Source organism: Sus scrofa, chromosome 12 (assembly GCF_000003025.6).
Source record: "Sus scrofa isolate TJ Tabasco breed Duroc chromosome 12, Sscrofa11.1, whole genome shotgun sequence".
In the NCBI taxonomy this organism is placed as follows: domain Eukaryota; kingdom Metazoa; phylum Chordata; class Mammalia; order Artiodactyla; family Suidae; genus Sus; species Sus scrofa.
The window spans coordinates 6,595,142-6,715,485 of NC_010454.4; the positions used below are offsets into that span (position 1 = coordinate 6,595,142).

Genomic DNA, 120,344 nt, shown 5'->3' on the forward strand with positions numbered 1-120,344 from the left:
TGGATCTGCAAACTGCCCGGAAGTCAAAGTCCAGGGGAGGAACTAGAGAAGAAGAAAACAGTTGTCCTTTTCTTGTTCTCAAGCAGCTGCCCTCTGTCCTGCTCGCTTCCTCTTCAATGAACCATCTGGAAGAGCTTCATTCATGCCCGAGGCGCCTTAGTCCCAGGCTCTCAAAAAGCATAAGGTGACAGCCCCCGGCCCATCCCTCCGCAGCCAGCCCTGGCTCACAGCTGCTGGCCTCTTCTGGCTCCAGTGTCTGACTGTCAGACCCCTCCACAGCCCCCCAGGTGCATGGGGGTGCCATCCTGTGTGCCCCAAGTGCGTCGCAGCCACACTGCACACATCCAAAGGAGATAAGAAAATGTGGCGATGGTAGGGCTGTGGTCATAGGGGCAGGGGGGGAGGTGCTTGTCATCTTCAGGTGTGCACGTCCAGGTGAGGGATGGAACTGGGGCCAGAGTCCCCTTCTGAAGCCGAATAATTCAGGTACTTAGTGTAGGAACACGGGCTTTGAGATGGTCCCTGATTAACGTCCATGGTTGCAGGTTTGTAAAAACGAATCAAGACAAACAAGCCTGGCACATGCGAAGATTAACTCTTGAAAGTACATTTGTTTTATATCAAGGTGGACATCAACCCCTGACCTATGCATTTGACTGCTACCAAAGGAATGTAAAGCGTGGCGACTCTAAGTCTAGGGGAAAGAAGAGCAAAAGGACCGTAATAACACTTAAGGAGCATCCCCTAAGGCTGAAGTCCCTGTTGGACGAGGCCTGATCCGGGTAAACTGGGCAAGGCCAGTAGGGAGAAGAACTGAGAGCAGGAGCCCACGATGGTACCCCCATCCTGGAAAAATAGAAGCCTCGGAGTTCCCGTCGTGGCACAGTGGTTAACGAATCCGACTGGGAACCATGAGGTTGCGGGTTCGGTCCCTGCCCTTGCTCAGTGGGTTGACGATCCGGCGTTGCCATGAGCTGTGGTGTAGGTTGCAGACGCGGCTTGGATCCCGCGTTGCTGTGGCTCTGGTGTAGGCCGGTGGCTCCAGCTCCGATTAGACCCCTAGCCTGGGAACCTCCATATGCCGTGGGAGCGGCCCAAAGAAATAGCAAAAAGACAAAAAAAAAAAAAAAAAAAAAAAAAAGAAGCCTCCATAGCACAAGAGAGAGGGGGACTCTTCCTCCCCTCCCAGTGTCTGTGCTAGGAGCTATCTGCCTTCCGGTAATAAAGACCTTGGCTTGCTTGCTGCCTGTGTGCTCGAGAAGTTCATTCTTCGGCTCCATGAACAAGGACCCGGATGCTGGTAGCATCTTTCTGGTAACGCCTCCCCACGAGTGGCAAAGATGCATCAGGACAGGCATGCTAGAGTCTTCTGTCACTTGTGGATTCAGGTCCTCACTTGTTTTTGTTGTTGTTGTTTTGTTTTTGTTTGTTTGCTTTGCTTTTTGGGGCTTTTTTTGGGGGGGGGTGTCTTTTTAGGGCCACACTTAAGGCATATCACAGTGTCCGGGCTAAGGGTCAAATTGGATCTACAGCTGCCGGCCTACACCACAGCCATAGCAATGCAGAATCCAAGCTGTGTCTGGGATCTACCCAGCATCTCACCGCATCACCAGATCCTTAAACCACTGAGCGAAGCCAGGGATGGAACCCACAACCTCATGGGTACCTGTCAGGTTCATAAACCTCTGAGCCACAATGGGAACTTCCTTAGGTCCGCACTTGGGGTTGGCACACCACCAGCATTTAGTACAATTTTTCTATTTTCACAGGGTCTAGAATTCCGGAACCCTCTCCTGGCTGAAGCCCTGGACCCCATGGAATACAAAAAGAATCCATCACACCGCAGGCGGCTCGCCGACTTGAGATGATATATGTCCTCCGGGAACTGGGCCCTGGGGAAAGGCATTTTCCCTTGCATTTCTTCTTGCATGTTCTGCTGTGTTGGAGGCCCCAGGAAGAAAGCAGGGCAGAGACTGTGCAGAGAAAGGGGAACCTTGAGTGAGGCCCAGAGACCCAAGCACCACAGCTATAGGTTCCCAGGGCCTAGAGGGCTGTTTCCTGAAACAGGGACCACATTGCCTCTTGAACCACGGTCGCTGCTGACCTCAGTTGTTGCCTGATAAACATTTCTTTTTTGTCTGTTTGAGGGTCTTTCTCTCTGGATGAGACATCGAAGAGCAGGGGGCTACTGGTTCTCACAGGGCTGACTTTGTCTCCCACCTAGAACTCCCCTGAGGCCTGTGGACCCAGAGGACGGCGCTGAGCATGCCCAGGAACAGAGGCATCTTCAGGAAAACCAGGAGCAGGAAGTGGATGCTGCGGAGTAGGGACCTGTGGGGAACATGGTGACAGGAAATGAGCTGCCTCCCAGGCCCCCTCTGCCCGGCTCTTCCCAGGTCTTGGGTTCCAATAACCTACGGACCCCAGGCTGACAATGTCTGCACCCCGCAAGCTCTCCTTTCTCATTTCTTTTGGTTTGTTCGTTTGTCTTTTTAGGGCCACATCTGCAGCATTTGGAAGTTCCCAGGCTAGGGATCGAATCGGAGCCACAGCTGCCAGCCTACACCACAGCTCACGGCAACACAGGATCCTTAACCCACCGAACAAGGCCAGGGATCGAACCTGCAAACCTGCATCTTCATGGATACTAGTCAGATTATTTCCACTGATTGGAGCCACAGTAGGAACTCCAATCAGTTTCTTAATTAAGTCTACTTGGTACACTAACTGTGTCTCAACTGAAAGTCCTTGGAGAGCAGACAGCTGGCTATTTTGTTCATTCTCATATCCTCTCATAGTCCCTAAGATAGGGATGGGCAGGTGTGGTGCTGAGTGGTTATGTGCTGGATAAATGAATGAACGATCCTTCTCCCGTGGGTCAAAGGCCCGAACTGGTACTTATGCACGCCTTTGATACACAAGCAGGATGTCCCCGGCCATCACTTATGAAAAGCAGTTTCATAGAAACTTTCAAAGCAGAGAGCGGAGTTCCCGTCGTGGCGCAGTGGTTAACGAATCCGACTAGGAACCATGAGGTTGCGGGTTCGGTCCCTGCCCTTGCTCAGTGGGTTAACGATCCAGCGTTGCCGTAAGCTGTGGTGTAGGTTGCAGACGCGGCTTGGATCCCGCGTTGCTGTGGCTCTGGCATAGGCCGGTGGCTACAGCTCCGATTCAACCCCTAGCCTGGGAACCTCCATATGCCGTGGGAGCGGCCCAAGAAATAGCAACAACAACAACAACAACAACAAAAAAAAAAGCAGAGAGCAAATTGGGGTGGGGGAAGGAAAGGGGTTCCTGAGGGCAGGAAAATTGGGGATCTCCCAAGGGGTTCTGTGGGAAGGCCCAGGGATCAGAGATGGGGCAGATCTAGAGGCAAAGTGAGAGGGCCGAGGGGCGAGAAGGGAGGAAGTGAAAGAGGCCTGGAAGCTTCTAAAGAGCCCCAGCAATGGCTGGACAGGGCTCTACCCAGCCTGGCCAAGGCTCCGTTTCTCCTCTGTAAAATGGGGGCATGCAAACCTGCCCACTCCTGGGCAGGGGTCAAAAATTAACAGGAGTTGCCTTGTGGCCCAGTGGGTTAAGGACCTGGCATGGTCCCTGCAGTGGTGTGGGTTTGATCCCTGGCCTGGGAACTTCCACATGCCATATGTGAGGCCAAAGAAGTAAAGAGACTTAATAGGACAGGAAAGCCCTTTGTGAGCCACCAGGGGCTGTGAAGAGGGGAAATGCGAGAACCATTGCTCTCGTCGTAACAGAACCCGAGCCATGTTCCCTCGCTGTAGCTCACGCCACCCCTGCCTCCACATGGGTGACCTCACGTGCTGGCCATGTCGTCAGTTCTGGCTGCCTGGCCGTCGATCCCCCACACTCGGAGTCTCCCTGTCTGAGCTCCACGGGGGAGGCTCCATATCTGTGTCCCCGAGACATTAACACAGCGACCATGGGAAGGAGGCAAGTATGGATCAGCACACCTACGAAGTGCACTCGGCCCCAGGACGAGGGGCTCAGGGCGCCGGCGAGGATACTGTGGGTGGAGTCCCCAGAGTTGGAGCCCACTCCGTCGAGCCTGAGGGGCGGGAGACAAGCTCTGGCCGGGACCTGGGACTACAAAGGGTCCCCCTGTTGGAGGAGTGGGCCACGGGGAGCAGCAGCCTCGGAGCTGGCTTACCTGCCGTTGGGACCGTGGCTGGTCATATTCAGAGAGTCATCTCCTGAGGTGACAGGTGCTGTGAACGTGTTAATAGCAGAAGTGGTGGTCGGCACTGTCGTGGGTGCTTAGCATAACAGACAGATTACACACTACTCTGCCTGCTCACCTGCCCCCAGTCCTGCACGTGGCTCCAAACCTGGGGTGAAGGGCGGGGACCACGGTCCCCTGAGGCATCTAGAGCAGGGCATGGAAAGGGGCCTACAGCCTGGACGGCTCATATCTCCCTGGCCGCCAGGACACTCAGAGCCTCGGGGGTGGGGTGGGGGCTGGCACAGGGCCAGGGAGGATGTCAGAGGGGCCAGGGTCGCCTCAGGACAAGGGCAGCTGGTGCTCAGTTGAACTTGGAACATTCCAGCTGCTCATGAGGGGACCTCCGCCAGTGCCTCCTCCCTCTTATTTATCCACAGGGACAGGAGCAGAATGGGGGTGTCCAGGTGGCAGACACACCCAGGATCTGTCCCTTCAAAGGTCAGGACCAGCCCTGAACAAAATCATAAGCTTCAGGAAGAGCCTTTGCTTGGGGCAAGTTATTAAGCTTCTACAGTCGGGGAGGTCACGTCTCAGGAGCGGTGTCAGGATGGACGAGACGATGGATGGGCTGCGCTTTGCAGTCTAACCTGCCTCCCAGGCTCCAGGCGTGGTGGGCGCTCCCTCAACTGGGTGCCCGCCCCCCCTGCCACAGGTGCCCTGTGAGCTGCTGCCCCCTGTCCGAGGATCAGTGGGGGCAGAGCCCAACAGATAAACTCGTTCAAACCAAGGCACTGAGACCTTGGAGCTGACACGCCCAGGAGTGTTTGCCTTCTAGAAGGAAGCATTAGGAATGTCTCCTTAGGAAGGAAAAACTCATTAATCCCAGATGTGTCAAAGGCTCGTGATGGGATTTCAGGGAGCAGAGGCCTTTCCAGACCCCAGGAATTAGCCAGGGCACCACGACTCTGCCGGCCGGGTCTTTCCCCTGAGATGGGCTCTGGAACAGGAGCCGTGAGGTCCCCGCCCCAAACCACAGAAATTGCTGGGACACCGGGCACCAGGGGTCCCGGGGGGTCATTCCCGGGAAGTGGGGTCTCCGGGTCCCAAGGAAGAGGCTCCCTTTGGCCTGAGACTGGGACTGTCCCCTTCATCTCTTTGAACCAAAGACTCAGGCATTGACTGTGCAGAGGGAAACCTCACGCGCTGGGAAAGGCTCCATCCCGCCCTGGGGAGGCCCCGGGAGCCGCGAGAGCATCTAGGGAAGCCTGTCCCTCCCAATCCCAGGGGTCAGCGGGGCGTCTAGGGGACCTCAGGACTCATACACCCTCTGGGACAGTTCCCTCTGAGGGACAGCGAGGTCCCTGGAGAGGGACCTCGGGGACCAGGACAGAGCAGGGCCTGAGAGACACATCCACACACACACATGCTCTTACCTGGGTCAACAGTCACCCTAACTTGGGTCCCATGGTCATGTCCGACTCTCTCGATCCCACACCAGTAAACGCCTGCATCGTCCAGCCTGAGCTCCTCTGTGGTCACGGTGAATGTGCGGTTCTCCCGATCGTCCCTGATGGACACACGGTCCCTCTTCACCTCCGGCTCTGATGCAGTGGTTTGAACAAGGATCTTGCAGCTGTCCCAGTCGGCTCCTCGGCACCACCACTTCCCGTGGGACTCCCACCCAGGAGTGTATCGACACTGCACAGCCAGGGAGCCCCGCTCCTGGCCCCTCACTGCTTTCGGACCTGTGACAGGAGAGGAGCCTGGAAAACACACACCCACGTGCCTGTCACCTCCCACCCTGAGGGCGGGCCCACAGCCCCCTGCAGGGCAGAGAGCTCCAGGAACCCCGAGGGGCTCCCGAGGTGAGTAACAGCCAAGGTACAAATACACCTTACAAGAGAATATCACAGTAAAGCAAGTCACACAACTTGGGTTATTTCCTAATGCCTGTAGAGGCGACATCACACGCTACCATAGTCTATTAAGTGTGCAACAGCCATCTGTCTAAAAAATGTACATATGTTAATTATAAAGTCCTTTATTTCTTAAAGAAAAATGCGAACCATCCTCTGAGCCTTCCGCAAATTTTCATATTTTTGTGGGTGGGGGGGTCTTGCCTTGCTGCTCATGGCTGCTGACTCATTACGTTGGTGGTTGCTGAAGCTGGGTGTCTACAGCAGTACTTTAGAATAAGACAACATGGAGTTCCCATGCTGGCTCAGCGGAAGTGAATCTGACTGGCATCCATGAGGACGCAGGTTCGATCCTTGGCCTCGCTCAGTGGGTTAAGGATCCGGCGTTGCTGTGAGCTGTGGTGTAGGTCCCAGACGTGACACGGATCCTGTGTTGCTGTGGCTGTGGCCTAGGCTGGTGGCTACAGCTCCCATTCGAGCTCTAGCCTGGGAATGTCTATGTGCCAAGGGTGCTGCCTAAAAAGGCAATAAATAAATGACTAAAAATAAAGCAAGACAACAATGAAGGTTGCCACATGGATTAACTCTTCATGGACACTTTCTCTCTAGCATGCAGTGCTGTTTGATAGCATTTTCTATATTATACATAGGGATATACATTTTATATACGTGAATTATTTACATATTCTAAAGTATTCTGCTCATTTTGATTTTGACGGAGTTAAATACGTAATTTCATCTGGCAGGAAAGAAAAGGTATACATATACATATAATCAAGAGATTATTTGAATGAATGAACAGACAAGAATTTTTCTTTTCTTTTCTTTTCTTTTTTTTTTTGTGTGTGTGTGTTTTCTAGTGCCGGCCCCGTGGTATATGGAGGTTCCCAGGCTAGAGGTCTAATTGGAGCTGTCGCCAATGGCCTAAGCCACAGCTACAGCAACACGGGATCCGAGCCGTATCTGCAACCTACACCACAGCTCATGGAAACGCCGGATCCTTAACCCACTGAGCAAGGCCAAGGATCGAACTGGCAACCTCATGGGTCCTAGTCGGATTTGTTAACCACTGAGCCATGTCGGGAACTCCATTGTTTATTTTTTGTCTTTGTGTTAGATTTATAATGTTGTGACAATTTTTCTGTACCACAAGAAAAAAAAATTAGTTATACGTGGATACACATCCATTCTCTTTCAGTTTGTTTGGGGTTTTTTTTGCTTTTTATGGCTGCACCTGCAGCATATGGAGGTTCCAAGGTCGAATTAGAACTACAGCTGCTGACCAACGTCACAGCCACAGCAACATAGGATCTGAGCCGCGTCTGTGATCTACACCAGAGCTCACAACAACGCTGGATCCTTAACCCACTGAGTGAGGCCAGGGATCACACCTACAACCTCATAGTTCCTAGTCAGATTCGTTTCCACTGCACCATGATGGGAACTCCGCTTTCAGAGTCTTTTCCCACACAGATCATCACAGAATATCAGGGAGAGGTCTCTGTGTTCTGCAGCAGGTTTTTAATATCTTAAAAACAAGTAATGAGGAAGGACTTGCCTGCCAGATATTAAAATAGTACCAGCCCATAATAAGGAAACCAGATTGGAAATCTCACAAGACTGGATAAATAATAGAACAATCTCAGTGGCGTAAAAGCAGATTCACTGAAGGATTTTTTGTGCAATTAGCGTCGGTCATGCTAAGTGAAGTAAGTCAGAAAGAGGACAAATACCACACGATGTCACTTACATGTGGAATCTAAAATATGGCACAAGTAAACCTACCTATGAAAGAGACTCACAGACAGAGAGGACAGATTTGTGGTTGCCAAGGGGGAGGGAGAGGGATGGATGGGGAGTTTGGGGTTAGTAGATGCAAACTATTACATTTAGAATCGATAAGCAATGAGGTCCTACTGTACAGCACAGGGAACTCTATCCAGGCTCCTGGGATAGACTATGATAGAAAAGAACATTAAAAAAAAAAAGAATGAATGTATATATATTCCAGCTGTGGCGTAGGCTGGAAGCTGTAGCTCCAATTCCACCCCTAGCCTTGGAACCTCCATATGCTGTGGGAGCGGCCCAAGAAATGGCAAAAAGACAAAAAGAAAAAAGAAAAAAAGAATTTCAGGAGTTCCCATCATGGCGCAGTGGTTAACGAATCTGACTAGGAACCACGAGGTTTCGGGTTCGATCCCTGGCCTCACTCAGTGGGTTACGGATCTGGCATTGCCGTGAGCTGTGCTGTAGGTCTCATGCTGCTCGGATCTCGAGTTGCTGTGGCTGTGGTGTAGGCCAGCGGCTACAGCTCCAATTATACCCCTAGCCTGGGGACCTCCATATGCCAAGGGTGCAGCCCTAAAAAAGGCAAAAAAAAAAAAAAAAAAAAAAAAAAGGAAAGGACGGCTCATGTCTCCCTGGCTGCCAGGACACTCAGAGCCTCGGGGTGGGGTGGGGGCTGGCACAGGGCCAGGGAGGATGTCAGAGGGGCCCAGGGTCGCCTCAGGACAAGGGCAGCTGGTGCTCAGTTGAACTTGGAACATTCCAGCTGCTCATGAGGGGACCTCCGCCAGTGCCTCCCCCATCTTATTTATCCACAGGGACAGGAGCAGAATGGGGGTGTCCAGGTGGCAGACACACCCAGGATCTGTCCCTTCAAAGGTCAGGACCAGCCCTGAACAAAATCATAAGCTTCAGGAAGAGCCTTTGCTTGGGGCAAGTTATTAAGCTTCTACAGTCGGGGAGGTCACGTCTCAGGAGCGGTGTCAGGATGGACGAGACGATGGATGGGCTGCGCTTTGCAGTCTAACCTGCCTCCCAGGCTCTTACCTGGGTCAACAGTCACGCTGACTTGCTCCGCATGGTCAGTCCCGACTCTCGCAATCCCACACCAATAAATGCCTGCATCGTCCAGCCTGAGCTCCTCTGTGGTCACGGTGAATGTGCGGTTTTCCCGATCGTCCCTGATGGACACACGGTCCCTCTTCACCTCCGGCTCTGATGCAGTGGTTTGAACAAGGATCTTGCAGTTTCCCCAGTCGGCTCCTCGGCACCACCACTTCCCGTGGGACTCCCACCCAGGAGTGTATCGACACTGCACAGCCAGGGAGCCCCGCTCCTGGCCCCTCACTGCTTTCGGACCTGTGACAGGAGAGGAGCCTGGAAAACACACACCCACGTGCCTGTCACCTCCCACCCTGAGGGCGGGCCCACAGCCCCCTGCAGGGCAGAGAGCTCCAGGAACCCCGAGGGGCTCCCGAGGTGAGTAACAGCCAAGGTACAAATACACCTTACAAGAGAATATCACAGTAAAGCAAGTCACACAACTTGGGTTATTTCCTAATGCCTGTAGAGGCGACATCACACGCTACCATAGTCTATTAAGTGTGCAACAGCCATCTGTCTAAAAAATGTACATATGTTAATTATAAAGTCCTTTATTTCTTAAAGAAAAATGCGAACCATCCTCTGAGCCTTCCACAAATTTTCATATTTTTGTGGGTGGGGGGGTCTTGCCTTGCTGCTCATGGCTGCTGACTCATTACGTTGGTGGTTGCTGAAGCTGGGTGTCTACAGCAGTACTTTAGAATAAGACAACATGGAGTTCCCATGCTGGCTCAGCGGAAGTGAATCTGACTGGCATCCATGAGGACGCAGGTTCGATCCTTGGCCTCGCTCAGTGGGTTAAGGATCCGGCGTTGCTGTGAGCTGTGGTGTAGGTCCCAGACGTGACACGGATCCTGTGTTGCTGTGGCTGTGGCCTAGGCTGGTGGCTACAGCTCCCATTCGAGCTCTAGCCTGGGAATGTCTATGTGCCAAGGGTGCTGCCTAAAAAGGCAATAAATAAATGACTAAAAATAAAGCAAGACAACAATGAAGGTTGCCACATGGATTAACTCTTCATGGACACTTTCTCTCTAGCATGCAGTGCTGTTTGATAGCATTTTCTATATTATACATAGGGATATACATTTTATATATGTGAATTATTTACATATTCTAAAATATTCTGCTCATTTTGATTTTGACGGAGTTAAATACGTAATTTCATCTGGCAGGAAAGAAAAGGTATACATATACATATAATCAAGAGATTATTTGAATGAATGAACAGGCAAGAATTTTTCTTTTCTTTTCTTTTCTTTTTTTTTGTGTGTGTGTGTTTTCTAGTGCCGGCCCCGTGGTATATGGAGGTTCCCAGGCTAGAGGTCTAATTGGAGCTGTCGCCAATGGCCTAAGCCACAGCTACAGCAACACGGGATCCGAGCCGTATCTGCAACCTACACCACAGCTCATGGAAACGCCGGATCCTTAACCCACTGAGCAAGGCCAAGGATCGAACTGGCAACCTCATGGGTCCTAGTAGGATTCATTAACCACTGAGCCATGTCGGGAACTCCATTGTTTATTTTTTGTCTTTGTGTTAGATTTATAATGTTGTGACAATTTTTCTGTACCACAAGAAAAAAAATTAGTTATACGTGGATACACATCCATTCTCTTTCAGTTTGTTTTTTTTTTTTGTTTGTTTGTTTTTTTTTGCTTTTTATGGCTGCACCTGCAGCATATGGAGGTTCCCAGGTCGAATTAGAACTACAGCTGCTGACCAACGTCACAGCCACAGCAACACAGGATCTGAGCCGCGTCTGTGATCTACACCAGAGCTCACAACAACGCTGGATCCTTAACCCACTGAGTGAGGCCAGGGATCACACCTACAACCTCATAGTTCCTAGTCAGATTCGTCTCCACTGCACCACGATGGGAAGTCCGCTTTCAGAGTCTTTTCCCGCACAGATCATCACAGAATATCAGGGAGAGGTCTCTGTGTTCTACAGCAGGTTTTTAACACTTAAAAACAAGTAATGAGGAAGGACTTGCCTGCCAGATATTAAAATAGTACCAGCCCATAATAAGGAAACCAGATTGGAAATCTCACAAGACTGGATAAATAATAGAACAATCTCAGTGGCGTAAAAGCAGATTCACTGAAGGATTTTTTGTGCAATTAGAGTCGGTCATGCTAAGTGAAGTAAGTCAGAAAGAGGACAAATACCACACGATGTCACTTACATGTGGAATCTAAAATATGACACAAGTAAACCTACCTATGAAAGAGACTCACAGACAGAGAGGACAGATTTGTGGTAGCCAAGGGGGAGGGAGAGGGATGGATGGGGAGTTTGGGGTTAGTAGATGCAAACTATTACATTTAGAATCGATAAGCAATGAGGTCCTACTGTACAGCACAGGGAACTCTATCCAGGCTCCTGGGATAGACTATGATAGAAAAGAACATTAAAAAAAAGAAGAATGAATGTATATATATTCCAGCTGTGGCGTAGGCTGGAAGCTGTAGCTCCAATTCCACCCCTAGCCTTGGAACCTCCATATGCTGTGGGAGCGGCCCAAGAAATGGCAAAAAGACAAAAAGAAAAAAGAAAAAAAGAATTTCAGGAGTTCCCATCATGGCGCAGTGGTTAACGAATCTGACTAGGAACCACGAGGTTTCGGGTTCGATCCCTGGCCTCACTCAGTGGGTTACGGATCTGGCATTGCCGTGAGCTGTGCTGTAGGTCTCATGCTGCTCGGATCTCGAGTTGCTGTGGCTGTGGTGTAGGCCAGCGGCTACAGCTCCAATTATACCCCTAGCCTGGGGACCTCCATATGCCAAGGGTGCAGCCCTAAAAAAGGCAAAAAAAAAAAAAAAAAAAAAAAAAAAAAAGGAAAGGACGGCTCATGTCTCCCTGGCTGCCAGGACACTCAGAGCCTCGGGGTGGGGTGGGGGCTGGCACAGGGCCAGGGAGGATGTCAGAGGGGCCCAGGGTCGCCTCAGGACAAGGGCAGCTGGTGCTCAGTTGAACTTGGAACATTCCAGCTGCTCATGAGGGGACCTCCGCCAGTGCCTCCCCCATCTTATTTATCCACAGGGACAGGAGCAGAATGGGGGTGTCCAGGTGGCAGACACACCCAGGATCTGTCCCTTCAAAGGTCAGGACCAGCCCTGAACAAAATCATAAGCTTCAGGAAGAGCCTTTGCTTGGGGCAAGTTATTAAGCTTCTACAGTCGGGGAGGTCACGTCTCAGGAGCGGTGTCAGGATGGACGAGACGATGGATGGGCTGCGCTTTGCAGTCTAACCTGCCTCCCAGGCTCTTACCTGGGTCAACAGTCACGCTGACTTGCTCCGCATGGTCAGTCCCGACTCTCGCAATCCCACACCAATAAATGCCTGCATCGTCCAGCCTGAGCTCCTCTGTGGTCACGGTGAATGTGCGGTTTTCCCGATCGTCCCTGATGGACACACGGTCCCTCTTCACCTCCGGCTCTGATGCAGTGGTTTGAACAAGGATCTTGCAGTTTCCCCAGTCGGCTCCTCGGCACCACCACTTCCCGTGGGACTCCCACCCAGGAGTGTATCGACACTGCACAGCCAGGGAGCCCCGCTCCTGGCCCCTCACTGCTTTCGGACCTGTGACAGGAGAGGAGCCTGGAAAACACACACCCACGTGCCTGTCACCTCCCACCCTGAGGGCGGGCCCACAGCCCCCTGCAGGGCAGAGAGCTCCAGGAACCCCGAGGGGCTCCCGAGGTGAGTAACAGCCAAGGTACAAATACACCTTACAAGAGAATATCACAGTAAAGCAAGTCACACAACTTGGGTTATTTCCTAATGCCTGTAGAGGCGACATCACACGCTACCATAGTCTATTAAGTGTGCAACAGCCATCTGTCTAAAAAATGTACATATGTTAATTATAAAGTCCTTTATTTCTTAAAGAAAAATGTGAACCATCCTCTGAGCCTTCCGCAAATTTTCATATTTTTGTGGGTGGGGGGGTCTTGCCTTGCTGCTCATGGCTGCTGACTCATTACGTTGGTGGTTGCTGAAGCTGGGTGTCTACAGCAGTACTTTAGAATAAGACAACATGGAGTTCCCATGCTGGCTCAGCGGAAGTGAATCTGACTGGCATCCATGAGGACGCAGGTTCGATCCTTGGCCTCGCTCAGTGGGTTAAGGATCCGGCGTTGCTGTGAGCTGTGGTGTAGGTCCCAGACGTGACACGGATCCTGTGTTGCTGTGGCTGTGGCCTAGGCTGGTGGCTACAGCTCCCATTCGAGCTCTAGCCTGGGAATGTCTATGTGCCAAGGGTGCTGCCTAAAAAGGCAATAAATAAATGACTAAAAATAAAGCAAGACAACAATGAAGGTTGCCACATGGATTAACTCTTCATGGACACTTTCTCTCTAGCATGCAGTGCTGTTTGATAGCATTTTCTATATTATACATAGGGATATACATTTTATATATGTGAATTATTTACATATTCTAAAATATTCTGCTCATTTTGATTTTGACGGAGTTAAATACGTAATTTCATCTGGCAGGAAAGAAAAGGTATACATATACATATAATCAAGAGATTATTTGAATGAATGAACAGGCAAGAATTTTTCTTTTCTTTTCTTTTCTTTTTTTTTGTGTGTGTGTGTTTTCTAGTGCCGGCCCCGTGGTATATGGAGGTTCCCAGGCTAGAGGTCTAATTGGAGCTGTCGCCAATGGCCTAAGCCACAGCTACAGCAACACGGGATCCGAGCCGTATCTGCAACCTACACCACAGCTCATGGAAACGCCGGATCCTTAACCCACTGAGCAAGGCCAAGGATCGAACTGGCAACCTCATGGGTCCTAGTAGGATTCATTAACCACTGAGCCATGTTGGGAACTCCATTGTTTATTTTTTGTCTTTGTGTTAGATTTATAATGTTGTGACAATTTTTCTGTACCACAAGAAAAAAAATTAGTTATACGTGGATACACATCCATTCTCTTTCAGTTTGTTTTTTTTTTTTGTTTGTTTGTTTTTTTTTGCTTTTTATGGCTGCACCTGCAGCATATGGAGGTTCCCAGGTCGAATTAGAACTACAGCTGCTGACCAACGTCACAGCCACAGCAACACAGGATCTGAGCCGCGTCTGTGATCTACACCAGAGCTCACAACAACGCTGGATCCTTAACCCACTGAGTGAGGCCAGGGATCACACCTACAACCTCATAGTTCCTAGTCAGATTCGTCTCCACTGCACCACGATGGGAAGTCCGCTTTCAGAGTCTTTTCCCGCACAGATCATCACAGAATATCAGGGAGAGGTCTCTGTGTTCTACAGCAGGTTTTTAATACTTAAAAACAAGTAATGAGGAAGGACTTGCCTGCCAGATATTAAAATAGTACCAGCCCATAATAAGGAAACCAGATTGGAAATCTCACAAGACTGGATAAATAATAGAACAATCTCAGTGGCGTAAAAGCAGATTCACTGAAGGATTTTTTGTGCAATTAGAGTCGGTCATGCTAAGTGAAGTAAGTCAGAAAGAGGACAAATACCACACGATGTCACTTACATGTGGAATCTAAAATATGACACAAGTAAACCTACCTATGAAAGAGACTCACAGACAGAGAGGACAGATTTGTGGTAGCCAAGGGGGAGGGAGAGGGATGGATGGGGAGTTTGGGGTTAGTAGATGCAAACTATTACATTTAGAATCGATAAGCAATGAGGTCCTACTGTACAGCACAGGGAACTCTATCCAGGCTCCTGGGATAGACTATGATAGAAAAGAACATTAAAAAAAAGAAGAATGAATGTATATATATTCCAGCTGTGGCGTAGGCTGGAAGCTGTAGCTCCAATTCCACCCCTAGCCTTGGAACCTCCATATGCTGTGGGAGCGGCCCAAGAAATGGCAAAAAGACAAAAGAAAAAAGAAAAAAAGAATTTCAGGAGTTCCCATCATGGCGCAGTGGTTAACGAATCTGACTAGGAACCACGAGGTTTCGGGTTCGATCCCTGGCCTCACTCAGTGGGTTACGGATCTGGCATTGCCGTGAGCTGTGCTGTAGGTCTCATGCTGCTCGGATCTCGAGTTGCTGTGGCTGTGGTGTAGGCCAGCGGCTACAGCTCCAATTATACCCCTAGCCTGGGGACCTCCATATGCCAAGGGTGCAGCCCTAAAAAAGGAAAAAAAAAAAAAAAAAAAAAAAAAAAAAAAGGAAAGGACGGCTCATGTCTCCCTGGCTGCCAGGACACTCAGAGCCTCGGGGGTGGGGTGGGGGCTGGCACAGGGCCAGGGAGGATGTCAGAGGGGCCCAGGGTCGCCTCAGGACAAGGGCAGCTGGTGCTCAGTTGAACTTGGAACATTCCAGCTGCTCATGAGGGGACCTCCGCCAGTGCCTCCCCCATCTTATTTATCCACAGGGACAGGAGCAGAATGGGGGTGTCCAGGTGGCAGACACACCCAGGATCTGTCCCTTCAAAGGTCAGGACCAGCCCTGAACAAAATCATAAGCTTCAGGAAGAGCCTTTGCTTGGGGCAAGTTATTAAGCTTCTACAGTCGGGGAGGTCACGTCTCAGGAGCGGTGTCAGGATGGACGAGACGATGGATGGGCTGCGCTTTGCAGTCTAACCTGCCTCCCAGGCTCTTACCTGGGTCAACAGTCACGCTGACTTGCTCCGCATGGTCAGTCCCGACTCTCGCAATCCCACACCAATAAATGCCTGCATCGTCCAGCCTGAGCTCCTCTGTGGTCACGGTGAATGTGCGGTTTTCCCGATCGTCCCTGATGGACACACGGTCCCTCTTCACCTCCGGCTCTGATGCAGTGGTTTGAACAAGGATCTTGCAGTTTCCCCAGTCGGCTCCTCGGCACCACCACTTCCCGTGGGACTCCCACCCAGGAGTGTATCGACACTGCACAGCCAGGGAGCCCCGCTCCTGGCCCCTCACTGCTTTCGGACCTGTGACAGGAGAGGAGCCTGGAAAACACACACCCACGTGCCTGTCACCTCCCACCCTGAGGGCAGGGCCACAGCCCCCTGCAGGGCAGAGAGCTCCAGGAACCCCGAGGGGCTCCCGAGGTGAGTAACAGCCAAGGTACAAATACACCTTACAAGAGAATATCACAGTAAAGCAAGTCACACAACTTGGGTTATTTCCTAATGCCTGTAGAGGCGACATCACACGCTACCATAGTCTATTGTGTGCAACAGCCATCTGTCTAAAAAATGTACATATGTTAATTATAAAATCCTTTATTTCTTAAAGAAAAATGTGAACCATCCTCTGAGCCTTCCGCAAATTTTCATATTTTTGTGGGTGGGGGGGTCTTGCCTTGCTGCTCATGGCTACTGACTCATTACGTTGGTGGTTGCTGAAGCTGGGTGTCTACAGCAGTACTTTAGAATAAGACAACATGGAGTTCCCATGCTGGCTCAGCGGAAGTGAATCTGACTGGCATCCATGAGGACGCAGGTTCGATCCTTGGCCTCGCTCAGTGGGTTAAGGATCCGGCGTTGCTGTGAGCTGTGGTGTAGGTCCCAGACGTGACACGGATCCTGTGTTGCTGTGGCTGTGGCCTAGGCTGGTGGCTACAGCTCCCATTCGAGCTCTAGCCTGGGAATGTCTATGTGCCAAGGGTGCTGCCTAAAAAGGCAATAAATAAATGACTAAAAATAAAGCAAGACAACAATGAGGGTTGCCACATGGATTAACTCTTCATGGACACTTTCTCTCTAGCATGCAGTGCTGTTTGATAGCATTTTCTATATTATACATAGGGATATACATTTTATATACGTGAATTATTTACATATTCTAAAATATTCTGCTCATTTTGATTTTGACGGAGTTAAATACGTAATTTCATCTGGCAGGAAAGAAAAGGTATACATATACATATAATCAAGAGATTATTTGAATGAATGAACAGACAAGAATTTTTCATTTTTTTGTGTGTGTTTTCTAGCGCCGGCCCCGTGGTATATGGAGGTTCCCAGGCTAGAGGTCTAATTGGAGCTGTCGCCAATGGCCTAAGCCACAGCTACAGCAACACGGGATCCGAGCCGTATCTGCGACCTACACCACAGCTCATGGAAACGCCGGATCCTTAACCCACTGAGCAAGGCCAGGGATCGAATCTGCAACCTCATGGGTCCTAGTTGGGTTCATTTCCGCTGCACCACGATGGGAAGTCCGCTTTCAGTCTTTTCCCACACAGATTATCACAGAATATCAGGAAGAGGTCTCTGTTCTACAGCAGGTTTTTTAACATCTTAAAAACGTGTAATGGAGTTCCGTTCGTGGCGCAGTGGTTAGCGAATCTGACTGGGAACCATGAGGTTATGGGTTTGGTCCCTGGTTTTGCTCAGTGGGTTAAGGACCTGGTGTTGCCATGAGGTGTGGTGTAAGTTGCAGATGTGGCTGGGATCCCAGCGTGGCTGTGGCTCTGGCATAGGCCGGCGACTCCAGCTCCAATTAGACCCCTAGCCTGGCAACCTCCATGTGCCGCAGGAGCAGCCCTAGAAAAGGCAAAAACACCAAAAAAAAAAAAAAAAAAAAAAAACAATCGATAAGCAATGAGGTCCTACTGTAAAGCACAGGGAACTCTATCTAGGCTCCTGGGATAGACTATGATGGAAAAGGATATTTTTTTAAAAAGATTGAATTTATACATATTCTGGCTGTGGTATAGGCCTAAAGCTGTAGCTCCGATTCAACCTCTAGCCTGGGAATCCTCCATATGCCGCGGGTGTGGCCCTAAAAAGCAAAAAAAAAAAACTTTGACTGAATTATAGTTGACTTATTATAATGTTGTGCCAATTTCTGCTGTAAAAGCAAGGTCACTCTGTCACATATATATATATATGTGACACATGTGTGACACACACACACACACATATATACATATATATATGGTTCCTAGACAGATTCATTTCAGGAACTCCCCCAATAATTTTTTTTTAATTAAAAAGAGTTTCAGGATTTCCCGTGATGGCACAGTAGTTAACGAATCCTACTAGAAACCATGAGGTTGCAGGTTCGATCCCTGGCCTTGCTCAGTGGGTTAAGGATCCGGCGTTGCCGAGAGCTGTAGTGTGGGTCGCAGACGTGGCTCGGATCTCAAGTTGCTGTGGCTGTGGTGTAGGCCAATTAGACTCCTAGCCTGGGAACCTCCATATGCTGCAGATGGGGCCCTAGAAGAGACAAAATACAAAAAAAATAAAATAAAATAAAATAAAAAAATAAAAAGAATTTCACATATTTCATAGAAGACTAAAAACAGAAGCAAGGCTGGGGTATTTGGCAGAACATTGTAAATCTACTATAACAAAAAAAAATTTTTTTAAACGGGGAAGCAAGGTAGTTTTTTGTGGTGCAATGAGATAAGGAACTGATACTGTCACTGCAAGAGCCAAGGCCCAGAAACTCCCATACGCTGTGGACACAGCCAAAAACAAAAAAAAGAGAGAGAGAAGGAGGGGAAGGAAGGGGTTAGAGCACAACCCTAGGCTGGTTCTCCTTTCAGGTAAATTCGGCGAGATTAAGGATAACACCATAAAACCGCAATTTTTTAAACTGGAAGAAAACAGAAGTGACTCTTTATCAAATTTCTGAACGACAGAGAACTTTCAAAACTTGAAATTAGTGGACATGACCCAAGAGACAGTCAGTCGTATGCAAACATAGCACTTGGACGTACCAATAAAAAAGACTGCAAAGGCCAAAAACAGACCGAGAGAAATATTTAGGACAAATAATATAGAAAAGGATAAATAGCATTTCTCTTGATGAAGACCGGATAGAAGAAAAACCTTAAGACTCCCTTTGGAAAATTGATGGGAGATAAGAGGCAAGTCACAAGGAGGAAATTCAATGGACCATAAAATTCAAATGTTGAAATAATCTAGCCAATAGGAAATGCGGAAGAGGAGTTCCTGTCGTGGCTCAGGGGTACCGAACCTGACTAGTATCCATGAGGATGCAGGTTCGATCCCTGGCCTCGCTCAGTGGGTTAAGGATCCAGCATTGCCCTGAGCTCTGGTGTAGGTCTCAGACCCAGCTCCGATCTGGTGTTGCTGTGGCGGTGGCGTAGGCCAGCGGCTACAGCTCCAACTCAACCCCTAGCCTGGGACCCTCCATATGCCTTGGGTAGGTCCCTAAAAAAGAAGAAAAAAAAAAAAAAAGAAGAAAGAAATGCGGAAGAAATTGCCATTTTTTTATGTTTCAAACCAAACAAACTGATGACTCACATTGTCCTGATGGGATCGAGGTGGACCATGAGAAGGTTCTGGAAGGAATGTAACAGTTCAACCACACGGAAAGCAATTAGGCAGTTGTGTGTATCAAACACACTATGCCCTTTCTCCAGTGGTGATACTTCTAGGATTTGGTCTCCAGGAAAAAAATTAGAGAAGCTCACAGAAAGTACACACCAAGATTCATTACATATTTAGCAAAAATAACGGAAGCAAGGTAAACTTCCATCAGTTAGTGAATTTTTGAGTATATAATGAAATATAATGAAGACACTGATAATTACACTTAGAAATAAGCAGAGAAGAGAGACGTCATCAGGAACCAAATCCGCCAGCAACGTGATCTTGAACTTCAGAGCCTTGAGGTAGTCATTTTCTATCGTAAAAGCCACCCCAGTCTAGGATATTTTGCTGTGGAGTTCAAGTTGACTTATACACATATGTATTCCTTTACCCAATTAATTTCCAAATTAAGCCAATGATAACATGCAAGTTTCCCCTGTGAATTTCCTACATGCAAATCCCCATCAGCGTTTTGTCTCCTACATCGACGATGAGTAAATCATTGAGTGAATAAGTGGGGTCATTTCTTTCCCCTGATAACCTCCTTCCCTGAAGATACTCTCCCTGCATCCTGCCCCACACCCTGGGCTCCCTGTGCCCAGGGGCCCCCCTGGGAGAACGAGAAGGAGCAGAGCCCTTTGGTCTTCCCTCCCTAGGTCCTGTCTTCGCTGAGCATTACGGACCAGCTGCCCCTCGGGGACTTGACATCCAGCCCAGAACCAGACACCTCCTCATCTCTGGTCCTCCCGCCCCTGGGACACGGCTCACTGCAGCCCCATCTCATCACTCACTACCCTGCACCACGGCCGGCCTTTGTCCAGAACAGAAGCTCAGGTGCTCATGGGTGGGGATGAGCACGACTCAGAGAGCCTGTCCCACCCTGGCTTTGCCGCCTGTCTTCCTCCCTCTTTAGGGGAAGAGGTCTCGGCTCAAACTACAAGTCAAGACCAGCTGGGGAGGCTTTGAAACCAGCCAGATGCGCCAGGCCAGCTTGATCAGGGGATCTGAGCTGGAGCCTGAGCACCTGAGCCCCTGAAGAGTCAGGTCATCAGGAAGGGCTTCCTTCACGAGCTGTTTCTTGCATTCTTTCATCCTTTTGCACAGAGCACTGTCCTAAAGGGGAGGAGCCTTCGGGATTGGGTTTGTTTCTTGTTCGTTTCCCAACCCGTGAGGTAGCAAAAACTTGATTTTTGTCTAACGAGTAAGTGTCCGGATGAACGAGTTGGCCCCACCCTGTCCCCTCTCCCGGGACAGACCCTCTGTGTCCCCTGCCCAGCCTCCGTCCCTCCAGGTCCCGGAGTCCCACCCCACTCACCTTCCAGGAAGGGAAGGAGCAGAGCCCAGAGCAGCCACTCAGCCCTGCCTCTCATTCTCGGCGATAACCAGCGCTCAATCCCCCCAAGGACTTGCCGCCAACCCCTTGGCTCTCCTTCAAGGTTCAAGTGAAGCTGCTTGTGTTTATCTCCTTGCCCTTGTCTCTGATTCACTTCCTTTGGTGGCCCCACTTCTGCGTGTTGCAGATAAGGTGCAAAGGGGGTGAGAAAAGGGGGGCCGAGATGCAGCAGGTGCCGGGAGCTGTGTCAAGGCCTTTGTGCATCTGGGAAAGCCACGCGACCTGGGCCAGGTCGGGTTTGCCCCCGAGGAGCTGAGGGGTCTCTGCCAGGACAGGACAGGGCAGAGGTGGCGCTGGGTGTGAGGAGAGAGCAGGTCCGGAGCAGCGGTCAAAGGTAGTGATGGATACCAGCTGGGTCTGCCTCTGGGAAGAAGGAAGTGCTCAGGGCTCACGCCCAGCCTGGCTGGACACACAGCCCCTCCCACCCTCCCTGCAGGCAGCCCGTCCACCGTGCCCACCATGCACCTCGGACCCCCTTCCTGCCTGGGCCTTGGACCCCCTGAGCCTGACCTGCCGCCCTTCCCTCGAGGAAGGGATGGCTTCCTCTCGGGTCCTGAGTCTCGGGGAAGCAGAGGCTGGCAACGGGGAAATTGTAGGAGGAGAACCGAGTTTCCCTTCAGCCCATTTTGTCCCAGATGCTTCCTCTCCCGCCGCTTTGCATAAGTCCCCGGCTGTGGGGTGCTGGCCACCTCGCTGCAGCAACACTGCTTATTCTAAGGTCCTCCTACGTGACTTGTCCTCTCTTCCCTCCGGTGCTCCCCGCCCTCCTCTGTCCCCTGCTCTCCCTCTCATCTCTCTTCTGAGCTGAATCCCTTCAAGCCACATCCACATGGACACAGAGCTGAATCTTGGCTCCTCCTTGGCGGGGTTTCCACCAGCCCCCTGGCAATAGGATGAACTAAAGGCAAATAGGATGGGGCCCCGCCCTGTGTCCTTAAAGCCTTGGAGGATGGCTCTACCCTCTGCTGCTTCTCAGCGGCGTGATGTTTGGCATGTCCTCTCTTGGTCACAGTGGAGGAAGTGGTTGAGGTCTCGCCCTGGCCCTTCCCCCCGGGGTGATCTCTTTTACCCCACAGACCAAGAAATGATTTGAGAATTGTGCCCATTGCCGGAGGGATCCCCTTGGAGGGTGCTTCCAGAAACAAGCAAATGACCTCTGAGCAACCTTGCGTGCCTCCAGGTCTTGACCTCACTCTTGTTCTGGTCATCCGTAGAGGACCCCTGCAGCTGGGCGCCATTCAGAACCTGCTACCTGATCCCCTACTTCAGCTCCCCTGGCCCCAGACAAGCAGGTGCTTCCCTGCCCACTCCTGTCCCAGATCCTATCAGCCCACTGACCCTAGGGAGCTCAGTTATGGAACAGCATTGAGGCAGAGTCATAATGCAGGTACTTAGTGTAGGAACACGGGCTTCTCGAGATGGTCCTGATTAACGTCCATGGTTGCAGGTTTGTAAAAATGAATCAAGACAAACAGCCTGGCACATGCGAAGATTAACTCTTGAAAGTACATTTGTTTTATATCAAGGTGGACATCAACCCTGACCTATGCATTTGATTGCTACCAAAGGAATGCAAAGCGTGGCGACTCTAAGTCTAGGGGAAAGAAGAGCAAAAGGACCATAACACTTAAGGAGCATCCCCTAAGGCCGAAGTCCCTGTTGGACGAGGCCTGATCTGGGTAAACTGGGCAAGGCCAGTAGGGAGAAGAACTGATAGCAGGAGCCCACGATGGTACCCCCCGTCCTGAAAAAATAGAAGCCTCCATAGACAGAGAGAGGGGGACTCTTCCTCCCCCTCCCAGTGTCTGTGCTGGGAGCTATCTGCCTTCCGGTAATAAAGACCTTGGCTTGCTTGCTGCCTGTATGCTCGAGAAGTTCATTCTTCGGCTCCGTGAACAAGGACCTGGATGCTGGTAGCATCTTTCTGGTAACAGCATCACCTACAGTGGACCCTGTAAGGTCGGCTGAAAGCATGAGCCCGGAGTTCATGCATAAAAGACGTCATTAGCGGGGTGTACGGCCGGGATGACACAAAGGAGGTCAGCAGTCAGCCATTCGAGGAGAGAGGTTATATGTGGGTGCCGAGAAAGGGGGTTTCTGTGCAGAAGCTGATTGTCCATTTCTTGTGTAAACAGGGTGAAAAGGAACAGAGCAGTCAGTTTGGGGGAATTGTTAGTAGCATATGAACAGAAGTTTAGACATTCTTCTGGGTAGTGGGGTAGTCATTAAGGTTGGGTCACATGATTTTGTGGAAGACTTAGTCATGTCTTAGTCATGTCTCTCCAGGAGCCGGGCGAGAGCTTAGAGCTAAGTCTTGTTTTTTCTGGGACAAACCTAACAGACCCAGCGCAGGAAGGACGGCTACTCCCCGTGTCTCCTCACCAGCCTATTTCTTCCTTTCCTTGTAAAAGGAGTGCCCTCCTGGAACTGCCAAGGATACTACGCATCTGGTGCGTTTTTGGGTCAGATAATATCCATTTTAGCATGCTGGATACTTTGAGCCTCTGACCCCTTCTCACCCTCTGCCATGGCCAGTTCTGTTTATTTAATGTAGTGTGAGGCTTCATTGCTCCCAAGCTTCTAGGAGCCACCCCAGCAGTGCATGCGTGCCAGTCTCCCGGGCTTGGCAAGGGCACGATGTCCCTGTGTCTTGTGTGCGAGTGACCCGTCTGTGTGGACAGGCTCTTCCTAGGTCAGTGTTGCATCCCCCCCACCCCCATCCACACCTAGTTCCTGGAGAGCCACCCCCAGGGACTCTTCTGGGTCCTGCCCACAGGAGTTAGTTTCCTCCCTCATTAGCCCAGCATATCCCCAGGGGCCGTGCCAACCCTTGACCTCCGCATAGGTCTGGTGGTCTGGACGGGAAATGAGGGCAGATCCTTAGGGGGTGATTGTGTCCTGGAGGTTGGCTTCCTCCCAGATGTTCACAGCCCTCAGAGTGGGGACTCACCATCTTCTAAGAAGGGGCTGGACCCCTTCTGCCAATCCTGAGGGTTCAGGGAGATGGGGGGGTGCTGGGAGAGGGGATCTAGTGGTCCAGGGCGTTGGCAGAGGTCCCAGCCCAAGTCTCAGGGCCTCACTTTTCCCTCTCAGGAAGCACGGGTCCTGAAACACTTGTGGCCAAGAATTTAACCCTGGATGAGGTTTCACTTCTCTTCAAATCCTGTCCTGGCCTGCTTTACAGCACAATGCTTCCTCCCGATAAAGGAAATGAGGGTCCCTTTAAATTCTTTAGGTGTTGACCAAAGGCATGGACCAGAGTGGCGGAGCAACACTAGTCATAATGGCCAAAATTTGACACTAATCCAGCACCCATCATCAATAGAATGGAGGGATTTGGTTTATTCACACAATGGCATATTACAATCAGAAAAAAAAAAAAAAAAAAAGGAGTTCCCATTGTGGCGCAGTGGTTAACGAATCCAACTAGGAACCACGAGGTTGCGGGTTCAATCCCTGGCCTCGCTCAGTGGGTTAAGGATCCGGCATTGCCGTGAGCTCGGATCCCCCGTTGCTGTGGCTGTGGTGTAGACTGGTAGCAACAGCTCTGATTGAACCCCTAGCCTGGGAACTTTCATATGCCTTGGATGCAGCCCAGGATAAAAAAAAAAAGGAAACAAACTCGGAAAGAGGCCACTCCTATGGTCAAAACCCTCTGTGGTCCCATTTCACTCTGAGTTTCTCTCTGACCTCAGGTCCGACTAATTTCTCTCCATTGGGTCTTCGGCAGCCTCATTGACCTCTATGCTGCCCTCGATCTGCATCATCAAAGGCCAAGACAGAATGGCTTCACGGGGTGGATTGCACTCTGTGTGGTCTCACCAGCCACACTTAGAAGGGCTCCATGCTTGGTTTAATGCTCCTTTGCTGCCATCCTGAAATTCTCTCTCTTTTGGCCACACTTGTCACATATAGAAGTTCGAAGGCCAGGGATCAAAACGGTACCACAGCAGTGACAATGTTGGATCCTTAACCCACTGAGCCACCAGGGAACTCCTTGAAATTCTTTCTTTCTTTCTTTTTTTTTTTTTTGTCGTCTTAAGGTCACACCTGAGGCATATGGAGGTTCCCCGGCTAGCGGTCGAATCAGAGATGTAGCTGCTGGCCTACACCACAGCCACAGCAATGCGGGGTCCTAGCCACAGCTTCTACCTACACCACAGCTCATGGCAATGCAGAGTCCTTAACCCACTGAGCAAGGCCAGGGATCCAACCTGCAACCTCATGGATGCTAGTCGGGTTTGTTAACCACTGAGCCACGACGGGAACTCCCTGAAATTCTTAATAATTCCAGAGTAAGGGCATTTTCATCTTGCACTGGGCCCTGCAAACAGCCGGGAAGGAAAGGCCAAGTCATGCCTGACCGCACCGAGGGCTCGCACCAGCCACAGGAAACAGGCTCTTTACCAAGGCGAGAACTTGCTCAGAAAAATCTGGAAGGACATTAACCCAGACTGGCATGGCTGTCTGGGCTCTGAGGTGCTTTAGAGAAGGGCGGGTAGGCCACGCACTGTGGGTGACGCGTGTGAAGGCCAGTAGCTGGCATGACCTTCACGGGGAAGGGAAACGGGAACTGCACATTCAAATGCGCTGCGTGAGGGTAAAAACTTCAGCAAGTTTTCAGCATCGGTATCATATGACCACATAATGTCCCAAGGCCCCAGCTTCCCCCATTTTCTGACCAACCATGAAAACAGCACCAAGAGGCTGATGCAGGAAGCAGAAAAGTGCCAAGAAAAGCAGAAGAGAGAGAGAGAGAGGGTGCATGGATCCTGCATGAAGAGGCTCCAGCCTTTGGACGCACCGCCGCTGGAGAGCTCCCCCTGGGGTCTGGCCATGCGGCTGCTGGCGGCTCTGCTGCTTCTCTGGGTCCCAGGTGAGCAGGGCTGGGCCTGGATGTGGGGAGGTCCATGCTGGCTGGTCAGGTGTGAGGCAAGGGCGGTGATTGGGAAGAAGAACTAAAGGCGAAAGGAAAAAGTGCATGAGGTGTGCATATAAAAAGCCCAGCTCATCACATTTCCTTATTGAGAAGGGGTAGGGATGAAACATAACAAACAAACAAACAAACAAACAAAAAAAAAAGGAGTTCCTATCATGGCTCAGTGGTTAACAAATCTGACTAGGAACCATGAGGTTGCAGGTTCAATCCCTGGCCTTGCTCAGTGGATTGAGGATCCGGCGTTGCTGTGGCTCTGGCATAGGCCGGCAGCTACAGCTCCCATTAGACCCCTAGCCTGGGAACCTCCATATGTCGCGGGTGCGGCCTTAGAAAAGGCAAAAAGACCAAAAAAAGAAAAAAGAAAAGAAATATAAAGTGCTTCCCACACAGTGGGCACATACAGTGCCCAAATAAGTCTGGCCACTTGAGTCAAATTAGTCCCATCGTTATCAAAACCAGGAATACTGTCTGGATACACCAGAGAGGAGGGGCAGGGGAGCAGTGAGCTAATCCTGATCGGAGATCACTGGATGACTGGATCCGGTAATTATGAAGCACTGTCACTGGATTACACGGTTTTCCCCTGCTATCGAATCCAATCTTTATCTCAGTCCTTATTCAAACAAGAGACTGAGACTCAGAGAGCTGCAAATAATTTAAGTCTAGATCAGCTCAAAAGACACAGCCAAGATTCAAAACACCCCGCCCCCCCACAAAAATTTTATTTCCAAGGTCACTGCTGTATTTATAAAATACCACCTCAACGACTACTAAGCCCGCTTGTGAATATCAGCTCATGTATCTGGAGGCCCTGATGCAGGACCATTGTAGGGGCCCTGGCTGACCCTGGGGGTTCTGCATGGGGCCCTGGAAAGTGAGATTGCGAGGCACTGTGGTCGGTCCTGGTCTGAGAGTTTTTGTAAATGATGGTGGAAAGAGAAAGTCAACGTTTTTTTGTTTGTTTTTGTTGTTTTGGGTTTTTTGGTTTGGGTTTGGTTGGTTTATTTGTTTTTTGAGGGGGCCGACGTTAGGGAGCTAGCTCTAGCGTTGGAGTCGGGGACGGGGATGCCCATGCTGGTTCAGGGTTAGGGTCTGGCCGGGTGTCAGAGGAGAAGGAGGCTGCGGGGGTAACTCTGAGGGTCCCTCACAAGGTTTTTGATCCAGACCTGAGGAAGCAACTCCCGGGTCTAGGACCGTCGTAGGTCCCTGCCAACCAAAAGTGGAGGCTGAGTCCGCGGTCGCCCCGCCCCGCCCCGCCCTCAAAATCGGGATGAACAGCGCGTGCCCAGAACAGCAGCAACCGCACAGAGAGGGCTCTGCGCTGCTGCGCCCACGCCCGCGGAGCCCCAAGCCAGAGTCTGGAGGTTTTCCGGCTGAGGTTCCCGAACCTCAGCCCTGTTGACTTTGCCGCTGGATGGCGCTGTGCATGTTGGGGGTGGGGGCTGAGCTGTGCAACGTCGGAAGTGTAGCAGCATCCCCGGCCTCTACCCACTGGAGGCCGGTCGCATCCCCCTCCCCCCTGCAATTGTGACCATCAAAAATGTCTTCAAATATTGCCAGATGCCTCCCCGCCCCAACCCGCCTCGGATGGCCGGACAGAGAGGAATATCACTGCTGGTTGGGAACCACTGCTTTGGGGAATAGTGATAGGAGAGGCAGACAGCGTCCTGAAATAGAATATAGGTCAGCCGGCTGCTTGAACTTGCTGGACAATAAAGTGAAAGAAATGCAAGAATGCAAATGAAGAAGCAAAAAGATATGGTTTTTTAATTGTAGCTTTAGAATTAAATAGCAAAGGCCTCACAATCTGTGGATGACAACGTTTTGGCTGAATGGCTGGAGGGAGGGCAGGATGGATGGATGAGTGGACAAATGGACAGACAAATAGATGATAGGTAGGTAGGATCCTTAACCCACTGAGCCAGGCAAGGGATTGAATAAGAAACCTCAAGGTTCCTAGGCAGATTTGTTTCGGCGGCGCCACAGTGGGAAGTCCTGGTTTCTGTTCTTATTTTCTGTTTCCTAGTTCATCCGAACATCCATCCACTCACGCGTTTATCCTTCCATCCATCCATCGATCCAACCACCCATCCATTCATACGTACATCCATCCACTTATTCAGAGTGTACTCAGTGGCTTCATTCAGTTCTTGGGAACAGGTGTCTCTCCTCAGAACTGACACTTCTAGGGACCCGGAACCTGCCTGGAGCCCCCAAAGTCTTTCTCTCCAACACGACAGGTTTCCTGAGCACAGCCTAGCTGGGCATGACCTCTGGAGTCCCAGAATTCCACACCAGGTGTCTCCCTTGATTCCCCCTTGTGTCTGCAAAGAGCCCCTACCTCCCTGGCTCCTGAACCTTCCTGCCTCCAGCCTCAGGGTGACGTCCGGGCTTCCAGAGGGCCTGACCCCTGGGGCCCAGCTGGCCCAGGATCTTCAGGGTGAAAACAAGACTGCTTGTGTCTTCTAGGCTCTTTGTGTCTGAGCGGCCCCAGCACTGTGTCGGGCGCCGTGGGGGGATCCCTGAGTGTGCAGTGTCGGTACAAGGAGGAATACAAGGAGTTTGACAAATACTGGTGCAGACAACCCTGCTTGCTAATTTGGCACCAGGCTGTGGAGACCAGAGGAGCCAATGTGGAGGTGAGGAGCGGCCGAGTGTCCATCGTGGACCGTCCCGAGGACCTCACCTTCACCGTGACCTTGGAGAACCTCACTGCACAGGATGCAGGAAAATACAGGTGTGGGGTTGCCACGATCCTGCAGGAAGAAGGACTCCTTGGCTTCCTGCCTGATCCCTTTTTCCAGGTTCAGGTGATTGTTCCCCCAGGTAAGGCCCTCGTCTCCTCCGGTACCAACGGTGGAGGACTCTGAGCTCATCTCCTCCAGCATCCAAGGAGATCTGGACCCAGGAGAGGAGGCCGGGGCCTGGCATTTGTGTGTCAGAGATTCAGGATCAAGTGTGTGATGTGAGTGTGTGAGCGGGTGTGTGTGTGAGTGTGTCAGAGTGTGAGCGTGTGAGGAAGGGGTGGCTGAAAATGTGGGAGTGCGTGTGTGTCAGGTGTGTGAGTGTGGCAGAGCAAGGTGTGGGGGTGTTAGTGACTGAGAGGGTGTGTGACTCCCAGGTTCCTGCCACCGCCCCCGGGGGCTGACCATGTCTGTGGGGGAGGGGAGGGCCCTGTGCCATGGGACCCATCAGGATGGAGGCACGCTTGTCACCTTCCTCCCCTTACAGGGCTGGGGGTGGGGGGCTGGGGGTCCACTTTAAGGGGATCCCTTCTCACTCGCCCTTGGCTTTGAGCTCTCGGGATCAAGGCCTCTCAGCAACTCAGGGCCCAGGGCCTCCCCCAGGAGCCCTGAGATGGTCCAGGCTCAGAGATGGCCCAGGTGGTCAGCCTCACCCATCTGCCTGGGTGATCCCTGCTCCGGAAACCCTGGGCCCCAGTCTCAACTCCTCCCCTCGCCCTGGGGTTTTGCTCAGCCTCAGACAGCTGTGCTGGACCTGGGAAAAACCCATTTCCTGCCTTTTCTGGAGGCCCTGACCACTGGGCTGTGGGCCAAGGGGCCTTGCTAGAAAGCCCGAGAGGGAGTCCTCAACCCTCTGTCTGTGTCTCTGTGTATATCTCTGTCTGCCATCCTCTCTGGCCCCCCAGCCTCCCTCTGCTTCTGCTCCTTCTCCCTCTGGACTCCTGACCAGGCAGGAGGGAGCCCATAGACCCCTGGACCCGACAAGGCAGAAGCGGGCTGGGATGCTTCTAACATGATATTTTTCTTTTCAAATTCTCTTTCTTCATCTTTTGTAAGTCTTTCTCTTTCTTTCTTTCTTTCTTTCTTTCTTTCTTTCTTTCTTTCTTTCTTTCTTTCTTTCTTTCTTTCTTTCTTTCCTGTTTTCTTTTCTTTTTTCTTTCTTAAAATAAGCTTGTTCTTATTTCATGAGGGCTGCGTTTCTCCTTTTCAATCTAAGGATACTCTTTTTTTTTTTCCTTCTGCTTTGTCTCAGCTTCCTCTGAGTTTCTTTTTTCCCTTTGAGTTGATTTTTCTCGCTGGAGGTTTTCTTCAAAAGTCTTGTCTCTGTGTATTTAAGAACGTGTCCCTAAGGGAGTTCCTGTCCTGGTTCAGCAGAAATGAATCTGACTAGCATCCATGAGGATGCAGGTTCAATCCCTCGCCTTGGTCAGTGGGTTAAGGATTTGGTGTTGCTGTGAGCTGTGGTGTAGGTCACAGACGCAGCTCAGATCTGGCATTGCTGTGGCTGTGGCATAGGCCAGTGGCTACAGGTCCTATTCGACACCTAGCCTGGGAAACTCCATATGCTGCAGGTGCATCCCTAAAAAAAGCCAAAAAAAAAAAAAAAAAAAAAGAACATGGCCTCAAGAGACTGGCTCTGAGCCTCAAGCTGAGGAATAGGCTTCTGGGGGGGGGGGTGGCGCTGGGGGAGAAGCCTTGCCTTCCTGCGGCTGCCCAGAAACTCAGCCATTTTCCTCTGGATCCCCAAGTATCTGTATCTGTACATCCTTTCTCCTGATTGGCCACTGAGCTGGTGAGGATTCTCCAGTTTCCTTCCTGGGGGAATGTGGGTGAAGTTGCCAATGTCTGAGGAGCTGGGTAGGCTAAGGAGATGGGGGGCCCCACTTTCCAGAGGGCAGCTTCCACCCATCTTCCCTGGCTGGGGCAGGTGGCACTCTCCAGCCGTCAGCGGTGTCAGGCACCCTTGCTTCCAGACCTCTCTGACTCAACCTGTGCAGTCTTCTGCCAGGGTGGCCAGGCGGAGGCGTGGATGCACTAACTGGGACCTGAGATCTGACTCCGGTGCCATTTTCAGCGAGGCAAGGAACACCAAAATGCTGAATGGCAGGAGGCGATGGTTCTCTAGTCCTGGTTTGTAAAGTGTCCACCCGGCTGCAGAGCAGATGGGGATGGGGTTGGATGGAGACAGACCTTTGCGCTGGTCGTGCTGGGTCTGCCTATGGGGAGATGATGATCCCAGAGCATCTGTCGAGCCCCTTCCCCCAGATCCCTCTGTTTCGTGAAGTCAGAGCCACGCAGGTGACAGGTGGCTGGCTGGGGAGCGTCTCGGACTGTCCACCTCCATTCTTCACCCTTCACCATCCTTCCCCTCCACCCTCCACCACAGCCTCCAGCAGCAATAGCTCTACGGGGATGCCTGAGCCACTCAGCCGACAGCAAGGGTAAGGTGTCTCCTCCCATCTTCACGGCTTCTTCCCAAGGGGAAGGCTTCCCACACACAGGCTTCCCTAATTAGTCACCACTCCACAAATACCGAATTGACTTGCTGTGTGCCAGGAACGGATCCAAAGACTGGCGATGTGACTGACCATGAAGAAGCAGGCAAGCTTTGCTCTCAAGGGAATTTCTTTCAAATGGGTAGATTTGGACAATGGCAAGATGGATAAGAAGCTGGCTGATTGATACATACATATATAAGAATAGATGATAGTTGACAGCGATCTGTGATAGGATGAATAGATAGATATGGATGGCTGATATATATTATATACATACAGACATACCTAGGAATAGATACTAGTTGATTAGAATGTGATAAGATGGATAGATAGATAATAGAGGCAGATGGATAGGTAGTTGATAGATCGATAGTTGGATAGCTAGATGAATAGCTAGATAATGATAGAGGAAATGTCCATTAATAAGAACTACTATGGAGGAAAACTAAGCAGGTGCGTAAGGATCAGGTGAGAGGGTGTGTGGGAAGCTGGTGGGGCATCATGAAGCCTGTCCAGGTGCTCAGTGGAAGCAAATAACAAAGTGACCGTCTTAGTTTGAGCTTCCTCGGAATCAGACCCTAAGGGCTCAGGCACAGTTAGTTACCAAGAGGTGAGCCCAGGAAGTGTGGTGAGGGAGCGGGGAAGCAAGAAAAGCCGGCATAGTGGACAGGAGTTCCCTCCGTGGTACAATGGGTTAAGGATCCGGTGTTGTCACGGCTGCGGTGCAGGTTCGATCTCTGGCCCAGGAAGTGCCATATGCCAAGGGAGTGTCCAAAAAAAAAAAAAGGTATCACCATAGCAACTGAGCTCAGTCCCACGGGACGCCCCCAGAGAGACTGCACAGGGCATCCCTGTATAGAAACTGTCCCACTGCGTGATGAGGACGCAGGGTCGTGGTCCACACACGTCCATCCTCGCAGTGGGAGAAGATGGCGGGGTTTGCTATTTTCATAGAGGGAAGGTCTCTCAAACAAAGTGACGCTTGAGCTGAGACCTGAAAGAAGTGGGTGAGTTCACCAAGCAAGAATCTGGAGGAAGAGTGTCCAGGCTGAGGGTCACTCGTGGGGGTATGAACTCTGTGGCAGGTCTGGCCTGCTCTGCTCATCAAGCCGTGCCCATCCCAAGAGCCCGAGACAGCCCTGAGGCCAGGGATGTGGGAGCTGCAGTGGGAACCATTGGTGGGTTCAAGACGGTCCACAGCTGCCAGGAGATCACATGGGCAAAGTGGATGCAGGGTTTGGCCCAGGGGCCTGACGTAATCTTCAGGAGGACCCGGGAAGGGATCAGCCCAACACTTAGGCTGAGAGCCAGGCAGAGGCTGGGGAGGCAGCGAGAGTAAACTAAGTCTCAGTATGGAAAGAGACGCAGCACTTGTGAGGCAGGCGAGTGAAGGTAGGTCCTAGGACCTAGGGGGTGAGGGGAGCTTGGAGAGGTCACTCCCTGGGCTGAGATGGTTGAACCTATTGAGCAGAAGACCTGCTCCCATGATGATATTTAAGGATGAGGGAAGATTTAATGGCGTTCCTGTTGTGACTCAGTGATAATGAGCCTGGCTAGTATCCATGAGGATTCAGGTTCAATCCCTGGCTTCCCTCAGTGGGTTAAGGATCCAGCCATGCTGTGATGTAGGTCGCAGACACAGCTTGGATCTGGTGTTGCAGTGGCTGGGACATAGGCCAGCAGCTACATCTCCGATTCAATTCCTAGCCTGGGAACTTCCATATGCCCCGGGTGCAGCCCTAAAAAGACAAAAAAAAAAAAAAAATTTGAGGGAGGAGTGGTTCCAAGGGGACTTTTCATCCTCGAAGTTGGTCCCACCAAGTTCAGGGAAGGGTTGATGGCTGAGGGATCAACACACAGCTTCCGGTTCATGTCTCTCTTGTTCTCCATTCCTCCCGGCTCTGCGGGCTCCTGACCCTCAATGTTGATTCTTGAGCTGAAGGAGAGATGTCTGTGGCCCTCAGCCTGGGGCAGTCTGGCCTTGGTACCAACCACGTTTGACCCTGATGTTGAGTTTTGAGGCTCCAGGACCAGAGCACAAAGGAAGGTGGGGGAAGGGCCTGGGCTTCCCGTGGAAACGGAAACTCACCGCCCGTCACCCTGTCCCCCCAGGTCCCAGCTCAGCAGCATCCACTTCCTGCTCCTGGTCTTCCTGAAGGTGCCCCTGCTCCTGGGCATGCTCAGTGCTGTCCTCTGGGTCCACAGGCCTCAAGGAGCAATTTGTGGGGAGACACAGCCAGCCTGACCAAGACGACCTTCAGCTCCTCCCTTGCCCGGCACCGTCCTGCTCAGAGAACCAGCCACTCCGACTAGAGAAGAAGGAACATCTGATCCTGAACCTTATGTCTCTTTTCACCTTAATACCAGAGACTTGCGGGGGGGGGGGGAACAACTTAAAAAAATGTCACCTGTTTTGCTGTGGTGGAAATGAATCCGACCAGTAACCATGAGGATGCAGGTTTCATACCTGGCCTCGCTCAGTGGGTTAAGGATCTGGCGCTGCCGTGAGCGTGATGTAGGTCACAGACACAGCTCGGATCCCACATTGCTTGTGGCTGTGGTGTAGACCAGCAGCTGTAGCTCCAATTCCACCCCCTTGCGTGCAAACCTCCCCTTGCGTGCACTCCATGAGTGCAGCCCAAAAAGCAAACAAACAGCCAAATCCAAAACAAACCAACAAAAAAGCCCACGGGTGAAATAGAGCGTCTTGCTCTCTGAGAGGTGCGAGTCTGGTACAGAAGCAGGTTTCCTCATTACGACCCTCCTCCTGTTTCCAAGCCACAGGTCAACGGGAAGCCTTTCCAGGAGGGGGTGTCTGGCTGCATCTGGACCATGGAGCACCCCACGGGGGAGGAGGAGCCCCGTCCTGTCTGTGCCCTCTCAATTCCACACCTGGGTCCCCTAAAATTACCTGCAGGCTCAGCATCGCCCCAGCTCCAGAACCAATTCCACCATGGATGGGAAGCAAAGCCCCAGCCTGGGAGCACACAAAGCCCTTCACTTGGTCGAGCTGGATGGGCATCCGTGCATTCCCCAGAGTCTCACCACTTGGGCACCCCAATGCCCTTGAGTCTCTGCACCTGGCACTCTTAGGTCCCCACCGTGGGTGACATAGTCTTAGAGGATTCCCCTTATTTTTCTTTTTGTGGTGTCTGTTCTTGCCACGCACCCTACTGCTACCCAAAATAGGAGTCCAAACCTGAGCTCAAATCTATCTCACCCAAGACCAAATATCCTTTTTCCAAGGGGCTGGAGCCTTTCCTTGAGGTCTAGCCCTCTGTCTGGAGGCATTTGGGGGGATGGATGACACAACCTGATACTCAAGCACAGAAGAATTTCTCTTTCCTGGTCTCATAGGTAAGAGCAGAAGCTAACGACCAGAGCATATCTGTGGCAATTCTTCAAAGCACCAGAAGGAGGCGCTAGTGGCCACTTGCCGAACTTCACTACTTCACTGCTTCAAGGACATTCAAGTAATTCTACTTTTAACAAGATGGTTTACTTCTCAGCTGCTGGTCCTTTCTGGTGATTTGAATATCCCGATCCCGGCCTCCACAGGTATTCACATCACACCCATTGCCTCGTGACAGCCTTTCCTCTCCAAGCCAAGTCTGACAGCCCCATCCCACTCGCCGGTCTGCACTGTCTGAGAAGGGGTCACCTTGTCTCCTTGGGGCAAACCAGACGTGGACTCAGACACGCCAGGGTCAGGGGCCAGGGACCAAGGTGCAGGCGGGGTCTGGAGCCCAGTGGGCAGTTCAGACCGGAGGAGATCAAGGCCCTAAGGACCCATTCCCTGGGGAGGGGGTAGAACCAGGCAGGAAAAGTACCAGTTCTAGCCCCAGGCTTCCGCTTGACTGAGAAGCAACACCCAAACTGCTCTCCTGGATTCGCTGACTCTGGGGCAGGACTAGAGAGACTCAGCGCCCCGTGCTGGGCACATTCCGAGAGCCTGGAACTGTCAATGCTCCCTCCTATGGCCCAGGAACACCGGAAGCAGCTGTTGGAAGGATATTCCTAGCAAACCACCAGTAAATTAAGTTGTAATCCAATGATCATTAGATAGCCCAATTAATTATACTTTACGGCCATTTGTGTAACGAAAAATCGATTTGTGAATTTTTGTACTTAAAGTATACCACGTTAATTTTTAAAATAATGATAAAATATACCACAATTTTTTATAACCTCTTTTGACATCTCTCCATTTATTTATTTATTTATTGTCTTTTTAGGGACACACCCGAGGCATATGGAGGTTCCCAGGCTAGGGGTCTTGGATTCGGAGCTACAGCTGCCGGTCTAGGCCACAGCCACAGCAATGCAGAATTCGAGTCACGTCTGTGGCCTATACCACAGCTCACCACAACGCCAGATACTTAACCCACCGAGCAAGGCCAGGGATTGAACCCGCAACCTCATGGTTCCTAATCGGATTTGTTAACCACTGAGCCATGACAGGAATTCCCAGAAATAATGTTTACTCTGGGTGTCCCATGACCAGGCAGGTTAACACATCAAGTAACGATTACAGCAGGAACTCACACCCAAAGCCGAGTACATTTCCTAAATTATTGTTGTCATCGCACTGTCTGTCTTTTGGATCTTCCAACCTCTCAGCACAGCCAGGACCTGGCAGAAACTGTTTTTAGGTCAATAATTTTAGTGGCTCATGGGTTAATGAGCCTGACTAGTATCCATGAGGATGCAGGTTTGATTCCTGGCCTTGCTACAGCTCCAATTCAACCCCTAGTCTGGGAAGCTCCATATGCTGCAGATGCAGCCCTAAAAAGACCAAAAAAAAAAAATTTTTTTTGGGGGTCACATCCCCCGGCATGCGGAAATTCCCAGGCCAGGGATCGAACCCTCGCCACAGCAGTACCCTGAGCCACAGCAGTGATGACACTGGGTCCTTAACCCACTAGGTCACCAGGGAACTCCCGCAAGAAGTGTGTTCTGGAAAGGAAGATGCTCTGGGGAAGTGAGAGAGAAGGGACAGGTCACAGTGAGTGGAGCTGACGTGGGAAACTGTGGTTCCCATCAAGTTTCTCAGTCTAGGTCACCATGGCCACCAGCTGCCTGACAAACCCCTAATTCTATTTCTACTCCAAAGATTGTGCTTCTCCCTTTGGCTGGCTGTGGGCCCCTCTCTGCCCTTCAAATCACTGTCTGGTGGAAAGACATGTGGACAGTTGTGCCAGAGAAATCTGGGCTCAGATCCTGATAACCATCGCTTATAAGATGCTTCTGTCAGTGTGTTTATTCTCTGCTCTGTGAGAAGGGTAGCTGGGAGGAAGAGAGGAATATATGTACTCTTATTTTGGGGGGAGTGTCTTCTCCATGTGGAAGTTCCGGGGCCAGGGATCGAACCTGAGCCACAGCAGTGACAAGTCGGCTCCTTAACCTCCCCTAAGCCACCAGGGAACTCTGATGTACTCTTTGATTTATAAATGAAAAATCCCTCCCACCCAAAAAATCAAGCAAACTTTCAGAAGAATAATTGCATGTTTTGGGGAGTTCCCGTCGTGGTGCAGTAGAAATGAATCCAACTAGGAACCATGACGTTGCAGGTTTGATCCCTGGCCTTGCTCAGTGGGTTAAGGATCTGGCATTGCCGTGAGCTGTGGTGTGGGTCGCCAGTTTGGCTCAGATCCGGCGTTGCTGTGGCTGTGGTGTAGGCCGTTGGCTATAGCTCCGATTTGACCCCTCGCCTGGGAACTTCCATGTGCCTCGGGTGTGGCCCTAGAAAGCCAAAAATAAAAAATAAAAGAAGAAGAAGAAGAAGGAAGAGTCAAAAGTGACATAAGCAGAGGCCGGGTGGAGCTGCTGTGCTTCTAGTCTGGGGCATCCGGGAAATCAAAGCCTATGGGATGCATACCCAGAACCCAGATGGGACTTGTGGAGGCATCTGAGGTCATGGTGCCAACTTGTGTGACCAGAAGAAGAGCTGGGGGTCCCACAGGGGCAGAGCTCTCGTGGGTGCCTGGAGCTGCAGTCTGAGGGGACACAGACCCTCTGGGGTCACCACCAAGGCCAGAGAGGAAGGATGAGGGTGGCACCTACTCTGGGGATTGTGCATCCTGACCCTAAGGAAGTGACATATCACAGAGGGCGGGGCCAGGGAAAGGAACCCAGCTTGGCCCTGCTGTGCGGGGGCCCCTGGGAGAAAGAGAGCAGCTGCCATGGGCTCTGGGGAGGGGACGGCTCCTCCCCAACACGGTGACCTTGGTCGTGTCCATTCACTGGATTGAGAGAAGCCCAGGGCTCCAGGTCCCAGGACCTGGCCCCACCGAGCTGCTTCTCTCCCGAAGCTTCCCGGGCCCTGGCCACCTTCCTGCCTGCTCATCCGACCTGACTCGGGCTGGACAAGGACGCACAGAGCCCCAGAAAAGCAGAAGTGAGGACTTGGGGTGAATCCTCTGAGGAGGCTCGACCTTGTCCCCTTCCAGGGTCTGGCACTGCTGCAGGGGACATCCGTGCTGGAGAGATGACCCCGAGGGTGGGGGCCGTGTGGCTGCCTTCAGCTCTGCTGCTTCTCCGGGTCCCAGGTGAGGGGCTCAGCCCTTTCTGGGAGAGCGGATGGGGCAGGGGGTGGCAGTGGGGAGGAGGGAGGGAGGGAGGGAGGGGAGGTGGGAGAGGGAGAGGGGGCAGTGGTGGGGGCAGGGAGAGGAGGCTGAGAAGCTCCCAGAAGGAGCCAGCACCTGCCTCAGCAGGGCCCACGAGGATTCAGGGCACAAAGCAGGTGAGTCTTGTTCACTGTGCTGGACAGAGCAGCTGCAGGGGGCACCTATGATGGTCCCACCCCAACTGTCACAGTCAGAGATGCCATCTTGGGGCACCACACACACACACACACACACACACACACACACACAGAGTGTCCCCATCCTGGGCCCTTCCTGACTCCACGGACACCCTCTCCTCTGTGAGGGGGAGCTGTTCCCCCCCCACCATCCTCCCCTGGAGCTGAGGAAAGGCCTGCCTGTAGCCTTGGCCTCCTCAGACCCCAAGGACCCTTGAGGGACCCTCAGCCCCAGGGCTCCCCCGACCCAGACCCACCTGGTGAGGAGCTGGACTCGCTGTGTCTTCCAGGCTGTTTGTCCCTGAGTGGCCCCCCAACTGCGATGGGCACCAAGGGGGGATCCCTGAGCGTGCAGTGTCGGTACGAGGAGGAATACATCGACGATAAGAAATATTGGGACAAATCCCCATGCTTCCTCTCGTGGAAGCACATTGTGGAGACCACGGAGTCAGCGAGAGAAGTGAGGAGAGGCCGCGTGTCCATCAGGGACGATCCTGCCAACCTCACCTTCACAGTGACCTTGGAGAGGCTCACAGAGGAGGATGCAGGGACGTACTGTTGCGGGATCACTGCACAATTTTCAGTTGACCCCACCCATGAGGTGGAGGTGGTTGTGTTTCCAGGTGAGCCCCGCACCCCTCCCCTCACACCCAGCACCAGGTCCCCCCGACTCTCAGGAAAGAAGTGGCACAGAAAGACTGGGCCGAGCTGGTGGGGAGGGGTGGCCAGTGGCCGGGGCCATGGGGCGTGTCTGAGGGTGCGTCTGCACACACATCTCCTTCTCCCAGTGGGGCCTGTCCTGCACCCGCACCCTGGCACTGTGCAGGCTGCAGTGTCCTGCCTCTGGGATCTATGTCCCTTGCTGTCCTCACGAGGGGACCTCCACTCTGAAGGGGACCTGGTGTCTCTTTCTGGACCTGGGCCAGGTCTGACCTACCCAGCAGGTGTCTACCACAGGGTTTGCTGGGCTCCTCCCAAGGCCCCATGACACTCAGGCTGACATGAGCCCGGGGCCCTGGGGACAGGAGATGGGCCTCACCCTGCAGCCTGGCGGGGCCTCCTCCAGAGCCCAGCCCTGCACTGGGCCTCTGCACCGCAGCCCCAGCTGCCAGCTCCCAGGAGACGCCCTGCTCTGTGCTGGCCCTCAGGGCACCAATGACCCCAGACTTTTCTAAAAGGACCTCTTGTGTTTCTGGAGGCTTCACGAAACCTCAAGGAAAGCACAGAAAGAGCCCCCCACCCCAGAGTGGGGCTTCCCATGTCCCTCTGGGGGACATCGCCCTGCCCCCCACCCCCAAGGTGGGCCCTACCTTTTCCTCTTTCTCTCGACTCTGCACCTGAAACGCCCACCTGGCCAGGTGCCCTTGGAGAGGGGCCGGAGAGGGGGGTCCAGGGTGCGGTCAGGCCTGAGTGTGGCTGCTGGACAGAGCACATCTGTCCAGATGGCCTGAGTGACCTTGACCGCATGAGTCAGAGCCATACCAGTGATGGAGAGTGGGGACCCCAGGGAAAGGCACAGGGCCTGACATATGCTCCTCCCTCAGCCCTCGGCACCAGCAGGCCCCCAAGCATGCCAGGGCCTCCCACGACCCTGCCAGCAACCACCTGGAGCTTCGTGTCTGAGCGGGAGACCATGGCCAACAACCTTGGAAAGGGCCCTGCATCCCAGGACCCCGGACAACACCCTCGGTAAGGGCCCGCATCCCAGGACTTGGCACCTGGGGGATTTGTCTTCCGGGTGAGGGATCAGGGTAGAGGGCTTCGTGTCTCCCACCTCCAAGTCCTTCACTCAATTCCGCACCTAACTCTGAAGATCCTTCTTCAGCTGATAGCCACTGGACAGGTTCTCGCTCTGACAAAAGTTGTTAGAGCTCCATTTCAACCCGTAGCCTGGGAACCTCCATATGCCCCAGGTGCGATCCTAAAAAGACAAAAAAAAAAAAAAAAAAAAAAAAAAAGATGTGATCTAAAGGAAAATTCACACCATGAACAAATGAACACACAGTCAGGGTATAAATCTGGCATTCTGTGATAAACACTATGGAGAAATATTGTGATTGGAGCTGCTCTTTAATACCCAATAATCAGGGAGGGCTGGCTGTGGCATTTGGGGAGCCAGCCATTCAGGCACCTACAGAAACTGGGGTCCAGGCGGAGGGAAGAGTGACTGCAAACACCCCACCAAAGGAGCCTCCAGGATCCCAGCCTGGCAGGGCAGGAGGCAGCGCTCTGGGCTGTGGGGGCCCCTGCACCCCGTCCCCTGTCTCCCCCAGGCCCTGGTCAGAAGTGTCATCTTCTTAAAGAACCCAGGCCTCTGAGGAGGGAGAGAACTCTGGGTGTGTGGGGGGGTGTCATTCATTTATTCCATCAACTCAGGTGGACTTTGAAGGGCTGCCTTGACTTTTGGAGGCACCAGGCGGGGACCAGTTTGTCCCCATGAGTAGAGCAAAGAGTCTCTTTCCCCGTGGGAAATGCTGTCTCCAGGAGAGCAAATGTAAAACAAATGACCCCATTATTGATGACTGTACCCCACAAAGGGTAACCCCCAAACGTGGAGGCTCACGAAGAAATCCTCCTCTGGGGTCAGGGCCTGGATCCCTGGGTCTGCCTCGCATCAGTCCACTGGCCATGACCTTCCTTGTGTCCAGGGTCCTCATCCTCCAGGGCGATGAAGCAGGGAGAGGGGGGCAGAGGTCCTGAGGGTGCGGCTGCCCCGACCAGAGTTGATCTTGCTGTGGACTGTCCTGGCCTTGGGACCTGGGCACAGGGGTTGGGGGCAAAGTGGAGGGTACCAAGCTCCTCCTGAGGTCGCCGCTCACTGTCATCTTGTCCCCCACAGATCCAAGCATCCCAGCATCCGCCTGCTGCTCCTGGTCTTCCTGGAGGTGCCCTTGTTCCTGGGCATGCTCGGGGCGGTCCTCTGGGTCCACAGGCCTCTGAGGAGCTCTGAGAGCAGGTCCGTGGCCATGGATCCCGTGCCCGGGAACACAGCGCCCTCTGCTGGATGGAAGTGAACGCGGACCGAAAAATTCAGGGTCGCGGTCTGTGTTTCCCTCAGAATACTCTGAAAAGGTTTTGGAAATTTTTTCTTGCACAGTATCACAAAAAGAAAAGAATATGCCTAATAAATGCCTACTCTTTAAACCAGGAGTACCCTTCAACAGTTGAGTATGTACCTTGCGCCTTAAGGAGTAAACATCATTTAAATGCTTGAAGTCCTAAGCTCCTTCTCTAACTCTCAATTTTGCATTTATCATCGTCTTTTCTTCTTCATGGTTTTGCCATATGTGCTCATAGGTATTTTCAGGAGATGTGTATATATATATATATATATTCCTTTTTAGGACCACACCTGCGGCAAGTGGAGGTTCCCAGGCTAGGGGTCCAATCGGAGCTACAGCTGCCGGCCTACACCACAGCCACGGCAACGTGGGATCCGAGCCGCCTCTATGACCTACACCACAGCTCACAGCCACGCCAGATCCTAAACCTGTCGGGAGACATGTTTCTACAATATTTTCCTTGCCTCTTTGCTTCTATGCTGAAAACTCCGTCTTGTCCTGTTTTTCTTTACCCCATCTTCCTGCCTGAAAAACAGTCGCAGTGCTGGCAAATGACTTAAGCTTCAGAACAAAGACCTAAAGGCATAAGTCATTCATGTGGTCGGCTGAATGAGGACATAATGCGTTGGTCTAGGCACGCAGGACCTGTGCAGATAGGCACGCCCTTCGCACCGCATGATTTGTCCTCTAAAGAATAAGAGAAAGGGAATTCCCGTTGTGGCGCAGTAGTTAACGAATCCGACTAGGAACCATGAGTTTGCGGGTTCGGTCCCTGGCCTCGCTCAGTGGGTTAAGAAGGATCCGGGGTTGCCCTGAGCTGTGGTGTAAGTTGCAGATGCAGCTTGGACCTGGCATTGCTGTGGCTGTGGCGAAGGCCAGCGGCTTCAGCTCCTGTTGGACCCCTAGCCTGGGAATCTCCATGTGCCTCGGGTGTGGGCCTTAAAAGACAAAAAAAAAAAAAAAAAGAATTTATTATTTAACTTACAATGTTGTGTTAGTTTCAAATGTACAGCAAAGCGATTTACTTGTATATTCTTTTTCAGATTTTTTTTCCAGTGTAAGCTGTTGCAAGATATAAGACTCACAGTCTGTACTTTTATGCACTTGGCTATAAACATCTGAACAGATGCATCTCCAGGTGCACCAAATGCATTCACCTGACACCTGAAGGGGGGCGTTCCCTGCTGCTGAGACCCTTTGTTGTCCTGGAGAACCACCTCTGGAGTTGACACCCGGACTGGACCGTTGTACCCTTGGCTTTTTTTTTTTTTTGGTTTTCTTTTTACAGCCACACCTGTGGCCCATTGAGATCCCCCAGCTGGGGGTCGAATCAGAGCTGAGCTGTTGGTCTAAGCCACAGCCACAGCAACACCAGATCCGAGACCCATCTGCGACCTACATGGCAGCTTGTGGCCACGCAGGATCCTTCACCTACCAGGGGGTGGGGGGGGGAGCCAGGGATCGAACCTGCATCTCAGAGACAACGTCTGGTCCTTAACCCTCTGAGCCACAATGGGAACTCCTAAACTCCAAGGCCTCATAGACCAGATGCCTCTGACCCTTCTGCAGATAAATCTCCCACCCCCGCTCACCCGGCAAAGCCCTCTCACTTCCTCTTTCCTATGTTGTGAGGGCTTTCATGCCCTGTGACCAGCCCTGCCATGAAAGGACTCTGCTTTTGCTGAATAATTAAAAGCAGGAAATACTCTCTCCATAAAAGGAAGCGAATGATTAAGAAATTCAAAGGTAATCTGGACAAGCAGAGGGTGCAAGCCTGTGCCCGGGCAGAACTTCCAGAGTCCACTGGGAGCCGAGTGTGCTTTGCAGGCGTAGGTTGGAGGGACTATGTGGCTGCCCCCGGCTCTGCTCCTTCTCAGCCTCCCAGGTGAGTGTGCTGGGGCCTCGGGGACCTGGTGCTTTAGGGGCGGGGTGGCCGTAGAGAGGGTCTGTCCAGGGCCCAGGAGAGGTCTCATGCCCAAGGAAACGTGAAGTGATTTTGTTAATTCATTCAGCAGAGGCCCACCGGGTGCCTGAAATAGGATTGACCATTAAAAAGAGGAGCCGAGGGAGTTCCCCTTGTGGATCAGCAGGTTAAGAACCAGACTAGTTTCCTTAAGGATGCAGGTTTGACCCCTGGCCTCGTTCAGTGGGTCAAGGATCTGGTGTTGCCACGAGCTGCAGTGTAGTTCAAAGATGCAGCTCAGATCTGGCGTTGCAGTGGCAGAGGTGTAGGCTGGCAGCTGCAGCTCAGATTCAAGCCCTAGCCTGGAAATTTCCATTTGCCACAAGGGTGGCCCTAAAAAGCAAAAAAAAAAAAGGGGGGGGAGCGGAGGAGTTCCCTGGTGGCCTAGTGGTTAAGGAGGTAGCACAGGTTTGATCCCTGGCCCTGGAAATTCCACATGCCATGGCCAAACAAAACCCCAAAAGGAGCCCAGTGGCCTTGGTGGGTGAGACATGGACACAGGCAGGACTCCCTAAGGCCTGGATGGAGGTACGCTTGGTGTTCCAAGCAGGTCTGGCTCCAGAGCTATAGAAAGACTCAAGGAGGCCGTTCCTCAGATGAGCCTGGGAGAAAGGGATCAGCCCTTCCAGCAGAGAAGAGGGAAAAGCAGTCACAGGAGAGGGAACTGGCCCCGGATGGAAAGCTCGAGAAAGGATGGTAGACTCATCAGAGGGAGCTCCCAGTTTGCAAAAGCCTTGGGGTGATTGGTGGGCAGTGGGAGGGGATTATGAAGGGCCCGGGACCCTGTGCCTGGGGGCTGAGACTTTGCAGAGGAAATTGCTCAGGAACCCAGATGGGTGATGGCTTCTTTTCTGTGGAAATCAACTGCCCACACTTAGAGGACATTAGATGAGGGCGTGGAAGCTTGCACAGGGGGTCACAGAGCGTGGAAGCTTGTGTGGGTCACAGAGTCCTCTCGCCAGGCCTGCGGACTGACCATCTGACACAAGCAGACACAAGCAGACTAGGTATCAGAAGGGCTGCAGGAAAGAGCGTGGGGCCAAGGAGTTAGGAGAGCCGAGCCCTGTCCCTCCTTGTTCTAGGACCTGGGTTTCGGGAGTGAGTGGATTTCGCGGAGCCCCTCCCAGCCCTAAGGCAGAATAGAACTCTCTACAGGTGATGCAGGTAGATGAGGGCTGTGGGCCACCCCCGAGGTGTCGCCACCATGCTTGGTTGTACTGATGCCTGAAGAAGCCTTGTGAGGACAGTTGTGGACCAGCTGCAAGGGCGGTGGCTTTTCTGTGACGGCCCCATTCCTGAGGCGGGACTCCAAGGGGCCCAGATTCCCCAAGGACAGTAATTCAGAAGGTCTGTAGCTCCCCCCGGGCTGCAGCTTTGCATCTGAGTTCAGACACACCCCCCACCCACCCCGAGCCACCTGCTTAGTCTCACCGTCCAGCTCGCCTAGGTGGACTGTGCTGGGCTCACACACTCTTATGCACAGGCACACAGCACGCTGGCACCGTGGGGTGGACCGCACACCCCCCCCAAGCAGTCACACCCCCTCCCCATCTACAGGCTCACCCCTTGTACATACACATTCATATATACACGCAGACACAAGTGGGTATATTCACTCAGGGTGACACAAAATGGTACACACACTTGCACAGCGACACGCACACTCACACACACGCAGAGTCTCCCTCCCATGCACACCCACACTAACACACTTCTCCCCCATTTGAAGGCTGAGCCCCCCTGCGGCTGATCGCACCTGGGGGAGGGTGGGGTCTGCCGAGAAGGGACGGAGAACCCTGCTCCTCTGGCTCTGAATGGACGCGGGAGGCGAGTGACGTCAGTCCAGGCGGGGAAAAAAGCCACCCTAGCAAGTTTTCACCTCTAGACACCATCAGACACTCTGGGGTGACTTCTGTGAAAGGCGGGAGAGAAGGTGGATGGGGTGAAGGCAGAATGACCCCGCTTCTGGAACATTCTCTCGTCCGCCTGCTTGGTTACCTGACCCCCAACCACGCCGAGAGTGAAAGAGGAGACCCTCATCCCCTTTTGCCAACCTGGAAAGTGTTGCAAGAATGGCCAGGGTGGAGTTCCCTGGTGGCTTAGTGAGTTAAGGATCTGGCGTTGTCACTACTGGGGCGCAGGTCCGGTCCCCGAAGCAGGGAGCTTCTGCAAGCCATGGACGTGGCCAAAAAAAAAAAAAAAAAAAGAATGACCAGCCCATACCTGTAGCTCAGAAATTACTCTTCCCAGCTTGGGCTGGCAGGGACCCCAGCAGAGACCCCCAGCCTCATGAAGACACCTCCCAAGCCCCCCATGGGCACCTCTGCTCGCAGCTCCCCCTTGGCTGCCTTTGGCTCCTTTGGAGTGTCATTGGTCACTTTCCATCAGCCCAGACCTGGAGATCAACCCTTATCTCGATTTGGAGAGAAGACTATTCACCCAAGGATTTTGCATACATTTCCTGAAGGATGGGCCTGAAGGAGGAAGTCTATCTCAGAAGCAGGAACACAAAAAAATTGAAATGCAAACAGCTTTTAGACCCCATGATCCCCGTGCCCCAAGGTCTGCTCCCAGCTCCCTGCTGTCCAATCATTTCTACCTCTCTCTTCCTTCAGACCAACTCCTGAACATACACGTAGGCATGCGGTCCCATCCATCATCATCTCTGTTTAGAAAAACCTCCCATGGAGTTCCCATCGTGGCGCAGTGGTTAAAGAATCCAACTAGGAACCATGAGGTTGCAGGTTCGATCCCTGGCCTCGCTCAGTGGGTTAAGGATCCAGCGTTGCTGTGCGCTGTGATGTAGGTCGAAGACAGGGCTCGGATCCCGTGTGGCTGTGGCTCTGGTGTGGGCTGGTGGCTGCAGCTCTGATGGAACCCCTAGACTAGGAACCTCCATATGCCTCGGGAGGGGCCCAAGAAATGGCAAAGAAAAAAAAAAAGAAGAAGAAGAAGAAGAAAAGAAAAACCTCCCACATATTTTTTTTCCATCTTGGAGATTTTATTGTCCATCATCATGTTATACAAAACTCTAGAAATAATAGGTTTGTAGAGACTAGATGAATGGCAAATATGAGGCAACAGAAATAAGTTAAAATTGAATTATTTTCCATGATAGTGGGATGAATACCATTTCAAAGCACGTGGATCTGGTTTCAGAGTAGGTTTCTGTTCACTGGCCAAAGCCTGCCACAGAGCCACATATTTTTTAAAACAAGCTCAGTCACATTGTGAGCGCTCGTCAGTTTAAATCACCAAAGCTAGGATTGAGGAAACGTCTATTTCAAAGCACCAGTATCCGTATACTGCTGTTTATAATTGCTGGCAATATAATCTATATTGAAACTCTGCTTTCTTTTTCTTCCTTCTTTTTTTTTTTTTTTTTGGCTTTTTAGGGCCGCACCTGAGGCATATGGAGGTTCCCAGGCCAGGGGTCAAATCAGAGCTAGAACCGCCAGCCTACACCACAGCTCAACACCAGATCCTTAACCCCCTGAGCAAGGCCAGGGATTGAACCTGCAACCTCATGGATCCTAGTCATGTTCGTTGACCACTGAGGCACGAGGGGAACTCCCTTTGCTTTTTTCTTTTAACCATGTTGTGGATGGACTATAATTTATTAGCCCGGTCTCCCATGGGGAGCATTTGAATTTGTTTCCTGTACTTACTATTGCCTTAGCTCTGCAATTAGCCTCCCTGTTCGTCTCCCATTGGCATGGAAATTCTAGCTGAGACTAAACTTGAAGCTGTTATGTCCAAGATCCTAAAAACCAGCTTCTTTTCAAAACAATCGTAGGCATTAGTGGTACCTAATGGGACACTGTGTAAGACCCGGGGCTGGGAAGAGATAGAAAAAACAAACACAAGATCATTGGTCTTTGGAACAGAGGATGCTAGCCAGGGAGACAGAGACGGTTAAGGATGATAAAATAATACCAGTGCAGCATTCAGGTTTCTGTAGAGGGCCGTGGAGCAAAGGGAGGGAGCCGTTTGGGATGGGGAGGGGAATAAGCCTGCAAAGACTGAACCTTGAGGGGAGCAGATATTGAGGGCGTGGGGGGTGTTGGAGGAGGCGGCAGGAAGGACATGGCTGGTGACACAGCTGCTTGGGAGGGCGCGTGGGGGTGGGGGAAGGATGTTCACGGGGTGGAGTGGCAGGAAGTGGCACTGGACAGAGAACTGGGATCTTGGTTGTGAAAGACTTAAATGCCATGGAGTTCCCTGGTGGCCTAGCGGTTAAGGATCCAGCGATTCCTGGTTGAGGAACTTCCACATGCCACAGGTGCAGCCAAAAAGAAAAAAAGACGGGGGGCAAGATGAAGGCTGGAGGGAGAAGCCTGGGTGTTCGGGAGGTGCCTCGCACTGGCTCAGACTGGGGACAGCTCTTCCCACCTCTCTGTGTAGTGATGTCACCTTGGGCCCGAAGTCAGCCATGATTTCTAGAAATCAGAAAATGCTCCAAACTGGGGAATCCACCCTCCCACGAGGGCGGTTCAGAAGTGTCAAAAAATCAGATGCCCGGCTTGATGCAGTGAGATGGGGACCAGAGAGGCCAGAGTCCTGTCACCGAGGGAGCTGGAGGAGATGAGGGACAGAGAAGTTGTCACCGGGGGTTGGGGGTTGGCCAGGAAAGACATCCATCTGGCCTGGCTCAGGGCAGCAGGAGCTATACTGTGGGATTCTGTTTTCCAGGCTCTTTCTCCATCCAAGGCCCAGAGACCGTGAAAGGCCCCGAGTGGGGGTCGGTGACCGTGCAGTGTCAGTACGACCCGGGATGGGAGACCTACAGGAAGTGGTGGTGCCGCGGGACCAGGTGGAACACCTGCAGGATCCTCATTCAGACCCAAGGAACAGAAGAAGAGGTGCTGGGGGACCGTGTGGCCATCAGGGACGACCAGCGACACCGCTTGCTCTCAGTGACCATGTGGCAGCTCCGTCGAAACGACATGGACATTTACTGGTGCGGGATACAGAGGACCGGGGTGGACCTGGGCTTCCGAGTTCAAGTGATCATTGACCCAGGTAAGAACAGTCTCGTCTGCACTGCGAGGCCCTAGTGCTCAGGACTGGAGGAGCGAGGGAGCCTGTTCCCTCCTCCCCATGGGCAGAGGGGACAGACAGATGGACAGGAGGGGCGTGAGAGAAACCGAAGGGCAGCAGCAGCCCAGCCCGGCTGCCCGGCACATCCCTGAGGTCTCTCTGGGGCACCTGCGGGCACGTCCCTGGGCATGGCTCTAGGAAGTGGTCAGCCTTGGATGGTCATGCCCAGAAGCTGTCAGTTCATGGTGGGGCGCAGGCTGGGGAACATCCGGGGTCACCCAAGGGGTCCCAGCACTGAACCTCAGGAACCTGGCCCACCCTGAGTGGTTCTGGCCTCCCCTTGCTGGAAACCAGACTGCTCCCATAAACTGCCTTCACAATGTCTCCTAAACGTATTTTCTTCATCACCGGCCCTGGTCACTCGTTCACTGGGAGGGGTCCTCTTACTCACCAGCCCTCCAGCAGCCCTCTCTCTTTACCACTCCAATAACCAGATGCCCCATTTCCAGAATTCTCTGTTTCGTTGTTGTCGTTGGGTTTTTGTTGTTGCTGTTTAGGTCCATGCCCGGGGCACATGGAGGTTCCCAGGCTAGAGGTCGAATGGAAGCTACAGCTGCCAGCCTACACCACAGCCACAGCCATGCCAGATCCAAGCCCCATCTGCGACCTACACCGCAGCTCATGGCACCACAGGATCCTTAACCCACTGAGCAGAGCCAGGGATGGAACTCGCCCCCTCCTGGATACTAGTCGGGTTCATTACCGCTGAGCCACAACGGGAACTCCTGGAACTAGCTGTTCCTGAGCCCGGCAGTGCTTCCTCCGAGTTAATTTTTATTTCTCGTCACACCTGGAAAATGTGTGTGGCGAAACAGATGACGGCAGAAAGGTGGAAAAGCCCGAGGAACTGAATCCAAAATGACAAAGCCTCCGGATGCGGCGGGGAGGGGGTCTCCTGCATGGGCTGGTGGGCAGGGGTGACACTGCGAGGGGAGCACGAACCCCCGGTCTGTGAAGATAACCTGGGGCCGGCTTTGCCTGTGTTCAGAGGGGACGATTCAGACCGAGTCAGGAAGCTGGTTCTCCAGGAATATGGATAACAGCCGTACAAACGAGTCCTCCAAACCCTACATCAGGTGAGTAGCTCTGGTCCTTCCTCCAGCCCCTACCTGGGGCCTCTCCTATGGGGCAGCCAAGCCTGGGAACTGCATGCAGTCACGTGATGCCGGGGCCCATCAGTCAGAATCGACACTCAGAGCCCTCCCGCTGGCCTGGCCCCAGCCTGAAAAACCGCTCTGCAGACCTCTGCTCTGTAAGCATCCCTTACGGAGGAGACATCGGCAGACCGTCTGCCCATTTGACTGTCAATGTCAAAAGCACTGATGACCCCGTGGGTGCCAAGGGAGACGAGACCCAATCTCCGGGATGTAAGGCTTCAGGAAGGGTGATTTCGCAGCCGGGAGCTGGTGTTAGCAGGAGCAGTGAGACGGCAGAGGCAGGCACTTGGACAAAGGCGCAGTTCGAAAAGGTGAGGAGTTCCCATTGTGGCGCAGTGGAAACGAATCCGACTAGGAACCATGAGGTTGAAGGTTTGAGCCCTGGCCTCCCTCAGTGGATTAAGGATCCGGCATTGCCGTGACCTTTGGTGTAGGTCGCAGACGCGGCTTGGATCCCGCTTTGCTGTGGCTGTAGGGTAGGCAGCAGCTGTAGCTTCAAATCGACCCCAGCCTCCTCCATATGCCATGGGTGTGGCCCTAAAACGAAAAAACAAACAAACAAAAAACAAAAAACAAAAGAAAAAAGAAAAGAAAGAAAGAAAGAAAAGAAGGCAGGGAGTTCCCGTCATGGCTCAGCAGTAATGAACCAGATTAGCATCCATGAAGACGCAGATTCGATCCCTGGCCTTGCTCAGTGGGTTAAGGATCCAGCGTTGCTGTGAGCTGTAGTGTTTACAGAAGCAGCTCAGATCCCAAGTTGCTGTGGCTGTGGCTGTGGTGTAGGCCAGTAGCTTCAGCTCTGATTGGACCCCTAGCCTGGGAGCCTCCATATGCCACCCTAAAAAGTAAAAAAAAAAAGTAAAAAGTAAAGAAAAAAGAAAGAAAGAAAGAAAAAGAAAAGAAGGTAGGGAGTTCTGATCATGGCTCAGCAGTAATGAACCAGACTAGTATCCATGAAGACTCAGGTTCGATCCCTGGCCTTGCTCAGTGGGTTAAGGATCCAGCATTGCGGTGAGCTGTGGTGTAGGTCACAGATGCAGCTCAGATCCTGAGTTGCTGTGGCTGTGGCTGTGGTGTAGACCTGCAGTTGCAGCTCTGATTGGACCCCAAAACAGGGAACCTCCATATGCCACAGATGTGGCCTTAAAAAACAAAAAGAAAAAGAAAAGAAGGTTGGCCCAGTACAGAGCAAAACCAAAAAGCTAACGGAGTTCCCTGGCGGCTCAGTGGGTTAAGGACCCAGCATTGTCACTGCTATGGTTTGGGTTCCATCCCTGGCCTGGGAACTTCTGCATGCCTCAGGCTTGGCCATAAAACAAAAACTGAGTGGAGGCCATTCAAGAGAGTTTTCAGAGTGGGGTCACAGGCTTTGCTGAGCTGGCCACGATGTCAGGGCTCTGGGGGTGACGGAGCTGGAGGGGCTCAGGGCTCTGACCACTCTCCCCTCTCCCCCAGGACCCACTACGTGCTCCTGGTGTTTGTGAAGGTGCCCATCTTGCTGGTCTTGGTCGGCATCGTGCTCTGGTTGAAGGACCCTCAGAGGGACCCCGAGGAGCCAAGGGGACAGCCCATCTCTGCAAACTTATCCTCTGACCCTCTGACCAAAGTCACAGCCCTTTAGACTGGCAGGTGAGCAGAGCCTTCCAACCCTGGACCCCACCTCCAGAAGAGGCACGGCCTTGGAAGAAACACCTCTGAGTGGTCAGGATGCAGTGACTGAGGCTGGGGACCCTGGGGGCTGCCCGCCCTGCCCTGCACACCTCTCAGGGACATTGCTCTGGCCCCTCCTGCTGTGTCGTCCCTTGTTCCCGCTTTCCGGGGAGCAAGTGCCCCGCCTTCCACCTCACGGGGTCAGGGCTCATGTTGGGAGCTGCTGGGACGGAGCCCAAGTTCAGACGGTCCTGTCCCCACTGCCGGAAGAATTCAGGTGCAGCGCCGGGGACCACGGCACAGAGAGAAGCCACAGGGACTCGAGAGAAGGAGAGGGGCGGGGCCTGCCCTGTCCCCGGCTCCCTGCATCCCTGCGTCCAGCTCTGCACGCTCTCTGTCCGAGCGCCTGATACATGGGCTTTTCAATCTTTTTTCCTGAAGCTAATCAAGTTGGGGTTTGATGGCTTGAGCCCGTGAGAATTCTGACCCATACACGCACACATGTGCACACACATGCTCGTGTGCACATACACTCACACACACACAGACGCAAACCCTGAAGAGGGTGATTCTGTGGCATGTCCTGGTTCTGGGCATGAAAGTTTGGACTCACCCTCTTCCCAGAGAGGACACTGTCCTGCCTACACAGGGCTGAAGAGGGGGCCCAGTGCTGGTCTTCCTCCCCCCGTCCCCCTCCTGCTCCCTCCTCCTCCTCCTCCCCCTCCCCTCCCCCTCCTCATTCTTCATCCTCCCGCCCCCCCTTCTCCATCTCTTCTCCCCTCCTTCTCCTTCCTCCCCCCCCCATCTTTTTTTCCCCTTCTCCCCTTCCTCTCCTCCATCCTGAGTCCCCAAGCTCCCGGCCCCCGCCACCTCTCAAAGGCTGGAGGTTCCCAGAGGCTGTGACCTGGGAGTCCGGCCTTTCCCTCTCCCCTCAGCGTGGCTGTGGGGGTCTCCCGTGGGGCTGCTGGGCCTCAGAAACTACCTCAAGTCAGGGAGGACGGTTATAAAAACTCTCTGAGGAAAATGATATAGTCTCTTTTAAATAATGTTGTTTACATTTAGTTAAAAATATCTGCGGAGGAGTTCCTGTCGTGGCACAGTGGAAACAAATCTGACCCCGAGGAACCCCCACGAGGTTGCGGGTTCAATCCCTGGCCTCGCTCAGCGGGTTAAGGATCTGGCATTGCCGTGAGCTGCGGTGTCGTTTGCAGATGAGGCTTGGATCTGGCGTTGCTGTGGCTCTGGCTTAGGCCGGCGGCTGTAGCTCCAAACCAAGGACTCCTAGCCTGGGAACCTCCATATGCCACGCTGTGGCCCTAAAAAGACAACAAAAAAAGAGTCTAAGGGAAATCATGTTGCCTCTCTTAAATGATATTGTTTAAATCACCTTAATAATTAAAAATGTCTGAGGGAACGTTGCCTCTTTGAAGGGCCTCATTCACAGCGACGACGCCCTGGGGTTCAGTCACTTAGTGTCACGTGGGTCATGGTCTTCGTACCAAAGGGAGCTTCGCTGCACAGGAGGAGGGACAATTCAATTTGAGACATGCCCCCCTCCGCACGCGCACACATGCAAACACACACAGAAGCACTTCTTGTTTTTTCCTCCAGCTGTATTGAGGTACAGTTGACAAACTGAAATTTGTGTATGTACGTGCACCCCTGTGTTCATAGCAGCACCATTCACAACGGCCAAGATCTGGAAACAGCCTAAATGTCCATCGACAGATGAACAGATAAAGAAGATGGGTACCTAAGTACAAAGGAATACTACTCAGCCATAAAAAAGAATGACATAATGCCATTTGCAGCAACATGGATGCAACTAGAGATTCTCATACTAGGTGAAGTACGTCAGAAAGAGAAAGACAAATACCATATGATGTCACTTACATGTTGAATCTAAAATATGGCACAGATGAACCAGTCTGCAGAGCAGAAACAGACTCACGGACATGGAGAGCAGACCTGTGGCGGCCAAAGAGGAAGGGGGAGGGAGTCGGATGAACCGTGAGCTTGGGGGTCGTAGATGCAAACGATGACATTTAGAATGGATAAGCAATGAGGTCCTGCTGTGCAGCACAGGGAACTCTCTCCAATGTCTTGTGATAGAAAACAATGTCTTACGAGGATGGACGATAATATAAGACAATGAATGTGTGTGTATATATATATATATATGACTGGATTGCTTTGCTGAACAGCAGAAATTGGCGCAACACGGTAAACCAACAAAATTTTTTTTAAAAACCAGTAAAAAATAGACGGATTTAGGGTGTCAATGTGATTTTTTAAAAGCTGTGCCATGAAATGATTTAATGTATGTGATTGTGAATGAGTCCCCTGGTCAAGTTAACACATTCCTCACTCTACACAGTTTCTTCTTCATTTATTTCACATTTTTTTTGGTGTGCTGAGAACACTTAAGATCCGCCCTCTCGGCAGGTTTCCAGTATACAGCACAGTATGATTAACCAACGTCCCCATGCTATTCGATCCCCAGAAGGATTCATATTATAACTGGAAGTTTGTGCCCTTTGGCCAACCTCTCCGACCCCCTCTCAGCCCTCCCCAGCCCCTGGTAACCACCTTCCTGCTCCCTGGTTCTATGGCGAGTGTCTCCTTTTGAACACCTGGGAGGACATGTCCACCCCGCCCTTTGTCCTAACAGGCGGGCCCTGGTTCTCAGCCTCAAGAGGCCACTGGAAGATGCGTCATCAGCAGATAAAGAAGGGAAGCTTCTGGTTCCTAGCCAGATAGCTGGGTCCCTTCCCTGCCTAGGAGGCTATAATCCTCTCTTTGCCCTTCAGCCAATGAGAAACTCTCTCCCACCAGATACGTGGCTTAGGGCTCTGGTTAGTGACTGGCTGGAAAATGCCGCAGCGCCCAGAAAGGACAGAATTGGAGCCAGACTAAGACTTTGAATCACCCCCTTAGGGACCAAGGCTCCGGAGCCCTGCTTTGGGAATTCTTCCCCAGAGATCAGCCAGATTCTGGTGATCCAGGGGATATGTAGGAGGCAAAGCCAGAGCCCAGTGGCTCCACCAGCTCAGATGGGGAAGGGGCCCTTGGCGATTGCCCACGCGGTGCCAGTGTTTGCCCACAGTTCCTACCATTGATTTTGCCTAAGTCCCCAATGTCTTTGGAGATATTGTGGTTGAGTTGTTCCTTTTATAAGGTCATCAAAGAAAATCCACTGGAGTGGGCATCCCCTGTCTGTCCCGAACACCACCCCCACCACACACACACACACACACACACACACACACACACACACACACACACTCTTCTGGGAGTTGCCCCCCTTGGGTTCCAATGAAAGCTCTCAAGCAAAACATGCCTAATGAGCCCACTCTGGGGGCTGGGAGAAAGACAGACATGAAATAACACCAGCGCTGGAGCCGGGATAGCATTTTCCCAGCCCATGTGTTTCCATCAGGAGCCTGATGCAGAAGCTCTCATGCCTTTAAACAGCTGGAGACTCGGACGGCTCCTCACGTGCATCATCTATAACCAAGCCGTGCAGAGGCAGAGGAGGAGAGGGCGGGCGCAGGGTGCAGAGCTCCTTCTCCTGGAGTTCCTATGCCTGGACCTTTCTTTCTGAGCCACTGCACAACCCACAGAGGAAGTTCACCCAGAGCAGGGAGAAGCAGGTTCAGGGCGGGAGAAGCAGCAGTTCAAACCAGGATGTGGGGTCCTTTCTTCCTGATGCAGGATGTGTCCTGAGGGGTGTTTTCTTAATAAAGGAGCCTAGAGGCATAGGCTCCCAGCCCTTTCCCCACCCATCCTCCAAAGCTTCACTCTCCAGGGCATGCTGGTCCACCTGGTTTTGTTTCACCTGCCTCGGGCTTTCCAGAGCCTCATGGCTGGTTGTGGTTACATCCTTACCTGCGGACTCCTGCCCCCGAGAGGCCGGGAGTCAAGTCCCCTCCCAGAATGGGGGTCTAGATGCAGCCCTGGTGACTCTCCTGGGCACCCCGAAACTCGTGCTATGAGTGTTAGTGGGGAGGGGGCCTTGGATGTGGGCCCCCTCTGAGGACCACTCTCTGGTCGCCCCTGGAAAGGTACCAGCTGCTGCCGTGCACTGTCCCCAGCCAGCTCCTCATCTGCTGGCCACATTTCATCAAACCTTTCCTGGACTTAGGAACCTCAGACCTATAAGCAGCACCCACCCCACCCCCAGCCTCCCGCTGGCCCCCTTGTGTCTCTGTACCCCCTGGCTGGGGACAGCTCAGCATGGCCAGGACAGGTGTCCTGAGTTTGGTCGTCAGACTTAGTCCCCAACAACCTACCATCAAGATCCCACCCGGGCTCCAGACAGCAAACAAGCAGGAAAAACAGACTCCAGCAGGGAAGAAGGTTCCGAGTGAAGCCAGGGATCAAACCTGCATTCTCATGGATACTAGTTGGGTTCTTAACCCTCTGAGCCACAATGGGAACTCCCTTAAAAGCCATCTTGGTTGCTTCTGAGTTTGGAAATTAGGAATAAACTGCCGTAAACATTTGTGTGCCGGTTTTTGCATGGACATACATTTTCGATTCATTTGGATAAATACCGTTAAGGCTCTGATGTTGCCGCAAGCTATGGCGAAGGTCACAGAAGCAGATCTGACATTGCTGTGGCTGTGGTGTAGGTTGCAGATGTGGCCTGAGAACCACCTCCATATGCTGTGGGTGCAGCGTCTGCGCAGATTCAGACCTCGCCATCATCAGCCCTGATTGGCTGCCTTCCTCCTGGGAAGCTGAGCCTGGGACCCTCACACAGCCCTGGTGCCATCCTGATCCCACCAGAGCCGGTGGAGGGATGGCTCAGGAGCCACATGGGGTCATCAGAATCCTCCTGGATCTCTTTTCTCCCTCAGGCGGCACCCCCATCTCCCTTCTGGCTCATTGGGACTCTCCATTCATTATCTCATTCCTTTGTTCTGCAAACTGGTGTTGAGCGCCCTAGGGGACATGAGGGGGTGGGGTGGGGGTTAAAAAGATACCCTGGAAACACCCTGCTGGTCTGCTGGTCTGCTTGAGGGCATGCCTGGGTAGGAAAAGCTTTGTGCTAAGCAATGGAAACCAGACCCAGAAAATGAAGACTGTGATTCTGCTCAGATGAATCTCTGGAAGAGGCAACAATATAGCCATGACAGAGACGGAAAGAAGATTGGTGGTTGCCCTGGGGCTGGGGGAGGGGCGCTGGGGAGGCCCCCTTAATGGAGCTGGTGGGATCCTTTGGGGATGATGAAGATGCTCCGGAACAAAAGAGAGGTGATGGGTGTCCAACATCTTGAATGCACTGAACGCCACTGTAAAACGGTTTCTTTGGGAGTTCCCGTCGTGGCGCAGTGGTTAACGAATCCGACTAGGAACCATGAGGTTGCGGGTTCGATCCCTGCCCTTGCTCAGTGGGTTAACAATCTGGCGTTGCCACGAGCTGTGGTGTAGGTCAAAGACAGGGCTCGGATCCCGCGTTGCTGTGGCTCTGGTGTAGGCCGGCAGCTACAGCTCCGATTAGACCCCTAGCCTGGGAACCTCCATATGTTGTGGGAGCGGCCCAAGAAATGGCAAAAAGACAAAAAAAAAAAAAAAAAAAAAATATATATATATATATATATATATATATATAATGGTTTCTTTGATGGTCTGTGAACTTCACCCAAACCATTGGCTATTCGTTTTGGGTTTAGGGTTCGTTGGTTTGGCCTTTGGGGATACCCTTGAGGTGTAGCTGAAAAGGCAGCCTCTGGACACCGCTAAGGCTCCGAGACAGAGTTTTGAGGCAGAGAAAGAACAGCTTTATTGCTTTGCCAGGCAAAGGAGGACACAGCAGGCTAGTTCCTCAAACCTATGTCCTGCTCCTGAGAGGGGACAGCAAGGGGTTTTGCGGGTTGGGCTCAGAAGACAGGGTTGTTGAGTAAGCTGTCTACAGTATCTTCGTCCTGAGACCACTTCAGAGTCATCAAATCTGGCATAAGCGAGTCCGGTGCTGGGCTTTGGTTGTCTTCGCAGTTACCATCCCTTGATCTTCTCTCTGGAATGAAGGTGGCTTACAGGGAAGGGGTGTTAGGAAGTGTTTCAATTTCAAAAGAAAACTCTAGGTGCAATAGAATGCTGCGTTCTCTGCACGTGGGTGGAAAAAGAATTTTCCGGATTTAAACCAAGGTGTAGAAAAGACAAGTTTATTGAGGCAAGCGGCACTGTTAACACAGGGGGCCGACACCCTGATAATTAGGGAGCGTCGACTCTGGGCACAGAGTCGTGTCTGTTTTTATAGCCCAAAGACAAAGGAGCATGAGGAGTGGCCTTGCCATACACCTGTTGACCTGCTGATTGGTTGGGGAAGGATGGGGTCTTTGGACACACTTGCTGGTTGGTTGGGGGCATATGTGTTGCTCCAATAGGGGCGGGGTAAGGAGTGGGCAGGAAGGAGTAGGCCAGGTTGCTGGGGTGGGGAGGTCCTTTGGAGCAGGGAGCGTAACAATTGTAGTGAGACCGGTGGGATGACAAGGGTCTGGTCATTCTTTTTTTTTTTTTTTTTTTTTTTTTTGCCTTTTCTAGGGCCGCTCCCATGGCATATGGAAGTTCCCAGGCTAGGGGTCTAATTGGAGCTGTAGCCACCGGCCTACGCCAGAGCCACAGCAACGTGGGATCTGAGCTGTGTCTGCAACCTACACCACAGCTCACGGTAATGCCGACTCCTTAACCCACTGAGCAAGGGCAGGGATCGAACCCGCAACCTTGTGGTTCCTAGTCAGATTCATTAACCACTGAGCCACAACGGGAACTCCAAGGGTCTGGTCATTCTTATTTCAGCCGGAGGCTTTTCAAGGTTTATTTCCTTGGAGAAGCCTTGAAGTCCCATGTATAACTCTAACTAGAAAGGAAGCATTAGTAAAAGAAAGCAATTAAGGAGTCTGCCTTTTGAGGCTGAGGGGAGGCGGAAGGAAAGGCCTTTTACTTCAAAACACAAAGACGTAGGGCCTGGCACACGGCTCAGGGGCTGGATGATGCAAGTTCCTTCCTCTTCTTTGCATCATGGTCTCAGCGTTGCCTCCTCCTGTGGCCGAGCCTCCCCTGAGGTGTGTGTGCAAACAGTGGTCACACCCAGCGCTCAGGACTTCTGAGATGATGGGACCCCTCCCCGAGAAACGTCCCTGGAGCCCCGAGCACCAGATCCCCCCCAGCATCTCATGGGCTGGTTCAGCCCGGCCACCACCTTACATCAATAGTGGGGGGCACTGGGACCACCTTGCAGCCCATTCACGCGAGGAAGAGGACACCCAGGCCAGACGGTGGCTCCATCTGGGGGGAGTGGAAGTTGGGAACTGAGACGTGTGCTTCAGAAGCCTTCCTAGATGGCCCCTCTGTTCCCTGCCCTTCTCGTGTCATCCTGGACCCCTGTGCCTCGGCTTCCGTGAACATGACACACCCCCTGCTCTGTCACCCCGTCTCTGCTTGGGAACCGCAGCCCTCCCTCCCCTCCTCAGTTTCCCTTTGTCTCCGGGGTGAGAGCAGCTTCCTTTTCCAAACCGAAGGCTCCTTGAGGGTGCCAGCCTCTCACAGCTCAAGTCTTGCATAAGCATCCTGCCTCTCCAGGCTCCAGGGAAAAACCCAGGTGATTTTCCCTGGCCCTATTTTTTTTTTTTTTCTTTTTAGGGCCACACCCATGGCACATGGAAGTTCCCAGGCTAGGGGTTGCATCAGAGCTTCAGCTGCCAGCCTGCACCACAGCCACAACAACACAGGATCTGAGCCGCGCCTGCGACCTACACCCCAGCTCACGGCAACGCCGGAACCTTAACCCACTGAGCGAGGCCAGGGATCGAACCTCCATCCTCGGGGATGCTCGTTGGGTTCCTTAACCACTGAGCCACCACGGGAACGCTGGCCCTGAAGTGCTAGTGGCCTTTTAGCTCAGCGCTCCCCATTCCCTCTGAACTTCAAGTTGTAGCTGAAACTGGCCTCTGGACATGGGCACCAATTAAGTCTCTGAGAAAGAGCAGCTTTATTACTTTCAAGGCTAATGCCTCAAAAGCGTGTCCTCTCTTGAAAGGGGACAGAAAGGGGGGTTTATTGGGTTAGCTTGAAAAAAAACAGGGCTGTTGGTAAGAATTAAGGGGCCTGTGTTCTTCTCCCTCCATACATCATTTTAAAGTCATCGAGGCCAGAGTCAGGTGGTCCGGTGACAGCTTCCAGTGGCCTTTGGGGTTATTGCACCTTGACCTTTTCACGGCAGTGAATATTTCTCACAAAAGGAAGCAGGTGTTGGGAGGGTCTCAAAGGAAAAGAAAATAGCAGGTGCGATAGGACTCTAACCAGAAAGTAACCATCAGTAATAAGGCAGCGGCCAAGGCAGGACCTAACATCGTGGAGACTTTTAACTGGTTTTTAGCTGTAAAATATTTCTTCATCATTAACTTTGAGTCCGCCTTTGGAGATTGAGGGGAGGCCTGGGAGGCTAAAGGAAAAGCCTCTTACTTCAAAATAATACAGGGATTCAGGGATTCTCATTGTGGCACAGTGGAAATGAAGCTGACTGGTATCCATGAGGTTGCGGGTTCGATCCCTGGCCTCACCCAGTAGGTTAAGGATCTGGTGTTGCTGAGAGCTGTGGTGTAGGTCACAGACGAGGCTTGGATCCTGTGTGGCTGTGGCTGTGGCCAGCAGTAACAACTCTGATTTGACCCCTAGCCTGGGAACTTCCATATGCTGTGGGTTCAGTCCTAAAAAGGAAAAAACAAAACCAAAAACCAAACAAACAAAAAACAAGGACTCAGGGGCTTATACACGGTTTTAAAAGTGGCATCGGCTAAAATAAGAAAGGGCATTGCTGGCACCAGCCTGGGAGCAGGATGCAGAAATTCTATAAGGCACGGCCCAGAGTCCCACCTGGAGGGCCCCTGTACATGGTGGGAGAATCTTGTTTGCCCTCTGACAGAGACCTCACTGCCTGTCCCTCACAGATCATCTATGTAGAAAGAGGGCCATCTGACTCTCAGGTTCATGCGGGGACCGGGGGACTTCTGGATGTGTCTTCATTCGGTGGGGAGGGCCTGCCGTGGGCCACCCGCACAAGCCAGCACTGGGGAAGCAACAAAGCGAAACCAAACACAGACTGCATTCCAGGATTAGTGGAAAACGGACAGCCTCTCCCCACCTCGGTGCCACAGACCCTCCTGTAGGAACCATAAGTGTCCCCAGCACTCATCATGTGACATCACTGTCCCAAAGATGGGATGACCCACCAATTAAACCAGTCTTGACGGAGCAAATATGGGAAGGGAGGAAATCCGACACGAATCACACCCTGATCATCGAACCAGAAAGATGGGCAGACTCTTGCCCTCCAAGATTTCTGTTCAGGCACACAGTCTGCTTATTCTGTTACCAACACAAGGCTCACAGTCAAGCTTTTTTTTTTTTTTTTTTTTTTTTTTTTTTGTCTTTTTGCCATTTCTTGGGCCGCTTCCCGTGGCATATGGAGGTTCCCAGGCTAGGGGTCGAATCGGAGCTGTAGCCACCAGCCTACGCCAGAGCCACAGCTACTCGGGATCTGAGCCACATTTGCGACCTACACCACAGCTCACAGCAATGCCGGATCGTAAACCCACTGAGCAAGGTCAGGGATCGAACCCGCAACCTCATGGTTCCTAGTCAGATTCGTTAACCACTGCGCCACGATGGGAACTCCCTCACAGTCAAGTTTGCGTTGTGCTCTCAATGTCACGCTGGAAGTTTTCTGTGACGGCTACCTCTTTTCCTCCTTGATAGTAAGACACAGCTGGAGGGTGTGGGAGAAGAAAGTGGATGAAAGAGAAACCACCAGGGAGGAGGCCCCGTTGTGGCTCAGCAGGTTAAGGACCCGACTAGTATCCATGAGGATGTGGGTTCGATCCCCGGCCTCACTCAGTGGGTGAAGGATCGGGTATTGTCGGATGCTGCGTTGCTGTGGCTGTGGCATAGGCTGGCAGCTGCAGCTCTCATTCAACCCCTAGCCTGGGAACTTCCATTTGCCCTGGGTGCGGCCCTAAAAAGAAAAAGGAAAAAAAAAAAAAACAAAACAACTCCTGGGATTTGCACATCGCATTGTTTGATGAACATCACATTGTTTGATGAGATGGGGCTCATAAGGCACCCTGAGAAAGCCTTGGGGTTGACCGTATGAGGACAGTCACCCAGTCCTGAAGCATGGAGGCAGAGGCACACCGGAGCGCGATCAGGATGTGTGGACTGTGGTCCCTGCGCTACTGTGACCCCCGTCTCTGATTCCCTGCTCCCCTCCTACTGCCCTGGGTACAGTGAGGGCACAGCCACCATGGCCTTTAGCAGAGTTTTCACGCTGAGTTTTGAGAGCAGCTTGAGCCCGCTCTCTGCTCAGCGGGCACCCACAAATGTCTGTTACTGGTGGGGATGCGAAGAATGAGGAAGAGGAAAGCTGTGAAGCAGGAACCTCCGTTATCTCCTTCCTTCCCCATCCCCCGGGTGTGGACAGCACCTGGTACAGTTCATAAATAGATGCTAAAAAGGGGAACGAGGAAATGATGGAAAATGGGGGGCCGAGAGTTTGGGAGTGGGGGCCTGACCCTGTGCAGACAGGTTAATGTCAACGCAGGTCCAGGGCTGGGGGACGGGAGAGAGAGAGTTTAGACAGACACAAGGAAGGTTTTCCAGACTCCTGGGACCCATGTCATGACTTGATTTCACTTTCTTTTTCTTTTTTTTTTTTTTTTTTTGTCTTTTGTCTTTTTAGGGCCACACCCTCGGCACACGGAGGTTCCCAGGCTAGGGGTCCAATCGGATCAATGAGGGATCCAAGCCGTGTCTGCGACCTACACCACAGCTCACGGCAACGCTGGATCCTTAACCCACTGAGTGAGGCCAGGGATCGAACCCGAAACCTCATGGTTCCTAGTCGGATCTGTTAACCACTGCGCCACAACGGGAACTCCCTTGACTTCACTTTCATAAGCCAGATGAACCCTCTGAACCAGAGGTTCTCAATCAGGGACAAGACCAGGGGATGTCGGCCATGTCTGAGACAACTTTGGTTGTCACAACAGGTGTGCGTTTGGGGCCGGGGGTGGTACTGGCACCTAGCAGGTAGTGGCTAGGTATTCTGCTAAACATTCTACAATGGCTGGGACAGTTCTTCACAACAAAGGGTCATCTCATCCAAAATGTCAATGGTTCACCAACGTCAGACACCGAGTGACCACAGGAGCAAGCAATCCGACTCCCAGGTGTATACCCGAGAGAATCGAAGGTACGTGACACGGGAAAATTCGTACATGAATCTTCCCAGCAGCACTCTTCACAGTAACCCAAAGGGGGAAATTGACCCAAATGTCCAGCAATTGATGCTGACAGCAGGACATTGGGTGAGGGATGAAACGCCAAGAAAGACAGAGGCAAAGTGGGCCATCTGAGGCCAACCTGGCTGCAGGAGGAGACACCAGCACTCTTGCCCACGCTGATGAGCTGCTTCCTGCCTGTTTCGTGATTCAGGCAGCCTCCCGGGTAGCTGAGATCAGAAAGCCAGAGGGGGCACTGATGCCTGGACATGGATCCAGACTTGCAGGCGCCTGGAAAGGAATATCCTGATATAAACCCCTTGAGCTGAGTCATCGTGGAGTCTGAGCATCTCTTTTCATCTGGCTGGAGTCTGGGTCCTAGACTGGCAAGCATGAGGACCAGACCTGGGTAAATTCACCAAAGTGATATAACTTGAGAAGGTCTCTTAATAGTGCCTCTGCAGCCTCTCCTAAGTCCATCAACCTCAAATGCACTTGAGGGGATTGGCTCTACCAGACAAAACCAGGGCGCCTGAGCACCCACTTTATGAGCAGAATGGTCCCCCAGGGGACCAGAATGTCCACCCATCTACTGGGCTCCAAATCCTCAAAACTTCTCCTTTTTCGTATCTCAGCATCACCCCCACGTGTCCACCTTAAATCACTGTGCTGAGTCTAAAACTCACCAGCCAGGAGGAAAGGGAGGTCAGAAAGAATTAACCCCACTATGGGCAGCCGGTCAGAGGAGGGAAGGGAGCTTACATCACAGGTCAATGGCAATGTTTTGTTACACATGCACACACCTCGTTCGAACAGCTCACACCCCACTGTTACTACCTCCATCCCCCCGCCCCGTCCCGTCCCAACCGCTCTGGCTGGTGGGCAAGGCTAGTCTCCAGCTCACTTCACAGGTGCAGGAATGCAGCGCAAAGCCTAGGGAATAGGCAGTTCCCCTCGTGGCTCAAATCTGACAAGCATCCATGAGGATGCAGGTTCGATCCCTGGCCTCGTTCAGTGGGTTGAGGATCCGGCATTGCTGTGAGCTGTGGTGTAGATTGCAGACACGGCTTAGATCCCAAGTTGCTGTGGCTGTGGTGAAGGCCAGCAGCTACAGCTCCGATTTTATCCCTAGCCTGGGAACTTTCATATGCCTCAGGTGTGGCCCTGAAAAAAAAAAAAGAGAGAGAGAGAGAGTAGGGAATATTATTCAGCCTATAAAAAAGAGTGAAATAATGCCATTTGCAGCAACATGGAAATTATCATACTAAGTGAAGCAAGCCAGGCAATATCATAGGATATCACATGCATGTGGAATCTTTAAAAATGATACAAATGAACGTATTTCCAAAACAGAAGCAGACAACTCACAGACATGGAAAACAAACTTGTGGTTACCAAAGGGGAAAGCAGGGAGGAAGGATAAATGAGGAGTTGGGGATTCACAGACACGCACTGCTGTATATGCAACAGGTAACAGACAGGGACCTGCTCTGTAGCACAGGGAACTACAGTGTATATAATAATTCAGTATCTTGTATTACTCTACAGCGGAAAAGAATCTGAAAAAAAGAATATAGGATCCAGCTGTGACTCAGCGGGTTAAAGACCCAGCTTTGTCTCTGTGAGGATGCTGTTTGATCCCTGGCCTTGCTCCGTGGGTTAAGGATCTGGTGTTGCTGTGGCTGTGGGGTAGGCCAGCAGCTGCAGCTCTGATTTGACCCCTAGTCTGGGAACTTCCATATGCTGCAGGTGCAGCCCTTAAAAAAAAAAAAAAAATCAGGTCTCTTTAGAGCCTGGTCCAGAAACAGACTCGTCAGCAGGTGCATCCCTTCGGCTCCCCAGGCCTCAGTTTCCACATCTGTGGGATGGATGCTGCACACCCTGTCCCCTCTCTGCCAACCCTGACTTCCATGACTGAGTCAGGATGGGAGACCTATTTCCTGGCACCTGCTCCAGGCCTCTCTAATCACTGACCAGGCTGTGCTGCCTCCGCCAGGGAAGAATCTGAAATTGGAGGACTTGAACAGCTTAGGGTTTCCAAAGGAGACAGGTTGGGGGCGGAATGTGCTGGGGTTTTGGGATGGAAATGCTATAAAATTGGGTTGTGATGATCATTGTACAACTATAAACGTCATAAAATTCATTGAGTAATTTTTAAAAAATAACACATCAAAAAAAATTTTTTTTGGTCTTTTTGCCTTTTCCAGGGCCGCTCCCACGGCATATGGAGGTTCCCAGGCTAGGGGTCAAATCGGAGCTGTAGCTGCCGGCCTACACCAGAGCCACAGCAACGCGGAATACGAGCCGAGTCTGCAACCTACACCACAGCTCATGGCAACGCTGGATCCTTAAGCCACTGAGCAAGGCCACAGATTGAATCTGCAACCTCATGGTTCCTAGTTGGATTTGTTAACCACTGAACCATGACAGGAACTCCAAAAAAATTTTTTTTTAATTAAAAAAAAAAGAAATAGGAGGACTTGCTGCCTGAAACATCTGTAGGTAGAGAGGGGCTCCTTCGGACGTCAACCCCCTGAAGCTCTGTCCCCAGGAAGAAAGATGCTTCAGGGACGAGGGTGGGGGCAGGTGTTGGTCCCTAAGCCAGAGCCCCAGGCAGGCAGGCGGTCCTGCCATTTGCACACCTCCCTGGCCCCGTTGCCCTGGGAACCGGAGGTGGACTTTGGACTGTTCCCTGGGGCACGTGGCCTGAGCTCCCGGTGAGGGCGTCCGTGGGAGGCACAGAGTGGGAGGAGGCTGTGTCTGGGGCTTGCATCCTCCAGGCTGTTCCAGAGCACCCGGCATCTCTGCGTGGGATTCCGTGGGCTGAGTGGTGTTAATCGACCCGCCGGGGAGGCTGCAGGACAGCAGCCGCGTCTGGCGCAGCCTGGGACCCCAGCTGAATTGTAGCCCAGGCTAGAAGTGACGAGAGAACACGCATCCCGCAGGGACTTCGCTGGGAGGCACATCCACAGTGACTGTGCCGGTTACCCACTCTTACCAACGTGGCTTAGCACTGGTGGCACCTGACCTGGGGTCCAGGCTAAAGGGGGAGTTTCCCGGGTTCTGGGGTTAGAAGCCCCTCGCTCCCTCCTTCTCTGGGTTTTTGGGAGAGTTCTAGAAGGCGGCCTGGAGCCCTGTCCTCCCCTCCAGAGCTTGTCCCTCCACTCCCACCGCTGGCTGTGTCCTAGCAGAAACCCTACACCTTTTCAAGAGGAATGTCACAATGTCACAAAGTCCCACTCAGATCCAGAGGGGTCCCCTCCCAGCACAGCGGATCCCTTGCCTCTTCTAGCGCTTTGTGTCCAACCTCCCACCAACCCCAGGGGCTCCCAGCTCTGCCCAGGGGAGCAGAGTCTCTGAGGCTGCAGATCCAAACAAGAGCCCCACCCCCACAGGCGGAAGGCAGGGGCTTTGACAGATGGACCAGAGGGATGGTGGGGTCTCGGATTTCTCAGGGGCCCCAGAGAGCCCCAGGCAGAAGCAGCTGCCTCCCAGTAAGGTCCCCTCCAGACCCCTCCCCTGTGTGTGACGTCCCCCCTAGAGCAGCAGGAAGACCAATAGCCCAGACCTGGGACACATCCCAGCCGGGATGACCCTTCACAACTGGCTACCACTTGGTTAAGCAAAGAGTGGTGATCAAAAATCAAGGGCAGGAGCTCCCGCCATGGCTCAGCAGTAACAAACTTGACTGATATCCATGAGGACACAGGTTCAATCCCTGGCCTTGCTCAGTGGGTTAAGGATCTAGGGTTGCCAGGAGCTGTGGTGTAGGAGCATGATGCAGTTCAGATCTGGCATTGCTGCGGCTGTGGTGTAGGCCAGCAGCAGCAGCACTGATTCAACCCTCAGCCTGGGAACCTCCATATGCTGTGGGTGCAGACCAAAAAAAAAAAAAAAAAAAAATCAAGGACAAGATGGAGTTCCTGTTGTGGCTCAGCAGGTTAAGAAGCCGACTAGTATCCATGAGGATCCATGAGGATCCATGAGGATGCAGGTTCAATCCCTAGCCTCGTTCAGTTGATTAAAGATCTGGTGTTGCCGTGACTGTAGTGTAGACTGCAGACACAGCTCAGATCCTGCATTGCTGTGGCTGTGGTGTAGGCCGGCAGCTGCAGCTCTGATTAGACCCCTAGCATGGGAACCTCCATATGCTGTGGATGCGGCCCTAAAAAACACAAAAACAAAGACAAACCCAAACCGTTACAGCTTGAATAAGGCAAGAGTACTTGTCGCAGCTTGCATGAGGCAGCTGAGGTCCTCCTGGTCATTTCATCACTGCCAACAACCGACATGGGCTGTTGGGTTTTGATTACAAAGGGCGACTAGTTATGCTCCCTCTACAACTATTAGAATAAAGTTCACGGTCCCTGATAGGGAAGGAGGGAGGGAGGAAAGAAGGGAGAGAGAGGGAGGGAACCAAGAGAAGGAAGGGAGGAGAGGGAGGGGAGGGGAGGGAGAGACTTCACATTTATGGAGAAGATTGCTGGTCTAAGGCCTCTCCTAGGTGCACCCACACCATCTCAGCAATCCTGGGCGCCATCCCCTCCTATACTGTTCCCCAGACACCTGGGCACCCAGGCTTTTCCTTTGGCCTGAGCTTGGGGATTGAGCTGTGGGTTCTCTGTTTGCCCTGAGGGGTGGCCTGGATCGGCAGCACACAGGGAAAGAGGACAGTCTGCAGGGTCAGATTCAAAGCATCTGGGAAGAGCATTAAATCCAAGACCTGGCCGTGAAGAACTCGCAAACAGTACGAGTCCAGGTCAAGGGCACCTGGCAAGAGTCTCTGAGGCAATAAAACAGTGTGGCCAGTGGGACGCAGAGCTGGGAGAGCCTTGAAGAAGAGCTTGCTTCTTGGAGTTCCTGTCGTGGCACAGCGGAAACGAATCTGACTGGGAACCATGAGGTTGTGGGTTCGATCCCTTGCCTCGCTCAGTGGGTTAAGGATCTGGTGTTGCTGTGGCTGTGGCATAGGCTGGCCGCTGTAGCTCCAATTCGACCCCTAGCCTGGGAATCTCCATATGCCGTGGGTGCGGCCCTAAAAAGCAAAAAATAAAAATAAATAAAAAAAGAAGAAGAAGAAGAAGAGCTTGCTTCTGAGCCTGGCACAGAAGGGCCACTGGGCAGTGACTGGTTAGTGATGAGAAAACAGAGACTCAGTGGTCTCGGATGACAACCCTGGACCCCGGAGCTGGGTGAGGCAGAGGTGAGATTTAAGACCTGCTCAAATGCATTACATCAGCCACAGGGGGTCTGACTACCCTTCCCTTTGCCCCGCAGAAGTCAGGCTGGGAAAACCCAGGAATTGGGAAAAGGCAATTGGACACCAAATAAGCGAAGTTAAGGTAGAGGAGGAATTGAGTTTTCTTTCAGCCTAATGACAGGGTGGGTGGATGGGGGCAGGGGGATTGCAAAGCTGAGCAAGAGTTTTCCTAATCTTTCTTCTATTTCAGGACCTTCCCCTTCTCAGCTGCACTGATCTGGAAAATGCAGAATTCCTTTTGCAGTGACTGACCAGTTGGAGCAAGTAAGATAGGCTTGGGATCCAGGATGTGTGATTCCAGACATGGCCACGAGGTGGAGACAATCATCCAAAATACAGAATTCCTTTTGCAGTGACTGACCAGGTGTAGCAACTAAGAGGGGCTTGAGATCCCAGGGTGTGTGATTCCAGACATGGCCACGAGGCGGAGACACACAATCATCCAAAATACAGAGTTCCTTTTGCAGTGACTGACCAGGTGCAGCAACTAAGAGGGGCTTGGGATCCAGAGTGTGTGATTCCAGACATGGCCACGAGGCGGAGACACACGATCGTCCAAAATACAGAGTTCCTTTTGCAGTGACTGACCAGGTGCAGCAACTAAGAGGGGCTTGGGATCCAGAGTGTGTGATTCCAGACATGGCCACGAGGCGGAGACACACGATCGTCCAAAATACAGAGTTCCTTTTGCAGTGACTGACCAGGTGCAGCAACTAAGAGGGGCTTGGGATCCAGAGTGTGTGATTCCAGACATGGCCACGAGGCGGAGACACACGATCGTCCAAAATACAGAGTTTCTTTTGCAGTGACTGACCAGGTGTAGCAACTAAGAGGGGCTTGGGATCCAGGATGTGTAATTCCAGACATGGCCACGAGGTGGAGACACACGATCGTCCAATCCCTATGTCTTGCTCCAAGGCTGAGCCCTAGCAATCTGTGTAGTTGGCTTATTCTAACAGAGGTCATATATGAAATCTACTCTCAGATGGTTTAGAAAAAAATTACGCATAGGTAGAATAGCAGAACAAACGTGGCAAAGCTTTTTTAATAGCTGGTGTAGGGTTTTTGTTGTTGCTTTTTTGTTGTTTTATTTTTTCAGCCTTTACCTGAGACATGTGAAATTGCCCCCAGTCTGGAATCACACGCTCCACAGAAGCTACCTGCGCCACAGCGGCAGCAACGCTGGATCCTTAACCTGCTGCACAGCTGTGGAAACTCCTGAAAAGTGTTGTTTTTAAAGGTAAATCTCGGAAGCCCCATTCTGGCCCAGTGGTAACAAGACTGACTAATATCCGTGAGGTTTCAGGTTCGATCCCTGGCCTCACTCAGTGGGTTAAGATCTGGTGTTGCTGTGACTGTGGCATAAGCCGGCAGCTGCAGCTCCGATTAGACCCCCCAGCCTGGGAACCTGCTGCGGGTATGGCCCTAAAAAAATAACTAAACAAAGAAAGAAACAAATTAAAAAAAAAAAGTGAATTTGGATAAAAGATAAATGGGAGTGCTTTGTACTTTTTGATAATTTTTCCCTAAATTTGAAATAGTACCAAAATAAAGGTTTTGGGGCTTGGGGGTTGTTTTGTTTTGTTTTGTTTAAGCAATAAGGTCCAAGAGTCCTAGACACAAGACTCAGATTTTCCATCACCCATCTGAGTGGCATTTGTTGTTTCAGATAACCTCTCTGGCCTCTGGCTCATCTGGAAAACGAAGAAGGCAATTTGCTCTCACCACTGTAAAGTATTCTATTGTATGACTAAACCTCAGCTCACTCATTCCCGTAGAAAGAAAGGAAGGAAAAAAGAAAGAAAAAAGGAGGGAGGGAGAAAGGAAGAAAGAGAGAGAGAAAAAGAGAGAGGGAAAGAAAAAATAATATATTTCATTTACAATATGTCCAAAATAGGATTATTTCAATATGCAATGGTTGTGTTATAGTATTAATGCGCCTCTCTATGTCCTCTTGTTTGCAGCAAGTCTTCTTAGGCTCACACCACACCTTGACTGAAACCAGCACATTTCAAGAACTAATACCAGGAGTTCCCCATGGTGGCTCAGTGGTAAGGAACCTGACTAGGATCCATGAGGATTCGGGTTCATTCCTGGCCTCATGCAGTGGGATAAGGATCCAGCATTGCTGTGAGCTGTGGTCGCAGACACGGCTCAGATCCTGTGTGCCTGTGTCATAGACCTGCAGCTGCAGCTCTGATTGGACCTCTAGCCTGGGAACTTGCATATACCTCAGCGCAACCCTAAAAAAAAAAAAAAGACATTCCTCTTGTAGCTCAGCCGTAATAAGCCTGACTAGTATCCATGAGGATCTGGGTTCAATCACTGGTCTTGCTCAGTGGCTTAAGGATCCCACATTGCTGTGGCTGTGGTGTAGGCCAGCAGCTGAAGCTCCAATTCAACCCCCAGCCGGGGAACTTCCATATGCCACCAATGTGGCCCTAAAAGGACAAAAAAAAAAAAAAAAAAAAGAAGAAGTTTCAGGGGTTCTCGTCATGGCGCAGTAGAAATGAATCCAGTTAGGAACCATGAGGTTTCAGGTTCGATCCTTGGCCTTGCTCAGTGGGTTAAGGATCTGGCGTTGCTATGAGCTGTGTTGTAGGTCGCAAACGAGGCTCGGATCTGGCATTGCTGTGGCTCTGGCATAGGCCGGTGGGTACAACTCTGATTAGACCTCTAGCCTGGGAATCTTCATGTGCCACGGGTGTGGCCCTCAAAAAGACAAAAAAAAAAAAAAGATATACAAATGACCAATAAACACATGAAAAGGCGCTCAGATCACTAATCACTGGAGAAATGGAAAGCAAAATTGCAGAGATACCACCTCACATCCATTAGAATGGCTGCTATATATATATATATATATATATATGAAAACAGGAGTTCCCTGGTGGTACAGCATGTGAAAGATCCAGCGTTGTCACTGCAGTGGCCCCAGTCACTGGCTGCTGTGGCAAGGGTTAGATCTCTGGCCTGGGAACTTTCACGTGCCACGGATGAGGCCAAAAAATAAATTAATTTTTTTTTAAAAAGTGTTGAAAGGATGTGGAGAAATTGTAATCCCTTGGGCACTGTCATAAAAATGGTACAGCTTCTGTGGATGATAGCAGAGCAGTTCCTCAAAAATTAAAAATAGATCATCATATGATACAGGAAATTCACTTCTAGGTAGATACTTAGTAAAATTGAAAGTAGGGTGTCAAAGAGATATTTGTACACCATGTTCATAACAGCCTTTTTCACCAGAGCTAGAATATAGGTGAGACTCAAGGGTCCACTGGCAGATGAATGGATAAGCAGAATGTGATATATACAAAAATGGAATAGTATTCAGCCCTCAAAAAAGATTTTTCTTTTAATACAAGATTGCAGGCAATGTTTAAATATTTTTTCTTCTCTCATAAGATAACTTTAAACTTCGCTAATATCTCTTATATTAACAACAAGCCGGAGTTCCTGTCATGACTCAGTGGTTAACGAATCCGACTAGGAACCATGAGGTTGCGGGTTCGATCCCTGGCCTTGCTCAGTGGGTTAGGGATCCGGCGTTGCCGTGAGCTGTGGTGTAGGTTGCAGACTCGGCTTGGATCTGGCATTGCTGTGGCTGTGGCGGAGGCCGGCGGCTACAGCTCTGATTGGATCCCTAGCCTGGGAACCTCCATATGCTGTGGGAGCGGCCCAAGAAATGGCAAAAAAAAAGACACCCACCCCCCCGAAAAACCCAGCTTATCTAAGAGCCCAGAGAAAGCTGCCACTGGTTCTGGAGCCATGGGCAAGCCTCTCATCACTCTGGGTCTTAGTCTCCTTGTCTGTAAGATGAAGGGCACCCAGTCTTCTTGCTTTTGCATCCTCCTGGCTCTCTGCCGGTTCTCCCCACTCTCTGGCCACCCCAGACATTTCCACCGGGCTGCAATTTAAAAGCTGTTCCCAGGCAACATTCTACATGAGTCACTTCTTTTCCTGGACCTGCACAGAACTGAGTTCCTGCCCGCCACACACAAGAGCTGGAACGAAGCAGAGAGGAGAGGGAAGAAGCATTGCGAGCCAGTAGGATGCAAGTTTCCCCCAGGTCCCTCCAGAACCCCGTTCCCACTGGTCCTCAATGAAGCCAGCCTGGCTGATGGCACAAGAGGGACAGCCATCGGCACCCCAGCTGCCTTGTCCGTCACCATTGAGGGGAGCAGGTGAAGGGGGACGTGGGTGAGGGCTGAGGGTTGAGGAGCCAGCCCTGGGCGTCCTGGTTCTCCCGGAGACCTCCAGTCAGCAAGGCTGGAGACACCAGCTCATGTCTTTTTAATCACGCTGTACAGGGGCTGCTTCTCCCAGGACGTCTGGGTGGGGACTCCATCGGCCTTAGAATCCTGATTCTGAGAGTCAAAAACCACCGAGCTGTAGTGAAGATTTTCACCGGGCCATCCCTGCAGAGACAGAGGCAGGAGGCTGAGGGAGAGGTGGCAGGAAGCAGGAACCCCCAGCTTAGGGAGGGGAGGGGCTTGAGGAGGCTCCACTGGAGGTGGGGGGGGCTTCACCCTTTCTCTCTGTCCTGGCCTCTTTCTCTCCCAAGGGCTGGGCTCCAGGATCCTGCCCAGCCACGTGTTCCGCCCCATGCGGTCAAGACATGAAGCAGAGTCTCAGACCTCAGAGCGGGAATGGGGGAGGGGGAGGAGGAGGCGGGGGGGGGCGGTGTCCCTGGGATCCACTTGGACATCATCAGTCACCAAGTCAGCAAAGCAAGGGTTCACCCCAGGGTCATGCGTCTGATGCTTGAGTCTCCCCCTCATCCTCTCGAACAACGGATCCCTCAGCCTCCGCCTAAACTCTCCACTCAAGGGTGAGTTATGACCCTGGGCCGGGTGGATGCGGGTGGGGCGGCCCTTCCAATATCCCACTTTAGGAGTTCCCATCCTGGTGCAGCAGAAACGAATCCGACTAGAAACCATGAGGTTGCAGGTGGGATCCCTGGCCTTGATTAGCGAGTTAAGGAGCTGGCATTGCCCTGAGCTGTGGTGTAGGTCGCAGATGTGGCTCGAGCCTGCATTGCTGTGGCTGTGGCTGTGGCCTAGGCCGGCAGCTGTAGCTCTGATTGGACCCCTAGCCTGGAACCTCCATATGCCGCAAGTGCAGCCTAAAAAAGCTAAAAAAAAAAAAAAAAAAATCCTGCTTTACAGGGGCTGTGCCTCAAGGTTGACCTCCAGGGGGTTACTGATAGAAACCTGAAAAGCAGATGTCATACCAAAGAGACGATGGGACCAGGGAGTTCCCTTTGTGGCTCAGCGGTTAACAAACTCAACTAAGATCCACGATGATGTGGGTTCGATCCCTGGCCTTGCTCAGTGGGCTAAGGATCCAGCATTGCTGTGGCTGTGGTGTAGGTCAGTGGCTACAGCTCCGATTTGAACTCTAGCCTCGGAACTTCCATATGCTGCGGGTGCGGCCCTAAAAAAAGAGAGAGAGAGAGAGAAAGATGATGGGACCAGGAGAGCGAGAAATCACAGGCTTTAAGGGTGGGGTGTGTGGTACACAGTAGGTGCCTAATACATGCTGCACTCTAATGATTATCACTGGCCATTCCAAGCACCTTCATCTCCCTCTGCACCCGACCCCCCAGCTATAAGGACACCATTCTTCTGGCACAACCTACACTTGTCTCATTTTCTGTGTGTCCTTGTCCTAGCAAGGCAAAAGACCACTGATCCAGGGTGATCACAAGGTGATGCTTCTGGCCCAGCCCGGGGTCCCCGTCATGGGAGCTGGGCCCTTGCACTCACCACCATGCTGTATTCCACCTCCCCCTGTGTGGGTTGAACAGGCGCAGGTTCTCCCGAAGGGGGCCACCTTGACAGCTCCACATTTTCATAGCAGTTCTCGCCCTGCGCAGCAGCCTGGGGTGGGCGGGACGTTCGGAGGCTTGGGGGGTGTCCACAGAGCCCCTCTGTGGTCCAGCCTAGGGGGCTGTCTGTCCCCGCTTCTCTGCAAATATCTCCCCTGTCCCTCTGTTCTGGGTGCTCCATCCTCCCCCTCCCCCATTCAGGTCCTCTTTGGGGACCATTCGAGCGGTCAGGTCAGCAGCTGGACCGGGAGGACCCTCCCTCATGCCGCTTCCACTTGGGGAGGGAACAGACTGGCCAGGGCTCGTGATGACCCAGGAGCCAGATCTCCCAGGCACGGTTCTTCCTGTTCTGGGTGGACAACTTGCTGCCCCATGTCTGACCCACGCAGACCTCCACTGGCCGATGGGACAGTTCAGCCTCCCAGCATCTTCTGGGGTCCCCCAGCCACCCTGACACACCTCCCGTGGTGGCCTTTCTCACCTGATTGGGGTTCTGAGGCAGCTCTGGATTCTCATTGGCTAAAGAGATAAGAGAAGAGTTAGGAGGTCAGAGTTCCCGTTGTGGCTCAGCAGGTTAAGAACCCAACCGGTATCCATGAGGGGGTGGGTTCAATCCCTGTCCTCACTCAGTGGGTTAAGGATCTGGTGTTGTCATGAGCTGCAGTGTAGGCCACAGATGCAGCTCGGATCTGGCATTGCTGCGGCTGTGGCGTAGGCCAGCAGCTGCAGCTCTGATTCCACCCTTAGCCTGGGAACCTCTATATGCCGTGGGTGTGACCCTGGGGGAAAAAAAGGGAAGGAGGTCAGATCCCAGAACAAGGCAGGGATGGGGATCCCATCATCCGACCGGAGGAAGGCCCTTCCCTGGAGACTCAGCCCTAGGGACCTATCGCTTCAGGCCAGCAGCGTGGTAGGAACTCAAGGCTTTGGCGAGTGGGACCCTGGGAAGACGGCCCCAGACCCGGTCAGAAGACAGGAGCTGAGACTTGCCAAGCTTGGGAGGGATAGTCAGGCCACTTGAACAGAAAGCCTTTCTCCTGTTGACAAGGATCACTTAACCAGATGCAGTCCACCTATAGCAGTAAATTCTACAGTCAGGGACGTTCAGAAAAACACTTGGTAGCAGGGAAAATCGGGAATTCCCTAGTGGCTCAGCGGGTTAAGGCTGCAGTGCTGTCACTGCTGCGCTCGGATCACGGCTGTGGTGCAGGTTCAATCCCTGGCCTTCTGCATGCCGTGGACTCGGCCAAAAAAAAAAGAAAAAAATAAATAAACCAGAGAAAATTATACACTACGTTAAGTGCGGGGGGGGGGGGCGGAGAGAGATTTAAAAGTGAAATGAGGGAGTTCCCACTGTGGATCAATGGTAATGAACCCAACTAGTATCCATGAGGATGCGGGTTTGATCCCTGGTGTTGCTCAGTAGGTTAGGATCTGGTGTTGCCACGAGCTGCAGTGTGGGTTGCAGATGCAGCTCAGATGCCATGGCTGTGCCGTAGGCTGCCAGCTGCAGCTCTATTTTGACGGCTAGCCTGGGAAACTCCATATGTCATATGCCACAAGTGTGGCTCTAAAAGCAAAAAAAAAATAAAAAAATAAAAAAAAAGAAATGATGCTAAGAAGTAAATAGTTTAAAAAAATAAGATATATAAGAGAGTGGAAGGACATACCTCAAATGTCTGAGGTTAGTTTTCTCTGGGTGATGGGAGTTCTTGTTTTTTTCATTTTTTTGGTTTTTGTCTTTTTAGGACCCCACCCGCGGTATATGGAGGTTCCCAGGCTAGGGATCTAACTGGAGCTACAGCTACCAACCTACACCACAGCCACAGCAATGCAGCCAGAGCTGCATCTGTGACCTACACCACAGCTCACGGCAGTGCTGGATCCTTAACCCACTGAGCGAGGCCGGGGATCGAACCTGTGTCCTCATGGTTCCTAGTCGGGTTCGCTTTTGCTGAGCCACAATGGGAACTCCGAGTTTTTGCTTTTACTCGTTATGATGATTTTGTGTGTGTGCCTTCCTTATTTTATCAGTTTTCTACAGCGATCACACATCCCATTTTTAAGGGGCGGGGAGGGCTTTTTAGGTGAAAGGGCACCATGGGAAGAGTGAGCCCCAGAGGCCCGAGGCCATCCAGGCTGGGGAAAAACCCCATGTGGTAGGTAGTGTGGGCTGACATTTAGGGGGAGGGTTTCCAGAAATGACATGGGAGCAGCACTTGGGGAAGAGGAAGTGGTTTTCTTTCCATCTGTTGAGCAAGATATGCTATGGCTGGTTTCTCTCCTAAGGGCCTGAGATGAACTGGGGCGGAGAGGCTGAACCCCGTGGGGGTGCTGGAGGTGAAAGCACAGGCAGGGTCTCCCCTGCCCGGCCCCCAGTGAGAATCAACTCCCAGTTAGCGCCAGAGCTGTGGGGCAGAGCAGCCCCAGGCTCACTGCAGCCTTGAAAGCCTTAGCCTCCCCCAGAACCCTGCCGCAGGGAATCAAGAGATGGACGCTGGGAGTTCCCTGGTAGCCCAGCAGTTAAAGGATCCTGCATTGTCTCTGCTGAGACTCGGGTTTGATCCGTGGCTCAGTGCAGATGGTTAAGGATCTGGCATTGCTGCAGCTGTGGCATAGGTTGCAGCTGTATCTCGGATTCAATTCCTGGCCCGGGGACTTCTATAAGCCGTGGGGGGCAACAAAAAAAAATAAATAAATAAAAGAAAGAAAGAAATTACAAGATAAAATCTCCAGAGTTCCAGTTTTGGCGCAGTGGAAAGGAATCTGACTGGAATCCATGAGGATGTGGGTTCCATCCCTGGCTTTCTTCAGTGGGTTAAGGATGTGGCGTTGCCGTGAGCTGTCGTGTGGGTCTCAGATGTGGATCGGATCCCATGTTGCTATGGCTGTGGTCTAGGCCAGCAGCTACAACGCGGATTAGACTCCTAGCCTGGGAACTTCCATAAGCCACTGAAGGCTCACACGCCGCGTCCAGCAGAAACCTGCTCTCCTACATGGGACAGTTGGGGTTCCAGCCCACAGTAAAGCCACAACCTCACTGATTCCTCTGTTCTTCTGTTTACTTAATTTGGTCAAGTTTGTTGAGCACCTACTTCCTGGGCGCCCTCCAGCGTGCTGGGTGCACCACATGTATCTCTCTTTGCCTCTGAGCTCAGAGGAGAGTGGCTGGACTGCTTCCTGGGCTGCCCCGCGTGGAGACATTAAATAATACATTCATTCAACAAATACTGGTTACGTGCCTTCTCGAGTCAGGGTTCCCGATCTTAAGGAGGTGCACGGGGCCGGTGGGCAGGCAGGCAAGGAAGCAGGTGTGACAATCTGGTGTGGAAAGGGCTGCAGTGGCGGAAGGACAGAGGTCCACTCAGAAGGGCCCCCAGGCTGCTCTTTGGACCCAGAGGAACGGAAGTCAGAGAGGAGCGCTTTGAGCCAGCAGGAGGGAGCCGGGGAGAGGGCAGAGGAAGCAGCCTAGATGCCCGGAGCAAACCAGGAAGGGGACACAAGTTGTGGCTCTTGCCAAGTGACAAGAAGTTCGGGAACTGGCTGCTGCGGAAGCTTAAGGAGGCGCAGAAGAGGTGGGCGGAGCCAGAGTGCACAGAAGGGGTGGGCGGAGCCAGTTTGCCTGGAAGGGGTGGGCGGGGCCCGATTGTGGAGGACCTTGACCTTCCTGCAGGCACCTGAGCTTTAGCAAGTGTGGGAGGTCACGGAAAGGTTAAGGCGGAAGAGGGACATTGCTTCGTGAGCATCCACCCCAGGCCCCACCATGGGAAAGGCCTCTTTTTGAGGAGCCACAGCCTGGATCTGCAGCCACAGCAAGGCCACCTCCTCTGGAGTCTGCCCTCTAGGGTCACCCAGGATTGATGGTCTCAGGAGATGCCTCTGATGAGAGCAGGACACAGAGCCTCGAGGAGGAGAGGGTGCAGACAGGGCCTGTGCACCCTGCGGGGTAGGTGTAGGGGGCTCACCCACCTTTGATCCGTCTCCGAACCATTCTCCAGGCCAGCAGGGAGACGGCCACCAGCAGAAGCAGCAGGAGTACAGATAAGGACAGGAGCACTTGGAGCCTGGAAGGGGACAGGCTGAGTGGGTGGGGTGCGGGTTGTGCCTTCCCTCTGTTGCTTCAATAGATAAGGTGACACTTAAAAATGTAGATGGCAGGAGTTCCCGTCGTGGCGCAGTGGTTAACGAATCCGACTAGGAACCATAAGGTTCCGGGTTCGACCCCTGGCCTTGCTCAGTGGGTTAGGGATCCGGCGTTGTTGTGAGCTGTGGTGTAGGTTGCAGACGCGGCTCGGATCCCGCGTTGCTGTGGCTCTGGCGTAGGCCGGTGGCTACAGCTCCGATTGGACCCCTAGCCTGGGAATCTCCATATGCCATGGGAGCGGCCCAAGAAATAGCAAAAATAAATAAATAAATAAATAAATAAATAATGTAGATGGCATCACATCTCCTTTCTACACATCCCCCATCCCCCACATGCACTCACAGAATACCTAAGAACCTTCCAGAGGCTCTTTAATCAGATACAAGAACATACCAACGTACGTTATTTTTGTAAATGTCCTTTGGTCACATCATCTCTTAGCAAAAACTCAGGTGCCAAGAGACTCATGAATAATAACAGAAGGGCGCCCATTACTAGGAAAATACGAAAATCCCAAGAATGTAGGGATTCCCTTCCAGGAGCCAAGGGCAAAGGCCAGTCGGATTCTTTTTTTTTTTTTTTTTTTTTTTTCTGGTCTTTTGTCTTTTTAGGGCTGCACTTGCAGCATATGGAGGTTCCCAGGCTAGGGATTGAATCGGAGCCGTAGTTGTCAGCCTACACCACAGCCATAGCAACGCTGGATCCAAGCTGTGTCTGCGACCTACACCACAGCTCATGGCAATGCTGGATCCTTAACCCACTGAGCAAGGCCAGGGATTGAACCTGCCACCTCATGGTCCCTAGTCGGATTCATTTTGGCTGTGCCACAATGGGAACTCTTCTTCTTCTTCTCCTTCTTCTTCTTCTTCTTCTTCTTCTTCTTCAGTGGCCACACTCATGGCAGGGAAGTTCCCAGGCCAGGGATTGAATCCGAGCCACAGCTGCAGCAATGCCAGATCCTGAGATTTTGCTAAGAGATGAATGACTCCGGATGGGAGCTGGTTGTCAGAAGGACCAACCACTTGATCAGAGCTTTATGGGCTCTGAGCCAGCCTGACGTTCCAGGAAGCGAAGGGAGCTGGGGATGGAGTTCCAGCATATGGGCAGTGATTTAATCAGTCACACCTGTGTCATGAAACCCAAATAAAAACTGTGGACACCGAGGCTTAGAGGACCTTCCTGGTTGGTGAACACTCAGTGTTCCGGGCCCGTGATGCGCCCGACTCCACAGGGAAAGATCCATTCAGCGCCCTCCAAGGCTCTTCACTGGCTGGTCCTGGTCTTTATCCTTTAAAACGGTGAGTACAGGACTTACCTGCATTCTGAGACTTATCTAGACAATCATCAAACCCAAGGGGGTCATGGGAACCCCCAAATTTGTTTCCAATTGGTCAGAAATGTGATGGCCTGGGATCCCCAAAGTTCTCTGGCATCTGAAGTCAGACCGTCTTATGGGACTGGGCCTTATAAATTTGATGGGACCGCATGGGGTCTGCGCTATCTCCAGGAGGCCAGTGGCAGAACAGACCTTCAGGACACCAGAGGGCATCAGAAGGGGGACTCTGTGAACCCCAGAAAGGGTTTATGACAGTCTGTGTTTTTTCTGGGGAGAGAATCTAGAAATGTTGTCAGATTCTCTTGGGGTTTTGCGACCTCCCACCCCTTGCTGGAAAAAAGTCAAGAATCATGAATTCAGAGGGAATAACCCAAGATTGCAGAATCCCACAAACTTGGGAGGGATTTGTAGTTACACGATCCAATCACTTAACCTCTTTGAGCCTGGGTTTACTTACCTGCAAAATGAGGGTAATACTGGAACAGACGAGGCTATTCCTGTGAGGCTTTTAGCACGTGTTTGGTAGGAGGGTATCATCTCTGTTAAATATTACTTCCCTTCCACCCCACGCACCCCCAGCTTCTCCCTCTGAGCCGTCTCTCCGAGCCCAGGGCCGGTCCAGTGTGGCCCCAACAACCCAGGTTACGACCTGGCGACCAGCGCTCAGCCTGGGTGCAAAAGGGAGCCCAGGGGGACAGGACTCCCGACCCCAAAAGGACCACATGGCCAGAGGAGCAGGTCCACCTCCAAGACCCAGGGATGGGGGCGCCTTACCCCTGGCTCTGCTCGGGCTGGGCTTCCTCCTCCAGGCTGCTGGCGCTGTAGGTGGTACTCTCTGTGGCCAGGGTAGTGAGCCATAGCGTTGACGTTTCGGGTATGACTGTCGAGATCTCAACTGTAGTAGGAAGGGTTGACCCTGGTTCTGGTGCTGAAACACACATCAGGGACCTCTGACGCTCCCATCACTCGCTCGTGCCCTCCCAGGCTGATGTTCTGCAAAGGCTCTCGCAGGAAGCGGGCAGGGCGGGGGGCTCTGCGGCCAGGGTGGAGGTCTACCGGGGGCCTCCTGGGGCCAAACAGGATACAGGAACCACCTCGCGGTCCTCCTGAGAGCCCCAAATCACCCCCACCACCAGTGTCCTCCCCACCCCCATCCCACCCCCTGCAGCCACAGCCACTCACTGCCTGCCAGTGAGCCTGCTGTTGGCACCGCGGGTCTCAGCGGCGCTCCCCCTCACTCAGCATCTTCACCCCCAGCCCCCCTTCCGCAGGGTGGCCCACAGCACGCCCTCCGCTCTCCTTCGAAGCCCCAGTCTCGGTCTCGCAGCTTCCACTTCCCCTGACCAGCACCTTTTCATCGGTCAGGACTGAGGAGAGCTGCCAGCTCCCTGACACACACACACACACACACACACACACACACACACACACACATTCTCTCTCTCTCTCTCTCTCTCTCTCACTCTCTGTCACACACACACTCTCTCTGTCACACACACACACACACAGAGTTTGCGCCAAGCCTCTGATCTGATTTCTGCCTTGGCTCTTCTGATCTGAGACTCTTTGGGGGACCTGGTGCTGGGTGTGAGGGGAGGGGTGCGGGGCTCACCTGGGGACACAACCACCTCCACCTCATGGGTGGGGTCAACTGAAAATTGTGCATTGATCCCGCAACAGTACGTCCCTGCATCCTCCTCTGTGAGCCTCTCCAAGGTCACTGTGAAGGTGAGGTTGGCAGGATCGTCCCTGATGGACACGCGGCCTCTCCTCACTTCTCTCGCTGACTCCGTGGTCTCCACAGTGGGCTTCCACGAGAGGAAGCATGGGGATTTTTCCCAGTATTTCTTATCGTCGATGTATTCCTCCTCGTACCGACACTGCACGCTCAGGGATCCCCCCTCGATGCCCATCACGGTCGAGGGGCCACTCAGGGACAAACAGCCTGGAAGACACAGCGAGTCCAGCTCCTCACCGGGTGGGTCTGGGTTGGGGCACCTGGGGGTCACCCCCAAGTTTCCCCCATCTCACATCAATGAGATCACACCTTGAGTGTCCTCCCCTTTCACTCTGTCACCCCATAATTTTGATCCCAGCAGCCCCCAACCTCCCTTCCTCCACCCTCCCACCCCTCACCCATCAGGGACCTCCCCTTTCGGACGTGTCAGGACAGTAGGAGTCTCCAAAACCCGGCTCACCTCCAGGGCCACGCCAGCCCTGAGCCTCTCAGTGACCTGAAGACCCATTCACACACCGGGCTGTTCCCCCAGGAAAATGCACCAAGGCAGAGAGAGAGCTGCCAAATGGCTCACAAAAACAGTGGACACAGAGTTCCCGTCCTGGCTCAGCGGTTAACGAATCTGACTAGCATCCATGAGGACACAGGTTTGATCCCTGGCCTCGCTCTGTGGGTTAAGGATCCGGTGTTGCTGTGGCTGTGGTGTAGGCCGGTGGCTACAGCTCCAATTAGACCCCTAGCCTGGGAACCTCCATATGCCGCAGGAGCAGCCCTAGAAAAAGGCAAACAAACAAGCAAACAAACAAAAAACAGCGGACACACTTGGCGCATTTGTGGATTAAAAGGAATGATTCACCTTCATTTCCTCCTGGGCCTTTTACTGCAGCTTCTTCTGTTTCACTTGTTTGTTTTAGGGCGACACCTGCAGCTTATGGAGGTTCCCAGGCTAGGGGTCTAATCGGAGCTGTCTAATCCGGCCTATACCAGAGCCACAGCAACACGGGATCCAAGCCGAGTCTGCGACCTACACCACAGCTCACGGCAACGCCGGATCCTTAACCCACAGAGCGAGGCCAGGGACCAAATCCGCATCCTCATGGATCCTAGTCTGGTTCTTAACCCACTGAGCCACGACGGAAACTCCAGGAAGCTTGTGTTTTAGTTCTAAGAGGTATGCCTGCCATTTTCCCAGGCAATTCTCAGCTGGGAAACTGAGCCGGGAGACTCAGGTGGTGCTTGTGACAGTGATGCCAGCCACCCAGCAGAGGACACAGCCCCTGCCGTGGCACGTGTGTGTACAGCTCCTCACCACCCCCAGAATCTGTGATGGGGCCCCCAGGTTGGTGATGGGGTGTGTGTGTGTGTGTGTGTGTGTGTGTGTGTGTGTGTGTGTGGCTTGCTCTCTTTTCCTAGTGTTGGAACTTGTTAATTTTATTGCTTTTTCAGGTTCTTAACTCCTTTGAAGACACTCAATCCCACTCGGCTCAGATCCCACATGGCTGTGGCTATGGTGTAGGCTGGCAGCTGTAAGCTCCAGGAAGGTAGGCACCTTGGGCTTAGGTCTTCAATGTCTAGAAATGCCTGGCACATAGTAGGCCCTCAGCCAACACTTGGGTGTGAACACCTCCCCCACCCCATGCAGCTCTCAGTCCACAGCTGCCTAAAGCTGACCACGAGCTCGCATGCTGCCTCTCCCAGGGGCCACGAGGATGTCCTCCCCTGGCCTGGGTATGCAGACATCCTGCAGAGAAGCCTTCGCTAGCGCCCTCACAGGGCTGGCATTTACTCAGATGCATGGGGAAGTCAAAAGGGCATCGGAAGAATCTGGGTGTTATAGCAAAAAAAAAAAAAAGAAAGAAAGAAAGAAAAAAAAAGGAAATATATGGAGTTCCCGATGTGGTGCAGCAGAAACGAATCCAACTAGTAACCATGAGGTTTCGGGTTCAATCCCTGGCCTCGATTGGTGGGTTAAGGATCTGGCACTGCCGTGAGCTGTGGTGTAGGTCACAGACACAGTTTGGATTCCGCGTTGTTGTGGCTGTGGTGTAGGTGGGCAGCGGTAGCTCCAATTAGACCCCTAGCCTGGGACCCTCCATGTGCCATGGATGTGACCCTAAAAAGAAAAAAAAAAAAGAAGAAGAAGAAGAAGAAGAATCTGGGTCTTTGAATTGGCTCTATGTCATCTCAGCTGTGTGTTCTGGGGCAAGTTACTTAACCTCTCTGAGCTTCAGATGCTTCATTTGTAAAGTGGTGATGATCGGTGAGCCTCACATGATATTCGAATGAGATAATGAGTGTAAAATGCCTGGCAAATAATATTAGGTCAAATACAAAATTGCCAACCAAGAAAACAGAAATTTCAGAAAATTCAGTCTCATAAAATAGATAACCTGCCGAGCTGAATTAAGACATGAAAAAAGTAAAATAATCACAAAGACAGAGAAAATTAAAAGAATCAAAGATGGTCTTTTGCGGAAGTTCCCTTGTGGTGCAGTGGGTTAAGGATCCGGTATTGTCACTGCAGAGGCTTGGGTCACTGCTGTGGCGCAGGTTCAATCCCTGGTGCAGGAACTTCCATATGCCACGAATGTGGGGGAAAAAAAAGCTAAAAACCAAGTGGCTGCCCTCTGAAGAGAACCCTTCACAGAAACACGTGCCCAATCCAGGACAAGGGAGGCATGATCCCTGCCACCTTGGTCCTGGGCATCATTCTGGCTAAACCAGCCCACGATCAATGAATGAGAGAGGAAACCAAAGGGACAGGGGACCCCCTATGCAGGCAGATCCCGTGAACACACGAGAACACATGAGAAGGTCAGTAGAAAAATGAGTGATGAGAGGAAGGCTAGTTTTGAGATTTACACACAAAAAGTCACAGCATTCCTAGAGACGACTAGTTGCCAAATAGAATTGATGAAAACATTCAGTTTGTAAGCAAAGCGACCCCCCCCCCAAATTAAATAGTCTAGGAATATTCTAGCAACCGCAGAAGCTGTCTGAGGAGAGCTGTGGATGCTCCAGGAGGCACAGGACGGAAATCTGTGCACGGAGGCTCTCTTCTTCCGAGGCAGCCCCCTCCTTCCTGTCCCACAGCTGTCCCCCCTCCCTATGCTCCCCCCACCCCCACTCCCACTCCCTTCTTTGGAGATCACTGGCCCACTGGTTCTCCGGCCCCAGCCCCTCAAGCGACCCTGGCTCTTCATTCACCTCCATATCCCTGAGACCTGCCCCCGTTGGTCCCAGGCCTACTCCATCCCCTGGAACCCAAGAACCAGAGATGCACTCAAGGTCACCCTGCCACCCATTCACGTGCGCCCTGCCTCTTGCCTCCTTCTTCCTGTAACAATTCATGTCCCAACCTGCAGACCTCCCACCTCTGTGCCCCATGGCAGCTCATTTAAGGCCAGGTGGGTGCAGAGGAGAGATAGAGCCTCGCCCCTGCCCCTCCCCCTCTGAGGTCTGTCCGTCTTACCCGGTGGACAGAGAGAGTCCCATTCGGGGTCCTGTGCTGAGTCAGAGCATCAGCCCTCCCCCTCGCACTCCCTCCCTCTCCAACCCTTCCTGGGCAGCCCACCCTCACCTGGGAGCCAGAGAAGCAGCAGAGCCGGGGTCAGCCAGGCGACCCAGTTCCACGGAGCCATCTCTCCTGCACAGATGTCACCTGCAGCAGCAGCAAGGCACCAGCTGGGCAGGAGGATTCAGTAGCGCCCCACCCGGAAACGGAGGAGGGTCAGGCCTCCAGGCTCCCACTTCCGCTTTTCTTCTCAGCTTCTTTGCTCAGCATCTTTTCATTTCTGTTCCTGGAGCTGGTGGGAAGATGGAAGTCGCTGAGGGGGAGAAGCCACCTGGGGCGCCTGACACACACGCAGCCCCTGTGGCAGGGTCTGTAGGTACTTCAGTGAGGAGACCCTTCCCAACCCCCACAGCTCACTTGCCCTTCCCTCCCATCCCCCAAAGCCACAGGTGAAGTTCCCTTCTGACCAGGCCAGTAACTCCCTTGGTTTCCCTGTGGTCCGGATGGTCAGGGTGAGCGCCCTGGGGGAGGAGCCAGGGCCCTGGGCGGGGCCCGCAGTGCGACCGCCCTGGGGGAGGAGCCTTTTCCTGAGACCCCGGGCTCAAGGCCCCGCCCCTCAAGTTGGCGCAAGGACCCCTGAGTGGTTTTCTTCTGCTACTGCTTTTTTTTGTGTGTGTGTGGGGGGGGTCTTTTTAGGGCCGCACCCACAGCATATGGAGGTTCCCAGGCTAGGGGTTTAATCAGAGCCGTAACCACCAGCCTACACCACAGCCACAGCCACTTGGGATCCGAGCCGCATCTGCAATCTACACCACAGCTCACAGCAACGCCGGGTCCTTAACCCACTGAGCGAGGCCAGGGATCGAACCCACAACCTCATGGTTCCTAGTCGGGTTCGTTTCCACTGCGCCACGAAGGGAACTCCCCCTGAATGACTTCATCTTGGAAAACATTCTCAGGTCTGTGACCTTCCTTCCTGTGAAGCCCCCACTGGACCCAGGAGGGCTGGGCACAGAGTGGGACTCAGTAGGCTTCCAGGGACCCCCTCCCCTTCCCCGCTCCACATACAGCTCACACACACACACACACACACACACACACTGTGTGCACACACAAACATACAAATACACATGCACCCACACAAACATGCAAACACATACCCACAGACACACACACACGTACCAACACATACACCCACGCTCACATATTCCTCGTGACAAGGGCCCCCAGCTTGCACAGAAGGTCCGCGTGAGGGTAGGAAATTAATCTTAACGTGGGACGTGTCACCTGAGAGCTTCCCGACATTAGCTCCAAGTCCCCAGATCGCCCTGCTCTTCCTGCTCTGGCTGTAAAGTTTCCAGAAATGTATATTTTTCAGTACAACCACGAAAAGCTATTGCTACAGTCTTGAATTGTCACAGTTAAGAGTGGGGAGCCCCCAGAATTTGTCCACTACCACTGCTATGACCTTGACCCAAACCTACAGCTCCTATAAAAGGTCAGTAGTAATAGATAATCTGAAGGATCAATAAGGGCCATAATTATAAAAATACTCAGGAGTTCCCATCGTGGCACAGTGGTTAACGAATCCGACTAGGAACCATAAGCTTCCGGGTTCGACCCCTGGCCTTGCTCAGTGGGTTAAGTATCCGGTGTTGCCGTGAGCTGTGGTGTACGTTGCAGACGTGGCTTGCATCCCATGTCGCTGTGGCTGTGGCTTAAACCGGAGGCTACAGCTCTGATTAGACCCCTAGCCTGGGAACCTCCATATGCAGCGGGCGTAGCCCTAGAAAAGACAAAAGAAATAAAAATTAAACTAAAATAAAAATAAAAATACTCAAATGTGAGGAAATAGTATACTCAAGCCAGTTTTGTTCCCTAAAGGAACAAGTCTTTACTTTAAGGAAAAATGATAGGAAAATAGGATTTCGCAGGGAGACATAGGCTTTATAAATAGTCTATAGGATGCACTTGTCTTTAGGGAGGTAGAGAAACACTTGAATTACGGCCAAGAGGAAAGGGCCAGGGGAATTGATCCTTGCCACACCCATCCTGCTCACCCTAACGTGTCCACAAACCCTAATGGAGAAACAGAATGACGCAAAGTTACCCCACAATGTCAGAAAATTAAGGAAGTGGCGCTTCCCCCACTGCTCACCTTTCTCAGGGCAGGTCCTTGGCCATAAAGCCTCTCACCAGGTCGGGGGTCCTCTCCCCAGGGTGGACGCATGGGCTGGGGTGGGGGACCGATGGTGATGGTGGAGGCTTCCTGGGCAGAGCGACAGCAGCAGCATTGGGTCCTGAGAACCGCAGGGCCCCAGGAGAGATTTGGGGGTGCTGAGCTCAGCAGCACCTCCCTCTCCAAGGCAGCACAGACTCAGAGGCGGGTGGCTCCCCTTCAGCTCTGTCTCTTCCTCCGCCTGAGCTCTCAGGAAAGCCAAGGGGGCCCCAGGGAGGGAGTGTCTTTAAGTGCAGCCACAAAAGCCAAGAGGCTGGGCCCAGAAGCAGGAAGCAGCTGGTGTCTGTGGCTGGCGGGGAGAAGAGGAGCTTGACAGCTGGCGATGGAGGAGGGCCTTCCCCAACCATGGGGCACCTACTACGCTTCAGGGGCCTGGCAGAGGTGGACTGCACCTGCTAGGGGTTTCATCACTACATGAGGAGTTCCTGTTGTGGCTCAGTGGGTTAAGGACTTGACCAGTATCCACAAGGATTCAGGTTCGATCCCTGACCTTGCTCAGAGGGTTAAGGATCTGGCGTTGCCTTGAGCTGCAGCATAGGCCACAGACACCACTTGGATCGTGGCTAGGGCATAGGCTGGCAGCTGCAACTCTGATTCGACCCCTAGCTGGCACCTTCCATAGGCCGTAGGTGGGGCCCTAAAATGAAAAAAAATCACTGCATGATCCACCCAGCAAAGGGACGGACTGCACATGAGAAGCAGTGAGGGGAGGGCGAGGGCACACGGAGGGCCGAGAGCCTCTGGTTTCCCTTCCACAGAAGCGTGGGTGAGGCCGGCATCTGAGGTGGGACCCCGCAGTGTCTGGCCCCGCCTTCCCCTACACCAGGACTCCCCACACGGCGCCCTCCTGCCCGCCTCTAGGGAAGCTGCCCCAGGGTGGCCTGACCTTCCAGGGGCCAAGGGAGCTGGACCGGCATGTCCCAGGGCATCCCACCACCCCAGGACCACTGTCCCCAGACAAGGTGATGGCCACAACAAGCTCTTCTGCTTAGGCCTGGACGTGCTGTGGTCGAGACAGAGAAGAAGGAGAAGCTGGGGGAGAGCAGGTGGGTGGCTGTCCCAGCCAGAGGCCTGAGAGCCCTCCGTGTCCCAGCCAGAGGCCTCCTGGAGGCTTCCTGTCCCCTCCTCCCAGGTGCCTGGACAGGAATTGAGACCTGCAGAGCCCACTGGGCAGCAATAGGGGTAGGGGTGGGGGGCTCAGCAGGGGCGGTCCCCCCCGGGGCTGCTCCTGGCTCTCAGTGTCACTCACAGTGACTGGGGCCCTGGAGTAGGAGGGGGGCTCTTCAAAGTCATTCTTTCATCCCCAGCTTTCTCCACGCCCCCTCCCACACTCCCTCATTCAAGACCAGCTCAAGCCATCTTCTCAGAAGACCCCTGCCCCACCTTCTCCAAGCCCCTCTTGTGCCTCTGTCCCCCGCAGTGCCTATTACTGCATTTTATCTCCTAAGCCACCCACGTGTCACCTGGTCACAGGAAGATGAAAGCAGGGATCACACCGGGCCCCCCTTGCCCCAGGCTCACGTGCCCACTGCACTTCCAGCGGGAGGGAGACTGATTGGAGATGGATCCAGAGAAAACCAGGCCACCCGGGCCTCTCTCATCCTCTTTGCCCAACTCCACTCCCAGGGAGCAGAAAGGACCAGAACGTAAAAGGATGCGAGCCCATTAAATCCAGCCCACTGAGCCCGAAGACACGAGTGTGTCCCCTAAGTTACCTCTCAACCAAAACTAGGTTCAAGCGGAGGCCAGGGGTCTGCACGCCAGGATGGGGAAGGAGCAACGTCATCAACAGCCCCCTCCCCACTCCCCAGGAACCACAAGCAGGGCAGGTGCCCACAGGGGCAGTCTTGTCCCAGCACTGGACTCCAGGGTCTCTGCTGAAATCCCTCCAGGGAGCGGGGCTGAGGGTGCAGGGTGGGGGAGGGGAGCCGGCCTCAGAGGACCCCTGACGGTGACAATGGGGTCAGGAGAGCAGGGAGGCCCCAAGCTGCATTCCTGCTGCTTGAGTGCCCTTGTGCCGTCGGTCGCTCCATCTGTGAAATGGGACTATTACTACTCACCGTGCCCCCTTCCTGGGAGGCTTAAAACAAGACCGGCCATGTGAATAAGCTGGTATATGCTTTAAGTCCCTGCTTCTGCAACACCCACCCTGTACAAGGCTCATTTCTACGCCTCGCATCTCAGGAAGATGAGGTAACTTACTTGCAAGACCCTGCATCTGTCCCTAGTAAAGGCCTAACTTCTGCTCAGCTGACCATGACTCAAAGGGCAGTGACCACAAAGGGGAGGGAGAGAGTGGCTTCGAGAAGGTGGCAGAAGGCACCCAAACTCCTTGACCCAGGAGCATGATGGGGAAGAGGGGGTTGAGCAACTGAGGCCACGGGAACCCAAACTGATAAACTTGTTAGGGAGTCCCCGGTTCTCCCTCCCCATCAGGGCCCCCACTTCTGCTCCCTCCTCCCTCCCAAGGGCAGCCCCAGGCAAAGGCCGACACAGTCCATGCTTCTCCTGCCCCTATGCTGACACGGGGGTGGGGATGGGGTTGAACCAGCAAGTGATTCCTTCAAAGACCTCTGGTAATCAGCTTTGAGGGGCACATTTGGCCTTGAGCTTGGAGGTGTGAGTTTCATTCTGAGGATGACCTCAGCTCCCCAGGCCTCAAGGTGGTCAGAAGCTTTGGCTCCTCCCCCCACCAACACCCCCATCCCTGGTGTGACCCCACTGCTCATCTTTCTCACATCATAGCGGCTTCCTCAAGCTGGTGGAACATGTGTGTTGCAAAAGGCTGCTGCGGGGAGTTCCCATCGTGGGTGAGTTCCCATCGTGGCTCAGTGGTTAACGAATCCGACTAGGAACCATGAGGTTGCGGGTTTGATTCCTGGCCTCGCTCAGTGGGTTAAGGATCTGGCGTTGCTGGGGCTGTGGTGTAGGCTGGCAGCTGTAGCTCCGATTAGATCCCTAGCCTGGGAACCTCCATATGCCGTGGGAACAGCCCTAGAAAAGACCAAAAAAAAGGCTGCTGCAGACCAGGCCAGGCAAGCATCAACGTTAAAGGCACCTGTAACGGGGGGCAGCAGGCTGAGTGTTACACGTGCTACCTGTTAGGAAAGTTGGAGCCGCCTGGGTTCCCTTCAATTCTCTCTGGTTTCCTGCACCACCCTGAAACCCAGAGAGGTCTGACCCACTTCCTTTTTCTGAGTCTCTTAGTACATTACCAACGAAGGGATTCCAGAAAAAGGCTGATAAAAATTAGAGCTTTGAGGAGTTCCCATTATGGCGCAATAGAAATGAACAGGACTAGTATCCATGAGAATTCGGGTTTGATCCCTGGCCTTGCCCAGTGAGTTAAGGATCCGGCCATGCCATGAGATGTGGTGTAGACTACATACATAGCTTGGATCCCAAGTTGCTGAGGCTGATTCGACCCCTAGGCTGGGAACCTCCACATGAGGCAGGTTCCATCCTAAAAAGCAAAAAAATAAAATAAATAAAATTAGACCCTTGAACAAATTGAGCCTTAGGACATGCAACACACGCAAGTGACAAGAAAATTAGACTATTCTTTAGACAAGTGCGAGATTTATTAAAATATTCTTTCATGATGTGGGTTGGTAATGGGACCCAGGTGTAGCGTAATGGGGAAGGTACCTTTTCTCCTTCCCAGAAGGGAAAGTCCTATAAACTCTGGGGTGTTAGGAGAAAAAGGAATTCACTTAAAATCATGTCAATACTAAGTTGAGGAGATGCTCTCAAAATTGGGATTTGCTAACGGTTGTACAACTCTGTAAAGTGACCAAAAATTATTGAATTATACATTTAAAACGAGTGAATTTTATGGAAAGGAAGTTATACCTAAATTTTGTAAATTCACTTTTTCATTTTTCTTTTTTTGTCTTTTTAGGGCCGCACCTGCGGCACATGGAAGTTCCTGGGGTAGGGGTCAAATCAGAGTGTAGCTGCCGGCCTACACCACAGCCATGGCAATGCAGGATCTGACATGCATCTGCGACCTACACCGAAGCTCAGTGCAATGCCGGATCCCTGACCCATTGAGGGAGGCCAGGGATCAAACCCACATCCTCATAGATACTAGTGGGTTTGTAAACCACTGAGCCATGACAGGAACTCCCTGTTTATCCATTCTAAGCGTGATAGTTTGCATCCACTAACCCCAAACGACCTGTCCATCCCACCCCTCCCCCCTCCCCCTTGGCAATCACAAGTCTGTTCTCTATGTCTGAGTCTCTTTCTGTTTTGTAAACAGTATACCTAAATTTTTAAAAAGCAAAGTTGAAGGGAGTTCCCGTCGTGGTGTAGTGGAAACGAATCCGACTAGGAACCATGAGGTTGCAGGTGTGATCCCTGGCCTCGCTCAGTGGGTTAAGGATCTGGCGTTGCCGTGAGCTGTGGTATTGGCCGGTGGCTACAGCTCCAATTCGACCCCTAGCCTGAGAACCTCCATATGCCCCGGGAGCGGCTCAAGAAAAGGCAAAAAGACAAACAAATAAATAAACAACAAATCAAAGTTGAAGCCGGTTGTGAATATGAACTGAGACCCTCAGCTCCACCCCACCCGCAGCCCATCCTGAGTCTTGAGCCCTGCACGTCTTTCTCTTTGTGATTTGTTCCCACATCTGCCCCTCCTCCCTTCAGACCCTTCCTGATCAAATGTCACTATACTTTGCCTCCTTCCCGCAAAGTGAGAGGAAGTAGGGGAGATTATCAACAGGCCAGTGACAAAGTCATCAACACACACCTCTACCCTGGGAGTGAGGAGCTAAGGGCAGTGGTGTGGGTGCTGCTTGTCGGTAGAGCTGAAGACAAGATCCACTTACTTCCCTGGCCTGGCCTTGATGCCCCCATGCCCAGCTCATGCCCATCTGCTCCATCACACTCTGAATTCCAGCACCTTCCACGCTTGACCTCCTGACTGCCCACCTGGCTCCAGAGTGCTACAGCAGTTCGGGCACCTTCCACTTTGGCTCCACCCCAGGCCATCCCCGCTTGTCTGTCTCATCTCTTCTTGGCCCCAAAGGGACACATGAGGGCCCCAGGGACTCAGGATGGTGAGAAGGGGAGTGATCAGGGGCTGGACAGTGGAGCTGGGCGGACCAGATGGTCAAACTTAGCTTTGAAGGAGACAGGTTGTGGGCAGTGCCAAGAGGTCCAACAGTCCTGGTCCTAATTCCCAAAGTGGCCGGAACCAGGGAACATGAGTCAGGCAGCCAAGAAGCAGCACGGTCTGCAGGGATTAAAGATGCTCTTAGAACCCAGGCAAAGTTGCAACTGGCCAGTCACCAGCAGCCCCTATCGCCCTCTGTTGGTGGTGCCAGAACTGCTGGCTTTCTGGGGCGGGTAACTTTGTTTCCATCTCTGCATATTAGGACCTGGACAGCCTTCTGTATGCCTGTGGAGCAGATCCCCCAGCCAGTAGACCGGGAGCAAGGGGAAGTGGGGCCCCTTGGAAAGAGGAAGTGGGGGCTTCAGAGAGGCAGGCTGCCCTTCTGTGGTGGAGGAGGACAGGATGAAAGTGAAAGGAGTGGAGAAAGAAACAGAATAGGAGTTCCCGTCGTGGCGCAGTAGAAACAAATCCGACTAGAATCTATGAGGACACAGGTTCCATCTCTGGCCTCCCTCAGTGGGTTAAGGATCCAGTGTTGCCGTGAGCTGTGGTGTAGGTCACAGACGTGGCTTGGATCTGGCATTGCTGTGGCTGTGGCACAGGCCAGTGGCTACTGCTCCGATTCGACCCCTAACCTGGGAACCTCCATATGACATGGGTGCAGCCCTAAAAAGATTGAAAAAAAAAAAAAGAAAGGAAAAAAAGGAAGAAACAGAATAATGCCTGGCCCTCAGACCGGGAGAGATGGCAGAGGCTGGCACTCAGGCATGCTCAAACCCCTGGAAAAGTGTAGTGGGCCAGCTGTGCCTCTTCCTAAATACCCAAAGCCAACAGGCCTCCTTATCCTCCCTCTGCCCCCTGTCAATTCACGCTTCTTTCAATTCTCCCCTGTTCTTTCTCGCACGCTTTGGAAATCCCTTCCCAACACGCCCCTCATCATCCTAGGATCTTTCAAAGGCCTGGCCCAGCCCACTCTTCCCCCACAGACATTGTCCAGGGACCCCCTACCCTAGCCTCTCATGGCCTTTTATCCAGACAAGCTGCCCTGAACCAGAGGACCAGACCAGGAGCACTGACTTTTCCAGCCAAGAGCCACCATCCTGTCATACTTGCAGCAACCACAAGGGGACACTCTATGCCCAGGAACCATTTCTGGGTTTATTTGACAATTATTTAATGGCTGTCTACATTGTGCCAAGCACTGGGCCCAAAGATTGGAACATAAAGATAAACACAATTCTCCTTTCCAGAAGTTTGTGCTTTCGTGTTAAACATGGGAAAAAAGACAAGAAAAAAAAAAAGGGAGTTCCCATCCTGGCGCAGTGGTTAATGAATCAGACTAGGAACCGTGAGGTTGCGGGTTCGGTCCCTGCCCTTGCTCAGTGGGTTAACGATCCGGCGTTGCCGTGAGCTGTGGTGTAGGTTGCAGACACGGCTCGGATCCCGCGTTGCTGTGGCTCTGGTATAGGCCGGTGGCTACAGCTCCGATTGGACCCCTAGCCTGGGAATCTCCATATGCCGTGGGAGCGGCCCAAGAAATAGCAAAAAAAAAAAAAAAAAAAAAAAAAAGGATCACACTTAAAAAGTAGCAGTGGTTCTCAGATCAAGGGAAAAATCTGAGTGGTGTGGGTGAGGAGGGGCCAGGCCCCTTCCTTCTATCAGACACAGGGAACGGCACAGACAGGTGGCCCTGGGTCCTGGTTCCCAGGCCTGCACTTAATCTCTCTTGAGAAATTCTGGGAGATGGATGGACAGGGCCCTTGAACATTCCAGAAGGATGTTTGTCCTGTTCCTAACTGAGTCATGGGAGGTGTTGGAGGACCAGTCCGAGAGTGTTTGACTCTTTCCTCTTCTATTCCATCCGTCCTGCTTCCACTGCAGTCTCCAACAAGGTGAGGAAGTGACTGAAAGGGTCCCCCTTGCAAAGGCGCAGTGTGTTAAGGATCCACCATTGTCGCTGCAATGCCTTGGGTTGTTGCTGCAGCGTGGTTTCAGTCCCTGGCCTGGGAACTTCCACGTGTCACAGATGCAACAAGGAAAGAGAGAGAGGAAGGAGGAAGGTAGGAAGAAGGAAAGAGTTCCCATCATGGCTAGTCAGAAATGAATCTGACTAGTATCCAGGAGGTTGCGGGTTCATTCCCCGGCCTCTCTCAGTGGGTTAAGAAGCCGGCATTGCTGTGGCTGTGGTGCAGGCTGGCAGGTGCAGCTCTGATTTGACTCTTAGTCTAGGAACTTCCATGTGCTGTGGGTGTGGCCCTAAAAAGCAGAAAGAAAGAAAAATAAAGGAAGGAAGGAAGGAAAAAAGAGAAAAGAAAGAGAGAAAGAAAGAAACTCATGATCCTTAGAAAGATAAAACCTGGAACTACCAAGATTGGCATCACCCAAACAAGACTCCTCCAGGGGACCCTAACTCTGTCCCCAGAGTCCCCCTTCCCTGTGGCTCAGCAGAGCCCAGTTTGTACTTTGACACCCAGTCCAAGGGTGGCCAGAAAACCTTCCCCTGGTCCCCACCAGCACAGCAGAGGCAGGCTGGTCATCTGAAAAGACATGTCCCCGGCGCTTGGTACCCGGGAAATGCCAGCGTCAGGGCTCTCCCTCCCGTGAACTTGTTTAGAATTGCAGTGAGCCCAAACCTGGTTGCACCCTCCAGCTGGAATATGACACTCTGTTCAGCTATTAGCTGCAGGCTCTGCTCCTTGGAGGATGGGTTCTTCCTCCGCCCACCCAGGCGGTCCTGGGCTCAGAGCTAGTGGGTGCTGCTCCCTCATGGGGAGGCCGACCCCAAGATGGGGAGATGCCCACAGCTTTTATGGTGTTCCCAGCAGATGACTGTGGGCTCATTGGAAAATCCAATCACAGCTCTCTTAACTCACTTGGGATGCTGAGGGGCAGCCCGTTCCCTGTTCTTTTACTGACACCTGAAGGACAAGGAAGCACGCTTTCTAAACAGAGGAACTGCACGTTGGGCCCTTGCTCAGTACCCGCCTTCCCTTGACCCAGATCTGCAGCCCTGATCTGGGAAGGGGCACATGGATCTTAATATTCTTGGCTTATGGACAAGAGAGATAATTGTCTGTTTATTTATTAATGCCATCTGCTTTCCTGGAGGAGGAAACATAGTCTCAACGTGGTGGTGCCATAGAGTCTCAGCTCCCGTGCAAGGGTCTCCAGAAAAAAATCAAAGGAATTATGCAAGGCAATGGCAGGGGTGGTGCTTGTGATATAAGAACAACCACGTGTGCAAATCTGCACTTCCGAAGGCTGCCCTATGCATGTAGTCTCCTTCCGGGGCCCCTTTCCTCATTATGATAGAAACAAGAAGTTCCCTTGTGGTAAAGTGGGTTAAGGATCCAGTGTTGTCACTGAAGTGGCTTGGATCACAGCTGTGGCGCAGCTTCAATCCCTGGCCTGGGAACTTCTACATATTTCAGGCTTAGCCCCCACCGCCCCAAAAAAATTGCACCCCCCCTTAAGTTCATATGGTGAAGTCCTAGTAGCTCTGAATGCGAAGTAATCTGGAGAGAGGGTCTTTTTTTAAATTTTTTTTTTTTGTCTTTTTAGGGCCAAGCCTGCGGCATATGGAAATTACCAGGCTAGGGGTTGAATCAGAGCTGCAGCTGCCAGCCTACACCACAGCCACAGCAACACCAGATCCCTAATCCTCCAAGCAAAGCCAGGGATCAAACCTACAACCTCTTGGAGACTAGTCAGGTTCTTACCCTGCTGAGCCACAGCAGGAACTCCAACACCTCGATTTCAGATTTCTGGCCTCCAGCACCATGAGATGATACATTTTTGTTACGTCTTCAGGTCTATGGTTCCTTGGCAAATGGCGAAGCAGCTAACTCATTGCCAGATTCCCTCCTCACAAGTCCTCACGGAGAATGGAACTTCTGATGACTCAGAAACTCCCCTGTTGGGCTTTGTGGTGGGCTCCACAGGCCAATCTGACAGCCCCTCCCAGGTAAGCCCTCACCCCCAACGCAGGTACACGGACCTCCGCACACTTAACGGGTGACTCTTTGCAGCCCATGGATACGGCAGGACATTATTCGATATGCTAAGGTAGCTGTAGAAGCCACTCAGACGGTGGGTGGTAACCCCCAGAGACATCTGACATGTGGCCAAAGTGACATGCGGAGCGGAGGTCACAGATTCAAGGAGGCAGGAGAATTAGGTGCCTGACAGAGTAGAGTGTGATGTCGATGAGAATGACAGCAGGGTTAGACTTTTATAAATATTGATGAGGAACCTGATGAACGAATGAATGAACAAATGAGCCAAATGCTATTCCCAGATCTGAACTGCCTGCCCTGTGGGACCGGTGTGTTTTATAACGACTGGTGTGTTTTATAAGGACTATATACAGACTATATATAACACACAGAAAACCTGCAAAGGGCAGGAGCCCACGGATAGGCCCCATGGCTATCTCATTCAGAGTTCTCAGAATTCCAATTATTTAGTGAGTGTGTGGGGGGGCTGTGGAGGTCCCCTGCCTTCCCCAGGCCCCCACCCTAAGTCTCCTCAAAAACCTCCCCAGGGGAAAACGCACCAGAAAAACTAGACAGGGCGAGGCTGCTTATCTTCTTGGAGGATGTGGAGACGAAGCCCTGGGCAGTGACACACAGGCTCACTTTGGGGCCCCTTTCCTTTTCTTCTCTTTTTTCTTTTCTTTTGCATTTTAGGGCTGCATCAACAGCATATGGAAGTTCCCAGGCTGGGGGTCGAATCAGAGCTGTAGCCATCAGCCAAAGCCAGAGCCAAAGCAACGCCCAGATCCAAGCTGTGTCTGTGACCTACACCACAGCTCACAGCAATGTGGGATCCTTAACCCACTGAGCGAGGCCAGGTATCAAACCAGCATCGTCATGGATACTAGTGGGATTCATTTCTGCTGAGCCATAACAGGAACTCACTAGGGCCCCTTTTCTATAATATCTTTTTTTTTTTTTTTTTTGCCATCTTCACAGCATGTGGAAATTCAGCACCCACCTGAGGGAAGGAGCTGAGGCCAGGTTTGCGCAGTAGCGGAGCAGGGGAGTCAGGTGCTACATAAATGTTGTCAGACTGAGGGTCATAGTCCCAGGCTGGCCTGAGGCACCTGTAAACCAGCTCAGAAAGGGGAAGCCCAGCAAAGTCACAGAACCTTGGACTTGGGAAGGGGACCCTCCAGCTCCAGACCTAGTGCCCTGTGTATGCTGGCTGGACGCCACTACAATACCCCAGAGCAGGTTTTTGCTTGTTTGGTTTTTGGTTTTTAGGGGTTTTTTCGGCCGTGCCTGCAGTATGTGGAAGTTCCGGGGGCAGGGATCGAACCCGGGCCACAACCGACACTATCCCAGAGCAGGGTGGTGGTGCTACTGGCATCTGGATAGGGCAGACCACCCTAGGCAGAAAGATCCAGGCCCAAACAGCAGTCTGAGAAACCACGCCCTAGAGGCAGACCCTAGAGGCAGACCCTAGAGGCAGGCAAAAGCGGGGCCCCCTGGGCCCCCTCCCCCTCCCCCTCTCCCTGTCTCTCACCCATCCACATTTTATGAGCCCGGGGACATCCTGGGCGGGAATTTAATGGGAACTGGGACCCGCTACCCTGGCCCCTGGCTTTGTGCTGGGCCTACAGGTACAGGGACGAAGGCTGTAGGTATCGGCCCAAGTCCGGGGCTCGCAGCCTAGGAGGGGACAGGGAAAAGGCCCCGAGAGGGGAGCTTGAATGGAAGGACCGGGTCTCCGTCGGGCCGAGCCCTGGAGGTGAAGAGGGGGAAGGACCCGCGGGTCCCAGGCTGGCGGGCCGGGTCTCGCCAGCCGACTACCCACTGGAGACAGGCGGTCCAGGCCCCCTGCCCCCGCAGCGGGGATCAGGTTACAGGGGTGTCGGGGCGGGGTTGGGGGCGGGGCGCAGGAGGCGGCCGGGGGTTGGCTGGAGGCTGGGGGGCGGGTCCTCGCTGAGAGTGACGTCGGAGCTCCCGAGGCCCCGTCCCCACCCCCAGCTTCCGCCACACCAGGTGCGCAGGAGGCAGTGGGTTGCCTGTGGACTCAGCTAAAGGGATTCCGGACCCGCTTTTCCCCGCCAGCCCGCCTCGGGGCAGGGCGGGAGAGGCAGGAAGTGAGCAGAGAGCCGTCTGGGATTGGGCGCCCTACCCCACCCTACCCCACCCGCCCGCACCCAGGCACCCCGCGCCTCTGCTCCAGGCCCTGCCTCCGCCCAGTTCTGCTCCAGGCCTTGAGTGGAGGTCCCTTGGGCTCACCCTTAGCTCAGGCTGGTGGTTTCGGAGACCCCAAACCCAGGGCTTGGGCAGAGCTGGAGGCTCAGGTCCGTTTTACAAATGAGTAAACTGGGAGATCCCGTCGTGGCTCAGTGGTTAACCGACCGACTAGTATCCATGAGGTTGCGGTTTCGATCCCTGGCCTTGCTCAGTGGGTTAAGGATCTGGAGTTGCTGTGGCTGTGGTGTAGGCCAGCACCCGCCTGATGCCAACATGGGTCTGGGATGGAACCCACTCTCTCCACTTCTGTTTCAGCCCTTGGGTCTGACCTGGCGAAAGAGGAGTTAGGCTGTGAGCTCCCAGCAGGCAGGAACCAGATGTCGCTGAGTCCCCAGAGTAGCCGCTTATTAAACATTTGCTTAGGAACTCAAAGCAGTTCAATCCTAGCTCTTCGGCTTGGCTTCCCGACTTCCTTTTTTCCCTTTGGCCTCATCTGTGACACATGCAGGTTCCCAGGCCGGGAATCACGGCTGTGGCAATGCAGGATCCTTAGCCCTCTGTGCCACAAGGAAACTTCCCAGGTGACCCTCTCAATACCTTGATTGCAACCCCCTGCCAATCAGGGCCCTGCCAAGGATCTGTCCCTCTCCTTAGGTTCCCCCTCCAGTCCCAGCAAAGTGCCGTCCCACCCACTGGGCATCTGTGAGGGACAGCAAAGGACAGGAAAATGTGGCAGGAAAATCTGTGCAATCTGGCCTGGAGACCAGCATGTCTGGGCAGGAAACTCTGGGCAGCTGGTTCCTGGATGCTCATCCTTGGCTGTCACTTTCATGGAGTAACCTTGAGGGCTCCACACTAAATATAAACTGAAAGTGTGAGTTATACTTCCATTTCACAGATGAGGAAACTGAGGGAGGGTTGAGAGCTGCCTAGAGTCAGACTTAGTAAGCAAGAGCCAGGATCTGAACCGGTGGCTGTCTGATTTCTGGGGCATGTTTTCTTCTTGCAGGGTTGCCTCCTGCCACTAGGGTAGCTGGCCTCTGGCCCTCACCTCCTTCTCAGAGGGTACTGCTGTCCCTCTCTGTCACCCACATCTCAGAGGGACCCACTGGCCCAGCCTCCACCCACCAGCAGCCTTTCCTCAAGGAGACTGAGGTCAGAGCCACGCCCTGAGCCCAAGAGGGATGAGGTCAGAGCATTACCCGGCTGGTGCTGATGCTAAATAATTCATGGCGGCTTCTGTGAGCAGGGGCTGCAGCTTCCGGGAGAGTGCAGACAGCAGACTAAGTCTGGTTGCTGGCACCTGCCCCTGACCCGGCACAGCCCCCTGGGGCTGGAAGTGCTAGGCTCGGTGAGAATGGATTCAGGGCTGACGGACCCTTACTAGCTTTGTGATCATGGGCAAGTCACTTAACCTGTTTCTTGCTTTTACAAGAGCTGCGAGGTGCCCTGAAACCACATGTGAAGGTCCTCCCAACCCAGGGAGATGCTGATCATTCCTCGGCTCCAGCCACCTTCCCACAAGCCCGGAATTGTACTCGTGTTTGGGGAAGGCGTGGCAGGGAGACAGATCTCGGGCTTGGCTGGTTTGGGAGGCTTCCCCTTAGAATAAATTCCCAATCAAGAAAAGCCAGCTATGATGGAAAAAAATAAAAGTCACTTAAAAAAAAAAAAGAAAAAGTTTAGTTGGGAGTTCCCATTGTGGCTCAGCGGGTCAAGAATCTGACTAGTATCCATGAGGATGCAGGATCCCTGGCCTCATTCAGTAAGTTAAGCATCCTGTGTTGCCATGAGCTGTGGCATAGGCTGGCAGCTGCACCTCCGACTACACCCCTAGCCTGGGAACTTCCATATACCACAGGTGTGCCCCTAAAAGGCAAAAAAAAAAAAAAAAAGAAAATTTCGTTGGAATCAAACAGCCTTTATTGGTCTAGAAGGCAGAATCGGATCTCAAATATATGTAATAAATTCCAGAAAAATTCTTAATGAACACACGGGAAGTCACTGAGTGACAGTCATTCCTCACAGAGAATAAAGTCACCAAATCCTGAGTGGTGAGGACGTTCAAACTACTCTGCTTTGAGCTACCGGGTTTGACAGAAATGGGTGCTCAACTCACCATGGTGTTGGTCTGATGTCACCTGCAACAGGTTCTGGTCTACGCTGGCTTTTTCAAGGCTTGTTTGTGACACGGCTGGACCATGGGTCTCCTCCACGTGGCCAAAGACGGGAGGAAGCAGGGCCACAGAGTATTCTTGAATCCGAGCAGGCCTGCATCTGTCTCCAAGCCCATCCCTCCCCAAGCCTCACCCGCAGGGGACTTGGAGGATGAACAAACCCACAGTCACTGCAGGCTGCTCCCAGGGGCCCCTTGGTGCTGCAGTGACTCCTGCAAGACCATCACCCTGGAAAGCAAGGTAGCGCCTTTATTCACTGTAAGGGATTTGGGGCCGCTAACCTAGATCAAGAGGAGTCGGAGGTGCACAGAGCTCCCCCTTCCCTTCCATCGGAGTAAATAATACCCATTCTTGGAACCGAGCAGCCCAGTATGAGGACGAGTGATTGGGAAGGGCGTTGTCACATGTCACTGTACAGCCCTACTCTCTGCAGGGCCTGTTCACCCAACTTAGCCCTGGAGAAACACTCCAGTGACAAAGGCACAGGAGCTGGGGCAGGACAGTGACCCTGGAGGGCTGTGGGACTGACTTCGGGGTCAGCACCTGCATCACAGTCATGGCCCCTCATCTCAGCGCACAGAGGGGTGCTCCGGGGGCACACCTGGGTGGGGGGCCTCAGAGGAGCCAGCTCTGGTACCCGAGGGCAGGAGGAAAGCAAAAGACAACACTACAGAGCTCTCATCCCCCCCGCCCCCGAGTCTGGAGCTGTGTGCGCAGCTCTGTCGGTGCCAGCATCACACATCGCAAGGATGCCCCCATTCCTCTGGGTGGCCGTCAGGACCCGCTGGAGCACGTCGTGGATGAGGGCTGCGGCGCCAGCAGCCAGGTGTCCAAGATGAGGTAGAAACCTAGCCATCGGCCCATCAGGAAATGGCACAATCTTCAGTCCTGGAAGCCACTTATCTAAGGAGCCGCCCCAAGTCCGATCCTGGGAGAGGCCTAGACCCCCCATCCATCTGGCCCAGCCCTCTGTTGATCCCTGAGAATGCAGCCCCAACTCCCACCTCGTGTCTTTTTTTCTGGCCACACCCACACCATGTGGAAGTTCCCGGGCCAGGGATGGAACCTGTACCACAGCAGTGATGCCAGATCCTTAGCCCACTGAGCCACCAGGGAACTCCCCCACCTTGTGTCCTGATGGGACCCAGTTCATTGAAGGTGTGAGGTGGTGATGCAGAGGGGCTCAGATCTAGGACCCACAGGCCACGAAGAGAGGCGCTATCTATCTGTCCAGGCCTCAAGTGAGCTCTGCCCAACTCGGTGGCCTCATGGTCCAGATGGCGGCAGAAGGTCCTGGTGAGAAGGGCAGGGGCCAAATTCTCCATGGTGTGGCTTCACCTTGGAGCAGAGCGAGACAAGCTGAGGCTGGACACCAAAAGATGGCCCGGAAGGCCCATGCTGTGAAGAGAGGGACATCTGAGGATGGCCATCTGGAGAACCACAGGAGGGGACGCAGGAGCAGTGACGTCGGGGGCGGGTGTCCAGAGGCAGGCTGGGTGTCCACAGACCGCTCCTGTGGTCTCAAGTCACTTGGGGACCAGGAGAGGCTGGTTGGGCAGGAAGGGGGGGTAGGTGGCCCTAGAGCCCCAGCCACATGCCTTAGTGTTTCACAAGGCCCCCAACTCCACTGCTGCAGGTGGGTGGCCTCCAGGCCCTCCCAGCTCCAATGACAAGGGCCCTGCCCAGCCTGGACACAGGAATGAGGACATCAGGACGATGTGCGGTCCAGGGAAGTGGGCGTCTACCATCTCGTGTTATTCTGCGGGGACTGAGCCTAAAGTAACCAGAAAAAACAAGTGTTTGAACAACTAAAGAACAACTAAAAAAAGGGTCCCCAGGGGGCTGGTGTGATCTGACATCGAAGGAGACATTGGATTTTTTTAATTCTGGCAACCTTTTCCCCCTGCTTCCAACAGCAACATTTTTTTCCCCTACAACCGGTATCAGAAAATAGCTTCTGGAGACTTTGGGGAGAAACATTCCCAAGCCTGGGAGGGGTAAATTTGGCAATCCCCTTGCAAAGCCTTGAACCAGGGTCCACAGTCAGGACGCCCCTGCTTGTCTGAACCCAGGCCACTTTGACCCCCGTGACCCACTAAAAATCATAGTCTTGAGAAAGCCTGGCCGGTCTTACCAGGCTGTGTGGCCACTCTGGGTCAGCCTGCTTTCAGGCTGGCAGGTGAAAAAAACTACACTTATCCCCAAGGCCCTGTCTAACCCTAAAACATGGTCCAGTTCTGAGATTTTTGATTCTAGAAAGGGGAAAGCGAGTACTGTCCTGCATACCTTTCAGGAGCAGCCCTGAGGATTAAAATGAGCTGCTATGGAAAGGTTTTACCATAAAGGACTGAACAAATGGGCATTTAAATTCCTGCTCATTTCTGGAATTCCTGTAGTGGCTCAGTGAGTTAAGAACCTGACTAGTATCCACGAGGCTGCAGGTTCAATCCCTGGCCTCGATCAGTGCATTAAGAATCCCGCACTGTTGCAAGATGTGGCATAGGTTGCAGATGCAGCTCGGTGCTGGTGTGGCGGTGGCTGTGGCATAGGACCCCTAGCCTGGGAGCTTCCATAGGCCACAGGTACAGCCCTAAAAAGGAGAAAATAAATTTTTTAAAAAACAAAATAAGTAAATAAACTCCTGCTCCTTTCAATTAAAAAAAAAAGAATTCTGTTCCTGCTGGGGCTTAACAGCATTGGCAGTATCTCTGCAGCACCAGGATGCAGGTTTGACCCCTGATCTGGCACAGCGAGATAAAAATCTAGCCCTGCCTCAGCTGTGGCATAGGGTGCAAGTGATTCCTGGCCCAGCAACTCCGTATGCCGTGGGGCGGACAAAAAAGAAAAAAAAATTTTTTCCATTAACTAAAGTATACTAAATTTAATAAAAATTTGGAAAATCAAATAAAATAGGGAGTTCCTATTGTGGAGCGGTGGAAACGAATCTGAAGTATCCATGAGGATGTGGGTTCGATCCCTGGCCTTGCTCAGTGGGTTGAGGATCTACGTTGCTGTAGCTGTGGTATAGGCTGGCAGTTGTAGCTCCAATTCGACTCCTGGCCTGGGAATTTCCAAAGGCTGTGGGTGTGGCCCTAAAAAGCAAAAGAATAAAAATAAAATAATTTTCAAGCATAAAAAAATAAAAAATAAATTATACTTCAGTGTAAAAATAATGAAATTAAAGGATATGGATCACCAAAAAAAACCCTGCCCAGGAGTGAAACCAACCAGCTGCTTTTCCATCCTCGACGTAAACAAGTCATGGTTCTTTCTTTTTTATTTTTCTTTTGCCTTTTAGGACCACACTTGTGGTATATGGAGGTTCCCAGGCTAGGGGTTGAATTGGAGCCACAGCTGCCAGCCTACACCACAGCCACAGCAATGCCAGATCTGAGCTGCATCTGTGACCTACACCACAGCTACAGCAACACCAGATCTTTAACCCACTGAGCAAGGCCAGGGATCAAACCCGCATCCTCATGGATACTAGTCGGGTTCGTTACTGCTGAGCCACAATAGGAACTCTCCTTTTTTTTTTTTTTTTTGGTCCTGTTCCTTTCTGCATCACTCCTGCCCAGACACACGTGTGATCTGAGCCAGAGCAGGGGTCTCCCACTTCATCCCCTAACAGGGGTCTTCGCCACCGTTCCCACCAGGAGGGGCTGCAGTTAAGCCCATCTTCCCCAAAACCACGGGTTGCTGAGCCTGCCTCCCCTGCTCCATCCCCCCACCCCCCACCTCATCTGGCCAGTGGTGGGGGTCCTGGAAGGCGGAGGCCTGGTTTCAGACAAGCCCAGATGCTGAATAAGACTGAAGATGGGAGCCGGGCCCAGCGGTCCACTCTGATGGCCCAGGACACGGACCCAGGCTCAGCTGAAGAACCCATCCCTGGGGAGAGGTGACAGCGACTTCATTGCACAGAAGGAAAACTCCAAAGCAGCTTTCCTGGAGCCATATTTGGAGGGAGGAGCAGAAAGAGGGAACACCACAGGCCTCGAGCATCAGAGACCAAGAGCCCAGATCAGAAACAACATTCCCAGAGGAAGGGTTAATAAAGCAGAATCGTGTTTATTAGGCACCCTTGTTCCTCACAGAGGACCAAGACCCGGGACAGAAGCCCCTGCAACATCTCTCTCGAGGTGGCAGGAATCTCTCCGAAGACTCCAGAGAATGTAGGTGCCGACCGGCCGCCACCCCAAGAACGCTATTTGGCTGGAGCGTGGCCGCCAGAGGTGGCCCTGGCACGAAGCCAGAGTTGGCTTCTGGACTCCGCAAACACTGAGTGAGTGGGGGGCTCTGGGACACCCTCCGGCACGCTGGCAGGCGGGGGAGGCCCGAGACCTGCCCTGAGCCAGCGAGGAGGGAGGGGCCGGGGGAGACCCTCCCCCAATCTGCCCACCTCCTCCTGGTGGCAGCTGACTCAGTCCCACACATAGGGATTTCTAAAGACCTGAGAGTTCTTGCCTTCCTTCGGCAGCGTGGCCTCCTGGAGGCTCTGGGCCGCGTATATGTCCTCGGCCCGCAGCGTGGAGTTGGCACTGCCCATCACCTGGCTGTTGGCGGTGGCCCGAGGGAGGATGACGTCGTAAGCTCCTTCAGACTGGAAGGAAGAACAGGAGGTCTCACAGCCAGGTTCCGCCAGGCGGATGCACAAACGCTCTGCTTCCTGCAGGGCTGTGCCTGCCAGCTCCCCCTTTCCTCCCTGTCCCCCCCCACCTCCCCCCAGCTGGCCAGTGACAGCCTGGAGGGATGACTCCAAGTCTAGAAAGGGAGGGGCTGACCTCTGACCTCTAGCCTCTTATTTCACCCTGCAGAGAGCCACCTTCCTGGGCATGGAAATGAGGCCCCTGTCACTTCCAATGGCCCTGAGCTTCTTTTCTTTACTTTATTTTTTCTCCAATTTTTAGGGCTGCACCTGCAGCATATGGAGGTTCCCAGGCTAGAGGTAAAATCGGAGCTGCAGCTGCCCGCCTACACCACACCACAGCTCATGGCAATGCTGGATCCTTAACCCACTGAGCAAGGCCAGGGGTCGAACCCACGTCCTCCTGGATACTAGTCAGGTTGGTTAACCACTGAGCCACGATAAGAACTCCGGGATGGCTCTTTTCAGAAGGATCCTCGTCTCATGCCACATCCTGCTCCCCAAATCTTGGGGTGCAATGGAGGGTAAGCCATGCTGAGCTGTCACCTGGCTGACACCCTAAGAGCATCATAGTTGCCAGAGCGCCTGGCCCAGGACACCCTTTTGACAGGCCTCCGGCATGCAACATAATTCTCATCTAGCATCTGATTTAGAGATGCTTGGTTTGGGGTTGGAGAGTTTTAAGTTTTGGAGACCTAAAACCCAAATTCTCTGAGCTCTCATTCAGCAGGTTAAGAATATAACTAGTATCCGTTGAGGATGCGGGTTCAATCCCTGGCCTCACTCAGCAGGTTAAAGATCTAGCATTGCCGTGAGCTGTGGTGTAGGTCGCAGACACAGCTCAAATCCCGAGTTGCTGTGGCTGTGATGTAGGCTGGCAGCTATAGCGCCGATTCGACTCCTAGCCTGGGAGCCTCCATATGCTCCAGGTGCGGCCCTAAAAAGACCAAAAAAAAAAAAAACCGAAAAACCACCTGGTCACACCCACACCTAGCGGGCCCCACCCCGTGAGGGCTATGAATGTTTATCACCCTATCTGTAGGCAGTGTTGGCAGATTCCCAAGGGTGGTTTCTCCCATCCCAGCTTGGATTACTCCAAGTTATCAGAGTGACGTCACTGAAGAGAGACGAACCACCAGCCCCACATCACCAGCCCCACCCGATCTGCATTTTTTTTTTCCTTTTTAGGGCCACACTTGGGGCATTTGGAGGTTCCCAGGCTAGGAGTTGAATTGGAGCTGCAGCTGCTGGCCTATACCACAGCCAGAGTAACGCCCGATCTGAGCTATATCTTCGACCTATGCCCCAGCTTGCAGCAACTCGGGATCCTTAACCCACTGAGCGAGGCCAGGGATCGAACTCGCATCCTCATGGACACCATGGTGGGTTCTTAACCTGCTGGGCCACAATGGAACTCCCCTGATTTGCATTTTTAGCAGGTTTCCAGGTAATGGTAATGCGGGGGGGGGGGGGGCGTCTAGGGACCATGTTTTTGGAGCCACTGTGTTAGATAAAATACAAGAGTCCAGATCCTTCCCAGGGAGCAGGCTCCATGTGCTCAGGCAGGGAGGAGGGGCTGGGAGCCAGCAGGCTCTGCTGTCCTTCAGAGACTCCTCTGCCCATGCTGCGCTCCCGGCACCGGCTGCAGGTTCAGGGTTCGGGAGAGGGAAGGCACTGGGGTAGGAAGTTTGGGATACACTGGCCTCCCCCTGCCCCACCCCCACCCCACCGGGGCTCACAGCGGGGAGGGGGATGAGAACGCCACCCTGCTGACCTCCCTGGCTTCCTGTTCCCAGCCTCCTGCCAAGGGGGGGTCACTGACCTCTCCCCACAGCCCCTGCCAGCCAGCTGGGGAGGAGGAACTTCCATGGAGTGAATAAGAATCTATCCCATCGGCTTCCTGTTCCCATCCCCGCCCCCCTTGGCTAATGGAGCATCTGGTTTCCAGAACCCAGGGGAGGTGTAAGGTCGAGAGCTGCTGCCTGCGGGTTGGGGGGAACAGAGCTGGAGGGCCGCTGGGGACAGCTGTGCTTGAGGAGTAGATACATGCCCAGACCTGCCCTGTGGTCCTCTGTCCACCAAGAATGACACCTACCTGGCTGAGCCCCCCACCCTCATCTAAGCTGCTCCCACCAGCTCAGAGAAGGGTCATTCGGAGCCTCTGGCTTCAGTGGGTGACACCCCGATGACACGGGGCAGGCAGGTCCCGCCGCAGTGCAGCTGAGGGCAGTGAGACGATCAACCCCAGGAAGAGGATATCACAAGCCAGGGCTGTGGGCCCCTCAAGGCTGACACATCAGATGCAGAGCTTGCCTTTCTCCCCCTGCCTCCACCCACCTGCCCTGACCACCGGGCCCCAGCAGGGTCTCGGGGATCTGGGGACCCACTCACCGGGGCTTTGTGCATCAGAGTCATCTCAGTGGGCTGGTAGACGCTGGTCAGCAGCTGCCCGTTGTACCCGCTGTACGGTGACACCGGTCTTTTACCTGCAAGGAAACACAGGAATTGTTTCGGCACTGGGCCCCCTTTCCTGCTCTCAAGTGAGGCTGACCAGGGGGCAGAGAGAGGAAAAAGGGCCAACCCTGGGGTAACACTGAACTCAGAGAGGGAGCCTGGCCAGGGAGGCCAGCCCAGGGGTGAGGGCCCCTTTGGAGCCCAGCATCCCTTTGTTTGCCTCCCTGTTGGGTTTTCCTGCAGTGTGGGGAGCCCCCTTCCACCCACAGCTCAGAAAAAATGCTCCCGTCAGCAACCTTCACATCCCTACCCGCCCTCCGGGGCCAGGGGCCAGGAGGGGCGCACGGGCCTTCGGCCGCCTTCCAAGATGGCCAGCCTCCAGCTCCGGCCTCCACCGCTGCGGGCCAGCTGCCAGGTGCTGGGGTAAATACAGCAGAGACACCCCCCGCCCCCCACCCACGACCCCCACATCTTCATGAGACAGGTGATCATTCACCAGGACCCAGAGACCCAGCAGGGGGACCAAATGCACATCCCAGCCTGCGGCCCCTTGGCAAGCCTCCAGGACTATTTTGAGCTCCAGGAACAGTTCCCTGTGCCTTCGGGGGGTGTTAATTTCCTGGGTCTGAGGATAGCTGCTGACCTAGCCTGGGGGACAGAGAGCAGGCTGTGCTGTGGGGCCCTGCACATCGGACACCCATCTCCTACAGGCTGATGGCCCCGCACCACAGCTATACAGGGCTCCCTAAGTGCTGGGCTCACTCAATTGATTTTTCCATTTAAAAAAAAAATTAAATTTTAAAAAAAGGAAAAAAAAAAAAAAAAGAACCCTCACAAGTCCCAGAAGTGTTTGCCTTGAGGACAAAGGCTGAGGGCTCGCTGACCTGACAAACAGGCGGGGGTGGGGTGGGGGGTGTAGGAGGTGACAGCAAAGGTGGGGCCAGCTGAGGCGCCTCCCAACTCTTGTCCCCAAGCCCCTCTCTCCCGCCAGCCTCACCAACTGGCCCCTGCCCCTTCACTTGGCACCAGCCCGGGCAGGTCCAAGATCACTCAGTGCCTGGCAGGGCGAGGGTCACTCCTTTCCCCAAAGCAGGCACTTCGGGGATCTTGGCTTGTAGAGAAAAGCGAGGGAGTTCTGATTCTGGAACTTCTCCTGCCTCTGCCTCTGACCCCTGGCAGAGGCCCCACGACTGGGGCACGAGAATCAGTCAGTTCAAGTCCTAAGCCCCCAAACACCTTAATCAGCACAATCTGGGGTCGGGGTCCAGGCTTCCGGGTCATGGCAGACGAAGGGGCTGCAGCCAGCCAGCTAAGAGAGCACTCAAGTAGCATGTGAAACAGGACACGTCCGGAAAGGCTTAGTCCCTGGCACTCAGCGTGTGCTCAATACAAGGTCCTTACAAGGAACAAATGGCAGAGAGAGGCTTCTTCCTTAGGGAGCTGGGAGGGCAACTGGCTAAGTCTCCCTGAGAACGGCCACCCTCCCATCCTTCCACCCCCACCTCCCAAGCTGCTGCGAGAGAGGCTTGGCATAGTCTCCAGAGGCTTCTCTCCCCCTCTTGCCCCTTCCACTTTTCGGGTAACCTCAGCTCCAAAAATCAGGCTCTGCAGCTGGCTGTCACCCAGATTGCTGGCTCTGCCACGAGAGCTCCGTCCCATTAACAAAGAGCCGGGGCAGGAGCCTGGGGACAAGCTGGCTAGCTAGGGGTGTTGCTTAGATCAGCATATGGCATTTGCGCTTTTATGAAAAAGAAAAAATTTAACTGAGAAGCTCTTTACTTTTTTTTTTCTTTTTAGGGCTGCACCTGGCATATGGAAATTCCCAGGCTAGGGGTTGGATCAGAGTTGCAGGTGCCAGCCTACACCACAGCCACAGCCACAGCCACAGCCACAGCCACGCCGGATCCAAGCCACATCTGCCACCTATGCCACAGCTCATGGCAATGCTGGATCCTTAACCCACTGAGCAGGGCCAGTGATCAAACCTTCATCCTCACAGATACTGTATCAGGTTCTTAACCCACTGAGCCACAACGGGAGCCCCTGAAAAGATACATACATGATAGAAAAACAAACTCTGGAAGGATAACAATAATGATAATAAAATAATAGTAATACACAGAGCTACTAGTTAATACTTCTAGAGTATTTTCCAAGTGCCAGGAAGATGCCTTAAGGTAATCTTCCAAAGAATCCTATGAAACAGGAACCACTATCACCCCCATTTTACAGAAGAGGAAACTGAGGCACACCTAGTGCTAAAACACCAGTCAACAGTGATCTGTCTGTTCTGGGGAAGGAACAGGAAGGGACGGGGTACAATTGGAGAGACAGTGAGGGAAATTTTACCTGTACTGTCTCAAATTTTACCATGCAAATATAGTCATGAATTACATGAGTATTGGGGAAAAAATCTTTAAAAAGATGGAATTTAGGCAGAAAACTGTGGATAATCTCGAGAACTTCCTCTTTTGTTCAGAAGAGGAGCCCCCCTCATCCTGCAGTAAAGTGATGAAATAAAAGGGGATGTGGGGGAGTTCCCGTCGTGGCGCAGTGGTTAATGAATCAGACTGGGAACCATGAGTTTGCGGATTCGATCCCTGCCCTTGCTCAGTGGGTTAAGGATCTGGCATTGCCGTGAGCTGTGGTGTGGGTAGCAGACACGGCTCGGATCCTGCGTTGCTGTGGCTGTGGTGTAGGCTGGCAGCTGCAGCTCTGATGCGACTCCTAGCCTGGGAACTTCCATGTGCCGCAGGAGCGGCCCTAGAAAAGGCAAAAAGACAAAAAAAAAGGTGGGGGGATGCGGGGGAGTCCCTGCTCTGATACAATGGGATTGGCGACGTCTTGGGAGTGCTGGGACGCAGGTTCGATCCCTGGCCCGGCACAGTGGGTTAAGGATCTGGTGTTGCCACAGCTGCAGCTCAGATCTGATCCCTGGTCCGGGAACTCCACAGGCTGCAGGCGTCCAAAAGCAAAAAACAAACAAACAAAGAAAAGGGGACGTGGGGAGGGTGTCCTGCAACCCACCTGAGGCCGGCTCGTCCATGGAAAATGCTTTGTTTTCTACAAACATGCTCTGGCCCTTCTGCTCCTTCAGGATGGCCTCATAGCCCACGCCCCGGGTCGGGTACAGGTCCCCCTGGTAGCTTTGCTCCGGGCTGGCCTTGGTCACCTGGGAGACCTCAGGGATGACATAGAAGAGGACGAAGACCCAGGCGTTGGCGGCGAGGGCGATGGCCAGCGTGGGGTCGTCCCACGAGGGGCTGTGGTGCTGCCGGTTGCCATAGGTGTACATGACAATCCACGCCACCCAGATGGCGATGGAGGTGGCCGTGGTCAGCAGCACGAAGACCCCATGCTTCCGCCAGCGCTTGAAGCGGCCGCACAGGGCAGGCCAGGCCCCCGTGAAGGCACACAGCAGCAGCAGCATGACATAGATGAGTGCCATGACAAAGTCCATGTTGGCGATGGCACAGGGGGAGGCGCTGGCCCCGCCGGCGCTGCCGTTGCCCGGAGGGCCAGCCTCACCGCCCCCGCCCCGCACCAGCGTGATGATCAGCCACTCCGTGTTGATGATCACCTCCACGAGGCTCAGCAGCAGGGCCACGGTGAAGGTCACCCAGCCCCGGGGCCCGTGGTTCTTCCGGACCAGGAAGTTGAGGGCAAAGACGTGGGCCACCAGGCAGGAGAAGCAGATGGCGAACAGGACCCCAAAGAGGAAGCGCCGAGAGGCACAGGTGGAGAAGTCAGGCTTCACCACGCAGGCAAAGACGAGGCAGAAGAGGCCCAGGGTCCCCAGAAGGAAGAACACCTGGGTCCCTAGCAGGCTCCGCTTCTTGGTGTCCTGCACAAACGGGAGGCTGGCCACAAGGATGATGGTGAGGACAAAGGCGGTGATGATGCCCGCCCCCGCCACTGCCTCCAAGACGATGCCCCAGGCCTCCGAGCGGTCACACAGGTTGTAATAGAGGGGGTTGAGGTCCGGGCTGCAGCCGGGTGGGGCATGGCTCTGGCCGTGGGCTGCGGAGAACAGGAAGAGAGGGAGTCCCAGGCACATCAGCAAGGCTTTGTGGACGGCCATCCTGGCTCCCAGGCCAGCCTCCAGCTGGGTCCCTAGAGACAGAGGGAGGAAAGTCCAAAGTCAGTCATCCAAGCCATCCCTCCGACACACGAGGTGCTGCTCCCCCCATCGTGAACTGGCTGATCATGAGTCTGATGAGTCTGTCCCTCTCTATGTGTTTCAAAATCTTTCTTTTTCGTCTTTTTCTTCTTCTTCTTCTTCTTTTTTGCTTTTTAAAGCCACGTGCACGGCATATGGAAGTTCCCAGGCTAGGGGTTGAATCGGAGCTACAGCTGCCGGTCTACACCACAGCCGTAGCAATGCCAGATCTGAGCCACACCTGCAACCTCCACCACAGCTCACGGCAACGCCGGATCCCCGACCCACTGAGCAAGGCCAGGGATCAAACCTGCGTCCTCATGGAAACTAGTCGGATCTGTTTCCGCTGTGCCCTCATTTCCACTGTGCCCAGAATCCGTCTTTACCCAGCACTCCTGGGCGTCCTATCAGCTGACCAGAGGGGCAAAGTACATGAAGCCCATTTCTCCTCCCTGTTCCCAGGCACAGAAAAGGAGGAAACTGGACCGAATTTTCAGGTCCCTCCCCCCTCCGCAAACCATCACTGGAGCCTAAATATTCCCTGAGCTCTTGCAGCAGGGGGGTGGGGGGAGGGGGGAGGTTTGTGAACAAGTCCTAGCTTGTCACTCACTCAGCACCTCCCTGAGCCCTGGGACTTCCAGAGTTCAGCTGGCCAGACATTATGCCCTTCCACCCTGTCCCCGAGATGCCCAAGTCCACAGCGAATCAGCCATGCATACACTCAGTCAATTTAACAAGAGTATTTAATAAGCACCTGGAACAGGTATAAACTGCAAGCAGAAAAAGTGAAGAGAGGATTGAAAAATCATATATAGAGTTCCCGTCTTGGCGCATCGGAAACAAATCTGGCTAGGAACCATGAGGATGAGGGTTCGATCCCTGGCCTCACTCAGTGGGTTAGGGATCTGGCGTTGCCGTGAGCTGTAGTGTAGGTCACAGACGCAGCTCAGATCTAGCGTTGCTGTGGCTATGGTGTAGGCCGGCAGCTGTAGCTCTGATTGGACCCCTAGCCTGGGAACCTCCATATGCCGAGGTGCAGCCCTAAAAAGATGAAAGGAAGGAAGGAAGGAAGGAAGGAAGGAAGGAGGGAAGGAAGGAAGGAAGGATTGGATGGATTTTTCACCTTTCCTTGATGCCTCCATCCCACATACTTTTTTGCCCTTCATTTTCCCACTTTGAATGCCAATGCTTCTCTTCAAAACCCAAAGTTCTTTGAGAGTCCTGTTGCTGGAGTCCCAAGGATAAATTCAACTAATTTCCCAGCTCAGGAGTTAACGGCTTAGTGCAAAAATCCTCCTATGAGGCATTAACATTTTAAAAGCAGGAACCCGGCAAGAGCAAAGCAAAACCCCAAAGGAATGAGTCTAAAATGGAAGCTGTCAAGGCACTGCAGCTAGAAGGCAAGAAAGATGTCTTAGGAGTTCCCACTGTGGCACAGTGGGTTAAGAATCCTACTGCACGTAGTTCCTGTCATGACTCAGTGGTTAATGAACCTGACTACTATCCATGAGAACATGGGGTTCGATCCCTGGCCTTGCTCAGTGGGTTAAGGATCCAGCATTGCCGTGAATTGTGGTGTAGGTCACAGACACGGCTCGGAAACTGCGTTGCTGTGGCATGGTGTAGGCAGGCGGCTCCAGCTCCAATTTGACCCCTAGCCTGGGAACCTCCCTGTGCCATGGGTGAGGCTCTAAAAAAAAAAAAAAAATCTGACTGTAGCAGCTCAGGTCACTATGGAGGCAAGGGTTTGGTCCCTGGCCTGGCACAGTGGGTTAAAGGATCAGCTGTTGCCACAGCTGTGGCTCGGATTCAGTATCTGGCCTGGGAACTTTCATATCCAGTGGGTGCAGCCATTAAAAAAGAAGAAGAAGAAGAAGAAGAAAGATGTCTATTCACACCAGGGAGGTAACTTACTACTCCAACTACTCATTAAATCAGTCCCGTACAGCAGCCTGACCAAATGCTGCTGATGGGCACCAAAGAAAACCAAACCCCTGCCCTCAATAGCAGCTGGATTTGCCCTATGTGAAGTGGAGATAAAGAGTGTGACAGACTAAGAGAAATTAAAGAACAAATCAGTGAATCAGTGAGTTTTCCAACCAAAGACTTTAAATTTACCCAAAGAACAGAAATTTAAAATGCTCTAAAAAGCAAGTCATATACAACCACTATGGAGAACAGTATGGAGGTTCCTTAAAGAACTGAACGTAGAACTACCATATGATCCAGCAATCCCACTGCTGGGCATGTATCTGAAGAAAACCAAAATTCAAAAAGATACATGCACCTCAATGTTCATAGCAGCCCTATTTACAACAGCCACGACACAGAGCAACATAAAAGTCCATCGGCAGATGAATGGATAAAGAGGATGGGGGGTACAATCTACAACAGAATATTACTCAGCCCTGAAAAAAAATGAAATACCATTTGCAGCAACATGGATGGAGCCAGAGATGATCATACTAAGTGAAGTATGTCAGACAAAGACAAATATCATATGATAGCATGTATATGTGGAACCTAATTTAAAAAATGATACAATAGAACGTATTTACAAAACAGAAACAGATGCACAGATTTCAAAATCGAACTTATGGTTACCAAAGGGGAAACACGGCAGGGGGTGGAGTGGAGGGTATAAACTGGGAGTTGGGAATTAACACATATAGACTACTATATACAAAATAGCTAACAAAGACTTAATTGTATAGCACAGAGCAATCTACTTAACATTCTGTAATAACCTATATATGAAAAGAATCTGAGAGAGAATGGATATATGTATAACTGATTCGCTTTGCTGTACACCTAAACTAACCCAATATTGTTAAGTCCAACAACTACACGCCAATAAAATTTAAAAAAATAAATAAAAAGCAAATCATAAATTCCGAAGTTCTATGAAATGCAGGTACTTCACATTTACATCACCCCTTATGTTCAAATAACTAATTGTAACCCTGCCTCTTCTTCTCCCACCACCTGAGCCCAGGAACTCTCCAGAAAGACAGCAACCAAGCTTTCCTGGGCTGATAGTGACCACTAGTGGCTGGTAGAAGAATGGCATCATCCAACTCCCAACCACCTTCCTTTGTTCCCTTTTGGGTGGAGGGTAGATTTGAACACTCCTTAACGCGTTCTCCAATCCCAGTTATGTCTAATGCATAAGTCAAAATGCTAAATCTCAACGGATAGAAATGGTTTCTCCCTAACTGACAAAGGGTAAGGACACTGCTACAAAGTCAGGGAAAAGAAAACTCACAAATGAAGTGAAGCTGACGCAATAAACGTCATCAACTTCCAAAATCCTTTAAGGTACTATGTGCCCCTTGGAAATATTCTAGGTCTCCCAGCCCTCTCAGTTAGTTTTTTTCTTTTTCTTTTTTTCTTTTTTTTGGTCTTTTTTGTCTTTTTAGGGCTGCACCCATGGCATATGGAGGTTCCCAGGCTAGGGGTCTAATCGGAGCTGCAGCTGCCAGCCTACACCACAGCCACAGCAACGCAGGATCTGAGCCACGTCTGCGACCTACGCCACAGCTCACGGCAACGCCAGATCCTTAACCCACTGAGCAAGGCCAGGGATCATCATAGATACTAGTCAGGTTCATTAACCACTGAGCCACAACGGGAACTTCTCCAGTTAGTCTTTCCATTAAGCCTGCATTCGCTCAACAACACCTACAATTAACTTTTTTTCTTTGTGGCCACATCATGGCATGCAAAGTTGTCGGGCCCAGGGTTCAAGCGAACTGTGGTCTGAGAGAGCCACAGCAGTGACAATGCTGGATCCTTAACCCAATGAGCCACAAAGGGAACTCCCTATTAACTCTTAATAAATGAACATTCTTCTGTGAATTTACCCTTTTTTTTTCTTTGCTTTTTAGGGTTGCCAGGCCAGGGGCTGAATCAGAGCTACAGCTGCCGGCCTTTGTCACAGCCATAGCAACACAGGATCTGAGCCACATCTTCGACCTACACCACAGCTCATGGCAACACTGGATCCCTGAGACCAGGGATCAAACCCATATCCTCATGAACACTAGTTGGATTCGTTTCCACTGCGCCACAGTGGGAACTACTATTATTGTTTTCCTAAATAAACAGCAATGGCACTATAACGCAGCTTGACTTCCAGCAATTTCTCTGGACTTTCAACGCAAAAGCACATTTCCCGTACATTGCGACTTAAATAAGTTTTGTAGGGGACTTTGTCTAATCGTAAATCAATACAGCACAAACTGTACTTTATTTACAAGCACTGGAAAGAGAAGAGTGTTGGGGAGGGCTAGTGGGTAAGAAGTATTGAACCACTCCAGGAGATAATTTACGGCTAACATGCTATGGTATCATAAGCACTCAACCCCATCGTGGGTGTTTGTGGCTCTCAGCAGGGCAGCAAGAACTTGGGGTGAACTTGGAGATATGGAACTGAGCCCTGAGAATGGCCACTCGGACTTAGCCTCGGGCAACCTGCACATCCTCCAGAGCTGACCACCCTACCTCCCTCCTCAAGGTCCCAGTTTAGAACAGACTATTATTTCAAATTAGCAAATATTTACTGTGCGTGCGCCCAGAGGGACAAGGCCCTGTAGCTCTCAGAGCAGTAAAAATACAAAGATGAGCACACACGGTTCCGGACTTAGTGGTATCTCAAATCTAAGAGGAGAGAAAGGTAGGTCTATAAGAAAACTACCCAGGAGTTCCCGTCACAGCTCAGCAGTTAAGAAATCTGACTGGCATCCATGAGGACACAGGTTCGATCCTTAACCTTGCTCAGTGAGTTAAGGATCTGGAGTTGCGGTGAGCTATGTCGTAGGTAGCAGATGCGGCTCAGATCCTGTGTTGCTGTGGCTGTGGTGTAGGCAGGCGGCTACAGCTCCAGTTGGACCCTTAGCCTGAGAACCTCCATGTGCCACAGGTACGGCCCTAAAAAGACAAAAAAAGCAAAAACAAACAAAAAACAGAAAAAAAAAAAACAAACCCCAAAACAAAACTACCCAAAGAAGAATAAGGTAAGTGCCACACAAAAGAACTCACCTCTTGGGAGAGGAAGCTGCTCCAGGAACAAGAGGGACCTCTTCCCAGCTGAGGGGGTCAAAAAAGACAGAATGGAGAAGACCTTCCAACAGCATTTGATTCAGTTTCTAATCGAGGTGACCAAGTATGAACTGAGTTTGTAAAGGGAGGTTGCAGCCAGCTGGCGAGATTAGAAATGCTACAGGGAAGGAGTTGCGGGCATTATTCTAAAGGCAATGGGGAGCCATGGAAGGCTATTTTTTTGCACAGTGAGGACATAACCAGGGTTGGGCTTTTATTTTTATTTTTTTATTATTTCTTTCTTTTTTCTTTTTTCTTTTTTTTTTTTTAGGGCCCCACCTGTGGCATATGGAGGTTCCCAGGCTAGGGGTCCAATCGAGCTACAGCTGCCAGCCTACACCACAGTTACAGCAAGGCAGGATCCAAGCCGAATCTGCACGCTACACCACAGCTCACGGCAACACCAGATCCCCAACCCGCTGAGCAAGGCCAGGGATCAAACCTTCATCCTCATGGATACTAGTCAGGTTCATTAACCACTGAGCCACAACAGGAACTCCTTTTTATTTTATTTTATTTTATTTTTTTGCTTTTTAGGGCTGCACCTGTGACCTATGGAAGTTCCCAGGCTAGGGGTTGAATCAGAGCTACAGCTGCTGGCCTACACTGCAGTCACAGTAATGCCAGATCTGAACCAAGTCTGTGACCTACACCACAGCTCACGGCAACACCAGATCCTTAACCCATTGAGCAAGGCCACATCCTCATGGATACTAGTCAGGTTCATTTCATTTCTGCGGAGCCACCATGGGAACTCCCAGGGCTGGGGTTTAAGATGAGTCTGGCATGAGTTCCCATGGGATCAGCAGCATCTTGGGAGTGCTGGGACTCAGGTTCAACCCCTGGTCCAGCACACTGGGTTAAGGATCTGGTGTTGCTGCAACTGCACCTGGGTTGCAACTATGGCTCGTATCTGATCCCTGGCCTCAGAACTCCTGTGGCAGGCTTGGCCAAAAAAGAGAAAAAAAAAAAAAAAAAAAAAAAAAAAGATGAGTCTGGCAAAAAGCACAGGCAATCGATTTGTTGAGGACACATTCATTCCCCGGTTAAAGATCAAGGCCAACTAAGGCATAATGGAAATCTTTTCCCAATAAAGTCTAAGACCTTGGAGTTCCCGTCGTGGCTCAGTGGTTAGCGAATCCGACTAGGAACCGTGAGGTTGAGGGCTCGATCCCTGGCCTTGCTCAGTGGGTTAAGGATCTGGCATTGCCGTGAGTGTGGTGTAGGTTGTAGACGCGGCTCGGATCCCGCATTGCTGTGGCTCTGGCATAGGCCAGTGGCTACAACTCTGATTAGACCCCTAGCCTGGGAATCTCCATATGCCACAGGAGTGGCCCAAGAAATGGCAAAAAAAAAAAAGTCCAAGACCTTGTTGGATGTGGGGAAGAGGATGCTAAGCTCATGCTACAAGTTCATATCTCATCAGGGCCATGTCATTGCAAAAAACCAAGTCAGCTCTCATTTAGGCCTGGGACCCGTAGGTCCGTCCCTCTTCTTGGTCGCTTTTTCTCTTCGAGCCATACCTGCCTGAACCTCCTGCTAGAATCCAGCACTTCACCGGCCGTGAGCCAGGACCAGAGAAGCTTCACAGATCTCACCCCAATTTCCTTCTACCTGTGCTGTTAGTCTTGGATCTGACCCTTCAAGTCTGTTGGTCCCACCAGGGTGGGAACTTTCAGGGTGGAAATGGGAATACACCAACTCAAGTTGGGAGCCTGGTTCTTGACCACTGCCTAGGACAGCGACCTCTGAAGGCCAGCAGGAGGAGACGTAAAGAGAAGAAAGCTCTAAAGCGCTCAGAGCAGGGTCCCTCAACATCCAGGAGTGCAGATTCAGCCAGCCAACGGATACCATCTTTGAAGATGCTGGAGAAGCCCTGCCTCCTTCCTTCTGGAGTCACATCTCCTGCTTCAAGGTTCTCAGCAGGACCGAGGAGGGCAGGGGGCCGGGGACCATGATTTTCCCCCCACACCGCAGCTGCAGCTCAGCCCAGCTCCCCAGCTGCAGATTATTTTCTGGACAAAGGGGCCCTTTTGCTTCACCTCCCTGGAATCAGTTACACAAATATTTTTAATCACCTCTGAAATCGGCCTGTCCTGGGGCTCAGCCACTCAACACCCCCACCCCCGCGCCCCAGGTCTGAGTCAGCCCAATCCAGTTCCAGAATCCCCCCTTCCTCCCTCTTTCCCTCTCCAGGGGGAGGCAGAGGGCCTTCAGCAGAGTGGTGGGCTCAGAGGCCCAGCCAGCCCTGACTGGGCTTCACATAGCAAGCAAGGATGAGGCAGCCGGGTCTTCCCATCTTTCCAGAACCTCCTTCCTCACTCCCAGACCGTCCACACAGAAGTCTAGCAACCACCCTAAAAAGAGCAACGTGGGCTTCATGATGCTCCCGGTCTGTATCCCCCCCAGAATATCATACAGACCCACAGCCAGTGGTCACCTTCAAGGATGCCATGACCCCTTAAAGGCCCCTCTCAGAGGCACTGAAGGTCACCCAAAGAGGCCAGAGAGCGTGCTCCTTCCTCCCCCGTCTGCCAACACTTAGCTGCCGGTGAAGACAGACAGACCCACCACTGAGAGCCTCCCCACCTCCTCCCCTTCTCCCATCCATCTCCTTCTTTCTCTCCCCCCTCCAGGTTAGGTCCTGTCATCTAACCAACTCTGCTCTCGGGGCTCTGGTGTTTAAACCAACCAATAAGAAGAGAGGTGCCTGTAAGGAGCTACCTCTGGGGTGGGGAGGGGAGTTAGAGGGCTTCCTGGAATCCCAGCCTAGATCTTCACACCGACGGTGGGCATTTGGCCCCCAATTCCCTGAGCATTCTCAAACTCTTGGGTCTTCAAACCAAGGTCCCGATCTTAGCCTCTCGGGAAGGCGCACCATTCCCCTCCTGCCACTCCACCCCACCCCACCCCACCCCCCGGCCACAAATAAAGGCAGAGAGAGAACTGGCAGGAGCACAAAAGCCAATTTCAACATATTCTGGTCCCCCTGCTTCAGGATCAAGACCGTGGAGGGGTTTTGCTGGGTTTAAAACTGCAGGGGGTCTAGGGGTGGAGGGAAGCAATTCAACCCCCGCGGCTGGGAAGGGCAGGAAACTCCGCGGGGGGCGGGGAGGAGCGGGGAAAGGAAAGGCATCTGGAAGCCACGCTGCCAAGAGTAAAGGGTCTTTGACCGAAACTGCGAACTTCTCGAAGGCAAATTCTGAGCCCTCCCCTCCCTACTCCGCCCCGGTGCTGGGATCTACTCCCACGCGCGTCTGGATGGCGGAGAGCAGGGGAGCCAGCCTCCCCCATTTCCTCTGACCACAGAAACCTGCCCTCCTCAACCAAGGTAGCGGCCAGCAGAGAGGACGCCAGCCCCCTGGTCGCTATTGACCGTGGACTCGCGCAGAGAGGCGCGGAGGCTGGGGAGGGCAGTCCTTGGAGACCCTGATGGTGCAGCTCTCCCTCGCCGCCAACGCGGAGCCGCAGCGCCGGGCTTCCCACACCCCTAGTCCCCAGCCCGCTCGTGTTCGGAAAGTTTCTGAGACCGAGCGGAGTAGGATCGGCGTCCTCCGCCCCCGGGTTCTCCACCCCTGGGGCCTCTACCTTCGCCCACTCCCCACCAGTCCGACCCGACCCTACTCTTCCGGGCGGCCAAGGCGAGGGCGGAGCGGGAAGGCAACAGCCCTTACCTGGGACGCGCCGCCTGCCCAGCTCCGGCGCGGCGTTTGGGGCCAACTCCAGGCGGGGCGCACGCAGGGGTGGGAGGGACTCCGGGTAGGGCGCGGGGCCAGGCCCAGCCGGGACCTGGAGTGGCGGGGCCCCGGCAGGGGATCGGGGCGCACGGCCTGCCTCTCCGCGGGACCCGGGCTGAGCTGGCCTCGCTCCGTCGCTTGCTCTCGCGCTGGCCTCTCCCCAAGCTCGGCTCCTTTCTCTCAGCGAGGGTGGGCCGGCGTCTGCATCACCGTGACATCACCTCCATTCAGGCGCTTATCGGGCGCCCGCAGCGCTCCAGGTACGTGCGATCCGCTTACACAGTAACAAAGCCCGGCCAGCCCTCCTCCCACGCCACCCCACCCCACCCCCGACTCACCTCCGGGCTGCGGACGAGTCGCACTTTCCGGCTTCGGAGGGAGATCGGAGTTTCTGGCCAAGCTGGCTTGTGGGTTGTTGCTGTTTACTGCCACGCCCCCGCACGCGGGCGCGCGCACACACTCACGCGCACTCACTTTCTGGACTCGGCTTTCTCTCTGGAAAGCGGTTTGGGGTGCCGCCCAGCACACCTCGCGGGCGGGCTCTCCCTCTCCGCACGTCCCAGTGCGCGCACGCAGACACGCGCGGGGGCCACCTTGGTGCGTCTCTCCGTGGCGGACTCCTAGTCTTTGTCACCTTGGTCCTGGCTCTCCCGTGAGACACACGCGGGCCACAGTTCGCTGCTCCGGGCTAGAGCGAGACCCACACGCAGACACGAAGTCTGTTTGTGTCACGCTTTCTGTGCCCCCTCCCCTCCCCGACTTTGCACACGTGGACACACACACACAGAGTGTCCGCCTCTTGCACGTCCGATCCTTCCCCGGCACTCGGTCACCAA

General features: G+C 52.8%; 6 protein-coding genes across 12 annotated transcripts; 3 read left to right on the forward strand and 3 right to left on the reverse strand.

Moving 5' to 3' along the window:
- On the reverse strand, nucleotides 1,065–21,413 carry LOC100515852 (polymeric immunoglobulin receptor-like). 5 transcript variants are annotated; one of them, XM_013980780.2, is made up of 8 exons: nucleotides 21,161–21,413; nucleotides 20,573–21,013; nucleotides 15,586–15,915; nucleotides 12,256–12,585; nucleotides 8,926–9,255; nucleotides 5,611–5,940; nucleotides 4,166–4,271; nucleotides 1,598–2,331 (listed from the first exon to the last, which is right to left on the reverse strand). In XM_013980780.2, exons 2-8 carry the CDS (start codon nucleotides 20,625–20,627, stop codon nucleotides 2,196–2,198), a joined length of 1,617 nt encoding a protein of 538 aa, XP_013836234.1. In that variant the 5' UTR covers nucleotides 20,628–21,013; nucleotides 21,161–21,413; the 3' UTR covers nucleotides 1,598–2,195. The 5 variants fall into 5 exon arrangements, with proteins under 5 accessions (XP_020922331.1, XP_013836234.1, XP_020922330.1 ...); XM_021066672.1 differs by lacking the exon at nucleotides 21,161–21,413 and having other exon boundaries at nucleotides 1,065–2,331; nucleotides 4,166–4,223; nucleotides 20,573–21,071; XM_021066671.1 differs by lacking the exon at nucleotides 21,161–21,413 and having other exon boundaries at nucleotides 20,573–21,074.
- Nucleotides 25,262–35,022, forward strand: LOC100514068 (CMRF35-like molecule 6). Of its 2 annotated transcripts, XM_003131230.4 has the most exons (4): nucleotides 25,267–25,526; nucleotides 28,059–28,415; nucleotides 30,720–30,774; nucleotides 32,944–35,022. In XM_003131230.4, exons 1-4 carry the CDS (start codon nucleotides 25,298–25,300, stop codon nucleotides 33,074–33,076), a joined length of 774 nt encoding a protein of 257 aa, XP_003131278.3. In that variant the 5' UTR covers nucleotides 25,267–25,297; the 3' UTR covers nucleotides 33,077–35,022. The 2 variants fall into 2 exon arrangements, with proteins under 2 accessions (XP_013836238.1, XP_003131278.3); XM_013980784.2 differs by lacking the exon at nucleotides 30,720–30,774 and having other exon boundaries at nucleotides 25,262–25,526.
- Nucleotides 36,937–40,783, forward strand: CD300C (CD300c molecule). The gene is made up of 4 exons (NM_001244303.1): nucleotides 36,937–37,379; nucleotides 37,924–38,256; nucleotides 39,178–39,322; nucleotides 40,473–40,783. Exons 1-4 carry the CDS (start codon nucleotides 37,319–37,321, stop codon nucleotides 40,645–40,647), a joined length of 714 nt encoding a protein of 237 aa, NP_001231232.1. The 5' UTR covers nucleotides 36,937–37,318; the 3' UTR covers nucleotides 40,648–40,783.
- On the forward strand, nucleotides 42,149–51,318 carry CD300LB (CD300 molecule like family member b). Its single transcript, XM_005668631.3, has 4 exons — nucleotides 42,149–42,580; nucleotides 47,351–47,680; nucleotides 48,747–48,834; nucleotides 50,371–51,318. Exons 1-4 carry the CDS (start codon nucleotides 42,541–42,543, stop codon nucleotides 50,534–50,536), a joined length of 624 nt encoding a protein of 207 aa, XP_005668688.1. The 5' UTR covers nucleotides 42,149–42,540; the 3' UTR covers nucleotides 50,537–51,318.
- CD300A (CD300a molecule) lies at nucleotides 70,437–86,188 on the reverse strand. 2 transcript variants are annotated; one of them, XM_021066678.1, is made up of 8 exons: nucleotides 85,828–86,188; nucleotides 83,736–83,961; nucleotides 80,030–80,362; nucleotides 79,192–79,345; nucleotides 76,907–77,001; nucleotides 73,419–73,456; nucleotides 72,876–72,989; nucleotides 70,437–71,525 (listed from the first exon to the last, which is right to left on the reverse strand). In XM_021066678.1, the coding sequence occupies exons 2-8, from the start codon at nucleotides 83,794–83,796 to the stop codon at nucleotides 71,391–71,393; spliced, it is 930 nt and encodes a 309-aa protein (XP_020922337.1). In that variant the 5' UTR covers nucleotides 83,797–83,961; nucleotides 85,828–86,188; the 3' UTR covers nucleotides 70,437–71,390. The 2 variants fall into 2 exon arrangements, with proteins under 2 accessions (XP_020922337.1, XP_020922339.1); XM_021066680.1 differs by lacking the exon at nucleotides 85,828–86,188 and adding an exon at nucleotides 84,137–84,185.
- On the reverse strand, nucleotides 103,457–120,138 carry GPRC5C (G protein-coupled receptor class C group 5 member C; the record flags this gene model as incomplete). The annotated part of the gene is made up of 6 exons (XM_021068072.1): nucleotides 103,457–104,013; nucleotides 106,450–106,544; nucleotides 109,540–110,625; nucleotides 115,712–115,759; nucleotides 119,446–119,709; nucleotides 119,847–120,138. Coding segments are annotated over 6 exons (1,965 nt in total), but the record flags the coding sequence as incomplete, so codon positions are not given.

Coding starts and splice junctions, on each gene's coding strand:
- LOC100514068 (XM_003131230.4), top strand. CDS start 25,298: ATGTCCCAAGGCCCCAGCTTCCCCCATTTTCTGACCAACCATGAAAAC. Junction 25,527..28,058: donor GCTGCTTCTCTGGGTCCCAG/GTGAGCAGGGCT, acceptor TGTGTCTTCTAG/GCTCTTTGTGTCTGAGCGGC. Junction 28,416..30,719: donor TCAGGTGATTGTTCCCCCAG/GTAAGGCCCTCG, acceptor CCTCCACCACAG/CCTCCAGCAGCAATAGCTCT.
- CD300C (NM_001244303.1), top strand. CDS start 37,319: ATGACCCCGAGGGTGGGGGCCGTGTGGCTGCCTTCAGCTCTGCTGCTT. Junction 37,380..37,923: donor GCTGCTTCTCCGGGTCCCAG/GTGAGGGGCTCA, acceptor TGTGTCTTCCAG/GCTGTTTGTCCCTGAGTGGC. Junction 39,323..40,472: donor GACCCCGGACAACACCCTCG/GTAAGGGCCCGC, acceptor TGTCCCCCACAG/ATCCAAGCATCCCAGCATCC.
- LOC100515852 (XM_013980780.2), bottom strand. CDS start 20,627: ATGAGAGGCAGGGCTGAGTGGCTGCTCTGGGCTCTGCTCCTTCCCTTC. Junction 15,916..20,572: donor GCTCCTTCCCTTCCTGGAAG/GTGAGTGGGGTG, acceptor TGTGTTTTCCAG/GCTCCTCTCCTGTCACAGGT. Junction 12,586..15,585: donor CAGCGTGACTGTTGACCCAG/GTAAGAGCCTGG, acceptor TGTGTTTTCCAG/GCTCCTCTCCTGTCACAGGT.
- CD300A (XM_021066678.1), bottom strand. CDS start 83,796: ATGGCTCCGTGGAACTGGGTCGCCTGGCTGACCCCGGCTCTGCTGCTT. Junction 80,363..83,735: donor GCTGCTTCTCTGGCTCCCAG/GTGAGGGTGGGC, acceptor TGTGTCTTCCAG/GCTGTTTGTCCCTGAGTGGC. Junction 77,002..79,191: donor CAGCCCGAGCAGAGCCAGGG/GTAAGGCGCCCC, acceptor GTCCCCTTCCAG/GCTCCAAGTGCTCCTGTCCT.
- CD300LB (XM_005668631.3), top strand. CDS start 42,541: ATGTGGCTGCCCCCGGCTCTGCTCCTTCTCAGCCTCCCAG. Junction 47,681..48,746: donor TCAAGTGATCATTGACCCAG/GTAAGAACAGTC, acceptor GCCTGTGTTCAG/AGGGGACGATTCAGACCGAG. Junction 48,835..50,370: donor TCCTCCAAACCCTACATCAG/GTGAGTAGCTCT, acceptor CCTCTCCCCCAG/GACCCACTACGTGCTCCTGG.